Genomic DNA, 144,179 nt, shown 5'->3' with positions numbered 1-144,179 from the left:
GATGCAATCAATCACATTAATCGGTCTCTTCCAGATTAACTCTGGGCCAGGAAACAAAAGAAATTCTGATTTCTCTCCATCCATCACTTCTGTGTCAGGGATTCATTCTATCACATCCCATCATTATTCAAATTCATTAGTGGTTTCTCCCCCTCTCTCCCCCCACCCTTACCCCTTCCTGTTGGGTCATTTTTAACAAGTTGATCCGCTATAATGTCCCAGAACAATAAAACTCCAATGTGTCTGTATATCACATTCTGTGCTCTGAGTGGGGACAGTGAGATCTTTACACCTCACCCCCCACTCACCACACCATTTTGTCCTAAAGACAATACATTGGAAATGAAACCAAGAGGTAAAACAAAAATATTCATAATGGTATTCTTCATGTTATTAGAGAACTGAAAAATAAAGTAGGTGCCCATTGATTGGAGAAGGATTGAAAAAGCTGTCATCTATGAATGTAATAGCATGTTGCTGGACAATCGGAAATTACGAGGATAAGGAATTCAGAAAAGATAGGCTGAAAGAATGTAAAGTTCTTTGAAGGCACCAACCATTTTTTTTTGTCTTTGTGTCCCCAGCTGTAGCAGAGTGACAGTATCTGGCACATAGTGGGAAATTAATAAATGCTTATTGATTTTTCTTCTCTGTAAATTCAGGAGGTTAGATTTAACAATAATACTTACAGCTAGCACTAAGAAAAAGTTTTAAGGTTTGCAAAGTGCTTACCAAATAATATCTCATTTGGTCCTCACAACAACCCTGGCAGTAGTTACTTTTATTAAGCCCATTTAAAAATGAGGGACCTCAGGCAAGCAGTAGTTAAGTGACTTGCCCAGGGTCACATAGGTAATAAGTATCTGAGAACTAGATTTGAACTCAGGTCTTCCTGACTCCAGGGCTTTCTTCACTCTAAGTTCTCTTCTAGCTCTAAATCTGTGGGTTTGTTACTTTATAATTGTTTCATTGAATGTATGCCCAACCAAATAAATAGAGCCAAAACCACAGTATAGAAAATGACAGCAACTATGCCAATGAAAATCTCACTAAAAGGAAGTGGACTCTGAGTAATACAACTGGAAAACCAGTAAAGATCCCAGAAAACAGAAGATGATGCCTACACCTCTTTCCCTATAACATTGAAGAGAAACTACTGGGTTAGAATGTTGTGTACATTGCTGAAGGTAGTCACCACATCTGATGATTTTGCTCAATAGTTTCTTTGCCCCAAGGGAGAGTTTGATCTAGAAAGGGGAGGAGTTCCTCCCTCCCCCTAGAAATGACAGTGATGAAAAGACCAAAATGCATCAATAAAATGTATTTTAAAAGAAAAGGAGACCAAGAGGTCAGAAGGGGAAGTTCTGCCTATCTTCCTCTCCTCCCAGTGACCCCCTTTGAACTCGACTCATTCTTCTTGGTAAAGAAAAGTCCTTCATCCCTTTCCCTGGAGAGAAGGAGACCTTGGCCTGTCTGTTTGGGCTTGAGGAAGAGGAGGAGATAATTTGCACTGGAGAGTAGTGGTCCTGCTTGTGTAAAAGGCAGGCATAGAGCCTCCTCAGTTAGTTCCAGAGTTTATTTTCTCTTAAAATTTCTTATTAATTCTCCCATCTCTAATAGTATTGATGGGGTCGTTGTTTTCTCCTTGTTGCTCATTGACCCCTTATGGGGTAGATGGAGAAGGCAGAGAAAGAGACTGAGAGCTTCCCTGAGCTCCTAGGGGTAAAACAGTTTAGTAATCTAGTCTTTGGCTTCTGCTTTCCCTTCTGACCTGCTCACTAACACCCCTTTTCATATGCAGTTCAAGATGCTGTCACCCAGCCACTAGGGATGGGAAGACTCATTTCCCAACTCTATCCCAGAAAAGGGAAAACCAGCCTTTTGACTTGCAAAGGCATTCCTTAGCATGACAAAGTGTTCTTGTTCAATCCTCTACAGTTTGTGGTTTGTGGGTATATGTGGGGAGGGGGGGGTGTTAAGTTGGGGACCTGGTTTTCTTTGGAATGGTTGGAAAGGCTGTGGTTTATGGTCTTCCTTGAAACTCTAGAGCTTTGGGAATTAAAGCCCAAGTAGGAGTACACATACGTAAGTGTGTGGGGCTAGAGGGGACAGATGAGGCAGAATGGGATCTTAAGAACCGACTAAGTTTCCAATTCCACACCCAAACCATTCTTAATTCCTGATTGTGAAGAAACCCCATTGGCCTAAATTGCTAGAGTGAAAAAAGACAAATTGAAAACAAAAACAAAAACAAAAAGTAACTCTGGGTGGGAAAGTCTAGAATTCTACAGCCTGAAGGCACTTGGGTGTATGAAGACCTAGAAGAGATTATAAGTATTATGGAGGTCAAGACCTCCATTTTATAAAGGAGAAAGCCAGAACTGATGGATACAAGAAGACTTGTTCAAGGTCAGTCAGCTTGTTCAAAATAGAGGTAAGGACATGGTATATGCGGGTGATGGAATACTATTGTGCTAAAAGGAATAATAAACTGGAGGAATTCCAAGCAAATTGGAGAGACCTCCAGGAAGTGATGCAGAGCGAAAGGAGCAGAGCCAGAAGAACTCTGTACACAGAGACTGATATACTATGGTAAAATCAAATGTAATGGGCTCCTGTACCAGCAGCACTGCAATGACACAGGACACCTCTGAGGGATTTATGGTAAAGATGCTACCCACATTCAGAGGAAGGACTGCAGGAGAGGAAACATATAAGATAAACAATTGCTTGAATGCATGGGCTGAGGCGGACATGAATGGGAAATAGACCCTGAACAAGGACACATGTTACAACCAGTGGAAATGTGTGTTGGCCATGGGTGGGGGGAGAGCGGGGGGTGAAGGGGAAAGAAGGGGCATAAAGTATGTAAACAGATTAAAAACGAATATTAATAAATGTCTAAAAAATAAAAAAAAAATAAAAAAAATAGAGGTAAGGACAGAATTTGAGAAGCTTGACTTTCAAGCAAACCTCTTTCCCCTACACCACAATACTTTCATACTGGAATAGACAAGGAATTTCCCTACCTCTAGGCTCTCCAGTCCATTATACAGGCTGTCCCATAAATCTTAGTGAAATTTTTAGTCTGATAAATCTTGGTGCAGCTTCTGTAGCTTAAAACTGCATTAACTTTTGAGACAACGTAAATAAGTACATATATATATGCATAGATACAAATATATGCATCTATGTTACAAATCCATAGATATGTATCTATGGACATATATCTATATCTATATCTACATCTATCTATACATCATATTACCCAGAGTGCTAAGACACTCCAGATCAGGTCTAGCAGGAAAACTGAAATATTATATTTGCTGCCAGACTCCCAAGAAAAGTAGAGGCCATTGCAGGAGGTGGAGGGTAGGAGAAATGTTTATTTCCATCTAACTGGAAAAAAAATTGAAGAAGCTAGCAAGGGAAAAACCTATCTTCTTAAAAAGCTTATTTTCATCCTATTATTTTTCCCTGTCAAAGGCCAAAAGCATATAGTGAAGAATTAGAAAAGTGAGTTCCAATATTGGCCTGACTCCCTTGTGCCTGTATGACTTTGAGGTTGTTATTTAATCTTTTTGAGGTCTCAGTTTCCTCACCTATAAAATAAGGAGTTGGAGGAAAGCTGGATAGGTGTTCACTAAGTTCTCTTCCTGCTCTAAATTTATATTCCTACCATGAAAATCTTTAGTTTGTATTCAAAGCCCTCTAACCCCAGCCCAGCTCAAGTCAGGCTTCCTCCCTTCTCTCCCTCCTCACTTCTTTGTAGTACAACCTATGACAGGCCTTGCCCTTTTTCACTAATTTAGGGGCTTCTATCCAGTAGTTCCTCTTCCCTAACTCCCTTCCAAGCTCAGCCTAAGAAGCTTCACCTCCTCCTTTTTAGGAACCTTATATTTACTGGGGCTTATCTGATCTTGTTATCTTGAGGCCAAACTCCTTTGTCCCATTGTTGGTAAATCTTGAATTCTGTCTCCATTACCCCAGCAACAGCAAGACTACACTGGGAGAAATGTCATTTGGTATAGAGACCCAGAGGAAATCCGCCTGGATCTCTCTGGTGCAGTGACCCCTGCAGAAATGCTGGTGTGCCCTGTGTAGAAAAAGACATGAAAAACTTTTGTCCAGCCTCCAGTTATGCACGGAGGGCATCATGGAAGAGTTTCCTCCAGGACAGTTTGGTTTTTCAGCAAAGGGTGAGGGTGGGGAGGATGGTGGTGACTTCTAGTGCATTCCGGGTCCCTAATCCCTGCTAGGAGAGAGCACCTGACATAGTCTGTGAAGCTCTTTAGGCACAAGGTTTCTTTCCTTCAGAGATAAGAGGATAGATTTCCTTTTCTTTTGGAAGTATGAAAAAGCGAACAGAGAAAGATTAAAAACAAGAAAAGAAACTTTTCATCATAATATTTTCCCTTGTCAAAGGAAAAAGGCTTTTCCTGAAGAATCAGAAGATATGGGTTCAAATCTTAGCTTGGCCACTTTGTGTCTATATGGCCCCAAATGGATCATGTAATCTCTTTGGGTCTCAGTTTCCTCATCTATAAAACCGGGGGTTGGGGAGAGAGGAAGGAAAGGAAGAGATTGGGCTAGATGATTACTAAGGTCTCTTTCAGCTTTAAATCAATGTTCCCATGATCATGCCATGTTCCCACTTGTCTAAACTCCTTAGTGTTTGGTTTTGTTTCTTAAACCCTTACCTTCTGTCTTTGAATCAGTTTTAAGGCAGAAGAGCAATAAGGGCTAGGCAATTAGGGTTAAGTGACTTGTCCAGGGTCACAGACTTGGAAGTACCTGAGGCCACATTTGAACCCAGATCCTCCTCCCTCCAAGCCTGGCTCTCCATCCACTGAACCACCTAGCTGCCCCCTCCTTAGTATTCAGTTCAAAGCCCTCTAACCCCAGCCTACTGAGGGTGTCTCACATTCCCTTATTGTCTCTGGAGTAAGGAAGGCCACTTCAAACTTCAAGGAGGGACTTTGTCAAGTGCTAAACAATCAGTAATTTCTGTCAAACTTTGCAAAATAGCCTTGTTTGATGAATATGCATAATTTTCTGAGGCATTTGTGACATCTACTACTACTGGTGGCATTGTAGAAGATCTGTCTATGCCATATGGACACCTGTATAGAACTGGGGAGACAATACTTGTGTCTTCCCTGGGGCACAGAAAACTATGCTGTTTGGGGCTGACAGACAAATGTGTTCGAAATGTACTTTGGGCAATTTACTGAGCTCAGTAAATTTTTAAAGAGGAGGGAAATTGTTAAGAGGGAATTTAGCCAATAAGAGTCCCAACCTCAAAATGTGGACAAATGGTTTTTGCTGCTTCCTATCTTCATAGGGAGACCCAGGGAACCTTTTTCTAGAAATGCCTGATGATGTGGAATGGAGCACAAGTATTCCATGATTCTGCTTCACTAATCATATGTTAAAGAAATAGACTTCTGCTTGGCAGTTGAGCTAGAATGAGGCCTGCATTCAATAGGCACTAACTAGCCAAAGGGAGCCTTTCTTTTTTTCCCCTTGCTAAATGTGAACAAGAAAAGCAAAGACCTTTGTAAGCTTCAGGGTGGGGAGAGAAAGAATGAGCCCCAGAGAACCTGCTTTCCATGCTCAAATGGACATAAAGCCATAAGCACTTTGTTCTCTCTCTCTCTCTCTCTCTCTCTCTTTCTTTCTCTCTCTCTCTCTCTCTCTCTCTCTCTCTCTCTCTCTCTCTCTCTCTCTCTCTCTCTCTCTCTCTTTTCTTTTCATAGGTGGAATATTAGAGACAGAACATATGAGGTTGTGACCTGAGCAGCTTCCAAAGGTTAGAGAAGCCGCCAGTGATTCAGTTGCAAGAGTTTACACCAGAGGTTGTAGGTAGTTAAGTCCAAAGAGGACTGAAGCCTCCAGAAATCTTTTTGGCCCAGGGTTGTTGTCCTTAGTGTTGAAGAGAATCAAAATGACAACATTGAGTGACGTCTTGTGACTCTCACACAAATTGGATCTAAGTGAAGCAGAGTTGCACAAAGTATTCAGCTTCACTCTCTCTTCCAGTCATCAAAGTCCAGTGGCAAGAAAAAAGTCAGGAACATTGGTGATGGGTTGGGATGTAGTGGATGCTGTTGGCTTCTTCCACGTCTAACCAAGTTCTAAGCTCTCCAAAGTGCCTGCTTCTGCCAACTTCCTGGCCATTGTTACGAATTGTTCTCATCTGCCCCTTCTGCCAGGGGAAGTCTTAAAATGCCTGGGGTAGACCAGCATAGCAGTGGGTCAAATGGAGATGAAAGAGAACAACTTATCTATCGGCTATGTTATGGTATAGTTGGAAGTGAAATTGGTCGAAATAAATATGATGTTAAGAATTCCTTTAAGTTTGAGCCCACTCTTCTTAGGAACCAAGGGGATGTAGGAAAGAATGTGCCCCTGGGTGTTGGGAAGGAAATGTTTGTACTTCTGTTCTTCTTTTGTCTTCTCCTTTTGTAAAAATCCAGTTGATTACAATGATGCACAACAATTCCTGAGGACTCGTGAAGAAAAATGCTCTCTACTTTATTCAAGCATATTTTCTTTCACTTTCTTTATTTTTCTTGCTTTCCTCCCCCGGAATATAACCAATGTGGAAATATATTTTGTATGACACCCTTTGTATAATGGTTACCAAATTTCTTGCCTTCTCAGTGAGTGAGGAACCAGAGAGAGGAAGAGAATTCAAAACTCGAAATTAAAATGTTTTAAATTAAATTTATAAGATCAACTGATGCTAATATGTTAAATGATACAGAGGCACTAATTCTTGGTGATTGATATTAGGAAGATCGTAATAGAATGGGGACTTGAGCCAAGAGCTTTAGAGAAGAATTCCACTACTCCAAAATCCCTAGGGAACAGATGGAGATAACCTTGCTTTGGAGAATGCAACTTTCAGTGTATCAACTGAGATATAGAACTTCTAAGGCCTATAGATGTATTTTGTATTTTCTAGTAAATCAATAAATATTTAAGTGCCTACTATGTGCCAGGCATCATGCTAAGTTCTGTAGAAACAAAAAGAGGCAAAAGGCAGCCCTCAAGGATATCATATTTTATATGGAAGAACAACATCTAGATATGTAGATATATTGAAAATAAAAACAAGACAATTTGGTCCTGGGAAGGTTTGAGGCACTACTATCTGCCGGAATCAGGAGAGGCTTTTCTGGAGATGGTATTTGAGCTAAATCTTGAAAGAAGCCCAGGTCATTGTCTATCTGGAGTACATGCAGGCTGAAATCTGGGGAATAGATATTCTTTATCCCTGGGGCCTTTCTTGGGAGGATGGCTGGATCAAATTTCTTTATGTGATTATATATCCCTACCAGAAGGTTCTGCAATGTCTTGGGGCTAATGCAAGCAAAACCATGTCATCTATCCACAAAGAGAGGCATGTGGAGGGCTTCATAACACATAAGAAATTCTTCTTTGACATGGATTCTGTGCCTGACTCATACGCACATACACACACACACACACACACACACAAGCATATATCTCCATCAGTTATACCATTCCTGATGTTTATCATCAGAAGACCATCAAACAGGGTTATGATTGTAAAAGTGCCTGAAATTCAGCATTTTGTCTTATCAATTCAAATGCTTTTTCTTAATCAACAAATGAGAAGCACCACGGAATCTTACATCCTTTCCATCTTTCAGTCAATTATGCAATGTCAAAAATATCTACCATTTTTTTTGTTGTTGTTTAGTCATGTCCAACTCTTCATGATCCCATGATTATGGCTATCTATAGGATTTTTCTGGCACAGATACTAGAGTGGTTTTCCATTTCCTTCTTCAGTGGACCCAGTGAATCCTTTTGTCAGGCAATGAGAGATGAAGTGACCTGCCCAGGGTCACACATCTAGCAAATACTGAGACTGAATTTGAACTCTGGTCTTCCTGATGAGAACAAAAGACACTGACCATTATTGGATGTCATTTGTGAAAGCCTGTTTGTTCCCTATTAATGAGAACATCCTCAATTTATGTGTAGATGACCATCATAAGTATTTTGAATAAATGGGTAGGTAGGCATGTAGACCACTAGTTATTCTATCACTTTTCTTTTTTGGGGGGGATTGGGGGGAGAGTGTTATAAAGGTCTGAAATTTATCAGTATAAATAAAATTGAAAAATAAAGACAATTGTAAAGATAGTGATTTCTCACCAATTGGAGGCAATCAGGAACTTCTTTCCTATCTAGGTTGGAAGAAGGAAGAAGAATGTGGGGTCCTTCACCCTAAAGAGCCTGGGAAGCAAAGCACATAGAGGCAGTAAAAGGAGTGTACCCCCTAAACCCTTGGAAGAAAGCTTCTTACTTGGAGTCGGGGGGGGGGGGAGGGCTCCTTATAAAAATGACCTGATTTATCCTGATCAATGACACATGTAAAACCCAGTGGAATTGTGTGTCGGCTACAGGAGGGGAGGGAAAGAACATGAATCTTGTAACCATAGAAAAATATTCTTAATTAATTAACTAATTAAATGAAATGTTCAAAAAATAACCTGATTTACAGGAGAATGTTACACACAGTAACCACAACATTGTGGAACATTCAAATGTGATAGACTTTGCTACTAACAGCAATGCAATGATCCAGGATAATTTTGAGGGATTTATGACAAAGAATGCTATCCACCTCCAGAGAAAGAACTGTTAGAGTAGGAATACAGAAGAAAATATGATTTAACATATGTTTATTTGGGTATATGATTTAGGGTTAGGGTTTTATGCGATTACTCACAAAAGTGAATAATATGGAAATATGTTCTGCATGGGAATACATATATGTCCCAAGGAAAAAAATAAATTCACATTCAGACATGAAAAGAAATAAATTTTTTAAAATCTGGTTTACAAAGTAAATTTGGAGTGTTTTTCTAGGATGCTGATAAGCCATGATAGGTCAGTTGGAGTAGAGAAAGTGGCTTTGGAGCTTCTGTCATCTTTTTCAAGAAATATCATTTAATCTGGTCTGTTCCAGGGTCTTTACATTCTCCAGGTTGGGGGGGGGGCTGGGTAGGGAGAGCTTTATTACAGCTCACAAAAAAGCAATAAAATACTTTGACTCTGAGAAGCTTAGGGTCATAATCAGTATGATAAGCAAGCATTTCTTTAACGCAAGGAGGAAATTGAAGTTTCATTTCCTAGGCCTTTGTGAGCCCCTAGAATTGAGCTGATGGCACCATTCAGCCAGGCAGCAGGAGGTCTGCTTACCAATTTTGTTTTGCAAAACAAAGGCAGTCACGGTCAAACTCAGTTGGTCAATTCCATCGATTTACATGAGAGGCCCTGGGAGAAACAGGAATGTGGGAACACTCTGGCAGGGAAATGACAGGTTAACGACAGGCTGGCATTGCAGGGAGCTTTACCTGATATATCACACCCTCAAACGTCCTCCCCCTTCTGCCCTCCCACCTCCTCACACTTACTTGCCAGTGTCCTGGGGCTAATGCTAGAGTTACAAAACTAGAAAAGAGGGCCAGGGCAGAAGGGGATAATTTTCCATTTTGAATCTCCTCTCCTCACTTCTCCTCTCCTCTCCTCACTTCTCCTCTCCTTTTCTCACTTCTCCTTTTCTTTTCTCATTTCTCTCCTCTCCTCTCTTCTCATTTCTCCTCTCCTCTTCTCACTTCTTCCTTCTCTTCTCTCCTCATTTCTCTCCTCTCCTCTCTTCTCCTTATTTCTCCTCTCCTCTTCTCACTTCTTCCTTCTCTTCTCTCCTCTCCTCTCTTCTCCTCACTTCTCCTTTCCTCTCTTCACCTCATTTATCCTCTCCTCTCCTCACCTCTCTTCTTCTTTCCTTTTTTTAACTATGGATTAGGCAACAAAGTGTAGTGAAAAGACATTGGACTGGGGCAACTAGCTAGGTGACTCAATGGATAGAGATCTAAGCCTAGAGAGTCCTGGGTTCAGGAGAAGGGAAGAGAATGACAGTTTTAATTCAAATATGGTCTTAGACACTTCCTAACTGTGTGACTCTGGCCAAGCCACTTAATCCCCATTGCCTAGTCCTTAATGCTTTTCTGTCTTAGAACCAATTTATAGTATTGATTTTAAGACATAAGGCAAGGATTTAAAATATTTTTTAACAAAAATGAAGAAAAGACATTGGACTGGGAGACAAGAGACTTGATTTGGGATCTGCCTACTGCTTCTAGCTGTGTGACCTTGGGCAAACCACTCTCCCTTGATGGACTTTAGCTCATTCCTCTGTAAAATGAAAGAGCTGAACTACAGAAGGGGATCTTAAGCTAAAGGATGTGAACTTTAAAAAATATTTTTAAAACTATATTTCAATATCATTAGTAACTATATTTTTGTAAAATTGCATATTTTATTCTATATACTTAAAAACATTATTCTGAGAAGGGATCAGTAGGTTTCACCAGATGCCCAAAGGGGTCCAGGACACAAAAAAAAAGACCCCTGAACCAAATGGTCCTTAAGGTCATTTGGAACTTTAACATAAAAGTATTTGGAGTCTAATTTCTTCCTGCGGTTTTTATAGGCTTTTAGGGAAAGAAAGAGAGCAGTAAATGGAAAAGAGAAATGAATCGGTGTCTGAAACTGGTATTTGATATAATTTTCTATTATGACTCATTATTCATCCTGGGACTCTCCAAGCTCTCAACCAGGGGAAAATTTCGGAGTGGTTAGAGAAAACTTACTAGCATCTCACTGAATTGTAATCAGATGGAATTTTCAAGACTACAAGGTCAGTCTATCTTCTGATGGATCCCATCTTTATCTTAGTCTGGCTACAACATTAGGAAGAAAAATAAACCTTAATTGCCTTAGGAGATTGTCCTATTATTCTTATGCCTAAGGCTCATTTATTTTTCTTCTTATAAATAAAATAATTGAAGGAAGAATAACAATAATTATCAACAAAAGCACCTAATAAAATTAATTCCATACAAACAAAAAGGTATTACATTTCATACTTTCCAATTTTCAAGTAGGACCAAGCTAATTAAGAAACAGAAAACACATTTACTCTGCATCTCTTTTACACTCTCTGACGTTACCTTATTGTTAGCTGTTTTTTTTGTTTTTGTTTTTGTTTTTTAAAAACCCTTACTTTCTGTCTTGGAGTCAATACTGTGTATTGGCTCTAAGGCAGAAGAGTGGTAAGGGCTAGGCAATGGGGGTCAAGTGACTTGCCCAGGGTCACACAGCTGAGAAGCATCTGAGTTCAAATTTGAACCTAGGACCTCCCGTCTCTAGGCCTGTGTTTTTTGTTTTTTAAATAAAATGGCAGCTTCGTAGCTCAGAGAGCCAGGCCTAAAGATGAAAGGTCCTGATTTCAAATTTGACTTCAGACCCTTCCTAGCTATGTGACTCTGGGCAAGTCACTTAAACCCCCTTGCCTAGTCTTTACCATTCTTTTGCCTTGGAATCTATGCACAGTATTGATTCTAGGACAGAGAGTAGGGGTTTAAAAATAGTTTAGTAATATCAATGGGAATGCATTTGTGGTTCTGTTGGTCTCAGGTTGCATTGCTTTAAATACATAAACATTTTCTTTTATTCTTCATATTTTTATAAGGAAGTAAAGTGGTGGAGTAGAAAGATCAGTAGACCTGGAATCAGCAAGATGGGAATTCAAATGTGGCCTTTTAGCTAAGCTTAGAGTCAGGAAGACTCATCTTCCTGAGTTCAAACAGGGTCTAACAGCTGTGTGATCCTTGGCAAGGCACTTAACCCTATTTATCTCAGTTTCCTTGTCTGTAAAATAAGAAGAAAATGGCAAACCACTCCAGGATCTTTGCCAAAAAAACCCAAATGGGGTTACAAAATGTAGCTGAACAACAGCAAATACCTGTTTCCTTTCTTCCTTCTTATAGCATTATAATATTTAATTACCTTAACATACTATAATGAGTCATTCACCAATTATTGGACACAGAGATTATTTCCTTTTTTTTGCTGCCATAAATAAAGCACTTATGAATATTTGGTATATATAAGACCTTTCATTCCATCTCTGGACTCCTTGGGATCTTTAATTATATGTTCATGATCAAGTCCTAAGAACAAAATTGCTTAGTCAAAGTATATGATCAGTATTGTGACTTATATATTGCCCAAGGCCTATTTTAGGTGGCCCTAATTTCCATCAAATGCTAAAAGAAAGGAGTCTATTTTTTTTTAATTTTTATTTTGATTATTTTCCCCTAGTTACATGTTTCATGTTCTTTCCCTCTCCCCCAAACCCCTCTAACCTCCCGTAGCTGACACACAATTCCACTGGGTTTTACATGTATCATTGATCAAGACCTAATTCCATATTATTTATAGTTGGACTAGAGTTATCATTTAGTGTCTTCATCCCCAATAATATCCCCATCAGCCCATGTGTTCAAGCAGTTGTTTTTCTTTAGCGTTTCTCCTCCCACAGTTCTTCCTCTGAATGTGGCTAGTTTTCTTTCTCATAAGTCCCTCAGCCTTGCTCTGGATCCTTGCATTGTTGCTAGTAGAGAAGTCCATTATGTTTGATTGTACCACATTGTATCAGTCTCTGTGTACAATGTTCTCCTAGCTCTGCTCCTTTCACTCTGCATCAATTCCTGGAGGTCTTTCCAGTTCACATGGAATTCCTCCAGTTCATTATTTCTTTGAGCACAATAGTATTCCATCACCAGCATATACCACAATTTGTTCAGCCATTCCTCAATCGAAGGACATTCTCTCATTTTCCAATTTTTTGCCACCACAAAGAGTGCTGATATATATCGATATATATAGATATATGTATATGTATATATATATATATATTTAACCCTTACCTTCTGTCTTAGAGCCAGTACTGTGTATTGGCTCCAAGGCAGAAGAGTGGTAAGGGTAGGCAATGGGGGTTAAGTGACTTGCCCAGGGTCACACAGCTGGGAAGTGTCTAAGGCCAGATTTGAACCTAGGACCTCCCATCTCTAGGCCTGGCTCTCAATCCACTGAGCTACCCAGCTGCTCCCTGCTATATATATTTTTTACAAGTCTTTTTCCTTATTATCTCTTTGGGGTATAATCCAAGCAGTGCTATGCTGGATCAAAGGGGCAGGCATTTTTTTTTTTATTGCTCTTTAAGCATAGTTCCAAATTGCCATTCAGAATGGTCAGATCAGTTCACAACTCCACCAGCAATGCATTAATGTCCCAATTTTGCCACATCCCCTCCAGCATTCATTATTCTCATTATTCATTATTCTCCCCTAGCCAATCTGCTTGGTGTGAGGTGATACAAAGGACTCTTTAAAACAGATCATAGTTCAGATAATCTAACAGTTCTTTTTTAGCTGAGAAAGATCCCACAGAAACAAAATTCCATGAACCTCAATTTATCTGTGCATTGATGTTTATGTTGAAAGATAGTGAACTCTGCCAAAGATGCACAAGGTCTACAGAAAAGCCAAAGTAAACAACACACTCCATAACTACTAAGGATATAATGGAATTCATGTTCCATAAAAAAGAGAAGTTATTTAAATTTTGTTTCACTTATGCTGTTTTGTTTCATTTATGATACATTTATAATACACAAAATATGTTTCATTTATGATATACAAGTGCACAAATAGGAGTAATTTTTTAGTAATTACTAATAAAACTAGTAAAAATAAAGTAATTTAGTAATTAGTAAAATCACTAATAAAACTAGTAAAAATTAGTAAACTAAAAATAAGCAGAAGTTGGAATCTAGGGAGATAGTGAAGTTTAGGCAAAAGATCACTGACAAAAGTCAGGAAATATTGGGGGGTGGACACAGAAAATACTTTTAATTTGAGGAAACCATAAATACAGCTGACAAAACAAAACACATTTATCAAATGAGACAATCTTAAAGGGTTTATCACAATGCCTGGTACATAGTAAGTGGCATATAAATGTTTGTTATTCTCATTATAATAATAAATATTATTATTATTATTAGTTAACAGGGCAAAACAGAAAAGTAGTTTCTTAAGAGAATCATTTAAATGAAAGCTTCTGAAAACTTAGAAATTTTGTTCTATATAAACTGATTTCAAATGTTCAAATCAACAACATTTGCCCACCAAGGACAGATTTCGATGCTTCTTATATGTATATGGGTGATCAAATGGATTTGTAGTCTCATCAGTTTGGAAATTCCCTCCAGTGTGGCAGATTGCAGCCCATGCATGACTCTTCTTTTGTTCAGGTTCCTGTCATCCATGATGTCCAGCAGAGGAGTGTCCACCTAACATACTGGTAGTCTCTTGGATATCACAGGGATGTATGGCATCTACCCCAAGCATGTGAAGACTTCCGTTGACTGGGAAGATGAGAATAATTTGTTCCAATAGCCATGAAGGCAAGTAAAGCATTTAGAGCTTTTAGAACTGTGGAGCATTTAGAACTCAGTCAGTCATGTCAAAGTCATCCACTGCCCCCTGGGTCATGACCAGTCATCCTGTCTTTGCCTACCCACCAGACTTGTATGTCTCTGGAAGAGAGAGTGAGATTGATTTCTTTTTGTAATTCTGTCTCATTTAAAAGCAATTCATCATGATATCATTGAACTTCTTAAAAAAAAATAAATAACAGCAATGACATCACAAGGGTCTGAGTGGAACTCTGTTGAGCTACAAGGTAAATGCACCATTTGTATTTTCTCAATGTTTTAAATACACAAAATAGAGCTAGACATGGGGAGGAGACTTGACCATAACATGGAACATATCATTAATGGGTTGTGATTGCTATCATTGTATCTCTAAAGGATTTTGAAATTTGCATATGTGCGTTACTAGTACCTGATGATCATAGTTCATTGTCCGCAGTTTAATGCATCTAAAATATCAATAACACAATTTAATTGTGGTTTGGGGATCTTTCATAGTGCATGCTGATTAAGACTCACTGAATATCCTTGCTGGAAACTTTAAGGTTTCTGGTACTAGCACACAAATATTCCATTAATATTATGACCCTAGGGACATATTAATTACTATGTGGAGAGAGGCATTTGTCAATGAATGAATTTATTTTCAAATGTCTTAGGGATACAAAAGAGAAGACATATGACAAATATCCTTTATAAACAAATTTCCTAACTATATATGTGGCATGATACATGACATGCATATAACAATTATTTAATGTAGTTGTTCTTTTCTTGATTTTCCTACTACTTGACTAATCATCCATTTTCAGTCTTCTTTCCTGGATTATTATCAACTATCATTCCTCATAAGTATGGATTACTCCAAGGATCTCTTTCAGGCCCTCTAGAAGAAGAAAGAAGAAGAAGAAGAAGAAGAAGAAGAAGAAGAAGAAGAAGAAGAAAAGAGGAGGCAGCTGGGTAGCTCAGTGGATTGAAAGCCAGCTCTAGAGATGGGAAGTCCTGGGTTCAAATCTAGAAGAAGAAGAAAGAAGAGGAGGCAGCTGGGTAGCTCAGTGGATTGAGAGCCAGCTCTAGAGATGGGAGGTCCTGGGTTCAAATCTGACCTCAGACAGTTCCCAGCCTTGTGACCCTGGGTAAAAGTCTTAATTTAACCCCCACTGCCTAGCCCTTACCACGCTTCTGTCTTAGAACCAATATACAGTAAGGGTTTAAAAAAAAAAAGAAAAGAAAAAGAAATAAAAACAAATTTTTAATTTTTAAAAAAGAGTCATTTATGTTTATTTTTGTGGTCATTTCCAGTTTTATTGATTTCTTTTAATATCTCAAATATTTGCTATTCCTCTCACTTGTTACAGTTTTCTGTTACAAAATAAAAACAATAATACAGTGACCTCATGAAAATCACCACATTTGAAGCATCCTATGTCTTTATTTTTTTAATTTAAGAAAAAAATGTATTTCAATGAATGTGTATAATTAAGCAAAACAAATCCCCTCATTAGTTAAATACAAAAATATACATGGCTCATTCTGTAGCCTAAATCCATCACTTCTCTGATATGGACAACATGTTTCATCATTGGTCCTCTGGGACCATGAATGGTCATTATATTGTTCATAATTCTTAAAGATTTAAATTTTTTTATTTTTCTAGCCCAGTCTAAGCCACTCAGCAAGGGCAGCAAAGGCAGAACAGACAAGAGACCAATAAGCTCTGAGGCAGTGAAGCAACAGAGTGTCTGAGGCAGCAGAGCCCAAAGCAAGAATCAGCCCAGCCTATGAAACAACAGGGGAACTGGTAACAAGGGGAGATGAACTGAGCTGCACAAAACAGCTGCAAGCCTTCCCAGAGCAAGTTACTGGTCAGGGAGGGTGAAAGCAAAAAACTGGAAGAGGACAACAATCTCATCACAGAAAAAGACATTGAAAAAAACATTGAAGAATTCCCTAATAAAAAGCTCTCAGGCCCAGATGGAATCACAAGTGAATTCTACCAAACATTCAAAGAACAACTAACTCCAATACTACATAAACTGTTTGGGAAAATAGAAGGAGCAGTTTGGTGGCCCTGTGGATTGAGAGCCAGGCCTAGAGATGGGAAGTCCTGGATTCAAATCTGACCTCAGAAACTCCCTAGCTATCTGATGCTGGGCAAGTCACTTAACTCCCATTGCCTAGTCCCTTACCTCTCTTCTGCCTTGGAACCAATAAATGGTATTGGTTCTAAAACAAAAGGTAAAGGTTTTTAGAATATAAGTGAAGAGGGAATCATTCCCAATTCTTTTTATGGCACAAATATGGTACTTATCCCTAAACCAGGGAGAGATAAAACATAGAAAGAAAACTATAAACCAATCTCTTTAATGAACATTGATGAAAAAATTTTAAATAAAATACTAGCAAGGAGATTACAGCATTACATCACAAGGACTATACACCACAATCATGTGGGTTTTATACCAGAAATTCAGGGACAATTTAATATTAGGAAAACCAGCAGCATAATTGATCATATTAATAACAAAACCAATAAAAACCATATGATAATTTCCATAAATGCAGAAAAAGCTTTTGACAAAATATAACACAAATTCCTTATAAAAACATTGGAATAAATGAAACTTTCCTTAAACTGATAAATGGCATATGTCTAAAACTATCAGTAAGCATTATCTCTAATGGGTATAAATGAAAACCCTTCCAATAAGATCAGAGATGAAGTAAGGATGTCCATTACCATTACTACTATTTAATATTATGCTATAAATGCTAGCTATAGCAATAAGAGCAGAAAAAGACATTGAAGACATTGGAATAGGCAATAAAGAGACAAAATTATCACTCTGCATAAATCATGAAGGTATACCTAGAAAATCCTAGAGAATCAACCAAAAAACTAATAGAAATAATTAATAACTTTAGGAAATTTGAGGTATACCAAATAAACCCATATCAATCATCAACATTTCTATTTATCACCAACAAAGTTTAACAGCAAGAGATAGAAAAGGAAATTCCATTTCATAATAACTCTAGGCAATATAAAATACCTGGGATATACCTACAAAACAACTTCAGCAACTATATGAACACAATTACAAAACACTCTTCACACAAATAAAATCAGACCTAAACAACTGGAAAAACATTAGTTGATCATGGATGGGCCAAGTCAACATAATAAAAATGACAATCCTACCTAAATTAATTTACCTAGTCAATGCCTTACCAATCAACCTACCTAAAAATTACTTTGTAGAGCTAGTAAAAATAATAACAAAATTCATCTGGAAGAACAAAAGGTCAAGAATATTGTGGAAATTAATGAAAAATCATGAAGGGAAGAGGCCTATCCAGACCAGATCTATTATAAAGTAGTAATCATCTGAACAATTTGGCTCTGGCTAAGAAATAGAGTAGTGGATCGATCATTGGAACAGGTTAGGTAATCAGCACATGGTAGTTAATGTCCATAACAATTTATTCAATAAACCCAAAGATCAAAGCTTTGGGAGGAAAGAACTCATTATTTGACAAAACTGGTGGGATAAATGGCAAACACTTTACACCATACACCAGAATAAAATTGAAATGGATACTTGATCTAGAAATTAAGAATGATATTATAAACAAAATTAGGAGAACATCGAAAAATTTACCTTTCAGAATTACAGATAAGGAAAGAATTTATGACCAAACAATATATATAGAACATTACAAAAAATGAAATAGATAATTTTCATTACATTAAATGAAAAAGGGTTTGTACAAACAAAACCAATGTAACCAAGATTAGAAGAGAAACAACAAATTTGGGGGAATTTTTATAGCAAGAATCTCTGAAAAAAAAGCCTCATTTTTTAAAAATAGAGAGAACTGAGTCAAATTCATAAGAATACAAAGCATTCTCCAACTGGAAGATGGTCAAAGGATCTGAGCAAGCAGTTCTCAGAGGAAGAAATTAAAACTATCTATGGTTACATGAACAAATGCTCTAAATCACTATTGATTAGAGAAATGAAAATTAAAACAAGTTTGAGATACCATTTCACAACTATCAGATTGACTAATATGACCAAAAAAGGAAAATGATAAATGTTGGAGGGGACATAGGAAAATTGAGACATTAATACTCTATTGGTGAAAATGTGAACTGAGGAGCAATATGGAACCACACCCAAAGAGCCACAAAAATTTTGCATACTCTTTGACCCAGAAATACCTCTACTGGGTCTGTATCCCAAAGAGATCAGAGATAAGCGAAAAGGACCTAGCTGTACAAGAATATTTTTTAGCAACTCTTTGTAGTGGCAAAGAATTAGAAATGGAGAGGTTTTCCTTCACTTGGGGAACAAGTTTTGGTTTATGGTTGTAATGGAATATTAGTGCATCATAAGAAATGGCAGACAAGATGAGTTCAGAAAAACCTGGAAAGACACATATGAAGTGATGCAAAGTGAATTGAGTAGAACCAGGAAAACAATGTACACAGTAACAGAAATAGTATGCAATGATCAACCGTGAAGGATTGAACTATTAACAGCAAAAAAGTTCCCAAGATATACACAAGGGATTCATGATGAAAAATGCTACCTATAGCCAAAGAAGGAACTGTTGGACTCTGATTACATATCAAAGCATGCCATCTTCTACTTTATTTCCTTCATGAGTTTTTTATTGTATGTGTGATATGTGTTATCTGTCATGGCATGAGCAATATGGAAATAGGTATTGCATGAAAGCACTAGTATAACCTATAGCAGACAATTTACCAACTTGGGGAGGCAGAGGAAAGGAGGGAGGAAGAAACATTTGAATCTTAAAATGCCAGAAAACCATTGTCAAAAATTGTTTCTACATGGAACTGAAAAAAACTAATTCATTAATTTTTAAGTATTTGTTTTTACAGTGTTGTTATTATTGTATAAATTGTTCTCCTGGTTATGCTCATTTCATTGTTCATCAATCAGTCTTATAAAAGTACCCAAAATTGTTTACTGTTATGATATTGCTATTATTATGCTATTATTTGTTCTTATGGTTTTGCTCACTTAACTCTGCTGTAGTTCATATGTCTTTTGGAAATTATCTGTTTCCTCATTTCCTCTAGCACAATAATATTCCATATTCACATGTCACAACTTATTCAGCCATTCCTTTATTGTTGGACATCTTAAATTTCCAGTTTTTTTGACACCACAAAAAGAATTGCTATAAATATTTTGGCCCATAAAAGACTTTTTTCTTTTTCATTGGTGCCTTTTCAGTATATGCCTAGCAGGGTATAGCTGGTCAAAGGGCATGCACTATTTATTTAACTTTTTGTATTTAATCCCAAATTATTTTTCAGAATGGTTGTACCCATTTATAGGACTATTAACAGTGCATCAATGTTTGTGTTTTCCCATAGCCCCTCTAACATTTAGAATTTTCCTTTTTTTTTTTCTCAAAAAGCATTAGGGCATAGAGCTTTACTTAGAGTAAAGATTTGCAGTATTTTTTCATGTTACTTTAGAACAGCCTGGATTTCTTTCCTTGAGAACTGTTGGTTTATTTCCTTAGACCATTTATCAATTGGGGAATGGCTTTTTTTCTTAGAGATATGAGTAATTTTCTCATATATATTGGAAATTAGACCTTTATCAGAGAAATTTGTTGCAAATATTTTTCCATCTTTTAATGTCTGCTTTATTACATTTGTTCATGTAAACCTTTTTAATTTTATATCACTAAAATTATTCATCTTATCCTTTATGATTCTCTCTATTGCTTGTTTGGCCTTGACATTTTCCTCTATACACACATCTGATAGGTAGTTTTTTCTAGATTTTAAAAATTTGTTAATGATGTGACTTTTTATATCTAGGTCATGTACAAATTTGAAGCTTATTTTTGTAAAAATTGTAAGGTATTGGTCTAAATCTAATTTCTTCCCTACTGCTATCCAGTTTTCTCAGTAGTTTAAAAATAATTGAGTTCTTATCCCAATTATGGGGGTCTTTGAGTTTAGCAAATACAAAAGTATTAGATATAAGTTTACTTTTCTTTGTTGTGTACCTAATCTGTTCCATTGATGGATCCTTCCATTTTTTTTTAAACCCTTGTACTTCGATGTATTGTCTCATAGGTGGAAGAGTGGTAAGGGTGGGCAATGGGGGTCAAGTGACTTGCCCAGCGTCACACAGCTAGGAAGTGGCTGAGGCCGGGTTTGAACCTAGGACCTCCTGTCTCTAGGCCTGACTCTCACTCCACTGAGCTACCCAGCTGCCCCAATCCTTCCATTTTTTAACCAGAACTATAATTGTTTTTAATAACTGCTTTGTAGTATTGTTTGAGATCTGGAACTACTATACCCTCTTCATTCACTTTTCTTTTCACTCTTCTCTTGAGATTCTTTTTTTTTTTTTAACCCTTACCTTCTATCTTAGAATCAATTCTGTGTATTGGTTCTAAGGCAGAAGGGTGGTAAGGACCAGGCAATGGGGGTCAAGTGACTTGCCCAGGGTCACAGAGCTAGGAAGTATCTGAGGCAAGATTTGAACCCAGGATCTCCCATCCCTGGGCCTGGCTCTCAATCCACTGAGCCACCCAGCTGCCCCCATCCCTTGAGATTCTTGACCTCATCTTCCTCCATGTGAATTTCATTTTTCTAGTTCTCCAAAGTAATCCTTTGGCAATGTGATTGGTATGGCATTGAATAAATAAATGTAGATAGCACTGTAATTTTTATTACATTAGCTTATAATACCTATGAAAAATAATTATATTTTCCAATAATTTAGGTCTGAATTTCTGTAAATAGTTGTTTGTAGTTGTATTTATATGGCACTTGTGTTTATTCTAAATGATAGATTCTCAAGTATTTTATATATTCTGTGGTAATTTTAAATGCAATTTCTCTTCCTATCTCTTCTTGCTGGCCTTTATTGGTATTATATAATATTAAATACTGATTTGCATAAATCTTTCATTTTATTATTTCCATCTATTTTTAGATGATTCTTAGGGTTCTTTGAGTATATCATCATTTCATCTTCAAAAAGTGATCGCTTTTTCTTCTTTACCTAAAGTTATTCCATTTCTTTTCTTGTCTTTTTTTTGTTATAAAGAGCACTTCTAGTATTACATCAAACAGAAGGCATATCACCTCCATCTGACTCTGTCATTAACCCATGTGATCTTAGATGAGGCGATTCCCCTAATTCCCCCTCTGCAAAATAAGAGAGCAGAACTGAATCATATCTGTGGTACAGTGCAGTGTTACTACTATTCTGTAGGATTCTGTAGCTTGCTCTACATTCAATAGTTTCTTTATCCTGCCCACGTCTGATCTTTGCGTTATGATTTATGTATGACCTATACTAAGTGCTACAGCAGAATCTGGATGTCACCTTTTGGTGGCTTCCGCCATCCCTACCTTCATAGACCATGGGGGTGCACAGAAGAGACTAGGGTGATAGTAAGAGGTACAGGACACTTGTCACTGCCATTGTTCTTCCCCAGTCTCTGACAGCTCTTCTGGCTCTCCTGGCAAGCACAGACCATCTGTATCACAGGGTCAACCCTGAAAAGGACCACTCCTGACTCTTTACCAACGTTTGGAGAAATCAAAGCCAGATATCTTTTAGTGGGCAGTCTCCAAACTTTTTTTTTACATATTTCATTAATATTTGTCTTTAATATATCATACTCATTTCTGTAAGTCTTCCACATTCATACACACATCCATCTGAACTTTCCTTTACAATGAAGAAAAGCAGTTAAGCAAAATTAATCAACAGTGACTGTCTGAGAATATATGCAACATTTTATACCTTTAGTACTCTACTGAAATGAGGGGGACATGTCTTATTATCTTGACTTCTGGAACATGATCAGTCATTATATTAATATTAAGTTCTGGACCAAGATTGACAGTCATTACAGTTACATAGGGTTTGAGTTCATTTTTTAGTGTTCAATTTTCATTTATGTTATTTGGAGTCATTGTATGTCATTGGAATCATTTTTTAGCATTAAATTTTCATTTATGTTATTTGGAGTCATTGTATATATCTTCTTAGTCATTTTATGATATTATAATTTTAATTACATAAAATTTAAAAGTTTTACCAATGCAGCTAAAATTAGAACAGATTAGGCAAATGGGGAAAATTTATGGCATGTTTCTCTGATAAAATTTTACTTTCTAAGATATATAGGGAACAGATTCAAATTTATAAGAATAAAAGCCAGTCTCCAAATGGTAAATAATCAAAGGAAGTTAACAGATAGTTCTTAAAGAAAGAAATCCAAGCTGTTAATAGTCAATAGTGACCATAGTAATTTATAATTGATATATTTTTATATTAATATAATGACTGATCTTGTTCCAGAAGTCAAGATAATAAGATATGCCCCCCTCATTTCAGTAGAGTATTAAAGGTATAAAATGTTACATATATTCTCAGTCACTATGTTGATTAATTTGATATAATTGATAAATCAAAATATCCAATCAAGAATTCACTATTTGACAAAAACTGTTGGGAAAGGAATGACAAAGATTGAGAACAGACCATTGTCTCACACCATATATCAAAATAAGATCAATATGGGTACATGATCTAAATATAAAGAATGATAGTGTAAATAAATTAAAGGAGTATGGAATAGTTGGTCTGTCAGATCTATGGATAAGGGAAGAACTTAGGACCAAACAAGAAATAGAGAACATTATAAAATGGATAATTTTGAACATAATACATTTTAAAAGTTTTGTACAAAAAACATGCAACAAGATTAGAAAGAAAGCAGAAAGCTGGGGGGAAAATTGCAGTATCTCTGATAAAGGACTAATTTATCAAATATATAGAGAACTAAGTCAAATTTATAAAAATAAAAGTAATTCTCCAATTGATATATGGGTCAAAAGATATGAAAAGGCAGTTTTCAGATGAAGAAATCAAAGCCATCTATAGCCATATGAAAAAATTCTCTAAATCATTCTTGATTAGAGAAATACAAATTAAAACTCTAAGGTACCAACTCACACCTATTGGATTGGCTACTATAACAGATAAGGGATTTTATAAATGTTGGAGAGGATGTGGGAAAACTGGGACACTAATACACTGTTAGTATAGAGTTGTAATCTGGTCTAATGATTCTGGAGAGCAATTTGGAACTATTCTCAAAGGTCTCTAAAATTGCACATACCTTTTGACCTATCAATACCATTACTAGGTTTGTATCCTACAGAGATCCAAAAAGAAGAGAGAAAAGGGCCTATTCATACAAAAATATTTATTGCAGCTCTTTTTGTGGTAGCAAAGAACTGGAAATTAAGGGTGCCCATAAATTGAGGAATGGCTGAACGAGATGCTGTATATGATGGTGATGGAATACTATTGTGCTATAAGGAATGATGAACAGGATGATTTCAGAAAGAGCTGGAAAGACCTCCATGAACTGATGCAGAGAGAAATAAGGAGAACCAGGAGAACATTGTACACAGGAATTGTGGGATGATCAAATGTAATAGACTTGGCTACTAACAGCAATACAATGATTCAGGACAATTCTGAGGGACTTATGAGAAAGAACACTATCTATATCCAGAGAAAGAACTGTGGGAGTAGAAATGGGGGTGAAAACATATGATTGATTTATCACTTGTTTTGGGGGGTATGTGATTTGAGGTTTTAGTTTCATAAGATTATTCACTTAAAAATTAATAATATGAAAAAACTTTTGTGTGATAATACATGTATAACCCAGATTGAATTGCTTGTCAACTGCAGGAGGGGGGAGGGAAGAAGGGAAGGAGACAACATGAATCATATGACTTTGGGAAACTTAGGTGGAAATTTGTTATTATAATAAAATAAAGATAAAACATTAAAAAAAGAAAAAAAGCAGGATGATTTCAGAAAAATCTGGGAAGGCTTACATGAACTGATGCAAAGTGAAGTGAACAGAACCAGAAGAATATAGTACACAATGATGGCAATATTTCTTGATGAACAACTGTGGATAACCTAGTTATTCTCAGTAATGCTATGATTCAAGACAATCCTAGATACTCATGATGAAAAATTCTATTTGCTCTTTGGGAAAGACTTGATGGAGTCTGAGTGCAGACTGAAATATACTATATTTCATTTTCCTTCTTTTTATATTTGAGATCTCTTCCACAAATGGCTAATATCGAAAAATGTTTTACATGATGACATATGTAAAATCTATATTAGACTGCTTACCATCTCAGGGATAGGGAAGGCAGTGAAGGAGAGAGGGAGAATCAGAAGAAGGAAGAGAATTTGGACCCCCAAACTTAAAAAGGATTTTAAAAATTGTTTTTACATGTAATGGGGGGGTTAAATACTATTTTTAAAAGATTTCTTGATTAAGTCTCCTGTTAAGCTTCCTATAAATTAATTTTCTCTCTACTGCTTCTTGCAAGTTTATACTTTATGATGTTGTTCATAATCTTTTACCATCTTCCTCTGTAAGATTTGATAAATTAGTTTTTATTCTAAATCAGTGTTACCTTTGGCTTCTATATTTCTCTGATTGCTCAGAAAGCAGAGATATACTTGGTTTACTGTCCAAATAAGAAAACTTATATTTGAAATAGTGCAAATAAAAAGTGAATTGGGGGAACCTTCTCTTTTTAATTCTTTGAATGATAGGAAGGAGAAAGTACTTGCTACATTGCCTCTGCAAGAGTCAATTAAAGTGAGAAGCAGTTAGGTGACTCAGTGGATAGAAAGCCAGGCTTGGAGTCAAGAGGACCTGGGTCAAATTTGGTCTCAGACACTTCCTAGCTGTGTGACCCTGGGCAAATCACTTAAACCCAATTTCTTGGCCCTTACTACTCTTCACAGTACTGATACTAAAATAGAAGGTAAGGGTTTTAAGAGAAAAAAAAACCTAAATAAATGTACAACCTGCCCAGATCCCCAGTACTAGGGCAGAAATTGTACATTTTGGGTCACTTCACTCTGCATCTGCTGTATTGTGCCTGGTTTCAATCCAAGGACCAAGATACCCAACCAGGTTAACTTCATTGTTTCCAATCTCATTAACACACACTCAAGCTATGACTAACACCACCACCTTCCTCAGGCTCTTCTTCCCTCCGATTAAAGGGCTGAAAAGTGGAGTACCAAATTCCTCCCAATACCTTCTCCAATAGAAGGAGAGGGCAGGAGCTAGACTTTGAGGCTCACTCCACTCTACAATGTGCAGCTCTGCTGGTTTTAACTCCATAGAACAAGATACTTTCTGATCCTTTCCCCTCTTTCCTACCTCTTTTTTTTTTTCAACCTTTACCTTTGGTCTTAGAATCAATACAAGTATAGTTCCAAGGCAGAAGGGGAGTAAGGAGTGGAGGGTTAAATGACTTGCCCAGGGTCACACAAATAAGAAGTGTTTGAGGCCAAATTTGAACCTAGGACCTCCCAAATCTAGGCTTGGCATTGTATACATTGAGCCACATAGCTGTTCCTCCTGCCTCCTTTTGTGTGCTGTCTCCCTCCCTCCTCCACTAGATTATAAGCTCCTTGAAGACAGGGACTGTCTTTATTTTTATTAATTGTATTCCCAGGGCTTAGCAGCTAGGTGGCTCAGCGGATAGTGTGTCAAGCCTGGAATCAGGAAAACTCATCTCCCTGAGTTCAAATCTAGCCTTAGATACTAGCTGTGTGGCCCTGGGCAAATTGCTTAACTCTGCCTCAGTTTCCTCATATGTAAAATATCTGGAGAAAGAAATAACAAACCAGCCCAGTATCTTTGCCAAGAAAACCCCAAAAAGGATTACAAAGAGTCAGACACAACTGAATAACAAAGGTGCCTTCATGCACAGTGCCTGGCACTTAATATTTATTAATTAAATTAATTAAAATGTTTATTAAACACTCCCCTGAGCACCTTTTATGCCCATTTCACCTTGCTATGTATACTGGGGGATACAAAGTAAGAAGAGAGTAAACTGATAAGTACTCCCTAGGAAGAAACCCTAGGTCTACATAAGAAAAGTTAGAGTAAGGGTTGTCACCTTCAGAGATGTTAAAATAGAGTGTTCCAAATGTCTTGGGGTTAGTTTTAAGCTTTAATAGCTTAAGTAGCTTTTAAAACTTTAGTAGCTTAAATTTGCATTGACTTTTGGAACATCTTCTATATTATTGATAAATGAGAATAAATAATGTTAGTTCACAAAAAGAAGCACAACTATACTCTAGAACAGTGGTTCCCAAACTTTTTTGGCCTACCGCCCCCTTTCCAGAAAAAATATTACTTAGCGCCCCCTGTCACATACTATCACGGCCCCCTTACAGTTATTCACCACCCCCAAATGCACCTGTGGCCATCACCACCTTCCTGGATCGCTGTAGCACCCACCAGGGGGCGGTAGCGCCCACTTTCGGAATCACTGGTCTAGAATGATCAAGTAGGAGTCATGAAGAGGACACAAGTTGTCTTTGGGACTGAAGGACCAAAGAGTTAGAGTAAGGACTGCATAAAGAGAAAAGAGCTGTAAGAGCTTTCCAAATGGGGCCAGTGAAGTATAAGAAATAGAAAGGCATGTTTTGGGACAGCAAATAAACCAATATGGCTGGTGTTTAGGGGAGGGGCATATAAGTAAGCAATGAAAAACTGGGAAGTTAGATGCAGATCAAAGCATGAAGGGCTTTGAATGGAGGGCAGGATAGTTTAACATATTTTTATTTATATTGTTTAATAGTTCCAAATTACATATAAACTTTTTTTTAACATTTTTTTAAAGGCAAATAGGGGTTAAATGACTTGCCCAGGATCACACAGCTAATAAGTGTCTGAGGACAGATTTGAATTCAAATCTTCCTGCCTCCAAGCCTGGTGCTCTATCCACTACATCACTTAGCTGCCCCTTAACATTACTTTTTTTAAAATTTGAGTTCCAAATTCTTTCCCTTACCTCTGCCCCTCCCTTACCCCTTGAGAAGGCAAACAATGGTTTCAATTATACATGTGAAGTCATGCAAGTCATAAGGCAGGTTAGTATAAAATATTTCTTTCATGCTAGGAATACCTTAGGTGCACATAAAATGTTTGCCAATTAATTCTCAAAAGATATTTAAAATCACTTAGAAATTAACGATCAAATGGAAACAACCATTTTCCATTTGATCAGTAATTTCTAAGTGATTTTTGTTTTTGTTTGTACCACAAGGTATTGTTTGTACCACAAGGAATCTTTTGACAACCTGAGCATCAAGTTAGGTTAGATGATCATTTCCCAGCCTCCTTCACTTCGTGATGTTAACAACTTGAAACGCCATGATTTTCACCAATATATTTACTTGGTACACCAACAATACTCACAGCTTTAAAAAAAAAAAATCCATCACTTGATGGTAAACGGGGTGATGAGTCTTTCCAAAATAAGTTAAAATCAGACTCTGTTAACAGTTGTGCTTAATGTCTTTTAGCTTCATTTGACATGGCAGATCTTACAGTCCCTTAAATTTTAGTGATTTTCTAAATTTATCATGAAACAAAGAATATCCCATATTAATTGGAGCAAATGAATGAAGACTAAAGGAGACTTTTTGTGGGGAGGGATAGGGAGACTAAGCTTTTTTTTTTCAATTAATAAGTCTTTTTCTCTCTCCTGTTTCCCCACCTATTTGAGGAAGAACTTAAAAAAAAAATCAAACTTTGTAATAAGTATGCATATTAAAGCAAAGAAAATTCTCATATTGGTCATGTCCAAAAATGTATGTCAAAATTATTCATAATCAATCCATATCCTGACAAAAGACAACACTAATCATCACCAGCAATTCTCAGAAACCGTAGTCATTGTGTTGATCAGAGTTCTGAAGTCTTTCAAAACTGTTCATTTTTAAAATGTTATTTTACAAATTGTTCTCTTGGTTTTCACTTTACTCTGCATCAGTTCATAAATTCTTCCTGAAAATTGTTTATCTCATCATTTCTTACATTACAATGATATTTTATTATATCATGCCATGATTTGTTTATCCATTTCCCAATTGATGGTCACCTTTTTAGTTTCAGGTTCTTTGCCCCTAAAAAAAATCTGTTTTATGTATTTTTGTATGTTCAAGTTCTTGTTCTTTGATGGGAGATAGTAGTGACATTTCCTTGGAGTGTGGTAGTGACATCTCTGGTTCAAAACATATGGCTCAGTTCAGTAATTTTTGGGGTATAATAATTGCTTTCCAGAATGGCATTAATGGACCCATTTTACAAAGTCCCTCCAAAACTTTTTATTATTTATATCTAATTTTATTTATTTATATAATTTTATATAACAAAAATTATATATTTTACTTTCTGGACTTCTTTCTTTTGATCATGTACTCTTCCCCATTCACAGACCCAAAAGGTAATTTCTTCATTAATTTTCTTTTTTTTAATTAAATTTTTTAAAACTTAATTAATTTATTTTTAAATATTTTTCCATGGTTCCATGATTCATGTTCCTTCCCTCCCCCCTCCTGGAGTTGACAAGCAATTCCACTGGATTATACATGTGTTATCACTTGATATCTGTTTCCATATTATTAATTTTTAGAATAATCTTTTAAAACCAAAATGCCAAATCATATACCCATATAAACAAGTGATAAATCATATGTTTTCTTCTGCATTCCTTGATTTTCTAATTTGTTTACATCTAAGTCATGTATAAATTTGGAAATTATCTTGGCATATGACATTAGGTGTTGGTCTAAACTTGATTTTTGCCAGAGTGTAACAGATTTTGGTGGATAAAGTCTTTACTGGGATCATTGAGTTTATCAAATACTAGGCACTTTTGTATGTTGCATAGCTAAACAACCTTTTTTTTTTTTTTTAATTAAAACCCTTATCTTCCCTCTTGGAGTCAATACTGTGTATTGGCTACTAGGCAGAAGAGTGATAAGGGCTAGGCAATGGGGGTTAAGTGACTTGCCCAGGGTCACACAGCTGGGAAGTATCTGAAGCCAGATTTGAACCTAGGACCTCCCATCTCTAGGTCTAGCTCTCAATCTACTGAGCTACCCAGCTGCCCCCAACAAACTTTTTTTTTTAATCAATACCAGATCTGATTTACTGCTGATTATGGCTTTGTAGTATAATTTAAGATAAGGTATTGCTAAGTCCCCTTCCTTCCCATTTAAAATGTTTTCTTTGCTATTCTTGAGCTTTTATAGTTCTAGATGAATTTCATTTTTTCTAGATGCTTAAAACAATCTTTTGGTAGTTTGGCATGGCATTGAATAAGTAAATTAACTTGGGAAGTATTACTATCTTTAATACATTGGCTTGATTCTTCCTATGAATATTTATATTTCAATGGGAAGATTTTTTCCCTTATCTTCTCTCTTATCATTGATATTAAGGAAGAGTTCTAAAAGCAGAAGAGTGATAAGGACTAGACAACTGGGGTTAAGTGACTTGCCCAAGGTCACACAGCTAGGAAGTACCTAAGGTCAAATTTGAACCCAGGACCTCCTGGCTCTATCCACTGTGCCCACTTAGCTGACCCTTCAATGAAAAGACTTTTGAAAAGAATGATGTTAACTGTGATGATTAAAGGTAAGACGAAATTTCAACAGTACAAGACTCAACAATAATGGTAGCTCAAATTAAGCAGCAAAGGCTTAAATTCTAAATCATACATGAAATAATAATTTGGTATGTGGGAGGAAGCAGATCCATGAGTAACTTGATGAATAAACTACATAGAAAAGTAACCCCCAAATGGAGGAGTTCTACAGATACCTTCTTGTCACTCTTCTAATGAAAGCTCCATAGCAAGGGCATATCCCATTATACTAGTTGGGAAATAATGTATTAGGTAGGGTTGGAAAGATTGGCAGGAAGATTGCCACTTACACCAAGCAGTGAGTTATCACTGTCAAATATTTTTGCCTATATAACATATTTATATTGTGTATTTTCTCCAAGGAGAAAAGAATGCATTTAGAGGGATTAAGCTGCTGATTCTCATACATCCCACTGAAGGAACATTTAGATGTTCAGATAGTGCCATCCTTATTGAAGGTCCCAGAGCAAGTAAGGGGCAGACTCAGGTCTAAAAGAATTCATGTTTCCTGGAAGAGTAAGATTAAAGGCTTAAAGTTGAAAAAAATCAGATCTGTGGCATTTACTCTGTATATAGCCATAATATTTTTTAGGGAGTTTGTCATGGCTGATTTTTCACAGCTCATTTTTTTCTAAATGATACCTAATAAAAGAAAGACCATTGAAAACACTGTGTTCATTTCAATAGCTTTGACTTTATTGGAGACAGACCACTTTGTACTGTCCTTGGCTGACCATTTTATGGCAGCCTGGAAATGTAGCCACATGTATATGCTAAAGGTTCCTTGAAATGTTCACACCTTGCCAAAAACCAGAAACACTAGATAAAGTCATTAGAACTGTCATTTTGTCCCCAGGACAAATGCCACCCAGAAGGATAAGGATTTTACAATCATGAATGAGATAAGGCATGATAACTACTGAGATATAGGCTGTCCATCTCCCCCCAAAAAGGCACTTTCTATAAAAAATATAGTCCTCACTCCCCAAGTCCCAAATAATTAGTCTGAGGAGGTAAATAGAAACTCAAATTGAAGGGACCCCATGCCATGTTCCTTTCAGATCAATGCCTAAGAATTGAACATGGAAGCCAATCTGCAATGTGACCCAAATGATTTCAAGGAGGGCCAAGAATCTGGGATAAAAAGATGATATATTCCTGAAGCTGCTCTAATGGAGTATAGAAAGTCTTCACTTTTCTCCTCTCCTGGGCAAGAAATGAGTCATAAATAAGGGGGAGGGGGAGGGAAGAACACTGGAATTTTGTTTATGGTTCTAGTTGAGGCTGATGGTCTTATTATCTACCCATTTGTCTGCAAGTTGCTTTCCCCTCCTATTTCTTGCTCCCAGTCATCACAATGCCTTTGCTGGTCAAGAAGGGACTCCCTCCTGAGCAGATGTCACTAGAGCTTTCCCAAATGCTAGCAGGGGGTTAGAAGGGATGGCTGTAAAAAACCAATTTGGTCAAGGAACAAAAGGAATCCATCATCACAACGGATTCATCAACACTTGACTGGAACTGAAACAGACGTGGAGTGGAGAACTCTTGAGTTAGATTAGAAATGAAAAAGATGTTCATTTAAAAAAAAATCTTTCTGCAGAGTGAAATGAAAAGAACCAGGAAAACATTGTACACAGTAACTGAAACATCATGGGATGATCAAATATAATAGACTTTGCTACTAAAAGCAATGCAATGATCCAGAAGAATTCTGTGGAACTTGTAAGAAAGAACACTATCCATCTCCAGAGAAAAAATAGTGGGGGTGGAAATACAGAAGAAAACATATGATTTATCACTTGTTTATGTGAGTATATGAATTGAGGTTTTGGTTTTAAAAGGTTACTATTACAAATATGAATAATATGAAAATAGGTATCAAGTGATAATACATGTATAACCCAGTGGAATTGCTTATCAGCTATAGGAGGAAGAAGAGAGGAGGGAGACAACATGAATCATGTAACATTTGTTTAAAAATAAAATAGAAATTACATTTAAAAATCTTTCTATAGTATATCAAAGGGTATTGGTATCAGGATCTCAACATTTAGTGGGATAAGCTCCTTTGACAAGGGAAGATCTACCATTTATACCCTCTTCTGGAAACTAAATAATTGTAGGCAAATCACTCAAACCCTGGACTCTACTGTTAGTACCTTTGTTAAGGGCTCCATTGATGCTGAGAGTAACTGAGACTTCATTAACATCTGGAAGACAGTTTGGGATATAAGTTAAAAATTGAAAGTTTTTTAGGGGAACAAAAATAAGAAACCAGAAAACCCATATTGCTGGATTATCAGCATTTAAAAGGAACAAATCAGAGAAAAATCATATATCTGGAACTTAAGAAATCACCTAGTCCAACCTCATTTTACAGATGAGAAAATCAGGGCTCAGAAAGGTTAAATGATGACTCCATATGGTCACATAGGTTAAGTAGCAGGGTCAGGTTTTGAGCCCAGAGTCTGAGTTTTCAAATGTAAGTAGTTACATGCAAAAATGAAAATTCAGTCTGAATACTCTGTTCTGACATATCAGCACCATGCTAAATTGGTAATATTTCTGGTTTAGAATGTGCTTCTGTCCAAGGTGCTCCATGTGTTTTGCTAGCTTCAAAGGGAGTCCCTGAAAAGTGCTCAGCACAATGCCTGGTACACTTCCACGTAAGTATAGACTAGCATTTTTATCATTAATTTAACTCATCCACATAAAGTATACTCAAGAGTGGGCAAGGCATTCCCTCAGGGTTTCATACTTTGTAGGCCTCCCAGTTCCCCTCATTTTCCAAACTGTTTCAGTATTTTCTAAACAAGAGCTAGAAGGGCTGAAGTCTTTTGGTTGAGTATATTAGCTGACATGGGATAGGGGCAACAAACTCGGGGACATGCAAATGCTCATCCTTCCTTGTAGAGACACATAAAGGTCACCTGTGACCTACCTGTACACAAGAGAGAACTCAATGTTCTATCATTTTCCCAAATCCTGAGGGGACCCTGAACATAGGAGAGCAGGCTATCAATGAATCCATATTCACCTTCAGGAAACCTTGTCTTCCTTTTCTTCTTTTTTAGCCATCTTCATTTTCCTGAACTCAGAATGTTGTGGGAGAAACACACCCAAATTTATAACAGTGTCTTGCCCAAAGAATGGGAGACTCCAGAAGAAAATTTTATTTGAGAAGGTTTCTGGTAATATGATAGCCTAATAGCTGGTAGAACAGTCTGGGGGACCAATCAGGTAGCTATAGGGCTGATGGATTAAACTCATGGGCTTGTAGTCTCTCTCCAGGTATGGAGTAGCAACTCCTCTAAGTGTGGAGAAGCACCTTCTGTTGTAGAGCAGCAGCTTCTGAGCTCTGTGGATCAGGGTTTGCATATTAGGGCCTGGGAGCTTGTCATCTCCCATTCTAGAGAAATTTTCACCTCTCCCAAGAACCTCGGGAAAGTTGGCATGACCAAAGTCAGGGGGAGATATATTTGGGGATTTGACACCATAGGAAATAAGGAGCATTCCAAGGAGCATCACCAAAGAAGGAGAGTTTGGGGACTTCTGGAATGCCAGAGTCCCCAGCATGCAGGTCCCATGTCTCCCCATTATCCACCTTGTCATCATTTGTCAGTGAGGGAGAGAACTTGTTGCCCTTCTAGAATGAGAATATGGAGGTGAGGGGAGATGCGGTACTTTGGAGGACCACTATACGTAATTATATCTTACAGTTCTCTAAACTAGATATAGAACATTATGAGTAATTAATAAAAACAGATCAGGCACAAAGCTGGTGTCCAGTATATTAAAGAATGGGTAACCGATAAATCTGCAATTCATGCTTGGCTAATGCTGAAATTACAGCTTTTGCAGTTGTTTAACCAGCACTAACTGGTGAGAATTTCAAGAGTATGAGGATCTTGTTCCTATCACCTTCACTGCCCACTGTCTGCCCCCAACAAGAACATGGCAGGAGGACTAGTTGTTACTTATTGAATTAATATCCTAAACTAGACTTCTTCTCAACCAGACCCATTGTAGGTACTTAAGGTTATTCCCCCAAAATCCATTTATTCTTTGTTCCATTGAGAAGGCAAATGTTTTCTTTCCCTGGTCTGTGACGTGGGGAGTGGGCGGGCATAAAGAGGCAGGGCTTCCTCCCCAGGTCCTGCTTCTCAAATGTTGCTTTCTGTAGTTCCTTGGCCTAGGTAGTTCTACCAGCATTCTCTTCAGCTCTGACCTTTCTCATCACTAAGTAAAATGAAAGAATCTCTTTCTACAAGAGAAGCATCAAATCCTAGAAATAAAAGGGCTCCTAATATGCTGTCATAGAATTCTGCTGCAGGCACACAGCTTGCTTTTCTGTTTTCTTGTGGACATTACTCACAGGATTGAAATTTATGTATTTACTTGGCTGGTAAGGCCTTACAAGTTTAAGGAAGCAGTGAAAAGCCCCAAATGTAACTGGTTTCACTCCCCAGCTGTCACTTGATATCTCCGAGTGGGTTTCGTCATCCATAAATCAAAAGCATTAGACAAAACGACCTCTAGGATCTCTTTCAGCTTAAAACCTGTAATTCTAGGCACAGCTGTATCCAAAAACATGGCCTACTTGCCCCATTACAGAGATCAATCATATATCCATTATGTTATCCTTGAATGTAGTAGCACTTCGAACTTAAGTATTTGTATCCTCAGGACTATGCTCAAGGTAAACTCAGTATATTATTTTCTTATTGATATATTCAATGTTTGGAAGTCAAAAATTTTCAAGAGTCAATGATTTTTTTTAAAATAACCATTTTTTCAATTAACTAAAATCCTTCTTTCTCCACCATTTCCTCTTTTCACCTAAATGAAAAATGAAATGAAATTTTAAAAAGTCCTTGTAACAAATAGTATACTTAGGCAAGACAAATTTCCAGCCTGGTTGGGTCCCCAAACTTTAAATGTCTCAGTGTGCATTGAGTCCATCACCTCTGTCAGGAGGAATGGAACTCATGCTTCATCATTAGTCTTCTGGAATGAGAGTTGGTTCAGTGCCAATGATTCCTAATTCCTCTCAAATTGTGATATCCTCCATGATCTTGTCTATTCTCAGATCCTCACAAAACACTTCACGTGGCATATATTTTTTAACAATTAAAGCAAATTTAAAAAGTCATGAGATTGCAACTAAAATAGTTACCAAAAGGATTTTTTAAATACTTTATGGATTTTAGGTTAGGAAGTTGTACAGCAAGGGTTAGTTTGGGCCGTAATAATGCATAAATGACAAGAACCATACCTCTCTCTTAGATTTAGCTCAGTTGCTTATACTCTCTATCACATTCATGATTATACTGCCTGAACCTAGAATGTGTGTGTACAGAGGACACTTGCATGAAAAAATGATATTCCTTCCCAAATCTTCTTCATTAAATAACTAAGATTTCTATTAAGTTATTCCCTATGGTTAAAATCAAACACTAGTTCTATGGTTGTTTTGTAAAGAATATCTTCTGCTGAGAATACTCTTAAAACAAGATTTACTTCTTGCACAGTTCCTTATTCCCCATATTCTGCTTAAGAATTATGTTAACCAAAAGGTGAATAGAATAAAAGTCTTTTATAATAATAGGATAGGGCCTGATCCATTCTTCAGTATGTTTTGTCTTCATTAGCCTCTTCCATAAGTTCTCGCTGAAAGAGTCGAGGTTTGTTGGGATTATTTGTAAGCAACCAATCAGCTAGCCAAATCTAAAGGAAAAAGAAAAAAATGTATGTTCCTTAAATGCATACTCTACAAATGGAAAAAAGCCTGTCAACAATATGAGAATTTGGAAAGTAAAAATTCTAAATAAAAAAATACCAAGTATCTCTTACATGGATGACTGTCAAAATAGAAGCCTTGAAAACAAAATTAAAATTTACCTGCCTGGCTGTTCTTTACTTCCCAAAGGTAATTGTGAATGTCCCTGAAATGGGAGGTGGTAGTATGAATACAAATTGATATTGTGACATCTACATGAATCTTTGGGATTCTAAATAAATGATATAATCACTCTATGGAGGATACAGAAGTTAGATGCTTCATTGAAGAAACAAAGGATCCGATACTGGCTCTGGGGTATGTCTATAAGCCCTGTACAGTCCAAGGTGATGATCCTGATGAACTTCCCTTCAAATCTAGGGGGCCTCAGTCATTCTGTCAAGCACACACTGTAAGAAATTTGAGCACCCAGGTCAAGGAGAGGTTGGCCTATCTCTTGGGGCCACGAAGCCCAGGTTTTGCATGATATAGGTGGCAGAGGTGATTTTTCCATCAAGGGATGAATCAGTCAAAATATCTAACTAGTAGTAGATAGGCATTAGGAAACTAGCCAGATGAGAAAGATAATTTGAGGCTAAAGAGAGAGTAGCTTCTAGGGGTGAAAGAGTTGGAGACTTCTGGATAAGGGTGAAGGAAATGATAAGGGCAGGGGAAGATAGCTCTGGTACCCAGAGAAGAAGATCTTTTCTTATTAGGGGTTTGAGGAGTGGCCACAGAGGATCAGGTATCAGCCAGGGGACTGACAGGTACCAATTGAGGTATACCAACTAGGGCAGTGATGGGCAAACTTTTTAAAGAGGGGGCCAAAGGAAAGGAAATGCTCATCTGTCAGTCTGTTTCTAAGGCAACTCTTTTGAAGTTTCATTGTATTGTATCTTACTCATTGTATTCATCAGATTAGGAATAATGTTGCATGGTAGGATAGAACATTTCAGGAGGCCACATCTGGCCCAAGGGCCATAGTTTGCCCATCACTGAAGTAGGAGATTAGAGAGGAAGACTGTCCCTGCCTACGTCCTGGACTCTACTCCCAAGCCAAGTTGAAGACTGGAGAAAGACTTTACTGATGAGAATGGAAGTTCTATCCAGTCAAGCAGCTAGCATTTATGTAGTTATTTTTTTAATATAGTGTTTTAAGGTTTGCAAACTGTTTTACATGTGTTAGTTCATTTTATCCTCATAACTCTGTGAGGTAAGTATAAATTTAATAGCATTAACATCAAGACCAAGACCAGGGCAAAAGTTAGGAGGGAAAGCAATAAGGGAATAATTAATGCTGAGGCCTAGAAAAATAAGAACATCTGTAAACTGAATCTTTTAATCTCATCCTATAACAGTGATGGCAAACTTTTTAGAGCTGAAGCACTGGGCCCTGCCCCCACCCCACTCCCAGACTTAGTGCCATGCCCATCCCCCTTACCCCACACAGGGAAAGGAGAAAGCCTTTCTATTGGGTTGCTGGCTGGAGAGGCGGGTCATGTGAGAAATGTCCTCAGTGGAGGTGAAGAGGGGAAGGGGAGTGGCCCAAGCATGCTGCTCCCCTCCAGCTCTGCCACCTGTGAGCCATCCACCTTACCCATTGTGCACTTCCATTGACTGCTTGGCAGAGAGGTGGGGGATATGAAAAAAATGTCATCAGGTGGGGTGGAGGGGGAGAGGAGAGCAGCTCTCCTAAGTCTCTCTGCCTTTCTAGTAACCAACTGTGGGGGATAGGGAGGGAGATGGCCAAATAGCCACAGAGAGAGCTCTATGTGCCATCTTTGCAGCCGTGCCATAGGTTCGCCATCACTGTCCTATAACCTCCCTTTCCTTTTCCAGTCCATTGTATATATTTCATAATAAATCTTTTAGATCCCCTGAGAAGTCTGTGAGTTGTTACTCTGCAGGAAGGGTTGAAGTTGGCAGAGACCTGAGGTCTAGCTCACTAGATGAGAAGAAAGCTGGAAACCCCTAAAAAAGGGCACTATTGTTCAGTTGTGACCAGCTTTGTGACCCCATTTCAAGTTTTCTTGGCCATTTCCTTTACCTTCTCATTTTACAGATGAGGAACTGAGGCAAAGGGAGAAAGATAGCCAGGGATGTTAATGAAGTAGGACTGGAATGAGAATAATTTCCCCTGGATCTATCTTCAGAAGAGCTGAAAGTGGCTAAAACATGTCTACAATATCTGGTCTGTCTTAATGGATGCTTTTTAGCCCTGATGGATAAATATCCATTTTTGTTCTGTAATTCCCTCTTCCCTATCTCACCTCCCTCTGCATCTATCTGAAGGACATGATGGCTTTGGGATGAGTTTTTCTATTTGAAAAACTAATTGAATTTACTTGGGAACCAGGAGCTCTACATAGAACTAAGGATTCTCTTGCTCCTTCCTTTTAGAATAATTATACAAATTTATATAGATGGTGTAGTGGAAAAAACACTGAACCTGAAATGAAAGGATCAAAAGTGAATTCCCTTTTCTGCCACGTATTAACCTAGCATTAGTCCATATCACAAATGATGTAACATTGCTAAGAGTAGTGAGCCAATGTAGTAAGTATACAGAGTGCCAGGCTTGGAGTCAGGAAGGATCATCTTCCTGAGTTCAAATCTGGCTTCAGATATTTCCTAGCTGTGTAATCCCTTAATCCTTATTTGCCTCAGTTTTCTCAAGTGTAAATTGAGCTGGAGAAGTAAATGGCAAACCACTCCAATATCTTTGCCCAGAAAACCCCAAACAGGGTACCAAAGAGTCAGACAAGACTGAAATGACTAAACAGTAACAAACTTTGGTAAGCCTCAATTTTTTCATTTCTTAAAAAAATGGGGAATATTAGTATATCACAGGATTGATGTGAGAGAAGCATTTTATAAACATGAGCCATTTATACACAGAAATGCCATTCAATAAGAGAGAATCTTTTAAATGAGTTGAAAATGCAGCAGGAGAGATCAGATAGGAAGGTTATAGAAATTTCATTTGCCAAGAAACCTCAGACCCATTCATTTTTAGTTTGAAGGATGGTTTTTTAAAAGGCTACTAAACAACATTATTTTAGTATGAAAGGAATATTTCTTACAAAGGGATCCGCTGGTTTGTGCTTACAAAGCTCTGCGAGTCCTGCCAATAGAGTGGGATTTACATACAACTCCAGGTAATCTCTAGCAGCTTCTCCAGTTGGGACGGGCTCAATAACCACTACAAAACAACAAAGGCATTTAGAATTAGTATAAGAGTGAAACAAAAAGAAGAAATATTCACATTTCTGCTAAGTTTTGTTACTTTTTAAAACTTAAAAATATTTTCTTGATCCCTTTTGGTTTTATAACATAGTTGGAAATACTCTCCCATTAAGAACTAGAAAAGGGTCCCCTTGAAAAAGAGAAAGTTAATCAAAAGTTAAGTAAAAAAAGAAAAAGAGAAAGTTAAAAAAAAAAAAACAGAGCTAATGGTAGGTGACACTCTGATGTACAGTTCAGTTCCTCTGCCTCTCCTGAGAGAATTCGTAGGTGTTATTCAACTATCTGTTCTCCATAACTGATTTTTCAATTGCTTAGTGTTTGTTACTTTTTAGTGATTTTTTTTTCATTTATACTATCTTAAACAAGAGGCAGCTAGGTGGTTTGGTGGGTAGAATGCTGGGCCTCAGGTTAGAAAGGTCTGAGTTTAAATCCAGCCTCATGACCCTCACTGTGATCCTGGACAAGTCACTTTACCTTTGTTTGCCTTAATCCACTAAAGAAGGAAATGGCAAACCACTCCAGTTACCTTTTTAAAAAAAAAAAAACAAAAAAAAAACCCTTAATATCTGTCTTAGTATGAATGCTAAAACAAAAGAGCAGCAAGGGTTAAGAGAAAAGGATTAAGTATTTGAGACTAAATTCGAACTCAGGTTCTCCCATCTCCAGGCCTGGCTCTGTGCAACTTATGAACCCCTCACTCTCATATTTTTGCCAAGAAAATCCCAAATGGTATCACAAAGAGTCAGACATGACTGAATAACAACAAAATATCATTTACAATGTCCTTTTGCTTCCTTATTTTTAACAAAATGCTCACAACTTGGAATAAACTATCTTTTCAACAAAGCCCAATTGTGCCTATTTTTTAGGCTTAATAGGTCTTTTGGGAGAGAAAGATCTATAGACTATAAATTTAAATCAAGGAACCTACTACTATCTCATCACTCCAGTAGAAGCATAGTGCTTTGCACATAGTAGGTACTCAAGAAATGTAGACTGAATGTTGAATGAATAAATTGTTCTACCTCTGAAAAAGTTACAGATTGAGCTGATGGTCTCAGGATCAAAAAATACACTTAACTCAGTAATCTGTATGGAGAAGTGAAGGGAGGCGGGGGGAAAAGGCCCTGTATAGGAGAGGGGTGCAATAGAAATTCAGAATTTGTAGTCACAAAAATTCATTTTGAATCTCAATTCTTCCACTTACTGCCTATGGGATCACTAATCAGTGATTATCAGAGATATTACTAATAAACTCAACTCTAGTTTCCTCACCTTTAAAACGAGGGGCTTGGACTAGAGGACTTCTGGTCCTCTCCACTTCTAAAGCTCTGCTCCTCGTGAAAGAAAAGGAAGCAAACATTTATTAAGTACCTACTATGAGCTAGGGCGGTGCTCTCTCATTTGATTTCATTTGATCCTCACAACTACTCTGAAGTAGATGTGATTATTAGCTATATTTTACAACTGAGGCAAGCAGAGTTGAAGTGACTTGCTCAGGGATACACAGCTCTCCTCTGAGACTTTGATTTGACTACATGCATGGCTCTCTATCCACTGCGACTGTCTTCTATTTCTTTTGTTGTTTATCCCTCATGGAAGAAGATCGATGACATTATCAATGTTGAGGTCAGGGTACAGTGTGTTCCATCTGTGGCTGATCAGACCAATACTAATTCAGAAGGCACTACCCACAGACTGGGCACAAGTGGTCCATGTGAATTTTTAGGGTGGCAGTGGCTCTGGATTTGCCTAGCTCATGTCTTTTGTGGTTCTACAATTCGACTTTGCTGCTGGAGTACACTACTTTCTTTGATTGTTTTATAATTTTTTTATAATTTAGTAATGTTTTATTTTTTTCCAATTACATATAAAAACAATTTCTGGCATTTGTTTTCTAACATTTTGAGTTCCGAAGTCTCTCCCTCCCCCCTATGCCTTTCCCTGAAAAAAGAAAGCTATTTGATATAGGTTATACAAATGCTATCATACAAAACATATTTCCCTATTCATCATGTTGTTGAAGAAGACATGAAAAAAAAATGAAGAGAGGGTAGCTAGGAGGTTTAGTGGGTTGAGAACTGTGCCCAGAGAGGGAAGGTCCTGGGTTCAAATAAGACCTCATAAACTTTTTAGCTATATGACTGTTGTTAAAAGGATTTTCTTAATCTCTCCCTCTGTCTCTTTAAGAGGCAGGAAAGAGAGCAGAAGGATTTGCAAGTAGAACTGACAGGTATCTGTGAGAGTTAGCCAGAGCTGAAGATTCCGTTACCTAGGAGATGAGATATATAAGGAAGGATTCAGTTAGCAGTTAAATTAGGCTTTTATCTCTGGACTTGGAGGGAGCAGGAGATCAATCTGGGTCTCTCAGTCAAGAGTCACTACTGGCAGTTTTTACTACTGACAGTTGGGATAGAGAAATGGATTTAAGGAGTTCATAAGTGACCAATGTTTAGTTATAGGTAGGTAGTTAGTGAATAAATTTCTAGGTAGAGGCAGAATAGATAGTTTAGGCTTGGTCTGCCCAGGCAGAAGAACCTATCCTCAAAGAAAGTGTAGGATTTTTTAGAAATTTTAGTTAGGATTAGGAATTTAGGCATAGTTATAAGATATTAGAGTTTTAATCTCTCTTTCCTCCTTTCTATTTTCTATCTGTACTTCTTCTCAAATTAAACTAAGTGTTTTATCAAACTGTTCTCCTCACTTTTGTCAAACTCCTACCAAATTAGCCTTTACATTGTGGGTAAGTCACTAAACCCCCATTGCCCAGTCCTTACCACTCTTCTGCCTTTGAACTAATAAACAGTATTGATTCTAAGACAGAAGGTAAGGATTTTTAAAAATGAAAATAAAGCAAAAAATGGTTTGCTCCAATCTGCATTCAGAATATTAGTACTTAGGGGGCAGCTGGGTAGCTCAGTGGAGTGAGAGTCAGGCCTAGAGACAGGAGGTCCTAGGTTCAAACCCGGCCTCAGCCACTTCCCAGCTGTGTGACCCTGGGCAAGTCACTTGACCCCCATTGCCCACCCTTGCCAATCTTCCACCTATGAGACAATACACCGAAGTACAAGGGTTAAAAAACAAACAAACAAACAAACAAACAAACAGAATATTAGTACTTTCTCTGGAAGGGTCCTTTGGGGATTGCCTTGAATCACTGGATTGCTGAGAATAGCTGAGTCCTTCACAGTTGTTCAATGTACAATATAGCTGCTACTGTGTACAATGTTTTCCTGGTTCTGCTCACTTCACTCTTCATAAGTTCATATAAATCTTTCCAGGTTTTTTTGAAATCCTCCTGACCACCTTATCCTCCTCTTATATCACAATAGTATTCCATCACAATTATATATCACAATTTGTTAGCCATTTCCCAATTGATGGATATCTCAACTTCCAATTTTTTGCCACCACAAAAAGAACTGCTATAAATAAATATTTTTATATAAATAGGTCCTTTTGCCTTTTTTTGAAGTCTCTTTGGGATAAAGAACTAGTGGTGGTATTGCTGGGTCAAAGAGTATGTATGCACAGTTATAGACCCCTTTGAGCATAGTTCCTAATTGCTGTCCTAAAGGAGTTGGATTGGTTCACAATTCCACCAATGGTGAATTAATGCCTTAATTTCCCGATATCCCCTCCAACAATTATTTTCTTTTTCTGTCATATTAGTCGATCTCCTAAATGTAAGGTGATACCTCAGAGATGTTTTAATTTGCATTTCTCTAGTCAATAATAAATTCAGAACATTTTTTCATATGACTATAGCTAGCTTTGATTTCTTCAACTGAAAACTCTGCTCATATTCTTTGACCATAGAATGCCTTTCTTCTCTGATACTGAGCAGTCCAGTACTAGCATCTCTCAAGTCTTGAGAGTCAATATGAAAGTTATTCAGAGATACTTTGAGTGTCCATTTCCTTTGTAATGTGCCATTGACGGTCTTGAGGCTAGAGCCAATAAACGTCTCCACGCTGCTCTCCTATAGTACCTTGTTTTATCATTTTCTAATGTTCTTTTCTCTATAGCGTAATTATGTCTGTTAACGCCTTTGTCTCTTAACTAGAATATAAGCTGCATTTTGAGAGGCATTTAAGTGACACATAGCTAGGAGAAGGGGTAGGCAAGTGTCATTGATTTTGGTTTTCAGTAACATAGAATTCCCATAGAGGTTGAGTAGGAGTTACACTGAATTTTTAACCCTCAAGTAAAAGCTATCTGGGACCAAGGACTTCAACCACTAGATAATTAATCACAGCACGCCCTCCCTCCTCACAGAGCAGCAAAGAACAGCAAGATGGCAATGGCAGCACTGTAATGTTGGAGGGGACAATTGATCTCAGAGAAGTCTCAGTTTGCATGAATTATGGTCTGGACTCTGAGCAAGTCACTTAATCCTATTTGCCTCAGTTTCTCATCTGTAAAATGAACTGGAGATGTAAATGGCAAAACATTCCAGTATCTATGCCAAGAAAACCTCAAAAGTGTATCACAATGAGTTGGACAGAACTAAAATAAACAAAAAAATTATTTACTTAAGCAGCTGGTGGCACAGTGCACTGATAGAGCACTAAGTCTGGAGTCAAGAAGACCCGAGTTCAAATCTGGCTAAGATACTTATTAGCAGTGTGACCTGGGAGCAAGTCATGTTTCACCTCTGTTTGCTATATATAAATATTTATTGCATTGTAAGAAGATGCACTTAAATTTACAACTCATGTAGTAACTCACCTTCAGGAAACATGAATCGAATTTCTCTTTCTGCTGCAGTAAAATTTTTACTTCCATGAAGTGCATTCCTTAGCTCATCTGTCCCATAGATTGCTCTTAGACTAAAGCAAGGTAAAATTGAAGTTGATTCAATCTAACATCCTCTCCAAATTAGTTATATACACACATTTATCTTACAAATGAAATCTAATTTACAAAGACATTTTCACTTCTCAGCTTAAGGAGGCTTTAGTTTATTTGAACTTGGTCTCAAAGTAGTCTAAAAGAGGGACAAATAACACATTTAAATTTAGGAATTTAAATTCACGGTTTTTTTTGTTTAAATTTTGTTTAAGAGGATCAAGAAACTACATTTGGTAGCATTAATAATAGTTTTAAATACTAAGATCCTGGGGGCAGCTGGGTAGCTCAGTGGATTGAGAGCCAGGCCTAGAGGCGGGAGGTCCTAGGTTCAAATCTGGCCTCAAACACTTCCCAGCTGTGTGACCCTGGGTAAGTCACTTGACCGCCATTGCCCTACCCTTACCACTCTTCTGCCTTTTGACTCCAAGACAGAAGGTAAGGGTTTAAAAAAAAACAACAAATAAATAATAAACAAAATATATATACATATATATATATATATACTAAGATCCTAATTCAGTCAATTAATATTCTCACTTCACTGACAATGTTATATTAATATAAGAAGAAAATCAGTCCCTTCCCAGGGACAGTTCAGAACTTTTTGTGTTATTTATGCATGTACACATGCACGCGCGCACACACACACTCTTTTAAAATGTAAAAGAAGATAAGGAAATTTCCAAAAGAAAAGGAATACTCTCTACATTACAGGAATTAGCTTCCTCTTAAGAAGGCAAATTGTATTTTCTCCCAGGTATATTACCTGTCTGGGTGCGTTTCCTTAGCTTTTAAGCTATTAGATGGCCCCATAAGATCCAGCCAGTAAGGAATTGCATTATGTCTTGCTAATATCATGGCAACAAGTGGACCAGAACTCATGTATGCTGTTAGGTTGGGGAAAAACATTTTCCCATATTGTTCCACATAAAAGTTGCTACACTGTTCAGGGCTAAAACGAAGCTTTCTTCTCTATAAAGGAAAGAGATATTCAAGAAAAACATCTTTAAATGATAATATACTAAAACTCAACTAATTCAGACATTAAATGCAGATTATCTGATCATCTTGGATCTATGAAAAAACAGTTAGCCAAGAAAATTAAGTTTAAATTGGAGGACTAGCTTTAAAGTTAGGAAGATATGGGTTCAAGTTTCACATTCTGACAACTACTAGCTGAGTAATTGTGGACAAGTCATTTCATCTCAGTGCTCAAGGACACTAAAGTTTAGATGCAGGTGAGAAACCTGCAACTCTTATCCGTAGAAAGGGTTTCCAGCGTGAATAATAACAATAGATATGGGCCAATACTCGGAACTCTTGCTTCTCCAAGACAAGATTATGAGAGGGAATGTTGGACTTCAAAGAAACAAAATCTTTAAGTCAGGAAACCTGAGCCCTTATTGACCTTATATGACCAAGAGATGACCTTTATCAACTTTGGGCCTTAAATTTCCCATCTCTAAGATGGAGCTGGACTGGATGACTTCCAGGGTTCCTTTCTGCTCTGAAATGCTATCCTGATAAGTAATTTGCATACAAATTGATGTCATAATGTGCTAATCATAAATTAAATGCCACATCATATTCAGTTCAAGTAACATTTAAGTGCCCAATATGTTTAAGGCACTGTTTTTTATGTTTTTTTTCACATAGCATCACAGTTTTCAAAGTTCTTTTACACAATCATCTAAAGTGGCCTAGTAACAATCCTATGAAGTAGGCATATCAGTAGCAAAATCCATCTGTAAAGTAGACCTAAAGTATTGACCATATTGGATCTGAACAGTTTCTAAGTTAGATAAGTTAGATAACAATTTGTAATTATTAAACAGGTTATTTAGCAGCATATAATTCAGAAGTAACAAAATGCAATAGCAATAAAAGAAGAAAAAAATTGAAGAAATCAGAATGGGCAATGGGGTAATAAAACTTTTTGTACACAATATTATATATACTTAGAAAATCTTAGAAATTCAACTAAAAAGCTAGTTGAAAAAATTAATAGGAAAATCCAAGCGATTCAACTGAAAAGCTGGTTGAAATAATTAATAATTTTAGCAAAGTAGAAGGATAAAAAATAAATCTATATAAATTGTCAGCATTTCTATATATTGCCAACAAAGCCCTGCAAAGAGAGATTTCATTTAAATTAACCATAGATAATATAAAATACCTGGCGATAACCCTGCAAATAAAACCCAGAAACTATATGAACATAATTATAAAATACTTTTTATACAAATAAAGTCAGATTTAAATAATTGAAGAAATAGTCATTATTCATGGGTGGGCTTAATAAAAATGACAATTCTACCTAAATTTCTACTTATTCATGCCATCCCAACTAAATTACAAAAAAAAAAAAAAAAATTTATTGAGCCAGAAAAAAAACAAAATTTATTTGGAAGAACATTAACACACTATTGGCGGAACTGCAAACTGATCTAACCATATTGGAGAGCAATCTAGAATTCTGCCCAAAGAGTTATAAAATTATATACCCTTTGACCCAGCAATACTATTAGGTCTGTTTCCCAAGATGATCAGGGAAGAAGGAAAAGAACCTATATATTCTAAAATAGCTTTAGTAGTTCTCTTTGTGGCAGCAAAGAACTGGAAATTGAGAGGCTGTCCATCAGTTGGGGAAAGACTAAATAAGTTGTGGTATATAATTGTGGTAAAAAAACTACTCTGCTGTAAGAAATGATGAAAAGGTTGATTTTAAAGAAATATGGAAAGATTTTCATGAAATAATGAAGAGTGAAACAACTAGAACCAAGAGATTATATGAAGTAAAATGTGAAGATGGGATTGACTCTCTCCTTGCCTATTTTTTAATTAACCAAAGCTTGAATACCCATACTTGGCAATAGGTGGGGGGAGTTCACAAGCCACTTAGAGAGTTCCACCTTTTCAATTCAATCAGTCAGAAACTTGTGAATCCTTTGATAAGAGTTCACACCCTCATAGGATGAGAGGTGGAACCTACAGACACTGCCTGCCCCCCTGGGCAGTGCCAAGCAAATTAAAAGACTGCAATTGGTTCCTGTAAAGTAGAGGAAGGGGCAGGAAGGGATGTAAAAAAAAGACTATAAAAGATGATAAACTTCTGTCCAAGAGAGAGTTCTTCGGGTGTGGAGGAGCTTGGACTGGGACCGTAGCTCTTGGACTGCTTCCGGTAAGACTGCTCCTGGATCTTTTCCCTTTGGAGCTTCTCCTGATGAGTGAAAAGCTGACCTTCCTTTCCTGGCTTCTGGAGAGATTAGTTCCAGAGAGGTCTCCCCTTCTTGGAGGAGGCCTCATGGGTTGAACCCTTAATTCACCACCAAGTTCTCCAGCTGAGGGGTTAACAAGCCCTCTGTGAGCCCTCTGTGGGTTGAGCTGGGGACTGGAACAATATTTAGGGTGATAAACTAGACTTCTTACTCTACCTTCTTTTACATTTCTCTACTTTCACTTATTCCACCCTCTTTGTAAATAAAGCTACTGAAGGTCATTTTGACTTGGGCTGTATTAATTTTAAAATCAGCAACCACAGTATTATCTTAAAATTCTCATATACTTAGTCCAACCATAAAATTTAATTCCTTACAAATAACAATATTGTTCAAAGAGTTACTGTGAAAGACTAAGCTATTCTGAGCTATATGAATATTCAAATCAACTACAAAGGATGTATGAAGGAAGATGCTATCTATCTCTTGAGAAAGAAAGAACTGATATATAGAAGTATGTATCATGTGGGTCCACATATGTATTTGTGTCAAATGTTGGCCTTCTCTAACGTAAGTTTGGGAAGGAAGGAAACAGCATAGAACTCAAAATAACAAAAAAAAAGTAATAAACCAAATTTCTCTTTAATTCATATTTCAAACCTTTCACAAATTTACATCAACCCTTCCCCAATATTTCAGAAAGTGATCTCTATTGAGAGTTTAGACAAAAATGATTTCTAGATTGGTTCTAAGAATGGGCTCAAGGTTCAGATTCTTTTAGTTCTGTTTCCTGGCTTGTTGATTAATGGCTCTGAGAAAATAATTTTGAGGGGAAAAAAGAGAATAGTGTCATAGAAACCTAGAGAAGAAAGCTTCACTATGTAATTCACAGTATCAAAAGCTGCAGAGAGATTAATGGGGATTAAGAAAGGATGATTAAATTTGGCAATTAAGAGGTCACTTATAGCTTTGGTGATGACAGTTTCAATTCAATAATAAGATCAGAAGACAGACTTGTAGAGGTTTTAGAATTAAGGGGGAAAAAAGAGGAAATGGAGGCACATAGTGTAGCACAGCTACATAGTGTAGCCCACAACATTTCTGAGTGAGGCCTGAACCAGATTAAAATGTAACTGGGAAACAGTTAACAAAATAAAGAAAAATACAATAAAACAGAGAATATTAATATGCATTTTCTAAGTCAATATGTGGCTTGTAGGATTCCTTGGGTATGCTTTAGTGGTCCCTGTTCTTATTTGAATTTGTGTGTCAAGTACATTTTTGTGTTTCAAGTGGTGTCAAGAACCTTCTCAATGAGTTTATCTGAGATGGGGAGGAAAGGGAGAGGATGCTACTTGGCAGGGAGAATTGGATCAAGCAGGGTTTTTTAAGGATTGGTCCTGTTTTTAAGGAGTAGGGAAGAAGTCAGTAAATAGGGAGAGACTAAAGATTAGAGAAAGTAGGGATGAGGGTTGGGGGAATATGCTGTGTAGAAGAAGGAAGGTGCTGAGATCAAGGATACTTGTAGAAGAATTTGCCTTCCCTCAGGAGAAGGATCTCCTATTATCAGGGACAGGAATGAAGGTGAAGGAAGGCATCCAAGTGATGACTGGTGAACTGAGGAGAATGGGAGAAGTAGGAATTCCCTGCTAATAATGTCAAATGGAGATGAGGTTCTTAGCTTTTAGGGAGTGATGAGGTAAGAGATTCTGAGTCGAAAAGGTTAGAAATAGCCAGCTGTGGTAAAATGGGATAGTGAACTGATTAGGGAGGTATAAAAAATTATGGCCTTGTTGCTATAAGAGGCCAATTGAGATTAGATAACTTAAGTCCATCTTAGGCCTACTTAGCGCAGTTTTGTCAATTTTCTCCATCTTCATTCAGTAGCATGTGAATAGAAGTGAAAGCCATAAAAGTTGAGATATTCCAGGGTTTGAGTTTGGTCAATTATGACTAGTGACAGAGCAAAGGGACAAAGCGGTCCAAAAAAGGAGAGAGAAGAATATAGCCAATGTGAGGGTTAGCTATCTGGAAAAGAAATCAGGGACAGAGTCATATGGAAAGAATAGCCAAAGCTGAAATAAAAGATTATGAATTTTGGTGCAAATTATGTAAATGTTTTTTAATCACACTGAAGATAACACAGGAGGGAAAAGACTTAAAAGCTGTATCGGAAGTTATTCAAATTAGATATATTTCAGTATTTGGCTATTCCTGTCCTAGAAGGACAAAACACTAAAACACTTTACCAAAGGAAACTTTCTTTCTTTGGAAATTTTTATAATTAAATCAGAGCTAGTTTTCTGCAGCAGGTTTGGTCCTCAGCTCCAAAACATGGTTCAATAAACAAACAGTTAGATTTTTAGGGCAAAGATGTATTTAGCAAAGAAACAAATGGAATTAGTTGGGTCTAACCAATTATTTCTTCTCATCAAGGGTCTTGCTATCTATGACTTTCTCATATCAATTGGTAATTATAATAGAAGACTAATGTAATTAATTACATAATTAAATTCATCTCATCTGCATAAAAATGAGTTTTTGGCCACTGCCTAAAATCTCAAATATCCTTTATTATGTTCTGCCTGGGAGAAGAGGGGTGGGCCTTATTAGTTATCTCTTAAAGTCCTTTTTCCAAGGGATTGGTAACCCCATAGTAATGGTATTGCAATATATGACACTCTAATCCCCCTCAAGGAGATTTGGCCACATCATACAAATTATACTTATTCTGTGGTGAAACCCTTTTTAATGTTCAGTAGCAGAAGAAATTCAAGAAACCACAGCAGTTTCTTCTTTAATCCAACCCTAACGTTTACTATTAAAAATTAAGAATATATTAGTATGTTTCAAATGCTTAAATTTAGAATTTATATATTTTGTAATAATAGCTAACAATTATAACTAGTGCTTTAAAGTTTGCAAAGTACTTTGAAATTATAATGGTAAATTTAGCTTATATGCTTAAAAAGTTACATTAAACAATTTCCCCAGAATTATTTTGAATATTTTCACAAAGGAAATATAAATAATTAACAATCGAAGAGTAGTTACCACTGATTACAGAGTATACTTAATGAAAAATTTTTTATTATTCCTCATAATAATGAGTATCTTTTCCTTTCTTTCCCTCAGAAGTATAATTCTTCTCTTAAAGAAGTCACAGATCACTGGACAAAATACTAAAATAAATGCTATTTTTTTTAAACCCATAAAGATCACATGATAAACTCTGACCATTTTCACATGTGAATTTATTCCAGGCAATGCAGGTTTCTTGAACTTGGCCTTAATTGATTAGGTTGTCAATTAGGTTATCAATCATTTTTCTAATGTTTATTCTTTTTTTTTAAACCCTTACCTTCTGTTTTAGGACTAGGCAATGGGAGTTAAGTGATTTGTCTAGGATTACACATCCAGGAAGTGTCTGAGGCTACATTTGAACCCAGTACCTCCTATCTCTGGGTCTGACTCTCAAATCACAGAGATGCCCTGGCTGCCCCCTAATGTTTTTTTTTAATAATAATAACCCTTATCTTCTGTCTTAGTGCCTGCTACTAAATATTAGTTCCAAGACAAAAGAATGGTAAGGCCCAGGCAAGTTGCCCTCAGGTCATATAGCTAGGAAGTGTCTGAGACCAAATTTGAACCCAGTACCTCCTATCTTCAGGCCTGGCTCTCTATCCACTAAACTATCTAGCTGCCCCATCTAAAATTTATTCTTACTGAAAAGCTTTTGCACTAACAAAATCAACTAGAGGAGCTACAGATTAGGGGGGGAAATCTTTGCATCAAATATCTATAATAAAGGTCTAATAAAAGGCAGCATGGAATGGTGAACAGATATGGAAGGGCTTTGGAGGCAGAAGATCTGGATTCACATCCTGTCTCAGATCCATCCTGGCTTCCTGACTCTGGACAAATTACCAGTTCTATAGGAGTCCCCATGCAACTATCTAAGACTACAAGTTTCTGACCTGGCATTTAAAAGAACTTAATAAATGTCTACTGATTGATTTATTAATTGGTAAAGGTAATCTCCTCTCTGGGAGTTATACCAATGAAATCAAGAGTTCTTTCTTACCCCCTCCTCAAAGAGTCTGTAGTCCAAAGTAAAAAGAGAACTGAGATAAATATGCAAGATTAAGTGCCATTTCCCAACAAATAAGTTGGTCAAAAGACATGAACACTCCTCAAAACTGTAAAACTGGAGTCAGCTGGGTAGCTCAGTGGATTGAGAGTCAGGCCTAGAGACAGGAGGTCCTAGGTTCAAATCTGGCCTCAGACACTTCCCAGCTGTGTGACCCTGGGCAAGTCACTAGACACCCATTGCCTACCCTTACCACTTTTCCACCTAGGAGCCAATACACAGTATTGACTCCAACATGGAAGGTAAGGGTTTTAAAAAACAAAACAAAACTGTAAAACTATGTACTTGTGTGAAAATTTGCTGCAAAAATCACTAATAAACTATTAAAAAATAAAAATGTAAAGTAATCTGAGTTTCACCTTACATCCCACTTCTCCAAACACTCAAATTGTCAAAATGACAAAAGTTAGCAAAAGTTGATATTGGAGGCTGCAGAAATGCTAACACACAAATACACTGCTGAAAACTTCTATGAATTGGTCCAAATGTTTTGGAAAGCAATTTGGAATTAAGGAGAAAAGTGGCAAAAACTTCCATACCTTTTGACCCAGAGATCCCATTGCCAGCCACATACCTTAAGGTGCAAAGACAGAAAGTTCCTATTAAAAAATAATTATAGGTGTAGTAACAAAAACCTGGAAACAAAGCAGTTGCCCATCAATTGGGGAATGACTTAACAAATTGTCATAATGGAATGTTACTATTTCATATGAAATTATGAATATGAAGAATTCAAAGATGCATAGGAAAATTTAAATGAACTGATGCAAAATTAAGCAGAACCTGAAAAGCATACATGACTACAATGCAACTGGAAAAGAAAACTGAATGCTATATAATTATAATGCCCAAGCTGGTCCCCAAAGAGGAGACAAGAAAACACACTTTTCTCCCTTTTTTATAAAAGCAAGAGACTATAGGTGTTTCATATACTGTCAAGCCTGGTGGATGTGTTTGGTTATTTTGCTCTATTGCCTTTTTTTCTTCTTTTAAAACATTTTTGTAATAAAGGATAGTTGGGTCACTGGGTATGGGATGGGAAAGGATCTCTTTGGAAATGAAGATAATATAAAAGATTTAAGATATCAAAAACTGCTTTCATTTTAAGAGCAAATATTCTTTCCCTTTAAAAAAATAACATTTTCACTTGATCTTAGCCAAAAGTCCAAGAAGAGATTAAAAAAATAGTATTTTCTTTTTTTTTTTTTAAACCCTTGTACTTCGGTGTATTGTCTTATAGATGGAAGATTGGCAAGGGTGGGCAATGGGGGTCAAGTGACTTGCCCAGGGTCACACAGCTGGGAAGTGGCTGAGGCCGGGTTTGAACCTAGGACCTCCTGTCTCTAGGCCCGACTCTCACACCAGAGCTACCCAGCTGCCCATAAAAAAATAGTATTTTCTAATGAGAAAATATGGTAGAGAAGCTTTATTTTTAAAGAATCATGGAAAATTTAGCTCTTTTAAAAAAAGGGATCCAGAATACTCAATTATATTCTTTTTGATAATCATTTTTAGCCAAGACCTGTTCCTAAATGAGTTAAGAAACTTTTGGCAAATCATTAAAAGCCCAAGCATTAACCCTACAACAGGAATGGGTATTATTAATGATCTTTTCATTAATTATAAGTCATTCCGAAAAGCAATAAAACAAAGTTATTTATTTTTAAGGAAAAGTTTGTCTCCCCCCCTCCCCCAAAAGAATTACCTGAACAATGGTGAATCCAGAACTGAGGATGATATCTTCTATCTCCTCTTCTTTGTCCACAATATCTGGTTTGATAAGAGCCAGGGTTCTTTCTACATAAATCTGAGGTGGGGGCATTAATATCTCCATCGTTTTGTTGTTTTTTTAGATAAACTTGACAGGCATGAACTTCAATGAGAACCCACCCCTCCTCCCCTACAAAATACAAGACAGGTGATTAAGAGGAAACCAAGATTTCTTAGCACTCTTTAGCAGATTTTTTGGCAGCAATTTAACAACTGCCGGGAATTTTCCTACCTAGGTAAGGTCAGCCTCGAGAAGGTCTTAAGCAGGACACCTCCAGTTAGCGAGTCAGGTGCTTTCTGACTTTCCAGGCACTTCCCCACTTCTATCACAATCCCTTAATTTATTTCCCCGGGAGGTGGAGTAGGGTGGGAAGGTTGCACAATTTTTGCAGATGAGGTCACAGAAGCCCAGAGAGGGAGGTGAAGGTGGCTGGTGACAGTATTGGAGCGGCTTGCAGGGGGGTAGACTGGGAAGCTACAGGAAGGCTGGGCTTTCCTCGACTCTGCTGGCGTCTCGCTTCCACTGGGCCGACGACCCTCACAATCCTGAGGCACAGGCCGCAGCCACCTCACCGTCAGTCCTCCTCTGCCCCGGGCCCCAGTTCTGCTTCTCTGGTTGCTAAGAGACGCTAGAGACGCTCCGCAGAGCGTAGGAAGGCCAGCCCCAGCGCCTCCTGCCGGCCCACCCCTCCCCCAGTCTGTCCCAGGGTGGGCCGTCCCTGGCCCCGCCTGTAAGGTAACGGAGGGTAGGGTGAGGTGTTATGCCCAGCTCCCTCCATACCCTGCCCTCCCCCCATTAAAAAGCAGCTCGAAGTTTGGTAAACAACGTTTATTCTAAGGTCTGTCATACAGGGAGCCCGGTGGAAGCGGTGGCCTCTGGGCGGAGGCACAAATCACAGACCCGCCCGCTTCGGGTTCCATGACTAAAGCAGCCAGGGCTTCTTCTCTTGGGTGATTTAAGGCCTCTCTTACTAACAAAGGATAATCGGAAACTCGAACAACCTCTGAGATAGGGTCCATATCAGGGCCAAGCGGAGAGCCTTGACCCCAGAACAGCCTCGGCCCGGTCAGAGGTGAGGTCAGAGGTCAAGGTCAGGCTGTCTGCCAGGGCTGGGAAGCCCAAGGGCTCTCCGTCCTCCCCTGGGAAATCAGTCCACATCACTCAAATCTCTTCTTCTGTCTAACCAAATACTTAGCACCTGTACAAGGCAAAGAGGAAAAAAGGCTGTAAATCTCAACAGCACCTGGACTTCTGCACAATCCTGAAAGCAACTAGCTACATATCCTTTCCCCTTCTCCAACTAACAACTTTTTATTAATTTAAAAAATTCAATGCTACTAAGGCATATAGTCTTCGCATGCAGGCCTTTTTCTGACTGCTACACACCTTGGGAATGGGCAAAGATGGAATGATGTCAAATTTATATGAGCAAAAGCAGCTGCCTGAAAATATTCAATGGCTATAGCTTCTTGTTTAGAAGTTTTGCTGCAGTTTCTCCTCCCAGTGGCTGTTGACTTGTGGCTTGGGAAATTGCTCCAGGCAACCTGCAAGATCTCACCACAGAAATTCATCCTTTCAGGATTCCTTTCCTCTTCCCCCAGCTCTTGTGAGAACCCATCTCTGCTGCTTTCCCCTGACTACTTGTGGTATAGTGGAAAGAGCCCTGGATTTGGAGTCAGAGAACCTGGGTTAAAATCCCAGCTATGTTACCTTGGGCAAGTCACAACCTCCCTGGGCCTCAGTTTCCTCATCTGTAAAATGAGGGTGATGGATTAGATCAAGGGTTCTTAACCTGGCGTCCGTCAATTTGTTTTATTATTTTGATAACTGTATTTCAATATGTCATTTCCTTTGTAATTCTACATATTTTATGCATTTAAAAACATTATTCTGAGAAGGGGTCCATAGGCTTCCCCAGACTGCCAAAGGGGTTCCATGACACAAAAAAGGTTAAGAACCCCTGGAGATGATCTCCAAGGTATCTTCCCAACCCTAAATATATGATCCTATGACATTCCAATTCTCTACACAAAACTGCAACATATCCTTGTACCTCACACAGGTTCCAGAAATGGACTGCTGAACCTGAAGAAGACAAACCCAGGAAGGCTAGGGGGAGCCCCAGCAGGTCACTTTGAATCAAAACATGAAGAAGATGGAAACAGGTTAACTACAAAATCCTGTGCTGTTCTACATGCCAGCCTCCTCCAATGAAACACTAGCTGGGGCTTACGATTTGCTGGGTTCTAAACTTCACCATGAACCTATGAGGGACTCAGGGCCACACCTGGTCACGGCCCCTAATCTCTGGGGGACACAGCACTATTCCTAGACCACCACTTATGTGAACTCTGAAAAGTGGCCTCCTTTTCCTACAAGTCCCTAAAATATAATACCTGGATCTGCTCTAGGACCTCTTTTTGCATCTCTATAGCCATGTGGTAAATATGGTGGTCAGAGTCATTGTACATTACAGCATTCTGGAACATCAACATCAAGTCACGCTGGAACTGGGCCATGCTTCGGATACGTCCCTTAGAAAGGCTCCTCTTCAGACTGGTTAAGTCCATGGGTCTGCAAGTGGCCAAGAGAGACCAGGAGGAATTACACGGCCATGTGGAATATGAGCTGGTCTAATGAATTCTTCTAGATAACAGTCCACCCCCTTCAATAGGAGCTTCTGCTCCTCTCTACATTATGAATCTCAAGGGGTTGGTTAAAAAAAAGTATGTACTAAGTGCTCAGTGTGAAGAGCACTGTGAACATTTCTGATTTATTTATTCCCACTTTCCCTAGATAATTCAAAGGCTATGAAGAACAATTTTTACCCCTCAGGTGAAGAAGACCAAAGGACTTAGAAAGGCCTCAAGTAGGAAAGATAACCCAAATGGCTATTTCATACAGACACTATTTTTTGATGAAAAATGCTGTTAGTACAAGACTCTGCTTTCATTCATATGTGGTGTTCATTTGGGTTTTCTTCCCTCAATACACCCACATTAACTTCCTAAGTTTCTCTTGGGCTTACAGACAACATCGACTAAACCAAGTGAGCCTGAAAAACATAAGTGAGAAGTGACCAACACTGACTGCTCTCACAACGACCATGCAGATTCTCCTTTTGAAAGTTTCAATTCAAAAGGAAATTTTCAGAAATTACAAAAAGTACTAACCAAAGTCTTTTAGACTCAAGAGTACACAATGCTGTAAATGATCTTTTTGTCTTTTCTCACCCTCCTTATCCTCCCAAAGAGAAAGATGTTGACTTCTTCATAGCTTTATTAACATCTTCTGCTGACAAACATTATTTTTCTTATTTCTAAGTGCAGCAAATAAGGCAGAAGGTCATTTAAAATACACGGAAACAGAATGAAAACAGGCACGAGGATATGAAGCAACCAACCTTTCCTTCCCCCTTCTTCACTGACCTTTTCACCACATCCTTGTACCCCGGAGCTTGCCTATCTGACACAGGTTTCAGAAATGGACTGCTGAACCTGGTAAGGGACAAACCCAGAAAGGATAAGGGGAGCCCCAGCAGGTCACTTTGAATCAAAACAGGAAGAAGATGGAACAGGTTAACTACAAAGTCCTGTGCTGTTCTATGCCAGCCTCCTCCAAGGAAACACCAGCTGGGAGTGGAAAAATCTGTAAATTCCCTCTTGAGATATATATATATATAAATATATATATATATACACACACATACACACACACATACACACACACACACACATACACACACACACAAAAACACTTTATTCTAATGCTACATGCCATGCTAATTTAGACCTTAGCTACTTGTTTGGAGACCTTGTCTTCTAGGGCCCTAGTAGAAAGAGGCATCTATTTTAAATACTAATTTTATCTTAGAGGTATCATGATATAGTGAATAGAAAGCCAACCATGGAGTTGGAAGCCCTGGGTTCAAAGACCCTTCTGACACATAGAGGCTATATGATCAAGCATGAAGGAGAACCTCTTAGTTCCTTAGGCATTGGTGGAGGGAGTTTCTTTTCAGAAGTTCCTTAGACCAATGAAATAACAAGTTCTGGAAACAAGAATTATAATTTGATCTCTTAAAAGTCCCAATTCTGAAGAAAAACTAGGAATTAAATTCAAATGACAGCAACCATTTCTTCCAGAGACCTGCAAAAGGCAGGTTTATAATGGTAACTTCTGGTGTTGATGGATGGAAAGGACTGAATAGAAAATGAGATTTTGTCTTATGTGGCCCACCTCCAATATACATTCACCACTTCTACTATGCCTGACCTACCTATCTTCTGACAACACAGCACGGGTAATACGCTTCAGTTGCGAACAACCATCCTACCAGCTTCCTGTCAAACTTGAGATACTTACCTATGACTGGCAATCATTTTCCAGACTGGAAGGAGGGTTTTCTTGAAAAGCAGCTGTTCTTTGACAGGATCACCCTGGTTTGGATCAGTCCTATGGGAAGGGACATGGTCATTTCCCTAATGTTGTTCTATTTCTCCATGGCAGACAATCAAGGTACCGTCTATGCTTAGGTCTTAACTTTTTTTTTTACAAGGTCTCACCAAAGGAATTTTATTTCCTTGGATCTATTCAACATTAAAAAACTGAAATACTACAGAATAAGAGAGGGTATGTGTTCCCAAAGCTTTCATAAATGAAACTCAAAACTGCAAGTAAGCTTAGTTTTCATGATAATTCAGTAATGAGTTTCCTTCTTTTTGCTTTTCTATGGTCCTGACAGCACATCAATGACGATCTGTCTTCATCACTCCTCCTGCTAATTTACTGCTTAGCAAATTCTTTTTTTTTTTTAACCCATACCTTCTGCCTTAGAATTGATACTAAGTTTTAATTCTAAGGCAGGAGAGCTGTAAGGCACAACTGGAGTTACATAACTTGCCCAGACAGCTAGAAAGTGTCTGAGGTCACATTTGAACCCAAGTCTTCCCAATTCCAGGCCTGGCTCTCTAGCTACTGTTCTGTCTGGCTGCTCCTGACATTACATAATTGTCCTATGAAGTACATCCCCTGACCTCAGCCAGAATAGCACTCAAATGTTGAGATTCCCTTCTGTAGCTTAGAGAGAGAGGATATTTTGTCACTAATCCAATTGTCTAAACATTTTCACCTTCAGGAAATTCCCTTTCATGCCAAAATAGAACATCATAGTTTACAGTTTAATTGTATGTACTTCTGCCTCCATACACATTTAGAAATTATTTCTAGTTTTGTATTTAAACCTATGTAAATGAGATCTTATATATTTAATAAAGCATTATTAAGCCTGTGAAAATGGAAAAAATGGAGTTAACTATTTCTAGATCTATATGGCTATAAGTATCTGTAGACTAATATCTCATATTGTGCAAGTGGAATACATCTCTTCTAAAGTTGGTATCAAAGGTAAAATTTCCAAAATTTCAAAACATATATACAATTTGCTAGGCATTATCAACAGTGTAAAAGCCTTTTGGGTTCTTTGATCATCTAAACAAATTAAAAGACCTTTGGCTTTTATTTTATCTTGTTTCCAAAAGAAATAAAGCTTACAAGAAACTTTAGCAAAAAAAAAAAAAAAAGCAAAAACCCCAACAATCCAGCATTCTATATTAGTGATGCAGCTTTTCCAAACAGAATTCTTCTAAAACAAGGTCATTAAAAATAATTCTGGTAAAGCATAGTCACTACCACATATCATAAGCAGGTATAGGATACTTTATAGGAAGTAAGAGTGTGTTGGACTTGGGCTCAGGCAGACTCCAAGGTTTTAAATCCTGCCTTGGACACTTGCTAGCCATATGAACCTGGGCAAGTTACAACTTCTCTAAGTCTTACTTACCTCATCTGTAAATGGGGATAATAGCATCTACCTTACATGGTTATTGTAAAGATTAAAGAAATCATATATTTAAAATGTTTTATCAGATTTAAAGTGCTATGTGTCAGCTATTATTATTCTTTGAAGTATAATATAGTACTGTCCTATGCCCATGGTTCTAGATAACACAATTAAGAAGGTAATTATTTGGCTTTGGCCACTTTTCCAATACAAAGTGGCCACAAAGGGCAATATGACTGTTCTGATACAGAACTATATCTTTGAATGAGGTACTAATAGTAAAAAGTGCTTAGCATGGTATCTGGCACATAGTAGATCCATATAAATTCTTATACCCTTCTTTTCCCCCTTAGCTATGACTTTCTATATAGTTCTACTGGAATATTTGCTAAAAACAATTTTAAAAACCACTGACTTCATAAAACAATGGCGTAACAGATCAATGAATGGCAACAAGTCTGCCAGGTTAAGGGTATTTATTTCCCCTTATCCCTAAAGATTGGTAGGAATATTTCCTCCTCCAATGAAGATCATAACCCTTCCATACTTTAGCAGACGGTCTTGGCCAAGTTTTGTCTATGGCCAAAATTATCACAAGGGGGACCAACCTGGTGATGAACCTCTTCAAATAGTCCTTTAATGGTCCTAAAGGGTCCTTTAATAAGAGAATCCATTACTGAGTCGATATTTGAAGCCCTTCCAGCTTGGGAGGACCTGCTGGGAGCGTGTGCTCCTGCTACAAAGCCTTTGAGAACTGAGAATCACTTCTTTGTTATGAGGCATTACATCCTATGAATAATAATCACATCACACATAATTCTAAGTATAGTTCTTGTGTCTCTGTATAGCTTTTGCTCCTCAAAAAAGATAAAATATCTTAACTTTTATAACTTTTCCTATTAGGATCTCTACTAAAGTCTAACTGGATCTACTTAAGTTTAGAAAGGTTTACCAACAGAATATTGGTAATTAACTGATCTTTTTTGCCAGTGACTCACAATAACAATCTAGAAAAACATAAAGGTAGCCTACCAAGGTCTGCACAATGATAATTTGGATTCCTGATACTATTTGTGATTTTTCTTAAATATAATCCTTTGTGCTTCTACTTATTTTAGGTGGAGAAATAGAAACTATAATAGTAGGAAAGAAAGATATTCTTAAATTAGTAGAAGTCTCAGAACACTAGCTTTCTACTACTGGGTGATAGAACAGACCAAGGGGCCAAAACTGAGATGTAGTCAATAATAGTTAATAAACATTTATTAAGTGCCTACTATAGGCAAGGCACTGTGCTAATTGCTGGGAATACAAATAAGACAGTCCCCTGCCCTCAAGAAGCTTACAATATAATAAGGAAAGATGTTTTGGGGAGTTAGATGTTCATTTCTTAAAAACGTTAACATCTTCAGAGGTGTTTTAAGCTAAAAATAATGTTATAACCCCTGCTTTTTAAATCTTTGCTTGACAGACTCAGTTACTCACCTACTCCATTTCCAATAAAAAAGGAAGTTTTAACCTACCTTTTAGTTTAGAGATGGAAAGCTGCCATGTAAATAGACTGAAAAAATCACCAAAAAGAAAAAAAACATTCGACAGTGCATTTCTTGTTTGACATTGATCATATACCATCTTTGCACCATTTTTGTTCATTTACATAAAGCAATATAGTAAAGTTAAAAACAAAACAAAACAAAGCAGAACCAGATCATTATGACACATCTGACAATCGTGGTTAAAACTGTTACTCACATCTTAGAGGAAGAGGCATTGCTGAAAATTAAATCCACCAATGGAGTCTCCTTAATGTTGGGGCCATCATCACACTCACCCAAAGGCGGTCTGCTCTCCTCCTCAGAGATATATCCTTCACCCTTTTCTTCTTTGGGTTCCTCCTTTGTTCCCCCCTGGGAAGGCCAGGAGACAAAGCAAGCTTTAGAAAAAGCTTCAGTATCAGAGTGAACAATTTCTCTTCCTGACTAAGATGACTTAAGAATCTATTATTCTTCGGAGGCTAATTTATTACATAAAACATTGAATAAAAAGCAGTTTTTGAACTAGATGAATCAACAAGAATACTTAATAACTTTACAATAGAGCTTTCCCTCTTTCTTTCTCCAGAGCAAATAAGGAAACACTACACCCTTGCCATCAGCAAGCCCTGCTATGAAAAGCTCTCAAGGTTGGTTGGGATGCTGTACAGTCAGTCTCCCTAGATTAGACTGGAACAGACAATCAAGTTGGTTGGGCAATAGGAAACATGTCCTGATTAGACAGCTGATTCAGCTCTTCACTTACCTCTTCGCTCTCTGGGGGTGGCCCCTGAACTTCACATATATCTGGGGAAATTGGGGCCATCTCTGGCCTCTCATTTTTTCCCTCCAGCTCCTTCTGTGCTACTGAGCCGTTTCCCTTGGCTGGAAACTTCTCGATCTCCCTGCATGGCTCCCCTGCCTCTCCCTCAACATCTGGAGTTTCCCTTCCTTCTTGCTTCCTAGAGCCAGGCTGAGACCTGCAGCCCTCACTTGTTCCCTTGCTGCTGATGCACAGTGGCTCCATCAAGTAGGCTACCTGCAATCACAGTTTATTTCCATATGCATAAGGATACCAAAGGGAATCATCTCCTAGATCCACAATTGAGCTAGGGACCAGGTATGTGCCAGGTTATTCCTGAGACTGTTTTATCCCTTCATCTAACTTTTTGACTATTGTTCAGAAAATCTCTTATCAACTACACCCTACCAAACCCTGCCCATTTCAAGTACTTAGCTCCCACCCAGAATTGTTTTAGTCACAGAATATCATAACCTCATTATCCTCATTCATATTAGGAAACTGTTGAACTCCCTGGCGATACTGAAACAATGAACTGCAGCAATACTATAGATGGGTCTGTGCTGCCTTTTAAAAAAAATCTATTCATGTAATTTCCTAGGTGTAGAGAACTCCCAGTTTGGAAACTCTCTCTACTGATACAGAATAGCAACTCTCTATATAATAGAATCTTAAAAAGAGTTGCCTTGGACACTGAGAAGTTAAATGATTTGCCCACAGTCACAAAGCTAATGCAGTTGATTGTGGAAGAGGTAGGACTTGAACCAAGGTCTTCTTGACTTTATAACCAGTCCTCTGCACTCTACCACACTGCCTCAACTCTTTGATAGTGCTCCATATCATCTCAGTGGCCTCAAATTAGTGTCTCAGAAAAATGTGGGGGAAGCATAATGGCAAAGTTCTCTAAGAGGATGAAGACTTGCCCTCATTCTGGACCTAGCCACTCTGAGCAAACACGATTACCTCAGAGAGGAAATGAAGGAGGTTCTGGTGGTTGAATTGTTCTGTCTCTTCCTGGGACTCCTCACTGCCTCCATCCCCCATAAGGGGGTCACTGGACTCTCTGCCTAAGTTGCTCTCCTCTAGCTCCTCTGCTCCTGGCTCTTCCGTTTCCCTCCAGCTGCCCACTTCAAGATCCAGACTGGAGTCCCATGAGCTGAAGAGGGACCTGTAGTCGTTGCTCAGCTCAGAATCATTAGGATAATCTTGTTCAGAATCCAACCAAACCCAGTCATGCCCCATCTGCAAATACATAGAAAAAAGGATTAGATTCATTTAACATTCCAGAACCAGGCCCAACATCCACCTCTCCTCCATAGTTCAGAAATGGCCAGAAACGTCGCTATTAAATCTTTAAGAAGGGCAAAGTTATCTAAGTCTCCGAGTTAATTTGTCTCCTAATTGCAGCTGAAGAGAGATAAAGAATGAAGAGAAAGCACTGCAATCAGCAAATTAAAACAGCTATTACTCCCCAAATCCAGTTTCAATTTCCCAAGTGTTCAGCTCTAGGCAAAGATAAGAGACCTAATAATACAATCATATTTCTGAAAAACCCCTTTCTCTTAAGAGAAAGGGCTCATGTTACCAGGTGCAGCAAGATAAACCTTAACAGCTTCTTTTCAGTCATTCCCCTCCGTTGCCCCAGGGTTTGCCAATGTTCTCCTAGACAAATCTTCTTGCAAAATGATAAACCTCTACTAGGAATTTCCAAGTCATACTCTCCAATTTTCCTAGCCCTCTAACAACATTCCCATGTCACAGTAGTCATCTTCTTGCTTCCTTATTATTAACCAGGACTCATAGTTTCTGGCCCTCTGCTCACCTTCTAAATAGTTAGGCTTCATTTTTCTTATCTATTGTAATGATTCTTAAAATGTATGTCTCCAGCCCTAACCACTTAACTCAATTTTCTAGCTTTATCTGCCCCAAAGGTATTGCTCCTTGGATACCTTGACTTCATAAACTCAGCATATCTAAAATTCAAAGTATCAGTTTTAAAAGGTGCTTTTCCCTTCCAACACTCCCTATCAGTATCAGTAGTATTCTTCTAGGCTCCCGGGCTTACAATCTTTTAATATTCTTCCCCCTCTCCATCTGCTGGATTTTAAATCTGGAAATCTGAGTACAAATCCTAGCTCTGTCATTTGTTCCCTATGTAACTTTGGACAAGTCACTTTAAACTTCTCTGAACCTTATCTTTAAAAAGAGTGTCCTTATCTTTAAAAAGAGGACTGGACTGATAACCTCAAAGGTCCTGTCCAGCTATACAACTAGAATCCTTAAGGTCCTAATCATCTCTCCCCATAATACTTTTTTACATTGCCCCTTTCTGATTCACTCCTAGAATGAGGCAATATATGCTCCTTACCTTTAGATCTTTATTTCATCACCCAACACTGTTCTAAAAACCTAAATTACTTTCCTGATCAAGAGCCCACTAAGATTTCCTACCATCCATTAGATCAAATACAAACTAATGTTCAAAACCCTTCATCAACCAAACCCCATCCACCTCTGTTCCAACATGTCATCACATCATAAAAACTTAACCCTGCCTCTGTGCTTCTCATACTACTTCAATGCTCAATAAAATACCATCCATCCCACTTCTCCATTAATCTACACTCTATGTGACCTTCAATGCCCACTTCCTCCACAAAATTCTTTTTACTTCTGAAAACCTTTGGCACTCTTACCACAGCATTTTATGTTTGCAAACAATTTTAAAATGACCTCCATTTCTTCCATCTCCAATTCGACTAGAAAAAACTTTCTTCCCACAAGGACTTTAATATCTTCAACAATACCCAATAATGGCGCAAAGTTATTAAGTGCTCCTATTTAAAGTTACAGCCTTTATGGTTTTTAATCATAGTAACATCCACTTATACTTTAACACATTGTCTCCAAAGAGCTCAAAGTACTTTATAAAGAGCATTCCTTTAATTTCCCATCATTTCTCTGTGATGAGTACAAGATTATCACTAAAATGACCCTTTTTCCATCTGTAAACTAGGAACCAATGACAGTATCAGAGTAAAGTTGGCTAAATCAAAGGAATAATTTTAAAAGGCATTATTCATCCATTGTATAAAAATTTTGGAAATTCATTTCCAAAATAAACCCCAAAAAACAGTGTAATTTGAGGTTACAATGCACAACAGGGAAAGGAATGGCAGGAAGTCTTTTCTTCTAGAAATGCCATCTGCCAAGGTGGCTGGCATCAATGAAATGAAGGACAATCCTGCCTATATGTCTATGCATTGACTAAACTCTGCTCTGAGAAGTTGGCCTCTGTCCCACAATAAGGCTATCTAAACATATGGATTTAAATTGTGGGTAGTTACTTACCTTCTCTAATCACTCACTATGGGAACATACTTGATGTTACAGGGTCAATTTTGCCCACTCATAGTCTCAAAAACCAACAAATGGTGAGACAACTAAATACATACAGGCTGGCTGATCTCATGTAAAGAATATCATCGAGACTGAAAATGAGCACACAAACATGGCTAGGGTTTTCTTTTCTTCTAGAGTTTATTGTATACATAGACACTTCACAAGGTTAAAAAAGTCTGTACACTTCACATGACAGTACAAACTAGCCACAATCGCTAGCTACACACGGAGACACGAACATAGGCCATCACTTCTGCCCTAAAACGGGCAGACTGGTGGCGGCGGCTCTGCCTCTGAGAGAGGTTTCCTTGGCCTGTGTGAGGTCACCCAGATGCCTCTTGTTCCATCCTGGGAACAAGGCCAACAAGCCCAAGCTCAGTCGTCTTCTCTCTTCTCTTAGCTTCCACACAGAAGGTGGTCTGAAGCCTCACTTCTTCATCTTCAAGTCGGCTTCAATGGCGCAGCGGCGCCCCCTCGTGCCCCCATCCTAAATGACAGGCAAACAAAGAAAGGGAGCGTCAGAGAAGGATCAAAGGTTAGGAGAAGGTGGGACCCGGAACGCTTGGGAGTCAAGTTTCTCAGGAGACAAATCAGCAGAGGAATCCAAGGAAATGTGGTGCATTTCTGTCTTCCCACAAAGTGGCTGAAGAGCACCTGGTAGTATGTGAGAGGAGATGCAGGGGGAGATACAGGATAGGGAATCCTGCTCAAACCCAAAAGAGAGAGGCCTTTAGCATTCACCTTGGGGTCCCCAGAGAATGAATATTAGTAACCCCACCCACAGTTCCCAGATCCCTGTGCAAAGGGACAGGAAGAGTCAAAACAAAGATAGAAAGTCAGAAAGGGCAGTGAACAGTGAGATTCTTGGCTAACGTACCTGTCCAGCTGTTGGGGTCCCTACAAGAAAGGCCTTTCCTGCCGACTGACCCTGGCACTAGCTCCCTAGCACCTCCTGACAGCTGCTTTCCATGAGGGCAGGACAATCAGAAGGCTTCTTTCCATCTGCTGCTCTCTCCCTGCAGCCCAGCTCCTTCCTCTTGTGCAATATTTTGCTGTCTTCAATAGATAAAGGTTAGAAGACCAATCCTATAAACCAGCCTTGCAGCAGCCAGACACCTGTCTGGGTGATCCAGAGTCACTGATGATGGGCAGCAGGCCAGTAGGAAAGAATGGTGATTGTATTTAATTTGTTCTTTCTGTAGTACAGGCTGGGAAGCCTGTGGGAGAAGATGAGCTAGTAAACATCTTTGGTGGGCCAGTAAATTTTTGTTACTAATTTGCCAAGTCTTTAAAAACTTTTCTGTTCCCAACTCAAGGACACAGGTTGCCTGTGAAGCAACAGGAAGAATAATAAAAATACCACCACCTTGCATTCGTATAGCACTTAACTCTTTTCAAACCATTTTCACAACTACAATTTAATTCTGTCCTCACAACATCCCTGTGAGGTAGGTAACACAGGTATTATTATAGCTCTATTATGCAGAAGAAATGTATAAATGAGGCACAGATAAACTGACTTGCCCAAGGTCACAAAGAAAATTAGTGGACAGAGCTAAGATTAGAGATCAGTTTTCCTATTTCTTAGTCTGGTGTTCTTTTCTATCACACCATGCTACTTCTCTGACCCACAATGAACAAAGTGGAGAAAGAAAAGTCAAAATGACTTCTTGATTCTATAAAGTAAAAACATTAGCAAACTTGGGCTGGCCATTCCAGCAGATCCCTTATCCCTGCTCCACCTCCTTGTATTATCACTGTGCAAGACCCACTGGTATGCTTGGTCTTATTTTAACTTATTTTAGAGGAGGAAATGAGGACAGACTCTGAATATCTGCAAGGATAAGAAGCTATTAGAAAGCCAGCCAACAACTGTTTTGATAATCTTTCATTTGCAAGGGAATAACTTACATAGTTTGACCCTATAAAAAGATGGAGAGAAGGAAAGAAGGGAATGTGCATTCTAGATCCTTCATAACACCACCCAAAGGACACATAACCCTAGTCCAGTGACTCCTTATCAATACAAGCAGTACGCACCCAGCATACACACACACACTCACACACACACACACGCACGCACGTGCACACACACATATGCATGAATAGAAGACAGGAATATAGTAAAGAAAAATACTTCTTACTCAATGATCTGATAAATATAAGTTCAAGACAACACTAGAGTCTGCATGTGAGTTTTCCCTCCACCCTCCCCTACCAGGAGCTGAAAACATTTTGTGGCATCAACACCCCTTGCAGCCATTCAATACTTACAAAGAGAGAGAGAAGGAAGGCAGGAGAGCCCATGGGGACACTGTCCTGTTAGAGGACAAACAAACACTGATCAGGTTCCACAGAAACTCTCAGCCACAAGCAAACCAAACTTTAGGACAGGGACTCAAGCACTACATGCATACATATACGTACACATACACACATGCACACAAACACAGATACAGACATGGACACAAATTTTTAAAATTCAAGAACAAGAGAAAAAGACATTGTGAAACATCTAAAAGCAATCTGGCCATTAAGCTTCTAGCAGGGGGATTCAATGGCACCCAAACCCTTGTATACTGAGTAGCTTCCCTCACTTTAAAAATGCTGTCCCCAGCAAGATCACTCACTCCAAACTTACGATTTCTCCCAAGTGACTGGGTCTGTCTCTCTCAGTCACTTCTGGCCTCTTCCAATGTTTGGTTTGGGAGAAAATGTCCACTGTGCTATGAGGGAGAATGTCAGGGCTTCTGGAAGCAGCTAAAGCAACACCCAAAGGTCTGACTACTGATAAAAAGATGAAGCTTCCATATTATCAGGCATCTATTAATGTTGCTAAAGTCCTAAAGGTCTGTGTACTTAGGGGTTGGAAAACCTCTTGGGGACAGCAGCTTTCTTAGATGTTTGGGGTTTCTACCACCAGATCCTTTAATACAAATTTACTCTAGACATGGATATAGCCTGATTCCCTCACCTTCTCTGAAGCATCCTGTTTGCGAGTAGAATCCCTCCCTCGAAGGCTTTTGGCACTGATTCCAGACTCAGATGTCTGCATGATCAGCTGTGTGGCCAGGAATTGCTGTAGGGACAAGACAGAGGGTTAGTAAAAGCCACTAAAAGACTGGCAGGGCAGCAGGGACAAGAATTTCAGTGGGCAAAGCAAGGGATTGTTAAGTATGAATGATTTCATATCCTATATCATTTAGTACAGTTGGTAAACTGGCAGAGTTAAAGGTAACAATATGGGCTCTAGGATAGAGACAATAGTTGAAAATTTGTATGACTAGAATTATACTTTTACAAGTACATGGGTTCCTGAAAATGAAACAAGATGTAAAGTACAACTTTTCTGCTCTCAAAACAATAGATGGAACAAATATTTAAAAGTAGCCAGAACAACTTTGTGTTTTTAAATGGGATCCAAAGGGTTATGAAATCACATTACCCCCTGCTATTACTCATTTTATTTTATTTTCTTGTGACTTCATTGGGATAGGAAGCTTCCTGGTAAAAACTCCCTCTACCAATACAGACTGACAACTGCTCTATATCTTACAGTCATAGAGTTGTTTGGGGTGTCAAGAGGTGGACTGACTTGTTTAGTATCACCAAACTGAGTTGACAGAGCTGTGACAGGAAACCAAGTTACGCTGACTCCAAAACTAGTCACTAGACTAGACTTGTCAAATACAGAGCTAGATTAAAATGTAACTGAGAAAACACCTAACGATAAATAAAAATACAACACAGATAATGTTCATTTAGGGGGGTTTTTAAGTCAATATGCAGCAAGGATCCCTTCCTGCTTTGAGTTTGACACCTCTGCCATATACCATAGCTATGCCTCATTAGTAACATGGTCTCTTTCACTCAGAACTCAAGCAAAAAGGATGCTGGCATTACCTGGATTTGTTCCAAAACATCCCTCTGCATCTCCACAGCCATATGGTAGACATCATGGTCAGAGCTATTGTACATTACAGCATTCTGAAACATCAGCATGATGTCTCTCTGGAATTCAGCTGTTGTCCTTATTAGTCCATTCTCGATGTTCTTCTTAATGGTTGACAAATCCATAGGCCTAGAAAGGATAACAATGAAGAAAGTGATGTGCTTTCTCTTCTGAAGACAACTCCAGTTTCTAGGCTAGACTCAGGAGACTACAGCTGTCATGACTCCAGACCCCAATTCCAAAACAATCATATTAACTATCACCAAGAAGCTAATAAGTATTAGACAAAGAGCTCTGGAAAAGCTGAGATATTATGCTAGACTCTGAAAAACCAACAACTGTCATTCATACATTCTGCATACCAGTGGTTACTCTTGCTGCTGCTACTGCTGAACTATCCATTCTATTTAGTTTTAGTCACATTCTCAATCATAACTCTAGAAACCCTCATTGCCCCTTGCCCAAATTACTGAAATAGCCTCCTAATAAATCATCTCTCCACTTCTCATCACAGCTAGAATAATTTTTCTCAAGTTTCAATCATGTTTAAATATCTTCAGTGGACTATGCTCTTATGGGGAAAAAACTGGGGTGAAAGACCCATTTTCCCTTCTAGTCTGTCTAATGTCTGCTTTCCTACTTTTAAAGCCTATACCTATTACAATGCCCAAAGGGTTTTTAAAGACTGCCTGCCCTTTGACCCAACCATACCAATGCTGGGTTTATACCCCAAAGAGATCATAGGGAAAAAGACTTGTACAAAAATATTTATAGCTACACTCTTTGTGGTGGAAAAAAATTAGAAAATGAGGGGATGTCCTTCAATTGGGGAATGGCTGAACAAATTGTGGTATATGCTTGTGATGGAATACTATTGTGCTCAAAGGAATAATGAACTGGAGGAACTTCACGTGACCTGGAATGACCTCCAAGAATTGATGCAGAATGAGAGGAGCAGAACCAGGAGAACATCATACACAGAGACAGATACACTGTGGTACAATCAAACATAATGGACTTCTCTACTAGCAGCAATGCAATGATCCAGGACAATTCTGAGGGACTTATGAGAAAGAACACTATCCACATCCAGATAAAGAACTGTGGGAGTAGAAACACAGAAGAAAAACAACTGCTTGATCACATGGGTTTATGGGGATGAGATTAGGGATGTAGACTCTAAACGAGCACCCTACTGCAATTATCAATAATATGGAAATAGGTCTTGATTGATGACACAAGAAGAAACCAGTAGAAATGTGCATTGGCTACAAGGGGTGGAGGGGAGGCTGGGGGAATGGAGAAGGAAGAGTAAGAACATGAGTCATGTAACCATGGAAAACATTTTTCTAAAAAAATAAAATTTTAAATTATATTCAAAAAAGAATTCCTATTATTTAGGGGGCAGCTGGGTGGCTCAGTGAATTGAGGGCCAAGCCTACATATGGGAAGTCCTAGGCTCAAATCTGGCCTCAGACACTTCCCAGCTGTGTGACGCTGGGCAAGTCACTTGACCCCCATTGCCTACCACTCTTCTGCCTTGGAGCCAATACACAGTGCTGATTCTAAGATGGAAGATATGAGTTTAAAAAAAATTCCTATTATTTAAAGCACCACATGTAACATTTCTATAGAATATTTTTATAATACCAGTGCCTGACACAATGTAGGCACTTAAATGCTTGTAACTATTCCCTATCTCTTCCCCCATCCCAGATGATTTCCGACTCTTGCCCCTTGGGGCTCATTTTGGTTTCCACCTTTTTAATGCATTCATCATAAATTAATTTATAATTATTTATAAAATATACAAAAGCAGGGAACATATTCTTTAATGTGTTTCATAAGGGGGATTTAATAATTGTTAGTTGAAGTGAACGTAAAATTTGCTAGATTTTCTCCAAGTCAAGTCTGTTCAAGTGCCAAGACCATTGCTTACCTCTGTACAATGCTATGGTAGCCAGGTGCTATGTCATCTGTGACAGGTTGCAAGAAGACATTGGCATATCTGTCCAAAATAGAAGTCATTATAAATTCACCTTTCTGGTACAGACATTACTGACATTTGCTGTCACACAGACTAATATTATCTGAATATTCTTGAATGAGTAGGAAGGAACTCTGCCTCTGATTTGAAAAAAAAATTTTACTTGCCTGTGATTGGCTGCAGCTCTCCATACCAACATGATGGCTTTCTTCCATATCTTCTGAGCCTGAATTGCTTCCTGATCTTCACTGCAAACAGAACTGAAATAAAAAGGATGTGTAAGATTAAGAAGCCCCACACTGGGCACAGATCCAAAAGAATGAACTTCCAGGACTCTCAGTCAGCTCTGAGCTTTCCCTTCAATCTGGGAAAAAGAGGAAAAAAAACTGAACTCCTATTTCCTGTTTCCTCCTCCCTACCCTGGGAACTCTAGGAGTACTGGAGATACTCACAATTGTGAAGATGCAGGACTACTGGGAATGGAGTCTGCTAAAGTGTGGGACTGGAGAGTAGCATTGTGAATACTAAAGCCATCATCACTCTCGCTCACTGGAGGTTCATTATCCATTTCGGACAGATAACCCTCTCCCTGGTCTTCCTCCTTGGGTTCCTCTAGGCTGGCTGCTTCACTGGCCCCATCTTCATCTTCATCCTCACCAGGTGTATCCTATGACATAAATGAGTTACAATCAGCAAACTTCTAGTCTGAGAAATCAAATTAGATTAGCTATAAAAACAGTCTAATATTTATACCCACTGACTGTCCCTCATCCACCAGGATTATATGTATGTTTATACCTCATTTGTACTGATGTCAAGGAATTCTGGCTTTAGAAAAGTCTAACAAACCTGGGAACTTAAAACATGAGCTTCTAATGAAGTCTAAATTATGAAGCTCCCACTTTATCCATGGCTTTCTCAAGCACAAAACTGAAATGGATTTAATGTGGTGTCATTTTACAAATTCACCTTTATGTTCTGAAATCTGGAAAGCTGCAGTGAAAGACAGGGAAAAATTTAAAGATTTTCTCTCTGGATAGACAATTTTCCTTTTTTGAAATGAAATCTCTCTCTCTCTTTTTTGGGGGGGCCTACACTGATCTTTACTGGCACCACTCATTGTTGATCATTCCATGGCTTATCAAATGCAGTGCCAACTGCAAAAAAAAAAACTTTGTGTTGCTTTCCCTGAGATAAGAAATAAACATGGTAATACTGGAGATTATCAATCTTCCTAGAATCAATCGTTCCATTATCTCCCAGACATTCTAGTCTCAAAAAAGTTTTGGGGGAAAATACTGGCATTTATAGGCACTGCTATGCAAAATCCAGTCACCTAGAAAGAAACTAAATTACCTTCATCTGGCTTCCAAAAATAGGTCCTGATTCTTCTTTCATAGAATCTGCAGAGAAAAGAGAAATATTCAAGTGTTTCTTACAAATTTCTTCCTTTTCTGCTCTTCCCTTTTCATGCTGATCTGCGCTCCCCTACTGCCTACCCGTACCTCAAAATATATTAAGAATAAAAATTGATTCCCCTGAGTTGACTGGCTGGAGGACATAACTTTCTTAGTTTAGTTTACCTGACATCTCAAACTTGTGCTGGTTATCTGTCTCTGAAGGATCTTCACTGGGATTTTGACCATGTGGAAGAGATATCACGCTTTCAGGAGAAGCCTAAAGAAAAGAACATATAACACTCAGTATCTGAAAATCTGATTGGCAATGAGACTAAAAAAAAGAGAGAAATCCCAAGTCTTATTTTACATACTCAGCCACAGATCTAGTGTGTATCTTATCTGGGGATGGGACAGAAGTCTCCTTTATCATGGTTTATTTAGGGGGTTCAGATAGTACTCAACATAGCACTACTAAGAAAAGCTCAAATCAGTGTTAGGGCATCAAACCATGGAGAAAAGAGAAAGCAGGCTGACATCCCACCCTCCATCCCCAAAATACCTCTCTCTTTACTATGGGATGTGCTGTCTCATCAACTTTCCCAATCAAGGTCTCCACTTCAGGAATCTCGGCGGCGGCGGCGGCAGCAGCGGCGGCTGCAGCAACGGCTGCAGCAGTGGCAGCTGCTGCTGCTGCTGCTATAGCAGCAGCAGCCCCTCTGGGTTCCTCTTCTATATCTTGACTTCTAAGCTCAGGTGGCTCTGCATTTGCTGTTACAACAACTCCAGGAGGTGCCTCGGGGCCTGGATGATTGGGCTCTGGTTCTGCTGGTTCAACCTTGATCTCAGCACTTGGTTCCACAATGTCCACCAGATCACGGATTCCCTTGGTCTCTGATTCCTCAAAGTCAAGCCTCTCTTGCTTGACTGTCATGTCTGCTGGGGGAGGAGGAATTGGCTTCTCCTGCTCCGGCTGGAGAGGATGTTCCCAAGGGCCAGGCAGTGACTGGGGATCATCATTTTCTTCACAGAAAGACAGGGCGGCTTCCACAGCTGCCACATCCAGGACTTCTGGATGGTCATCCACCTGTCCCACAACACACAGACTGATGAGGCCACCAAGGGAAGACTCAGCCCCTCAATTTCATTAGCACCAAAGAGAAAGCCCTGAATATGGAGTTTCTCTCTACTTCCTCTATCTGAAGTAGCAAATAATGGGGTCAGCACCTTTCCTTTGGGCCACAAAAGGAAGATAAGGGCAGAAGCAGGAGAAATGTCTAGCAATTCTCCCTCTTGGAGTGAGGAAAGGCTGAGGAGAAGAATCTTGGACAAGGTTTAAGGGAAACTCTCTCAGCCTTAGCTAGGCACTTACCTTATCCTCGATGATGGCGATGATATCTCCCACAGTCTCAAAGTCCAGCTCTTCACCTGTGTAAGATACAGCAATGTCCATCTTCTCTGCCAGGTCCAAATCTTCTTTCCCATCAATGCTAGGGGCTTTTGATCCTCCAGAGGCCTCAGCTGCCCCAGATCGAAAACATTCTTCTTTGATAGAATTGATGATCATGGAAATTTCACTGCTGTCCATGGAAACAGTCACAGTGTGCTGATCACCCACAGTCTCCATAGGTACACGAGTATCAGGCTGACTTACTGAATGAGAAGAATAAAACACCTCAGGAGCTTATTAGAAACCAAACACCAAAAATACCATACCTGGGAGAGACAAATGTTAAGTACTTATCCATTTTGACCAAGGTTAAGAACCTTCACGACTGTTTTTCTTTCCCCAGTTTCATCTAGGAGGCAAAGCAAGAACCTGTCCCTTAATATCCACCCTCCTGCTTTTCTACAACACAAATTCCATCCACCCTCCCTCTCACACCAGTTTTTCTAAAACCATCAGTCTGTGGGTAAACAAGATAAAGGTCTGAACTGGGGCTGATATTCTCAGTCATACTTTTCTACCCTGAAGCCCATATGGGAACTATGCAATCTTGGAACAAGTGGCTTCTCAATTGCCTGGGTCAGGGACGCACCTGGAGCTACACTTTCTGATGTGGCGGCAGGTGTAGCAGAAGATGGTGCTGGCAGGGCAGGCATCATGACAATGGTAGCCTGGGGTACAGACTCTACAGGGGGTGGTAGAAGTTTAGCTGGAGACTCACTGGCAACAGCAGAGAAGGAAGTGAGAGTTGTGGTGAACTGTGTAGGCCCAGCTTCTAGAAGCCGGGAAAGAGTAGGAGCACCTACCAGACAAAGAAGTACACAAAACGGAATTGGCAGAAAAGCACATGAAAAGAAAGCAATAGATACTTTCTCTAAGATGTAATCAACAACCATGCTCTAGAAATCTGAGGATGAAAGCAACTTCTGTGTTGAATAAGCCCTATACATACATCACTCAGAAACCTTTAGTCATTACCTATGCTAGAAATGAGCCCCCATGAGGCTCATCACATGTGTCTGGTAAGAAAATGAACTAAGAAAGTTTACACAATTAAAGCCACCAATTCTGGTAAAGTCACCTAAATTGCTTCCTCTTTTCCAGCTTTAGTGATAGGTCATAACAGCCCAACCACAACTTATTTACTATCAGCTCTACTGACATGACAAATCCTTCAGTGACTAGGTCACCCTACTTCTTCCCCTTTTGTCTCTTTACACTGATCATCTAATCCAGTGGTTCCCAAACTTTTTTGGCCTACCACCCCCTTTCCAGAAAAAATATTTCTTAGCCCCCTGGAAATTAATTTTCTTTTAATTTTAATAGCAATTAATAGGAAAGATAAATGCACCTGTGGCCATCACCACCTCCCTGGATCGCTGCAGCACCCACCAGGGGGCGGTAGTGCCCAATTTGGGAATTACTGATCTAATCTATACTATTCATTTCTTGCTGGTGAGAGTCAAATTCTGAAACTTTCCAGGGATCTATGAATAAAATAGCTTGTGGTAAGGCTTAAGTGTAAAAAACAAACAAAAACTCATCTTTGAATGATATTAGATATGTTTCAACAATAACTAAAAGGACATCAATGACAGTACTAAGCTTAAGAGCCCTGAAAGGAAAAAAAGAAGGAAAGAGCAGCATAGACTTACCTGAGGCAGCAGGAGAAGCTGCAACAGTGCTGGGTGTTGGCTGCATTTCCCCTCCATGCAGCATAGGAAGGACCCCGCCTACCTCTAGGAGAACACCAGCACTGTTCAAGTGGCTAGAAGCCACAGTCATCTCATTCTCACTGACCTATCAGTAAAGAAGAGAGGTGAAGGCTACATTCAAGATTCCCCCAATCTACCCAAGAAAACTCCTGCAATGGACCAAACTTTAGAAAAATAAATCTATACTCTGACAAGAAAAAAAGTCCCAGACACATTGGACACACAGGTTCCCATCTATTAGAGATAGGTTCTCTAGGGAAGAGACCTCAGCTAGTGGTGGATTTAGTTGCCTCAGGACTCAAAGCACCCTATAAGAGAACTGGAAGACCACTCCTACTTTTGGATCTTTCCAAAGAAACAAAACATTTTAAGTCCCAGATAACCTTTCTAAGTATTGAATCATCATAGCTCTCAAACACGCAGAAGTCTCCATACCAGTCTGGGGCTGGTGGGCAGAAGGCTGCCCTTCTTCAAGAGTTCTGACAGCAGAGGGGAAGGGGGTGGAGTTGCTTTCTGTCCAAGCATCTTTTTCTGGGGTGAATCATCTGTGACTGGGGTCATGGGGGCTTCTAAAGGTGCAGAGCCTGGAGGAGGGGTATCAGGAATTCCAGGAAATGAAGTAACTGGGGTACTCGGCAGTGTCCCAGGGGTTACCTAAGAGACAACAGAGAACCTGCATCTGACTTCTCAAACTCAAGAAGATCTCTATTAATCTAGAAGTTAGTTTCTTTTATCTATATGGTAGTCTGCAACCTCCCCACATAGAGTTCCAATCTAAGTCCCAAGTAGAATACATCTCCTAAATACCTCCCACAAGACAAACCCCATACCATCTCAAAACTGTTATGCACCTGAACTAAATACACTTTCCCTCCAATTCCCTCAATATAAAACTCCTCACTCCCAATTTGTTAATTTAGATGAGAGGTTTCAATTTCTTGCCAATTTCATTTCTCAATCTAGAGAACAAAATCTCTAGCTTCAACCCTCATAAACCTAGAAACCTTAGCAAATCCCCAACAATTAGCATTTCCTTATGCAATGTTTTTCTACATCACACAAGTCTCAGTTATTAGGCCCTCTTTCATCTCAGTGCATGGGACAGAAAATTAGGACTACAATTTTCATACCAGGAGAGAAATTTGGAAGAACTTGGGTACTACTTCTAGGCTTTAAAATGATTTCCTTATCTCTCAGCCCTCTGCTGGCTTATTCTCCTAGCAGCAGTGATTTCACCAAAGATAAGAACATACTCACTCCAGGACTGGCCTCTTCTATAGCTGATGGAACCAAGTCGCTCAGTGGATAGTCACCTCCTGGAGAAGTAGAGCCAGCAGGGGATCGGACCATCACACTTGGTAACCTCCGAGGAGGCGTTTTCACTGCCTGTCGGGCTAGAACAAACAGAAGACCACCAACCAAAGCCTCACAATAGAATAAAGACACTAGTCTGCATATTCTAAAAAGTCATAATGTAGCAATAACAAAAACTTAAAGCAAGAGAACCAGTGTCCTTTGCTTTCTTTTACCAATTCTGGAAAAGCATCTTCTTTCAGTCTAATTTCTTCCTTAAGTTCATTTCCTTATCACCTACCTAGCAAACTCATTTCATGGTCCATAGAGGCAGACGGGGGTCAATATCACATCACCTTTCTTCACATGCAGCTATTACTTACTGTTTCTGAGAAGAAAAGAGCTCTATGGTTTAATGGTCACACAGAGTTACTGACTAATCTCCCTAGCAGCCACGTGAAGTTCTTTTTTCTTTTAAAACACTTACCTTCTGTCTTTGAATCAATACCAAGTATCAGTTCCAAGGCAGAAGAGCAGTAAGGGCTAGGCAACTGGGATTAAGTAACTTGCCCAGAGTTACACGGCTAGGAAGTGTCTGAGGCCAATTCTGAACCCAGAACCTTCCATTTCTAGGTCTGGCTCTCTATCGACTGAGCCACTTAGCTGCTCCTGAATAAAGTTATTTTTAAAAAAGATTTACTGCAAACTTAACAATGAACAACATTAATACAACTGCTTAGTAGTCACATATCTAAGTTAGCTTCAAAGCATAAAAAATATTTTCATTAGTCCTAAATAAGTCTCCATTTGTCCACTCTCATATTGACTCTTATTTGGTCATAAGGTATTCTCTTTTTCTGCTTAGTTTTTTTTTGCTTGGCATTATTCACTTTATATATAAAGGCTATAAATGATAAAGTAAACTGCGAAGTCTAGAAATCAGAAGACTGGAGTTGAAGCCCAGTCTCTATACCGTACTGGCTGTGTGACCCTGGACAAATCATTCTAGGCAACTCTATAAGATTATTAATTGCCAAGAAAGTACCAACTTACATTAGTAAAAGGTATTTGCTATAATGATGAAATCAAAGGCCCAGTTCCTATTCCTATATAATTTCAGAAAAAAGGTTATCCAGATATCTTTATATTATTCATGTTTGATCTTATTTATATCATAGCATTCCATTCCATTAACATATCTAAATTTATTTAATCATTCATTTACCATTTCCCTTTTGTTGGGACATTTCCATGGCTGCCAGTCTTTTTTCTTTATTTGCAATTATCAATAGTACTATTATGAAAATCGTTGAACAATTCTTGGGATGTTTTTTATTAACTTTTTTAAGGTATAGTTCCAACAACAGAATTATTTGGGTAAAGAGTTATATCTTTTTAAATAAAAAAAATTTTTTTTTAAAACCCTGACCTTCTGTCTTGGAGGAGCCAATACTATGTATTGGCTCCAAGGCAGAAGAGTGGTAAGGGCTAAGCAATGGGGGTTAAGTGACTTGCCCCGGGTCACACAGCTGAGAAGTGTTTGAGGCCAGATTTGAACCTAGGACCTCCCGTCTCTAGGTCTAGCTCTCAATCCACTGAGCTACCTAGCTGCCCCATAAAAATTTTTTTAAACCTTACTTTCTTTTTTTAAAATCCTTACCTTCCATCTTGGAGTCAATACCCAGCTGCCCTCTTAAACCTTACTTTCTGTCAGAGTAAATATTGTGTAAATTCCAAGGTAGAAAAACAGTAAAGGTTAGGCAAGTGACTTGCCCAAAGTCACACAGCTAGGCACGTCTGGGGTCAAATTTAAACCCAGGACCTCTCTTCTCCAGGCCTGGCTTTCAATCCATTAAGCCATCTAGCTTCCCCCTTAAAAATCATTTTTTATGCATACTATCATATTATGGTCCAAAAAAGATTCAAAGCTACAATTCCATTAGCAATGATCAAGTATATATCTGTTTATCCACAACATATCAGCACCTTGAGTTCTATTGCTTATGATTATTTTTGCCAAGTTGATGTATAAGAGTAGTATTGAAAAGTTGTTTTAATTTCTATATTTTTGATTAATGAACTTAACATTTTTCCAAGTAATTATTCACAATCCTTTTCCTCTTTCAAATTGTTCAAATTCACTCTGAATGAGTCTTAACTGGCTAAGTAGTTAATTTCTAAAGCTTGATGTCCTGACAATCCTGTTAGTCTTCCAATTATGCCTATCTAGTCAAATGAGGATGCAATAGAGCTCAAACATCCTGACTTTCTCTTCTAAAAGATTATTTGGTCTTCTAGATGTATTTGTGGACTTAGATCAATAAACATGAAAAGAGAAAGAAGAAAAATTGTCAAGTAAATCGACAAAAAGCCATTTATCCTTCTGTAATATAATTTAAGCACCATATTTTCTAACTAAAAAGAATACCTTGTGTCTTAACTCACCCTGATATGCAGCATCTGTAGCTTTCCTCTTCACTTCAGCCTCTTCTTCCTCCAATTTCTTTTTCCTGGACAAAGGATATTAAGTGTTAGCTGCCACTTGGCTCTACTCCTCCAATTCTAATGTATCTCGGCAGGGGCAGCTGGGTGGCTCAGTGGATTGAGAGCCAGACCCAGAGATGGGAGGTCCTGGGTTCATATCTGACCTCAGACACTTCCTAGCTCTGTGACCCTGGGCAAGTCACTTAACCCCCATTGTCTAGCCCTTACCGCTTTTCTGCCTTAGAACCAATACCCAAAATTGATTCTAAGACGGAAGGTAAGGGTTTTAAAAAATAAATAAAGTATCCCAGGAATACTTTATTAGAATGAGCTGGCTCTCTTTAAGATAAACTCTCATCAATGAAGCCAGAAAGGAATCAGATCAAGTTCATTTCCCAGTTTTAGACTCAAGTCAGAGCAGACACTATCGTTTTCCAAAGAGAACCAACTTAATTGTAACAATATTTATTAAGTGCCACCTTCTTTTTTTTTTTCTCTTAAAACCCTTACCCTTCCATCTTAGAACTGATATTAAGTGTCAATTCCAAGGCAGAAGAATGCCAAGGGCTAGGGAGGCAATGGGTGGCTTGCCGGGGTCACACAGTTTGGAAGTGGCTGAGGTCATATTTGAACCCAAGACCTCCTGTCTCTGGCTCTGAATCCACTGAGCCACCTCACTGTCCCCTGTTAAGTACTTTCTTAATATTAAAACTAGGCACTAAGGCTAAAAGCCAGGTTACTGTGATGATGAGGCAGTGTTTTTGAAAATTACCTTCTAGGCCCAGCTCCACAAAGGCCATCATGGTTATATGAACTATCTGGCAGCTTTCCCCTTTAAGATTGTCTCTAAAGTCTAAAGCAATAGCGAGTAGAATATGCCAGAGTTTCTTAAGGGGAAAGGGAGAAAAGATGCACAGAGATGAGACCAATATTACCCACATTGCAATGTCATTGAACAGTTCATCAAGTCGGTTGTCCATGTGTCCAGCTTGGATAAGTTCTGCATCTTTCTTCAGTTGTCTTCAGGGAGAGAAAAGATCTTTTGTCTTTTATTCACTTTTCAACACCTACCTTCTACTCTGGCCCAGTACTAAAAGTCACTATTCCTTGACTCTCAGCATCCCTTATGATAAATACCTGTATTTTTCCTGTGTCTCCTTAATTACTTTTTTCAGCTCCTCAACTCTTTCAGCAGTCAGTTTCCGAACAATAACATCTTCTACTGTCTCTACCACTTCCCCCTTTTCACCACGTTTCCGCCTGTGGAAGGGCAATCCACATAATAGCAAAAGAATATCCCTCCCATACTCAATGAATACCCCTTAGTTTCCCCACCTCTTAATCATAAGTACTTTCTGATTTAGTAACACCTCCCATCGATATAAAATCAAACTCTCCTAATAACTTCCCACTACCTCATAAAGATGCCTAAAAACATTTGGCAAATCTCTTGGCTTGTCACTCACTTTGGGGTCTCAGTGGTCTCTAGAAGTTCCGAGTACTGGGAAGCACAATGCTATGGAAACAAAGAATCAAGAATCTAATGAAATCAAATGAGATAATAATTATAAAGTTTTAGCATAATGTCTGACCACAGTAAGTACTATGTAAATGTCAGCTATTATTACTAGCAAAATTTGAACAGCTCAAGGAAAATATCAGATTTTCAGTGACCCAATGAATTGGCATCAACTGGGGGGGGGGGGGGGTTGCGGGGGAGGAAGTAGCCTCTAAAAGGCAAACTTCTTTGTAACTAAGTCAGTCCTTTACTACCAATTCTAAGAGACTTTGAAAAGCCTCTCCTGAGCTAAGCATGTGTGTCTTTGGAAAGATAAATGAAGAAAAGAGTTTAAAATAAAGGATGAAAGGATGGGGGAAAGGAGGTAGAATAGAAATCAAATGAAGAATTCAAACCAATTAAACACCCACATTGAGTACTAAGTTGAGACTACAGCAAAGTACCTTCAAGGAGCTTACACTTTACTAGGGAGAGAAACTTACAGATGGATAAGTATATACACAATAACTCTAGGTGGTAGAGGGTACTATTGAATGAGTCAGGAAAGGTTTCAAAGAGCATTCTCATGACTATTAAACTGGTCTCCCAAATGGAACCTATCCATCCCCACAAGGGTTATGGCATGATACCAAGGGCATATCATCAACATCCGGAGGATAGGAAGATGGGTTGCATCCCAAGATCCTCACAGGAGCCAAGCATGGCTTGTTCCAATACAACTATAACCCCCTATTGACTACTGATCAGTGCTCCTGCTCCTCTGTCACCTCCTGGGGGAAGAGGGAGAGAGGAAGAGTTAAAATCATAAACCTGATCCAAAGAATCTGCAGCAAATGCATAGACATGATTTCTTGCTTAATTTTCCCCCAGTATTCCACATACTTAGAAAACCCCTCCCCTCAAAAGTTCCCTGTGTCTTTCCCTTTTTTTGTTTTCTGTAGGACAGTGCCAGCAGTACAGAATGAGCAAGGAGGGATGGGTTATAATCTGCCTGACAGATTTAATAACATAATCTTTTCCACAAAACCAAGGATGGGCTGCTATCAGCTCAAACTGGCTCTCTAAAGAAAATTGTTAAAACTTTTGAGCATGAGCATTAACACATATGAAATCAAACTCTACAAATCAGGGCTTGATTTATTGTTTGGTTATCTAGACTTGGGTGGAGAAATGTTAATAATGCAGATTAAAACTTTAAAATGTATCAAATGTACATCCTCCACTCCCCTTCGCCTCCCAAAGAGCGCCAGTTGTTAAATACCTACCAGCAAATTACTGTGCCAAAACCACTTCTCTTCTGAAAGTCACTATTTCTTATAAAGGGAACCATCACCCTTCTAGTAAACCATGTTCAAAACCATCTACTCCTCACTCTCCCTCATAAGGTTCTTTCTACCTTCACAATAACTCTCAAAGCTGTACCCCTTTCTCTACACCTACAGCTACCACTGCAGTTCAGGCCTCATCAACTACTATAATCGCCTTCTAATGTATCTGCCTGGCTCAAGCCTGACTTTCCATATAGCTGCAAAAATTATTTTCCTGAGTATGAGTTTAACCATAGCACTCTTATACTCAAACTTCAGTAGCTCCCTATGAATACTAGGATCAAATATTATTTAACTTTTATCGCATCCTTTTTTAATATCTATTTTTTATGTAAGTTTTAAGGTCACTAATACAATACTGCACATATATAACATACATATAGAGGGCAAAAAGTTTTACTGACAGAAATGTCAAAAGTTTGAAGACCAAAGCCAAAGATCATGAACTGAGGTTTGAAGGAAGTTAGGGATTCTAAAAGACATATCTGTCAGAAAAGAGAATGGCTTGAATGTAGAATGCCTAATGGTAGTGATATACAGTAAATGTGGAAAAAGGAAGTGGGATCCAATTTGTAAATTCCTTTAAATTACCAAGTTAAGTCTGTAAGGCAGCTAGACATAAAAGTGGATAGAGTATTGGGCCTAGGATCAGATAACCTCAAGTTCAAGTCTGGCCTCAAACACTAGTTCTGTGACCCTGGGTAAGTCACTTAATCTTTGTTGCCTGTTTCCTCACTGTAAAATAAGGATAATTATAGTATCTACCTCCCAGGGTTGTTGTGAGGAACAAATGAGATAAGCTTAAGGCACTTTAGCACAATGTCTAGCATATAAGTGCTATATACACGTTAGCTAAAATTATTATTACTACTACAGTAATTTCTCTAGTCAAAAGAGGGACACTGAAGGTTCTTAAGAAGGCAAATAACATAAATTATTGGCAACTGTGGGCAGAATGGATTTTCAAGAAAGAGACTGAAAGTCATGCTAACTAGTTACTGTTCTGGTTCAAATAAAAGGTGATAAAGGCCTGACCTAGGAGAGCTATGATGTGAGAGAAGAGAATGGATCTGAGAGATATTGTACAGGCAGAATCAACAAGACCTGGGTGACAGAAAGGAATAGTCAAGAATGATTCAAAGGGCAGCTAGGTAACATGGTGGATAGAGTACCATCCCTAGAGAGAGGAGGTCTGGGTTCAAATCTGATCTCCAGATGTATGACCTTGGGTAAATCACTTAGCCCTAATTGCCTAGCCCTTTGCAGCTCTTCTGTCTTAGAACTGACAGTAAGACAGAAGGTATGAATTTTTTAAAAGCCATTCAAGAACAATTAATACAATAAATAGCATTGTAAAGACAGACAACTTCAAAATGACAATTAGAATGTTCATGACTGAATATGCTATCTGTCTTCTGACAGAAATAATGGACGCAAGAATGCAAAATGAATCCTATTTTTTTGAGATGGACAATGTAGGAATTTGTTATGCTCTAATGTAATTGTCAAAAAGACTTTGTTTTTCTTTCTCTTTCAATGGGGAATGGGTGCTGGTAGGAAGGAAGAGATGCTAGATTTTGGTCAATTGAAAAAAAATTAATTTAAGCTTTAAAAAAAAAGAGTATAGGGGGGCAGCTGGGTAGCTCAGTAGATTGAGAGCCAAGCCTAGAGACGGGAGGTCCTAGGTTCAAATCCGGCCTCAGACACTTCCCAGCTGTGTGACCCTGGGCAAGTCACTTGACCCCCATTGCCTACCCTTACCACTCTTCCACCTATAAGTCAATACACAGAAGTTAAGGGTTTAAAATAAAAAATAAAAAAAATTAAAAAAAAAGAGTATGATCCCAAGATTGTAAACCTGGATAACTAGAAGAACAGTGGTGCTCTCAATACAACTAGGTAAATCTGAAGGAGGTAACAAGAAAATAAAAGGCAATTTTCAATGACTTCCCATAGTGAAAGTGCTTTATCTTCATCTTTTCTCAACATGGCAAAATTCTTCTGATTAAATCAATAGCGTTAAATGGGAAAGGACACTCTCCCTAGAGCTTACTTTCTGAGAGAACCAGTCAGGAGGTCGGCCAGGTTCAGCAAAGGGCTTGATTGCTCTGCTAACTGACACCCTACAGGAAAAAAAAAAAAAAAAAAAAAAGATCTTTAAGTATCAGTCTCAGACCACAACATACTATAAAGCTCCATCAATGAGAGGAAAAATGTTAGGTTGGGAATTTCACAGGTTAGGAGCCACACTTTTAAAATCAAAAGGATTATTGTTAGTAACAATGAAGGAACATACTTTGAATATGGAAGTGATTAAACAACATAAAAGTCATTTAGAATGAAAAGAATATCTGTAAGGAAGAACTTCTAGGTCAGAAAGAGCAAGAATAAGAATCTAAATCAGTATCAGTTTGATACTATATTTTAATTTTGTTATGGTTTGAATTCTTTGAAAATAAATAAGTATATTGCCAGCTTAACGAATTCATTAGATGTTTTGTGATTATTAGACTAAGTAAAATAATATCGGAGTTTGTTAAGTTTAACAAATTGGGATAATTTGTTGTTTATTCTGGTCTTTGGTTATATAGGGGTTTACAAAGAAATTTATTTCCTATGATAACCCTGTGAGGCAAATAATACAAGTATATCATGCTAATTTTAAAGGTGAAAAAAATAAAGCTCAGAAAGTGAGTAATTTGCCCAGCATTATAAAACAGTCTCAGAACTAGGATTCAGCTTCTGATCTGACAAAAAAAATATTCTTTCCATCACATCGTACTCTCAAAATGATGCAGACTGACAATATCATTATTACTTTTCTTACATGTAATAACTTACATTTACATAGTGCTTTTAGGTTTACAAAGCAATTGCTTTATAATATTCTTGTAACACAGGGAGTTAAAAGTGCTTTTATCCCATTTAAGCCAGTCTTTACTAAACTTTGGGCATGCAGGCTCCTTTATATTGTAAAGTAAATCCACCTCTTGTGACACTAACCTTAACATTAGTATCCAGTGATTGAGAAATTTACCTAATGACTAAAAAGATATTAAGAATTCAGTAATATTTTTAAAAATGTGTGCTTTCTTAATCTCCAAAGCATTTGTATATATTTGAAACACCCCTTATTTACAACTATTACATAGGAGCTGTTGGAACTAAAGGTTAAAATGACAATGCTTTTTATATGTACAGATTTAAAGACACCTTGTAATAACTTCACGCTATTTAGGCACCACTGGATTAGGAAACAGACCACAGCAGCATTTAGCCAATGGTTAGAAAGTTAATCAATATTCATTCAGGCATAGAATCAGGCCCAACGAAGTATTCTGTCTTCAAGGTCAACAGTTTTTCCATTGTTATAAAAGATAAGGGATGGTTCCTGAATTGCTGTTAGTAATAAGGTAGAGAGTAACTGATATTATTCTCTCCTACCACTGGACATACTACTGCCAATGCATGGGAATTGGCGCTACTAAACTATAAATTTTGGCAACCATTTAGTAACTGTTAAAAGACAGTTCTCAAACTTTTTTATTATAAGATTCCATCTAAGAGTACAGGTAAACACAAGAAAGCAAGTGTACAGTTTTCTATAGAGAATATCTTCTATTTAATTATATTAGGTTCTCATTTAAGCTAACAGTGTTAACTCCCTCCAGGTTAGATTAAGGGGAAAAAAAGGTACTAAAATGCGAGTTATAGTTAATAGAAAGAGCAAAAGATAAGTAGTCAAGAAAGGGCTCATCCTAAATTTAAGATTCAAGACTCTTCTCTTCCATACCATGAAACCTCACAATAATTTGAGATAATGGTTAAGGGCCAACAAACCCTTAAGTGTAGGATGTTACTCAGCAATTTCAACTCCTCAAGATACTGATAGTCTACATTACATAAACTAAGTATCTTACCAGTTTTGATCTCCACTTCTCATGACGGAGGATGCCAGACACAACTTCTCTCGAATAGACCAAGGCTCTGTGGGGCCAGTACTCAGTAGCTTGTGTTCTGCAAAATAAGGAAACTCAGTGAGAGTCCAATAAGAAGACATCACTCTCAAGCAAAGGTCTAATAGTGTACCAACCAACTGAAATAAATCACATTGGTTTCCCTACAACTCTTTCCATTTTAGACCTCAACTCACTTTGAACCAGTGCCTACTTTATTATGCCTTCAAATCTCAACCTACCTTGAGAACAAGATAAAAGAGTAGGCAGCTGAGTAAGATCAAAGAAGTCAGAAAAGACTTTAGAATCATCTAACTTTTTTGGTGTCAGACTCCTTTGGCACCCCTTCTCAGAATGTTTTTAAATGCATAAAACACAAAAGAAAACAATTATATTGAAAAAGACCTAATTGTTTTCCCATCCAAATTCAAAGACTTCCTGAAATCTATAAGGACCTATGAACCCCAAGTTAAGAGCACCTTGACCCAATTCCCTTATTTTACAGATGAAGAAAAGAGACTCAATTACTTGCCCCTGATCTAAGTGGCAGAGTTTGAACCCAGTCCTTTTAACCTCATAGCCACTGCTCTTTCAGGGGTACCACAATGCATCTAGTCCAACACCTCTTTACCCTATCAGTTTATAGATTGGGTAACTGAGACCTAGAGATGCCAATTGATCCGCTGTAGGTCTAAAAAAATGACTGAGAAATGAAGTTCAGGATAGAACGTAGGTATCCTGACTCCTAGTCCCATACTCTTTCCACTACAGTGAACACGGTTTGTTGTTGGGTTTTGGTTTGGTTATTTTTAAGAAAAAAAAAAAGGAGAGGAGGAGGAAGGAGACCTGCATAAAATCGAAGGTCCTTCCCAAATCTAAAACACCTCTGCCAGTCGAAAGCTATGCCTGGCCCCCTGCAGACACGTAGACTGCAGCCCTAGTTCACGATCTATACGTTTTGCAAGGAAATCTGAGCCGCACCCCACAGGCCAGGTCGAAGGATTCCTCACTCCTCAGCCGCTTGGGAACGCGGCCCTAGGAAGGAGGGAGTAAAGGAGGGAGGGGCGCGGGCGGGTCGGGGCCTCCATCCTCGGTTCTCTCCGTAGTCTCGAGGCCTCCCCGCCCCGCCCAGTCCCGCCCTTCCCCCCCCGCCCCCCCCCAGGTCTCGGCCCTGGGCCCGGGCCCCTCCATCACAACCCCTCCTCCGCGGCCTCCTCGGAAAGCTCGAGTCTAGCCTAGCGCGGATCTCACAGGGCACCAAGGCCGAGGGCTCCGCGAACTCCAACCCTCGAGCTAGAAACGGGAAGTGGGGGTGGTCTGGAGGGTTCTGCCTTAACCGCCGCAGCGGCCCATCCCCAGGCAGCGTAGACACTCACTCCCAGTCCCTGTCGCCATCTTGGCCCCGACTCTTCCCCGACCCGGGAAGGGGCAGGTCCTTATCGGGCTGCGCCCCGAGGGACTCTGGGAAATGGAGTGTAGTTCCCTGAGTCGACACACAACCAGATGGCTTCTGGGAAATGGAGTTTATTTGGGATGGGTGGTGTAGAGTTAGGGAGGAGCTTCTAGTTCTCAGGCAAGATTCTGGATGAGAAAATGGTCGAGCGGGGGATGGTGGCCTCAGCTCTGGGTTTCACTTCACGTTTCAAGAGGGAACAGGCAATCGAGGATTCTTAGAGGTGGGCAGGAGCCCTGGGCCAGAGCCCGAAGCCCGAAGCCCGAAGGCCCACGCCACGACTGTTAGTAACCCGACCCGCCTTCTGAGCGCCATGATTGGCGGATGAGAGCTCGCCGCCGGATTGGCTGAGCGAGCAGAGCGCGTAGTTTGAAACCTTGTATCAGAAACAAAGCTGCCCCTCGTGGGTGGAGCGGAGCTGGGCACGAAACTGCGGGAGCTGAAGCTGGAGCTGCCGCACCACCTGGGGTCCGAGGACCGTAGCGGCAGGCGGCGTCTTCTTCCCCCAGGAAAAAAGACTTAGGGCACCGATAGGACCCAGAGCTAGCTCCCAGCCACTGCACCGAGATCGAACTCGGAAGAGTCATCGCGCCAACGGGTAAACCTTTGCCTCTGGGCTCAGTCCTTACGCTGCTCGCCTAAGCCAATTTGACCCCGCAGCCCTCGAGTCTCCTTGCGGACTGCCTGGGGTGAGGGACAAGGCTGCGATCTCCGTCTCCGGGGCATCCCTCCCAATCTTCGTAAATCTGGGGAGCCTCGGTCTCCCCCGACTGCTGGAGCAGAAACTTTACGGTGTGCGGGGGCCCAGGCTTTAGCCGCTCCAGGGTCTAAGGAAGTGGGGGGAATTCTGGGGGAAATGGGTTAACACCTCCAGATGTGGAAGGTGTTCAGACCCCACCTTCCACCCCCCTTTACCGTCTACCTAAAGCTACTTTAACTTTCTCAGGAGGAACCTGCCACCGCTGTCATGTCTCAGGGTATCCTGACCCCACCTGTGGGCCTCCTTTCGGATGAGGAAGTCATTGTGTCGCCAATTTTCGAATCCACTGCTGCTGATTTGGGAGCTGGGATCCAAAAAGACCTGTTGTCTGAATTCTCTGCCATCTCTTCTCCCCCAATAGAGCAGGTAAAGACCAAGGAAATGACACCCATCTATTCGCTCCTCACTTCTACATTTCTCCCAGGATACATGAGAGTCTAGAGGAGAGGAGAGGACAAAAGCTCACACACCCAAATGCACAGGCACACCTCCCTAACCTCATTGTTAAAGGACATTTGTGTGCTGGTTAGTACTTCAAAGAAATCTTGAGGAATAAAAGAACAAGCTGCAAAATGGCTTTTCTTCAATTCCTTATTCTGAGCACTTAAACAGTAGTAGGAGGTCTAGAGTGGTATTTGGCTCAGGTGTAATCTATCATTTACCTATCTCTCTCTCTGACCCTGTTGTAGTTTAATCTAATCAGTGGTGTTTTGGGCTGGGTTTCTACCCTAGGTTGTACCTGAGGATGGTAGCGGGAAGGTGAAAGTTTACTTGAGAGTTCGGCCCCTGCTGCCTTCAGAGGTAGAGAGACAAGAAGAACAGGTGAGTGCCTAGAAAGACACATGACAGGATATATGATATAATAAGATATAAATGAGTAACAGCATTGCTTTCTTCTCCTAATATGTTTATGTTCTATTTCTTAGGGTTGTGTTCGAATAGAGAACCCAGAGACCCTTGTTCTGCAGGCACCCAAAGACTCTTTTGCCATGAGAAGCAATGAGAGAGGTGTGGGCCGAGCCACTCATAGATTCACCTTTTCCCAGGTATCAAGCCAGAAGCCAGGCCTTTTCAACAAGGCTGCCAGGGAGATACATGACCAGTGGGATAATGTGTTGTTTTTTTCCCTGTACATTTACTGAGGAAGACCCAGAAAGTCATTGAGTTCATAGTGATCTGAGAAATAATGGAGATTTATAGGAGGAACTGTCTATCAGGGGGAGAAATTAAGCTGGAAAAGATGAATGAGTTGAAAATGAGCCTAAGCTTAAAACAAAAGAAACTTCAAGAAACTGTATTCTTTCTAGATCTTTGGACCAGAAGTAGGACAGGCATCTTTCTTCAATCTGACAGTGAAAGAAATGGTCAAAGACGTGCTTAAAGGCTACAACTGGCTCATTTATACATATGGAGTTACTAATTCAGGAAAGACCCATACTGTCCAGGGTGAGTGAAACTCTTAGCATCATGGAATTCTAGTACGTTCTTAGAAGGATTTCTTAGCATCTCAAAGGCTAATGCTCAGCTATCCATATTAGATTTGTTTGGGTTTTTTTTTTTTTTATATTCCTAGGTAGCAACAAGGATGGGGGGATCTTACCTCGTTCTCTGGCTGTAATCTTCAATAGTATTCAGAACCAGCTCTACCCAGCCTCTGATCTGAAGCCTTCATTTGCCAATGAGGTGATCTGGCTAGATAGCAAGCAAGTTCGGCAAGAAGAGTTGAAGAAATTCGCCCTGCTGAATGGGAGCTCCCGGGAGGTTTGTGCCCAACTCCCAGAATCATATTAATGAAGGGCAAGAATATTTCCAGAAAAGCTTTGTATTGATTTTCTCTTGTATTTCTCTAGGAGGAATTTATAAACTCTCTGAAGAAAAGCCACAACACTGAATCACTGAGGCTGGGGACCAGTGCCAGTTTTGACAGTGGCATTGCTGGACTTTCTTCTACTATCCAAAGCAGTGTCAGCCTCAGCCAAATGGAAGGTATTTTTTTAACTTTTAAAAAGTTGATGTAATTTCAGTTGGCAAAATCTATTTTTACTGCTTTCTACCTCACCCTATCCACACCCCCTGACTGAAAAAGTAAAATCAAATCCTTGTAAGAAGTATGCATAATCAATCAGGCAAAACAAATTCCCAAATTGCCATGTGAAGATCTCTGCAACTACAATTCCTCTTGCTAAAAAAACTCACTGCTGCTGGAAGTAAAAGCCTAGGAGATGGCTCTTTGCTACTGAAATAGCAAACATAATTGAGACTGGGCTTGTGGCTGATGATTTCATTGTACCTTCTAGACACATGTGTTAGATGGGCTGAGCCAGATACTGCACCATTCCATGTCCCAGCTGATGTCCGGTTTTCCATTTGGGTCTCCTTCTTTGAGATCTACAATGAGATGATCTTTGACTTATTGGAGCTCCCCAGCCAACAGCGAAAGAGGCAGACACTCCGGCTCTGTGAAGACCAGAATGGCAGTCCCTATGTGAAAGGTAGTGAAGGTTGGAGGTCAAAGAGAATAACTAGAAAAAAGGAAGGGAAATAGGAACTAGGTATTCTTAACTTGCTGCCTTCTCTCTTGTCTTCCTCAGATCTGAATTGGATTAACATTCAGGATGCTGATGAGGCCTGGAAGCTCCTGAAACTAGGACGTAAAAATCAGAGCTTTGCCAGCACTCACCTGAACCAGAACTCCAGTCGAAGGTGAGAAAAAGAGTTCCAGCCACTGTTAGAAAAGTTAACTTTGGACCATGTCAAGGAAAACTGCCCACTTTACTCATTCATGCCTCTTCCTTGTGACCTTTAGCCACAGCATTTTCTCTATCCGGATCCTACACCTCCATGGAGAAGGCAACGTGGTCTCTAAGATCAGCGAGTGAGTTTTATGTTGCAGGAATCTACCTTTTCCCACACAGTTCTCTTTGGGTGGTGGAATGGTCTAGAACAGTGATTCCCAAAGTGGGTGCTACAGTGATCCAGGGAGGCGGTGATGGCCACAGGTGCATTTATCTTTCCTATTAATTGCTATTAAAATTGAAAAAAAATTAATTTCCAAGGGGCTAAGTAATATTTTTTCTGGAAAGGGGGTAGTAGGCCAAAAAAGTTTGGGACCACTGGTCTATTATTTACAAAGTTCATTGTTCCAGGGAATTGTTGAAGTATGAGAACAAGTACCTCTCCCAGGACCTATGTGAGGGTCTGGAGGGTAAGAGAGAACAAAGGTTCAGTCACTTTCTCCTTACAACCTCCTTCCAGATTATCCCTGTGTGATCTGGCTGGCTCTGAACGCTGTAAGGAACAGAAGATGAGTGAGCGGATGAAAGAGGCAGGGAACATCAATACATCACTCCACACCCTGGGCCGCTGTATTACTGCCTTACGCCAGAACCAACAACGGTAAGTGCCTACCCAACCAGAGGAAAGGCAGCTGGGGCTTTCAGTTATGCTTGTGGCCAGGTGGAAAGGCCAAGCTGATTGCTTTAGAGCAGTGGTTTGAGATCTTGTAATAATCAGAATCTTTCCCAGAACTTAATTGTTTTTCACTTCTTCTCCCAGACTCAAGCAAAACCTTGTCCCCTTCCGTGATAGCAAACTGACCCGAGTATTTCAGGGCTTCTTCACGGGTCGTGGCCGCTCCTGCATGATTGTTAACGTGAATCCTTGTGCCTCTACCTATGATGAGACCCTTCATGTGGCCAAATTCTCAGCCATTGCCAGTCAGGTGAGTCCTTGGAACTTAAAAAAACAAACTTAAAATGATTGGGTATACCTGGTATTTTTATTTTTATATATATAAACCCTTACCTTTTATCTTAGAATCAATATTATGTATTGGTTCTAAGGCAGAAGAGTGGAAGGGCTAGACAGTGGGGGTTAAGTGACTTGTCTGGGTCACTGGGTCACACAGCTAGGAGTGTCTAAGGCCACATTTAAACCCAGAACCTCCCTTCTCTGGGCCTGGCTCTCTATTCTCAGAACCACCTAGCTGTGCCCACCTCCCCCCCGCCCCCAAAACCATTTTTTATATAAAGCCATCTGGATACAAACGAAAAAGATTTCTCCTTTTCTAGCTTGTTCATGCCCCACCTGTGAAGCTAGGGCTTCCATCCCTACATTCATTCATTAAAGAACAAGGTCTACGAGCCACCCACAATTTAGAGACAGAAGCTAAGCAGGAGCCTAATGAAAACAGTGGTGATGAAGCTGACATCTCCATGTATGACAAAGAGGTGAGGAAACAAGTGGGTTGTCATTTCTGCATAATAGCTACTGGGATTCACATTCTATAGGTGAAATTGGTTACTAAGATGGTAACTGCAATGTAGGACCCAGGAATTATTATCTGGCTTCCCTGACTCCTAGGAGCTACTAGTGGTGGTGGAAGCCATGAAAAATCTTCTACTCCAAGAGCGTCAGGAGAAGTTGAAGTTGGAGATGCAGCTCCGAGATGAAATTTGTACCGAGATGATAGAACAGATGCAACAACGAGAGCAGTGGTTCAGGTAGACAATGGCTGATCTTCTGGATCTCCTAGAAAAGCAGGGATTTGGGCATGGAATGGAATTCCTCCTCAGTTTCTTCTACATTCTTAATCACAACAAAAACTATTGCTCATTTTTCTTCCTTTCATCTTGCATTATAGTGAACACTTAGATACTCAAAAGGAGTTGTTGGAGGAAATGTATGAGGATAAACTAAAGCTCCTGAAGGAGTCCCTGCAGAGTTATTACCAGGAAGAGGTCCAGGTAAATGGAGAACATCAGAGGGACCCTGCTGACTTTCCTCCCCAGTTAGATGCTTGCCACCTTGGGACTGAGGCCTCTGGAAAATGGAATGAGATTCATCATAGCTTTAGTCTCAATGGACTTTTACCAAATAGGCATTAGGAAAATCGGGTCATCATACAGTTATGGAAAACAGAGTGTTGTTCAAAGCATTTGTTTCTTCCTTCAGGAGCGAGATGAAAAGATTAAGGAATTGGAGGCAGCCCTGCAAGAGGCTAAAAAGCAGTCAGCATCCCTTGAGACAGGCCTGCAACTGGATCCCGAGCAATCTTTACGCCGGTCTCAGAGAGTGGCTTCCTCTATTTCTAGCAAGCAGCTTCAGGAAACTAAAGTCAGCCTAGAACAGTGTAAGGCAGAACTGGCTTCTACCACAGAAGGTAAGAATGTAGGGATGAGGCCAAGAATCAAAGAAATGCCCTGGAAATGAATGAAAGTTATAAACTGGAAGGAAAGAGGGGGAGGTCTCATTCTCAGCTGTGTCAAATCCTAGTCTATCTGATTGACTTTTCCCAAACTGCCCTGGAAAGGAGACCCAGACAGAAATCAACTCCTCTTTTCTCAGAACTTCGGAAGTATCAGAGAATGTTAGATCCACCTCCTTCAGCCAAACCATTCACCACAGATGTGGACAAGAAGTTAGAAGAAGGACAGAAGGTAATAAGAATGAATAAAAGGGGGGAGCTTCTCTAGCTTGGCTCTTTGCTATCATTGCTCTTTAAATTAGTAAAGATCCTACATTGTCCCAGACCCAGGGGAAGGACTGCAATGTATATTTCTGGGGTTGGTGAGCCACTCCCATTTATCTTGGCTGGTCGTGGCCACAGTAACCAACAGTTCCTTCTTTCAGAACATCAGGCTGCTGAGGACTGAGCTACAGAAACTTGGGGAATCCCTCCAGGCAGCTGAGAGGGCCTGTTGTCATAGCACTGGAGCAGGAAAACTTCGCCAGGCCCTGAATGTTTGTGATGACATCCTTATCAAACAGGTAGATCAGCCTACCTGGCCTGGGCTTGCCCCTACTGTAGGAAGCAGAGAATAGTATAGTGAGGGAGAAAGTCTAATTCTAGTGTGACACTTTTTCTGTTTTTACTGTTTTTTCAGATTAATGGTTGATCTTTATAATGAAAAGACTGACTGCTAAATGACATTTTATATGGTGCTTTCTAAAAGTACTTTTCTTCATAACCCTGAAGTAGTTAATGAACAATTAATGCTATTTTGGCATGATAAGCAGAACCTAGAATTGAATAAAACAAAGGCAGGCATGAGGATGACATTATGTGGTAGGAAGTGAGGAGTTACCAGCTGCTACCTAATGACTGAGTTCCTAGGGTAAGCCTCTGCAATCAACTAAGCTTTGGCTTCAAGAAACATTTGTCCACAAAGACAAACCAACAGTATCAGGTGAATCTAGCAAAGATATGAGTTATTTATAGATCTGGAGTGTATCCCTTTTGTAATTTAGGGGAACAACCCATCCAGGTCTCATTCCCAGTGGTTTGATTTCCATGATTCTTCAACCATTGTACTTAACACCATACATGACCTTCCTCCTTTTCTTTTTGGTCTTTAGGACCCTGCTGGGCAGTGGGGTGGATGGAATGAGACTTTAAAGTTAAAAAAGATTGATTCTGATATTTAGCCCTTCCATTAGCTTAAACGTTTTTCTTTTCTACTTAGGACCAGACCCTAGCTGAGCTGCAAAATAACATGATGCTAGTAAAATTGGACCTTCGGAAGAAAGCTGCCTGCATTGCTGAGCAGTATCATACAGTATTGAAGTTGCAGGGCTCTTCCTCTGCTTCCTTAAAAAAACGGCTTGGTCCCAACCAGGAGAACCAACAACCCCTTCAACAACCCCCAGGAAAGAAACCTTTCCTTCGAAATTTGCTTCCTCGAACCCCTATTTGCCAAGGCCCAGGAGAGAACAGTCCCTATGGCAGATGCCTTCGTTCCCGTCGGTCCCCTTTACTCAAGTCTGGACCTTTTGGGAAGAAATTCTAATGGAACAAGTTGTAAGACTAGCACTTGATTTTTAAGCTGGGCAAGTTGCTCTATGCATGAAGCTATTTGAAATTCTTTATAAGCTTTAATGTACACCAACAAGGGCTTTAAGATGTTATACTCCAATAGCTGCTTTTTTCCCCATATGTAATATAATTCTGTATGTCATCCGTTTTCATTTTAAATGGTTCCTATGCACTCAGTATGTATGTATGTATATTATAATAAATATACTTTGCCTTTGTTAAAGTCTTAAGTGCCTACAGGGACAGTACCATCAGCCTGATGTAATCTGGGAAAATAAATTCAGGAAGTTGGGTTAAAAAAATATTTTTATTAAAACAGACTGGCTCTTCAGATACGAGTCTTTTTCTGCCCAGGCTCTCTCCCTCTCCTCCATGACAAGTTGGAGAGCCACTTGTGAGATATACTGTTCATTGAGTAAGACAGCTCGATCTTCCCCATAGCTTAGAGCTAAAACCAAGGGCCTGTCCAGGCTTCATCACCCTCTCTACACAGCATCAACAGAGTTTATTCTTCATTTTCTTGGCCTGAAACAAAAAGATTTCAGCAGCCTACCAGGGACCCTGCTTCTGAGTATTTCGCTGTGACATCTTGACTCATTCCAATAGCAAGCCAGAGGTGCTGCTAAAAGCAGGAGAGCTACCTGCCTTCCTCAGCTTCATAAGGATGATTCCCACCAAGCAGCAAAGAAACCAGGCTCTTACTGCATCACCTCTGCTAAAGTGCCATAAAGGGGTTGTTCTTAAAAAGATTTTGGTTGGGAAAGAGGGCTAAAAACTGCAGCTAGTCTCTGGATTAGGAGGGAGAGAAAAGTGCTTCCTAAAGAGCCCAGCTGCTCTAACTGGAGCAAATAGAGAATGTCTTCAGACAGGATTCAATCAGCCTGCAGCTGGAGCACTGACCCTATATGATCCCCCAGCAATTGTCTCCAAATGCAGAAACTGAAAGAAATGAAGTCCTTGAACACATCCAGCTTCTGTCTGAGTCAGGACTTAATCAGGGACTGAAACGATATGACCTAGAGAATATAGTAGTCTATGGTGTGACAGAAGACAGGTTGAGTGGAGACACCCTGCGTGTGGGAGTGTTGTTAGCAGACAGTGATGCAGGTAGGAAAAAGGGAGCAGATATCTCTGTGGTGGAAGTTTCCCCTTGATTTCGCAACTGTAAGATCTGTCTGAGTAGGGCTTTTCCTTCTTCTCGAGTCTGAAACAAACAATATATCCCAAATTACAAAAAAGTTAAGTCAATACTTTAAAAAAAACACCAAAAACTTTATTCTTTAACAAAGGACACCCCTCAGTCCAACAACCCACACACTTGAAAGATACTCCAATGTTCTAAATTAGAAATCTTGATATAATGCTAGCACTCACATCATTGAAGGAACAACATTTCTGTGCACAGGCTGAGGCTTCATCCCAGAGTTTGCATTTAAAGTAGTACTGAGCCAGATATCGGAAAGCAGTGCTCACCTCCAAGTGCTCCACTATTTCCTAAAAAGGCAAAGAACAGAATTGATTGAAGTGACAGTGACAGATACACTGACGTAATTCCCTTGTCCCTGACACATACCCCACATGAATAGATATCCTGGATGTATTTGATGTAGCACTGAGCTGCTTGTTCTGATTCAGTCAACTGTTCATGGAGTCTGAAAGAAATGGACTATAAGCATAAACAGACCTCTGAACCAAGGCTTCAGCAAACACACAATTAACACAGGCCTAAGGTAAATGGACTACATCAACGTAAAAAATTAACTATAAATAACCCATAGCATTAATAGTGACTTTTTTTTTAAGTCACCACAATTAAAAGTACAATTATGTTGCTGATGATAAATACAGGAAGAGCTGGGGGGTGGGAGGTGGGGGGGGGCAAAGCAGGGCAAGGGGAGGGATCAGTCATGAAGAAAATCAAACAACTTAAATTTTTTCAGGAACCCAGGAGGAAGCTGGAAAGGATCAGATCATCCCTTAAAAACAAAAACCACCTATCAACTGGTCACAATTTATGTTTATGTGAGTTTTTAAGTTGTCTTGGCCACAGCCAGGACCAAAAATGACCCAGGTAGGAAAAAAATTCCTTTCCTAATTCTTTGCCTTGCTGGGTATAATAATTATGACTTCCCTCCTTCCACCATACTAATCCAAGGCTTGTAAATTTCCTTTAGTTCATCCTTAGCACCTAGTTTAGAACATCTTCATAATATACCAATTTACCCTAATTGACTTAAATAAGGGAAAATCAGTTTCTCAACTCCTTCACAAGCCCTACATCTTTAGTTCCCTTTTAGGGTTATTCCCAGACACTTCCAGAGCATATGGGGCTGAAACACTTAAGAATGTTTGGTCTTTTTTACTCACTTGGCTAGTTTCACGAGAGCCATTTTCTCCACATCTCCCACAGCATAAGCTCTCCAGTAACACTGCCAAAGGGACAAAGTGGTTACTGGAGCCACCCCACATCTACAACAACCAGACAATTACCTCGAGACTCAGGCTTCAGCAAAACCTGCAGGAGCTCAGGCTGGTGCTGAGAGTACAGAACACTCACTTGTTCATAGGTGGCAGGTACCTGGCCACAGACAGCATTCCAGAGTGTGGCTTCTAGCCCTGCCTTGTCTGACAGACACTATACAGAGAACTGCACATGAGCAAACAAGATAGACAGCCCAGCCCATACCCTGCTTGAGACGGGCACATACATCAGATAACAACAAATGAAGTCAGAAACAGATGGATCAACCATCATCAAATGACAAAAATGTCATACAACACCCCCAGTACCCAACCCCAGGCACCTTTTTGGCTTCCACAAGCTGATTGAGTTTCTCATAACATTCTCCTAGAGCCACCAGCATACGGGAATCATTGGGCCTACGAGATAAGGAGGCCACTGTCAGCTGCTATCTGAAACCTTTTCTGTCCAACCTCTTTCACCACCCCAAATCAATGCAGTTTAACCCACTGCTCTTCAGAATCCTACACAATCACACTAACCTTCCTAATGAAATTCCCCAAAGGAAAAACTTTAAATGACTCTAAAGAAGTTTCAAAGATTATTTTCCATAAATAACAACTACTCATTCTGATTCCTCTGTAACCGTCAGTGGACACTAATTAGCCCTGATTAGCACCAGGCTGTCCCACACTAAAGCAATCAGACTTACCGGAGCTGGTGGGCCCGTCGGTAGTAATAAAGGCAGTAAAATGGCATCTTGAGAATTTCATAGGTTTGTCCAAGGCCATACCAGGCTCTATAATCTCTCTTGTTTACCTCAATAGCATGTCTGAGTAAGGGAAATGTAATTGTTACCCATTTGAGGGTAGGTCGGAACAATGCTGATATCACAAAAATATATCTAATGCAATTTGGCCTCACCCCAGCATACACACACACGTACACGTACACCCCCCCCCCCCACACACACACCCCCTACACCTACCTACCTATAAGCCTGGATGGCTGCAGATGTGTTCTTCATTTCCATGTACTCATGTCCCATGAGAGTCCAAGCCCCAAGGTATCGGGGATTCAATTTAAGGGCTCTCTGGAAATAAAGGGCTGCTTTTTCATGCTGGGAACGTAAGCTGTAATAATTACCTGAAAGGAAGAGCAAGAAAGTAAGAAAAACTATACAGCCACAAATAGAAATCTTGTGGCATAAAAAGAATCTTACATGGAGATGAGACCAGTCTCATCTATTTCATCTGGCTCTGGGTAAGTTTTCTAAAATTAAGCATCTGAAAAGCTGCTACCCCTATCTCTTGCAGTTAAGATGAACAAAAACAATTTCATGCATATCTACAAGACAGAGCCTTGGTGTCCTTTGGAAAAAACATCTTAAGATAGTGTTTAGAGATGGAGATGACTTTAGACATATTGCCTAGAAAATAGTGGTGGTGAGGAAGAAAAAAGTAGAAAACTAGTGGCTGAGTCCCAACTGTCCAGAATCAGGGCAGAAAAATGATGGTGGAAATGTCAAATTCAGGTAAGCCTGGCTGGATAGTACACAGTGGCAATAGAAGAATGGAAGGAGGAGACACAATAACTGAAGATCCAGGTGCATCAGAGAATCTGAGTGGACCAGAGATGTTGATTAGTGGTGGAGGGAAACAAAGCTAAGACTGCTACAAAGAAGCCAATTTGTGCCAATGCCTTAGAGACAGATGCCAGCAGGGAAGGGAGAGCTGTGGGAAGTGGGATCAGACAAACAGATGTCAAGTTTCTCTCTAGGTCTCTTCAACCCTTCTCTCTTCAGAATCTGTCTCTTTTTGCCCTCTCCTTATCATATTCTCTCCCTTATCTGGCTATATCAGAGAAATATTTTTCTTATCTGTCCTACTTATTGAAAACGTTTTGTTCTGTTCATGCTGAACTGTTTGAATGGTTAAGTTGAAGACCATATTTGATTTCATTGGTATAAGGAACTTCTTGTGAGAAAACATCTTTAATCAGTGCAGGTCAGCAACTTAGTTGTCTGGGACACTAAGAAATGAGTAACTTTCCCTAGGTCACAAAGCTGATAGGTATCATGGAATTTGAACCCAAATCTTTCTGACTCTGCAGTCAGCTCTCTTCACTTTACGATGCTCCCCCATGAATGTTTTAAATATTTCTACCTTAGGGGAAAAAAACTATAATTTAGTATAAGCTTCACAAATGATTTTTCCAAAGGGTCAGAAAACGGAATAAAGATATCTCAGATCCATTCTCTTGTCCTAGAGTTTGCATTCAATCATTTTTCTTGAGAATCTGAGTCAAAGTCCACTTCCCTGCCCCTCACTACCTTCATTACTCGGACTCCTACATTTTATAGACTCTCTTCAGTGGTTTATTCTGTCCTGATGCAGAGATTCAGAAAGGAGTCTAATACTTTTAAGAATGGTCTCAAGGGGAAAGGATATTCTCTTACCATTATGAAATCTAGACTTTGAATGGTTACCACTTTAATAGGAACATCCATTCATATGAATGTTAATGATGTTGCCAGGCAGGGGAAAAAAAAAAAAAGATCAACCTGTCCCATCCTATGCACTAATTTTCTACTTTAATGCTTCTACCCAAAGGTCTGACTTCTTTAACCCTCCCCACCCCCACCAACTCTCAAAACTCTTATTAGAAAAATGGCTCTTACCTATTACACAGCAAGTCTCTACCCGATATTTGTCAATTTCACACAGATTGTGAGCCAGATAGCTCAGTTCAGGCTTCATGCTCTAGGAGAAGAAAAAAAATAAATTAGAGCATGGAAAATTAAATCCCTAGAAATTTTGTTTTTTAAAAAAAAGTTAACTAGAGGAAAAATGACTAAATCAGCTGGATGATACCCAGATCTAATAGGATTATGGGATCAGTATTACTTAATAAAATCAAGGCAAAATGAAAAACAGCTCACCCTAACATAGAGCAAATTGGAGAATGTGTCCATATTTTCAATCCTATAGGGGTCTTGCTTCCTTAATTCATTGAAAATAGAGAGGGCTTTGTCAATATCTGCACAATAAAGAGAGTTCAGTAAGTATAAAGATACTTCTTTGGTGGCTGGAAGGATTTCAGTACCCTGTTTAACTCACCTCTGATATTGTGATAGGCAACTGCAATTTGGGAAATGATGTATGTGCTCTTAGAAAAGCCCACATCAATGAGAGACTGATACTTCTGTAAGGCCTCCTCTATCAGCTGCAACTCTGTATATATATGAGCCAAAAAAAATTCCTTCATCCAGGTATCTGGCAAGGACAGGAACTTCAGCTGGTAGCAATTAAAATCCAAAGAAAGGATACATTTACAAATTGGCCATCATATATATCCCCAATCCCTTCCCAAACATCAACCAAACAGCTATTTCTAGACATCTACTGAAGGTTCAATATTGTATTAAGCAAAATAAAAGAAATGATCCCTGACTTCCATAATTTTAAACTCTAATTAAAGAGACAAAAATCAATACATACGAGAACAATAATGATCAATATAAGACAGCAAAATCAAGTACTAAATTATAACATTTATTCTGTAAATATTATAGTAAGAAATTCAGAGAAGGGTATGTTAGGGAAGGCTTTACAAAGGAGGAAGAACTTGAAGAAAGGCTCTGAAGAACAGCTAGCCTGAAGACAAGAGAGAAGAAAAGGATTCCAGAAGTGAAGAAACCAAGATGGGAAGAAATGAGCATAGACTTTGAAGAAGACATTGAGGAAATGAAGCTGGCCTGGAGGGTTCATGCTAGGAAAAGTCTTCCAGATAATAGGAAGTTTCTTCAAAAGTTCTGCAAAAGAATTTAGAACTGATAAAATAAAAAGGGGGGAGGTAGGGAGAGAAATAGGAGTCAAAATACAATTAGGAAAATGGTGGTACCACTGCCAGAGATAGGGAAAATGGAAAGCAAAACCTGTTTGCAAGAAAAGAGAATGAGTTTAGTTTTGGAAATGTTAAATTTGAAGTGAACGCAAAATATCTACATGAAAATGCCCAGCAGAGCCAGGTGACTGAATGTGTGTGTGTGTGTGTTTCATAAAAAATAATAATAATAAAATAAATAAGAGTAGCCCAAAAGGATCAAAACTAACTTTTAACTTCTTTAACATTAAGATCAAATTTTCATATGAGTAAAAGCTCAAAGATATTATGTAAGACCCAACTGTTTTATCTGTGAAATTCTAGTAATAACTGAAAGGGCTGGTTGAATATTTCAGAGTAAAATAGCCCACAGGATGAAAACTGCAATGAAAGATTTTTCATAGCTCCTTCCTCAACCTACCATCTCTTTGTCTGTGATCAGGTTACATAGCTCCAGCCAGGCTCCCCAATGTAAAGGTAAAATGTGGGTGGCTTCCACAAAAACATCAATGGCCTCTTTTACCAAGTCTAGCTTCCGAAGCACCACCCCATACCTAGAAAAGGAGAAAGTCATTAGACATCACAAAACTATTACTCCAGTGATCCCCTGGAGAACACTGGACAGGAATGTGCAAATTTAAATCTGGCCTTAGACTTATAGCAGCTAAGATTCTGGGCAAGACACTTAACCTCATTTGACTCAGTTTCCTCATCTATAAAATGGAAATAGCATCTACCTCCTAGAGTTGTGAGGATAAAATGAGATAATATTTGTAAAGTGCTCTGCAAATCTATATAAATGCTAATGATTATCATACAGTGCTTTGTTTCGCAAAGATCTTTACTAACAAAACAGCTGTATAGTCACCACTATGAATATAATTGGTTTCATTTTACAGATGTCAAAACTAAGGCATCCAGAAATTATGTATCTTGCTAAATATCACATAGCCAGTGAGTGACTGAACATGGACTCAACCCCAAGTCTTCTTTGGGCTTCTGGCCCAATGCTCTTTCTGTTCTGTCCTGGTGCCTTGCTGTGCTATGCCTCTTCAACTTAAGAAAAAATAAAAACATCAAATGATTTATCCAGACTTACAGATAAAGGCCAAAACCGTCAAGCTCTCGTGCCTGGTGCTTTTTGCTGAGTTCAACTCTTAGCTCTCTAAGGGCTTCATTCTTCACCTGTCCTTTCTCCAGCGGGCCTAGGAACAAAATAAAACCTCTGAGGGTAAAACTAGTTTTGCTTTATTCTCTTATGTTTAGCTATTTCCAGTAGCACAAAGTGAAGAATTCACACTTATTTAGTACTAAGAAACAATAGCTAACAAGGAGCCATTAAGCTATCTTAATCTGCTTGAAAAAAGAGGCCTTTGGCCATTCAAATCTTACAGACAGCAACAATCATACCTAACAAACACACACCAGTTTGCTAGTTGTTATTTTTTTCCAAAAGGTAAGAGGAAGAACTTCATACCCAAACTGTCTACTGTTTCATCATCCTTCTTCTTTTCACCAGACTACAAAAGAAAATCAAAAAGATCTTTTATTATTCATCCTGAACCTGTTTATAACAATAAAAAACTAGTCTATATTTCTGACCTTTTTCTAAGAGACTTGATCCACACAAAGCAGTATCTACAATTGGCTAACAGTTGTTAATACAATATTTGTCTTGCTTGTCATTCTCTAAAGTTTTAATGTCATATTTGCTCTCAGAAGAGTACAACTTCCATATTTCAGTAAATGTTGTTTCTCTTTATATAGCTACTTGTCTAAATCATTTTTGGTATCCTGAAGTCATTTTGAATAGAGCATCTAGAAAGAAAACTAAAGTCTAGAAGTATAATTTTTGAAATTGGGTTTTTAATAATATACTCAAAGCTCACAATTTTGGCGAGTCGGTGAAAAGTTGCTCTTTTATGGCTCACATCTTTATTTGACAGACATAAGACAATTTTAAGGGTACACCATATTATAAGAAAAATATTCAAATGAGCACTAAAAGGGCCCATTATAGCTCCAGAAGCCCAAGAAACATGGGCAAAGTGCTCTTGGAATAATTATAATGGCTATGAATGAAAGAAAATGCAAGAGAGTCGGTTACCTATCCTATTTCTAAATAACACAACTTCTAAGCAACACTTAAGCAATAAGCATCTTCTATAATTTGAAACATATGACCTAGAAATTGTATCCCAATAGAAATATTTCTCAGATTCTTTCATTCCACTAGTGGAATATTTGGGAAACTTCTAAAAGAAGCCCTTTGCTATATTTATTGATACCATAATTAACTGTAACATCTATTTCTCTACTCTCTCATAGACTCTAGATATTGTTCCTATATCTATAAGAGCCCAATGGGACACTGAGAAAAGGGCAGTTTGGAATAATAGTTATTATGAGTTGTTTCTCACTGTGGAGTGAAGAAAAGTGTTTGATAATCAAATTTGACCTAAGAGGAGTCTATGGAGAAGAAATACAAAAAGGTAAAGAGAAACTTCTTTCTAGTTAGAACTGTCTTAACTGTTCATTTTATCAAGAAACACTGTAAAAATGGTTTTATGGAGAATCTATGAGGAAGTCAAGAGTTTATAAGGCATTCTGTAGCAACTTATGTATGATGGCTGAAGACAAAAAGAATTAATGTAATTTATTTCCTAAGAAACTGGATTTAACACTTATCTTGAGAAGAAATATGAAGAGAATTTTTTTTTGAAGAAAAGGAAATAATTTTATTGACACCCTTTGATTTTTACATTGCCTAAATTGCTCCCTATGCCCCTTCCTTTCCCTTACTCCCTAAGAGATATCCCATAAGAGAAAGAATTTTTTTAAAAATTCCCTTAGATCTTTTGTCAGTTTATTTTGTTTTGTTTTTTAACTTATTTAATAGAATTTATTCTCAGGAATCTCAAGTCCACCTTCCCCACACCACAAAAGGTATCACCAAATGAAAAGATATATTGATGATGTCTTTCATGTTTCTATTTTAAATTCATTTTTTGGAAGTGGGCATTCCCAAGTTATTTTTCAAATATTAATTCTGTAGCTGTATATAATGTTCTCTTGGTTCTACTCACTAGACTCTTCAGGACTTCATGTAGAACTTTCCAAGTTTTAAAAAACTAAACTGCTTTTTGTTTCTTATAGTGCATAACATGCCATCACAATCATATACCATTATTTGTCCAGCCATTTCCCAACTGACAAACATCCCCTCAATTTCCAGTTCTTTACCACCAAGCATACAGGTTCTTTCCCTTTTGCCCTGATCTCCTTAGGAAACAGACTGAACAATGGTATTGCTAGGTATAAGGGTATACACAGTTTTATAACTCTCAGGGTATAATTCCAAATTGCTCTCCAAAATGGCTGGATCAATTCATAGTTCAATCTATGATGTATTAGTGTCCCCATTTTTTACACATCCTCTCCAACATTTGTCATTTTGCCTTATTATCTTCTTTTAGCCAATATGGTAAGTGTGAGATGTCTCAGAATAGTTTTGATTTGCATTTTTTTAATCAGTAGTGAATTAGAACATTTTTTCATATAACTATATATGGCTTTGATTTCTTCATCCAAAAGCTATCTGTTCATATCTTTTGACCATTTTACCAACTGAGAGATGGCTCTTATTCTTAGAAATTTGACAACATTTTCTATATATTTTAGATATGAGACCTCTATCCAAGAAACTGTCTACAAAAAAATTTTCCCCAAATTTCTGCTTTCCTTCTAGTCTTGGCTACATTTGTTATATTTGTACAGAAATTTTAAAATATAAATGTAAAAAGAAAAATTATCCATTTTACATCTCACAATGCTCTCTATCTTATTTACTCAAAAATTCCTCTCCTATCCATAAATCTGATAGATCTTCTTCTTCTTCTTTTTCTTTTAACCTTACCTTCTGTCTTAGACTCTAATAGTGTGTATCGGTTCCAAGGCAGAAGAGTAACGACTAGGCAAAGGGGGTTAAGTGACTTGCCTAGGGGTCACACTGCTAGAAAATATTAAAAGCCAGATTTGAACCCAACCCAGGACCTCCTATCTCTAGGCCTGCTCTCGATCCACTGAGTCACCTAGCTATACCCATTCTTCTAATTTGTTTAAAATAGCTCCTTTTATGTCTAGGTCATGTATCCATTTTGACTTTTTCTTAGTGAATGGTATAAAGTACTGATCTATATTTACTCTCTGCCAATCTACCCAAACTACTCTGCCAAATGTCCCAGCAATTTTTAACAAATAGTGAGTTCTTTCCCAGAAAAATCTTAATATTTTTGTCAAATACAAGACTACTATAATCTTTTATGACTGTCTACTGTACATGCATTCCATTCCACTGATCTACCTTACTATTTCTTAGCCAGTAGCATACTGATTCATAATGCAGTTTAAAAACTAGCAGGGGGCAGCTGGATGGCTCAGTGGATTGAGACCCAGGCCTAGAGACAGGAGGTCCTAGGTTCAAATCTTGCCTCAGACACTTCCTAGCTATGTGACCCTGGGCAAGTCACTTGACCCCCATTGCCTAGACCTTACCACTATTCTGCCTTGGAAACAATACAAAGTATTGATTCCAAGACAGAAGGTAAGGGTTTAAAAAAATTTAATTAAAATTTAAAAATTAAATTAAATAAAAACTAGCAGCAACTAGACCTCCTTCCTTAATATTTTAAAAAATCAATTTATCTGATATTCTTTATCTTTTGCTCTTCCAAATGGATTTTGTTATTCTTTTTTCTAGGTCAATAAAATAATTTCTTGGTAATTTAATTGGGATGGCATTGAATAAGTTGATTAGTTTAGGAGGGACTGTCATTTTAATTATACTGGCTCTGTCCACCCATAAAGAATTAATATTTCTCCAATTACTTATATATGACTTTATTTGTATAAAAAAGTATTTTATAATTATGCTCATGTAGTTCCTGAGCTTGTTTTGGAAGGTATCCTCCTGAGTATTTGATTCTGTTTGTGGTTATTTTAAATATCTCTTTCTTCTTGAAAGACTTTTGTTGATGATATATTTAAAATGCTGATGATTTATGTGGTTTATTTTATATCCTGCTATTTTGCTAAGATAAATGATAGTTTCAACTGACTTTTTAGTTGAATCTCTAGGATTTTTCACATATACTTTGATAATTACTGTGATAAGAAAAGAACTCTTGGGTTCATTGTTCACATGTAAAGAGAGTACCTTCTATTGAAACTGACTGACTGTACCCTATCACAAGCATTGGAGATAATAGTCCATAGAAAAGTGGACCTCATTTTTGGGAACACATTGAATTCCTGAATTTTTATTTTGCTATTGCCTTTTATTTTTCTAATAGAATATTAAAGTACATGCAATCAATACTAATCTTTTTTGATTTTACAGTAATATAAGTTTAAAATATAACTGTTCTAATATTAATTCATACCCAAAAAGCTTTAGACTATGGAAACCTGCCATTTATTGATAAATGTTACATGGAACTAGGATTAATGTTTATGCCTGATTCTAGGAAATGGGATCGAAAAGGAGCACAGACTTCATCTGCACAGTGCCATAGAAGCATAGACTTAAACTGAATAATCCCATGGAGCACAAGGTCAAAAGACCATACCAATCCAAGTAGGATTTTTTAACTTTTATGCCAATACTAAAGAACTTGAACCTAGTATGAGATTCAAAGTTGCAACGCTTGACATATGTTCAGATATAAGACACTTTGTACCACACTGCCAGTCAAGTACCGAAAGGTTGGCCATCTTTCTGGCTCCCCTATCCTTGAGAACTTAGTTTAATTAGATCAGGAAATGACACTTCCCTTTTACATAAAAATCTGGTCCCCTTTTCTCTTATGATATGGCAACTTGCTGTAGTCCTGGCTGCCCATGGGTAAGTGCAATATTACTGCATTTTGTCCTACAGATTTGTGGGATAGAATTTACTTTAATTGGACCCTAATATAAGGGCCTGTTATGAATTTACTATTGTTTACTAAGAAATTTTCATATACATTGATTTTCGATATTTTGAATCTTATTTTGAATTTTTTATTTCTCCCAAAGTTAAATTTTTCTTCTATTTGTTTTTCTTTTTGTTTTTGGTTTTTCTTTTGACAACTGACTCATACACCCCATAACTCAACGATGTATTCTGAGCTGATCTGGGTGTTGGTCAGCACCCTCTTCAAGGGGGATTGTATTTTTAGAAAAATCCAAGATTTAAAATTTTGTTCAAGAAAATTTTCAGGAAAAGAAGCCTGCTAACGCTTTGAATCCAGAAAATGAACTATTTGGAGAAAGATGCCTGCAGAAACCTACACTGAATCAAGATGATCAAAAAAAGATGCCTGCAGAAACTTATACTAAATCAAGACCATCCAGAATGAACTTTGGGGCGCAACTGATTGAACTTAAGGGGACTAAACACAATTATTTTGAATTGTAAACTCACGCCAAAGGGGATTGCCCCCTAATTGGCTTTTTGTCAATGCACCTAGCAAAACATTGGTTTTGCTCTCTCTCTCTCTCTCTATCTCTTCTACTTATCTTTAACTATTGTAGTTAGAAGATTTTTAGGGGTACAAGATGATTATGTCAAATGATCAATTGGGGAGACTAGTCTCCCAAATGATCACAGAGGAGATTGTGATAATAAGATTAAATCTACCTGGCCCATTCTCAAATCTCATCATCAAAAGTGTAAACAACTCCACTTAACTCACAAGTTGGGAGGTCTGTGACTCACCTGTGCTAGAATGAGTGACAAATCAGAATTTACTGCCTGCCTCCTGGGCAGTCCTAAGAAAAGCGTCTGTTGTGATTGGACACGTAAACTAAGAGGGCACATGAAGTGATGCAAAAGAAGCCCCTTTAAAAGAGAGTTCAGTGAGTTCATCTTTCTCCTCTGGTTCGTGTCTTGGATCTAAAGAAGCTCTTCTAATTCTGGAGCTGGGACCCTGAGACTTTGGTGAGACTGTTCTTAAATCTTTCCTTTGGAATTCCACATGGTGAATGTAAAGACTGAATCTTCCTGAACTTCTCTTGAGGAACTTCCCTTTCAAAAGAGACTCTGTGACTGAAGCTTTTGCTTCATTCGCCTCCGGGTCTCTGACTTTCCGGCCTTGAAATTCCCTCAGCTAAGGGTTAATTAGATCTGCCTGGGTCAAACTAGGGGATCAGAACAAATTATCTAGTGTGTTAGATTACTTATCTTATCCTCTCTCTCATTTCTTTATTTCCTCTCCACATTTGTAAATAAACTTCCATAAAAGTCATTTTGACTTGAGGTTATTCTTTAATTGGGGGTTGATAATTATTCAATTCCCTGATGACCAAACTTTTTAATATTCACCCAATCAAAACCCTTTTTACCCCTCACAATACCATCATATTGTCTGCAAAAAAGATAGTTTTATTACCTCTTTGCTTATTCTGATTCCTTCAATTTCTTTTTCTTCTCTTATTAATATTGCTAGCATTTCCAATAAATACTATGTTAAATAATATTGGCAATAATTGGTATCCTTGTTTCATTCCAGATTTTATAAGGAAAGTTTCTAGCTTATCACCATTACAAATAATATTTGTGAATGGTTTTAGGTTATGAAAATAATTTTTTTAAAAACCATATAACTTTCTGTCTCAAAATCAATACTATGTATTAGTTCTAAGGCAGAATAGTACTAAGGGTTAGGGGACAGGGGTTAAGTAACTTTCCCAGGATCATACAGGTAGAAAGTCTCTGAGGGCAGACAATAAGAAAGCTGAATTATAAGTTTCAAAATTATATCTGTTCCTTTGATCCAGCCATACCATTGTTGGGTTTGTACCCCAAAGAGATTATAAATAAACAGACTTGCACGAAAATATTTATAGCTGCGCTTTTCATGGTGGCAAAGAACTGGAAAAGGAGGGTATGTCCTTCAATTGGGGAATGGCTGAACAAATTGTGGTATATGCTGGTGATGGAATACTATTGTGCTCAAAGGAATAATAAACTAGAGGAATTCCAGGTGAACTGGAAAGACCTCCAGGAACTGATGCAGAGTGAAAGGAGCCGAGCCAGAAGAAGAGTGTACACAGAGACTGATATACTATGGTAAAATCGAATGCAATGGACTTCTGTACCAGCAGCAATGCAATGACACAGGACAATTCTAAGGGATTTATGGAAAAGAATACTACCCACATTCAGAGGAAGGACTGCAGGAGAGGAAACATATAAGAAAAACAATTGCTTGAACACATGGGTTGAGGTGGACATGATTGGGGATGTAGACTCGAAACTACCACACCAATGCAACTAACAACAATTTGGAAATAGGTCTTGATCAATGACACATGTTAAAACCAGTGGAAATGTGTATCGGCCATGGGTGAGGGGAATGTGGGGGGGGGGGGGGTGAAGGGGAAAGTAGGAGCATGAATCATGTAACCATGTTAAAAATGAATATTAATAAATGTTAAAAAAAAATTATATCTGTTCCTAAAGGTACAGCTACTGAAGACCCAGAGAAGTTCTTACCACCAAAATTCTGGGTACTAACAAGAGGTTCAACATCAGAAATTGATAATTTTTTGTGGTAGACATGGCATTAAAGAAGAGGTATTAATATCTGCTTTAACACTCCACCCCTAAGGTCCATAGGACTTTTCCACCTGAGTGAAATTTTTCCTGTGTTGTTTCCCCAATTAGAACATAAGTTCTTTAAAAGCTGAGGCTCTCTTGCTTTTCTTGTTCATATCCCCAGTACTTAGACCAGTACTTTGCACAGAGTATGCATTTAATGTTTCAGTCATATCTAGAAATGGTTCTCACCAGGTATCTGGAATACATATACAAAAAATAGGCTTTCTGGCTCTTGCAGCCACGAAGGAAATGAGCTGCTCGATCATATTCTTTTACATCAAAGTAGGCCTTGGCCAAAGTGTAAGCATCCAAATCTTGTGCATCCTCCTGGAAAAGAAAATTTGGAGAGGTTCGATTTTTTGGTTTTTGTTTTTTGAGGAGAAGAAAAAGAAGGGAGGAAAATAACACAGATGATAAAAGGGAAGCAATGAGATTCCAGGAAACACATTTGTGAATTTCAGAACTGAACAAAGAAATATCTTTTTCCCTTCTTCTTGTTGACTTTTTATTTCCTATTACCAAAATTGATCATGAATCTTTTACCTATCACTTCTTTATGTTAATTATGTACAATAAAAGAGCAATAAAACTCCTGAAAAGAAAATCTCATATATTTTAAAGTAATAGTCATCATTTATAGTGATATAAATCCAGAAATATGCACCTAGAAAAAGCTGAAAATTTCAATTGAGGCAATATCTCATTAAACTTTCAGAATGACTCTGCTGCTAACTGATATGAAGGTCTTAAAAAAAACTACTTAATTGTCCTTCATTGTTTAATAAGAAGGGGAGGGAAGGTGTTAAAACAATTAAAAGGCACTTTTAAACTATATTGATTCAGGAATAACAATATGATGTAAGGTTAAAATGTAAGGCTGTATTTATCCAATCACAAACACATAGATATTTTGCAATATCTCAATTACTAAAATTCTTTTCATTTGGCTAATTAATTTGGCTAAGTAAGAATTAATTGCTAAAGGATGTACTTATTAATTTATTTCAGTATTTCCAAATGAGAAAATTAAAATACAAAGAAAGATTTGCTTTTAAAATGGCAACCACATGGCAAAAAAATCAGAAAATCAGGGAATGTCCTTCAATTGGGGAATGGTTGAACAAATTGTTGTATCTGTTAGTGATAAAATACTATTTTGCTCAAAGGAATGATGAACTGGAGGAATTCCATGAGAACTGGAATGACCTCCAGGAAGTGATGCAGAGTGAAAGGAGCAGAACCAGGAGAATGTTGTACATAGAGACATACACTGTGGTACAATCAAATGTAATAGACTTCTCTACTAGCAGCAATGCAATGATCTAGGACAATTCTGAGGGTCTTATGAAAAAGAACACTATTCGCATTCAGAGGAAGAACTGTGGGAGCAGAAACACAGAAGAAAAACAACTGCTTGATCACATGGGTCCATGGGGATATGACTGGAGATGTAGACTCTAAAACGATCCCCCTACTGCAAATGTCAATGATATGGAAATAGGTCTTGATCAACTGACACATGTAAAACCCAGTGGAATTATGCATCAGCTATGGGAGGTGGGAGGGGGCAAGGGAGGGAAAGAGCATGAATCTTGTAACCATGGAAAAATATTCTAAATTAATTAATTAAATAAAAATGTCCAAAAATGAAATAAAATAAAATGGCAACCACATTTCAAATAAGACACTTCTAAAGTTCATTTAATATTGTGTAACTCGATCCCTAAGCTTGCCTCTTAAAAGACATGGGGAAAATTCTGAGGGACTTATGGAAAAGAACACTATCCACATTCAGAGGAAGAATTACAGGAGTGGAAACAGAAGAAAAACAACTACTTGAACACATGGGTTGATGCAGACATGATTTGGCATGTAGACTCTAAACAACCACCCCAGTGCAACTATCAATAATATGGAAATAGATCTTGATTGAAGATACATGTTAAAACCAGTGGAAATGTGTGTCGGCTATGGGGGTGGGGGTGGGGGGTGGAGGGGAGAGTAAAAATATGAATCATGTAACCATGGAAAATTTTTCTAAAAAATAAAAATTCAAAGTTGTGAAAAAAAAAAGACATGGGGACAGAATAATTGTGAAAAATAAAAGGCAACAGAGAGTTCAAAGAGCAGCTAAGAGAAATCAAGAACTATAGTTCACCTAATACTTTAAAAATTCTCAGAATCACTTTCAAAAATAGAAAGTCTCCCAACATTTTATGAATAATACTTTGAAAAAAATTAGAGCCTATACTACTTCATAAAGAATATTATATATTTTAAAAGATATAAGGTACAGCTAGGTGACAGAGTGTATAGTGGACCAAGTCTGGATTCAGGAGGATCTGGATTCAAATTTGACCTGAGACCCTGCGTAGCTGTGTGATCCTGGGCAAGTCACTTAACCCCAATTGCCTAGTACTTAATGCTCTTCTGCCTTAGAACCAATATTTAGTATCTATTCTAAGACAGAAAGTAAGGGTTTTTAAAAAAGGATATTATATAATATTTGAAATTAAGGTCCCATATAAATACAAAATAAATATAATTATTTTTATTTACTCTCTCTCGGGATACTTTTAAAACAGTGGTATTGCTAAAAGCCCAGAGTACAAGCATGATATTTCCATTTTTCATTAACAAAACTGAAGTATATAAACTAAAAGTTTATATGCCTAAAGAAAATTCTCAGCAGATAAGAAGGAGAAAAAAAATCACTGCTACCTAACTCATCCATATAAGCTTCAGTGTTTTGTCCATTAAGTGTTCAATGAGGTATGATTTCTGCTCCTACATCTCTCTTCTCATGATTCTTAGTTTCTCTCCTCAAATAGCAACTATATAATTTTTAATGTATGGGATCTAACTGATACCTATATATATTTTTTAAAACTGAAGAAATCACAACTCTTAGGAATGGAGATAACACATTAACATGAATAGACATTGTAGTAGACTGCAAAGGGTATGCAAATGTAATAAAATAATCTACAAATATTAATATTTCACTTTTATAAAGCATTTTAAGGTTTACAAATCATTTTTCTCCCAATGTAGGTGGCACAAGTATTATTTTACCTCTATTATGAGAGACCTTGGAATACATAGCTAGGATTAAAAGTGATATTCAAAGTTTGGTTCCCTGACTTCAAGTCAACAAGTCTTTTTATTAACCAATCATAAATATATTCACAATTCTTCCAAACTACCTAAAGCGATAGCTAAAGAGACAGGGCTCATGATAGATATGTTCAAGTAAAAGAAGCGATGTTACATGGAAATAGGATCAAAATGTTCTCCTAGGTCCAGAGGGGAAAAAATCAGGAGCAATGAATAAAAAGCTGCAGGGGGGGGGGGGCAAAATTAACCTTGATATAAGGAAATCCTTGTGTACCAATTAAAACTGCTCCCCAACTGGACTATGAATGTGTAACACTGCATAAAATGTTTAAACTTTTTCAATATGTTGGTTAATTTTGAATTGCTTTTCCCCTTCTTTTGTATTCTTTATTATGAGGAACAGTATTTTGCAAAGGGGAAAGAATAATTAGACAGGCATGTAAAAATGAAAAATATCAAAAATTTTTAAAAACCACTTCAAATTGGAATAGGCTACCTTAAGATACAGGGAGTTCTTCATTGAATATTATCAGATAAAGGATGAATGAGTACTTATTGGATATATCATATAGAGGATTCTTGTTCATGGATTCAAACGGATGGCTTCTGAGAGGTCTCTTCTTCCTCAGAGAAAAGATGCTATGATAAATTTCAAGCTATAAAATTAAAATCAAAATCAAAATAATAGCTTTTCAAGTAGCAATAAAAAGAAATATCGCCTACTTCCCAAAAATCAATTTTAGCTATCCAAGATGTTTTTGAGAAAGACAGTGTTGAGAGATGATTCTGAAAACTAAAAAAATAAAGAATTTCATCCTTCGAATCAATTCTCAAGGTAAGATAAGCATTACTTCAAGACAAAAGATGGCAATTTAGGAGACCATATGAGTTTCAGAAAATTGTGGGATGGAGGTGGGGGGTCAGGGTAGGAGAATACTTTTTGACATGCAAAACCAACAAGAAAGCAGGGCATCATCAAGGTATGAAAGTTAGTAGAAAGTTAAAATCTGAATAACTAGTTGCAATCTCAGTGTAAACAATGAGAAATAATGGAGGGATAATCAAAAGAACAATATAATCGGCAATAAAGTTGAAAAAAGAGAATAAGATGATTATGGACATCATATTTACTAATAAAGAGGGGGAAAAGGCAAAAACAATAGAATGGGGAGAAGGAAAGCAATCCTAGAGCAAAACTTCCATTACAAATAGAAGCTAAATTTATAAAAATGTAATAGAGTTAATAAAAGATATAGTAATTGTATTTAGTATTGTACAAAAGTGTATTAAAGTTCCAAGAGTAAACAAGAAGCATGGCATTCGTTTCAGACAAAAGTGAATAAAGTATCACATAGGATAAATTATATTTAAAATTTTTGATCTTCACTGAATTCCACTATAGAAAAAAAATTTTAAGTTACTGAATGGAACATCACTTAACAATATATACCTATAGGAAATATATCCAATGCATAAAAAGTTAAGATAAAAGAATGGACTAAAATTTACTATGCTTGAATTTACCCTAAAAATCTGAAATTGGCTGCTATTGGAAAAAGTTGAAATCATATTAGAAACCTTGAGAAATAAATAAAATTATGCCTAGAAGATATTAGCAATCAGAAAATATAAATAGTAAACCTCTACATGACTAATGGTATAGGAAAATTTGGGACACAGCTGTTACCAAAGACTCAGACAGAAAAACAGTAACTAGAAATTTAAAAGTCCCCCTCTAGTGGAATATTACAAATAGCAAAATGAAAAAGAAATAATAACATTTGTAGCATACCAAAGAAAACTTAATTTAACAAATATGGAAAATATCAAATGGATAAATAGGAAATAAGTAGGGAATATAGTCCTTTTTGCAAATGAATGAAACATGAACAAAAACAGAATGTTCTAGGACCCAAAGAAAACATTATAAATTATAAACACTAAATTTACAAAATTTCAATATGACACAAACTAGATGTGTGTCCCTGAGCTAGTTCTTTTATCTCTCAGTGCTCCAGACAACTAAGACCATAAGTTGCAGAGAAGGATGACCTTCACTGGCAGAGGAGTTTCCTCATCCAGGAGTTCAGTAACTAACACAGAAGATAACAAAAAGATGAAGACCTATGTAAATGGAAATTTTAAAAAAATACTTGCTGACTAATGCCTGAGTTAATGATCAAATTACAAAGATGACAAATATATATATTTAAAATGGTCACACAAAAACTATTGTCCTATTTATAATACACAACATCAGCCCTTCCATCTCCATTCCTTTGCACCACTTATCATCCATACCTACTTTCCCTCCCCACCCTGGCTTCTTTGAACCTGAAACCTTTCTTCAACAGGCATTACCTGATTCCCCCCAAATGACTGTATTTATCTGTATACACTCTTCATTTACTTATTTCTCAATGTTATATCCTTCCCAATAGAATACAAGATATTTGAGGGGCGAGATCTGTTTTGATTTTTTATTTGTATTTCAAGTGCCTAGCAAGTAATAGGAATATACTAATTCTTATGACTTGACTAACCTTATTAAAATGTCTGGAATTCAACCAAAACCATACCCAAAAGCAAATTTAGAGCACTAAATGCTTTTGTTTACAGGGTAAAAAAAAATAAAAAGAAAATTAATAAGTTACTTATAGTTTTAAAAATTAGAAAATATAAGTATGGAAAGCTCTCATTCTCTGACTCACCTCCCAACAACATGAAACAGAAAAGCAAACTTACCAGTGGTATGGAATAGTAAAATTACAGTAGAAAATATGCTGAATTTGCAGCCTAAGGACTTGGGTACAAATTCTGAGTCATTTATGTTAGCTTTAGTCAATAAACTTGTAAATCTGGACAAATTACTTAACTTTTCTGGGTCTCATCTGTAAAATGAGGAAACTGGACAGGATGGCTTTTAATGGTCTTTTTAACTCTAAAATACCTTAGTAAAGTTAACAGATATCTGAAAAAAATGAATGGAAGTTTTTGGTTTCATATACAATCACTTTTTTTGTATTTGAATATACTGGCAGTCAGGTTTATGGTTTTTTTTTTAAATCAAACTTCCCATAATAGGGTTTTCTTTGTCTTTATTCCCAATAATGCATCTGCAAAACCTAAGTGAAGCTCTTAAGAGCTAGAGAAATAATGAAAAAGTTTTAAGAATTATTCTGCTTAAATTCACAAGATCAAAGACAGATTGGTTGTCAATCTTAACAAGAAATTAAGGAAACGTTCTGTCACTTGGTGCAGAGTAATCAACTTATATTACAGGCTCTGTGGCCCTGATCCAGGCTAAACACTGATTGTCACCACAGGAAAGTCACTTCCAGGGCCTCAGTTTCCTTCTCTGTTATATAAGAATATAAATATTTCCAGTTTACCTCAGTCATAAGTAACACTTATAAATCATAAATCAACATATGAGGTGCTATTATTATCATAGTTTTTAAAAAGCAAATATGGAGCCACAATGGAAACAACAGATAGAACATATTGAAGAACACACTAGATTAATATCACTTATGGGAGACTGAAGGTTATCAATACATAATAAATCTATTGCTGGCTCAATAGCTAACAAATATTAGCAAACTGGTATCATTCACTACAACTTGGTGGTCAGATGTCCAAAAAATGGGGAAAAACATCACTTAAAATTAAAACTTTATTTCAGGAAGGATCAATTTATAAATAGTTCCATTATATACAAAAACTCTCTAATTTCTCCAATTCTGGCATTAGGATAGATTTCAGGACGTAGGTTGCCTTAATTTTAGTGTCTGGATATTCTCTTTTCAGATTTCAATATAGAGTGTGTAGAATTAAATATAAGGTACCTAGGTCATTCAACAACCTTTTCAGACCTTTAATCTAAATGCAAAATTGGAATCTAACCCAAATGATCTGCTTCCATTTCCTTAGAATGTAAATAAGCACTTCTCTCCTTCTGGGATGCTATTGGGATTAAATAATTAACAAACATTTATTAAGGACTATGTGACTGTACAGAAACCTATGTACTGAAAGAACTGATATAACCTATTACCAAATTATTTTTCCTCCTCAGGGAGAAGAGTAAGGAGAGAATATGAATCATAAAATGCTGGAAAAAAATTGTCAAAAATTGTTTCTACGTGTAATTGAAAAAATAAATTTCAAATAAAAAAAAGAATCATGCAACATAAGACCTAAGATATAAAATTTAGATTAGTTATTATTCCTTACCTCAAGAAACATATAATCTAGTGGGAGCCCTAGAATCCAATGCTGATAACTACAATGTACACTATTAGGGATAAAACTTTGTAACGTAACTCTTCAATGAACTAGTATGATAGCTAAGTAGATAGATCCTAATTAACATTCCAATTGAATGTTCCATAAACATTTAAACTCAACATGTCTTATCTACTTCTATGAATGGCAATATCACCTTTAGAGGGATCCAGGTAGACAATAACATCAAATCTCCTCTAAACTTTTCACTGTCCCTCTTCCCCTTTTCCCCCTTACCCCTATATCCAATCAGCTACTAAGTCTCAGCAATTCTACCTCCATAATCACTCTCATCCATCCCCTTCTTTCCATCATCTACATAATCTTCAGACTCTTATCATCTCTAGGATAAACTACAGCTATAGTCTCGATGTATCCCCAGACCACACTTCTATCCCCCCTTGCTGTCTCTCTCACCCTTACTTTCTATCTTAGTAATAACTAAAATAGAAGAACAAGGGATAGGCAAACTGGGTTAAGTGGGTTACCCAGAGCCACACAGCTAGGAAGTGTCTGAGGCCACATTTGAATCCAGGTCCTCCTGACTACAAGCCTGGTGATCTATCTACTGAGCCACCTAGCTGTTCCTACTGCTACAGTCTCTTAAGTGATCACTCTGAATCAAGTCTCTCCCTTCCCCAGTCTATCCTCCACATATATATCACATGTTTCTCAAAAAGTTTATGGCCCTTTATTGCCTCTGTGATCAAAAACAAACTCTTAATCCCACCACACTGGTTTCCTTACTGCTGTTGATACACAGCATTCTCTCTCCTGTCCTCCTACATCTGTGCCTTTGCATGGGCCTTTCCACTTCCTGCCCAGTAATCCTGCTAAACCTCTGCCCCTCAGAATCTCTTGGTTTCTTCAAAGCTCAGCCAAAGCATACTGTATTAGGCCTTTCCTAATCATTGAGCAAATATAGCCTCCCACAGAAAGTTATCCTGTACTAATTTTGCATACATTTTGTTTTTTCCTATTTCTCCCTTCAAAGCAAGAACTTTTTCAATTTTGTCTCTCAATTCCCATAACAGTGCCTGGCATGTAGTAGGCCCTTGACTGATTTACTCATTGGTGGAAGTGGAAGAAATCAGAAAAGATTTTGGGAAGATTTAGGACCAGATTTCAGGCAGACAACTGCCTTAAAAATTATCTTGTCCAAATCCTCATTTTAAAGATGAGGGCTCTGAAGCAAAGGGAGATTGAATAACTTGCCAAGACACAGCTAACTAAACATAAAGAATTTATTACTACTCCAAATCAAATATTCTCTCTACTATGTTGTGTTCTAGAGAGCATTTGGCAAAGCTTTAAATGATGCACAAAAATTCTACATGCAAATAGGAAGAGAGGAGACACATTCCTGGCACAGGGTAATCTGACAGCAAGGGCATATGGATATGTTCAAGGGCCTTGTGTAGTCTATTTTAACTCAATTAAACCACATGGATAAGGTAAGAAAGGTATAGTTACACCAAATTATGGGGATCTTGAATGCAACGGATTTTGAATTTTACTTTGAGGAACCACTGAATATTTTTGAGCAGTGAAATGACAGATCTATGAATAAGAAGAACTATTCTGGAAATACACAGAAAAGAAATGAAGATAAATTACTAGGAAGAAAGAGATTCCATCTCTCCTATGAAGAAGTGGCATGGTATAATAAAAACACTTGATGGAAATCAAGATCCTGGGATCCAGTCACAACATAGCACTTACTAAGGCACCAACCTCATGGTTAAGTTACTTAACCATGCAGGGCCTGAATTTCTTCATCTATTATGAGAACAATAATCCCTGCCCTGTTTTCCCTCACAAAGTTGAATAAGGAATGGCAAAATGAAAGGAAACTTTAAAGATCAAATCCAAATCTCTAATTTTACAGAAAATGATAAGAAGTAACTAGAGACATGTTTTGGCAAAATGGGACCAGTATTACAAAATACATTTACTCCTCAACCCACATTATAATGAGAAAACCAGTTGGAAGCAGCTGTGGAATAACAGCAAGAATATTTGCCTTGAAGTTGACTAATGTAATCTAGAGAAGAAAAAATTTAATGGAGTCAAGTTAGCTATCTTCAAGTGTTACAAGCTATTCTCCCAATCCAGATTTCACTTTAACCAACAAGCTACCTAGCAGTAAACTACCCCCAACTTCTACTTCCAACTCTTGTCAATTCCACCCTCCTCAACCTTACCTCACCTTTCCCTCCAAGCCTGCCCACTTATATTGTGTCCTCTGGATTTCACTTTTTGTAGTGGACCTCATTTTGAACCTCTTCCTCTCAAATTCCTTCCATCTTCTTGCTCTCATTGAGACCTGTATTCCTCTAAAAAATACTACAGGAGTAAGGTAACAAAGTGGATAGGGAACCAAGCCTGGAGTCAGGAAGACTGGATTCAAACCTGACCTCAGATACTTCTAGCAGTATGACCCAGGAGAAGTCACTTAACCCCAACTGCCTAGTTCTTCTGCTTTAAAAATACTGAGAAACCAGTGGAAATATGCATCAGCCATGGGGGGGAGGGAGCTCGGGGGGTGAAGGGGAAAGAGCATGAATTATGTAACCATGTTAACTTTTCTAAAAAAAGAAATATTAATAAATGTTTTAAAAAAATACTGAGAAGGTAAGGGTTTTAGGAAAAAAATACAAACACCACCTCCCTCACCATCTTCTCTAACAGTGGTTGAACCTTCATTTGTACATCCCACACTGTTTCTGAATGAAGAATTAGAATTCTTGCTCCTCACTTTGTAGCCAACACTTGTAAATCTTTCCTTTCAAGTTCACTCAGTTATAATTTTTCTACCCTACTCCCTCAAGGAATTCACTGTCTTCCTAACTCCTTTCTCATGCTAAAAGACTTCAACATTTTTGTTGATGATCCCTCAAACGTCCTTACCTCCCATTTCATCAATCTCAAATCCCATGAGCTGCTTCTTCCAGTCTTCAAAGTCCTCCTCCTGTTCCCTTCCTTGATCCAAATCTTTGACATTCTTCTAACAATAACCTCATTCCATCCCCACCCCCACCTCCACCCCCATGCCTCATCTCTCTAAAACTTTTTTCAAGAGGTAGTAATATTTGCCAGTATTCACCAAAAAGGAGCTTCACAGCTATTGGACCTTTGTACTGGCCATTCCCCATGCCTGTAATACACTCCTACCTTCTCATAGAATCCCACTCTTCAAGATGTAGTTCAAGCACTTCCTTCTACATGAAGCTTCTCATGATTCCTCCAAATTACTAATCTTCCTACTTTTTATTTATGTATATATACACACACAGAGTAGGAAATTGTGTTGTGGTTTTTTTCCTATTTCTATCCACATGACCTAGCAGAATACAAGCCATATACTAAGTATTTAAGTTAAAGTGCTTATTGATTGAAGTATATGAAGGGCCTAAAAGTGGATGAGGTATTAGATTTGCTCTGCTGGGCCACAAAAGAATTAGAAGCATTGAGTATATATAACAGAAAGGCAAATACCATTTCAGTGTAATGTAAAACTTCCTAAAAAAACTTTGTACCACAAAGTAGAATGTGCTCATCACACAGCTGTAATGGGCAGGGCTCCTCATCAATCAGAATCTCCAAATAGAGACTAAATAAACAGTTTTCTATCCTAGAAATTACAGAAAAAGTATTCCTGGTATCTGAATTGAGTGAACTATCAAATGCTTTCCTGACCTGAGTTAGGGCTCTGCCACTGACTAGCTGGATGGCTTTAGGCAAGTTACTTCATTTCTTAGGGCCTTAGTTTCATGTCCCAAATAAAAGAGCTGAGCTAAATGATCTGTGAAGGCCTTTTCCATTTATATACCCTATGCTGTTAATTCGGTTTATTTCTTTGAGTCTTAGTTTCCTCATTTATAAAATGGGGATGCAATACCTGGACTGTTGACTTTTTTTTTTTTTTTTTTAAACAACGTTATGAGAACCCAATGAAATCGGGTATATTGTAAAGGAGTATGTAAATTGTTTTGTGGATTCCTGGGCCGGGAAATGAAGAAGCTGTCAGTATACAATTCCTGTAACGGAGGTGGGAGGTGTAGGAAGTAGGGGGGAGGAAGGGTTATTACCTCAGTGATGGGTGGAGGCGGCGGCAGCTCAGTCAGGGGCAAAGGGGCCAAAGAGAAGGCCAGTTCCGAGGCCCTGAAACAGAGAAAGGCCGAGCCAGGTGAGAAAGGGGCATTTAAGGAAGAGGGCCAAGGCTCGGCTGCCCATTCCCGATTCCAGAGCCTTACCATTTCCCGCTGTGCTGCAGACCCCGCTCCCGGCTCAGCCCCGCGATCCGGAGGAGCTGCTTCTTGATTTCCCGAAGATCTGAGAAGTCGCTGCAAGTCCCCGAAGCCACCACAGAAGGCATAGATGCCGCGGCAACGGAGACCAGAGCAGCCATTTTCCTGGCTCAGTCTCCTTACTCTAACCAATCACGCGAGGTGATACTTGCAGGCGACCACCTAGCAAGGATTCCTGTGGCTATTGGGAACTACCTATGGCAGCTAGACCAATCAGCGCTGAGGCTTCTCTTCCGGCCCAGAATAGGTCCGGCTAGGCAAGGAAGATAACGCTTCTGATTGGCTGAGAGTCGTTGAGGCGGGAAAGTCAGAACTAAAAAGAGTAAAGAGCTCCAACACCTGGGTGAGGGACATGGAAAAGAGCGTCTAGCCCCTCCCAAATAGGGGTAGTACTAGCCGTCAGTCGGGGACGATGATTGGATATTGAACGAAGTTGTAGGAGGAGCCTGTGTAGAGCTGGGTGGGACCCTTGAGGCTTGGTTTGTTCCTATGGAGATGAGAGGCGTAGTCTGAATAAGGGGCAGGACTATATTTCGGCAGATTTAACTGAGTAGGGGTGTGACTGAGATTCTAACTCAGGCTGTAGGGTGAAAAAGTCTTTATGTCCTGTATTTATGTGAGACTCCATTTGTACTTTACGGCTTAATACATCGTCCAGAGAGGGTGACCATCATTCATTTCAATTCAGTCCAACAAACATGAAGTCCTCACTCTATGCCTGGGATTTGGCAAGACTCTGGAAATAAAATGTACAAGGGTCAACTAGGTGGCTCAGGAAATAGATAGCCAGGTCTGGTGATGAGAAGTCCTGAGTTCAAATATAACCTCAGACACTTCCTAGCTGGGGGATCCTGGATAGGTCACTTAACCCCAAATACCTAGCCTTTGCTGCTCTTCTGCCTTGGAACCAATACTTAGTATCTACTCTGAGATGGAAGGAAAGGGTTTAAAAGGGAAAAAAACAACTTAAAAAAGACATGATTCTAGGCAGCTGGGTAGCACAGTGGCTTGAGAGTCAGGCCTAGAGATGGGAGGTTCTGGGTTCAGATCTGGCCTCAGACACTTCCCAGCTGTGTGACCCTGGGCAAATCACTTGACCCCCATTGCCCAACCTTACCACTCTTCCACCTGGGAGCCAATGCACAGAGGTTAAGGGTTTGAAAAAAATTAAAAAAAAAAAAAAAAAAGACATGATTCTAAAGGGCCGCCTAGTGTAGCCAGAGCTCTGGAGCTGGAGGCTACAGTAGCTAGTCACAGAACCTTCTTGGCCTCAGTTTCCTTATCTGTAAAATAAACTAGAGAAGGAAATATCAAACCACTCATTACCAAGAAAATCCCAAATGGAACCACTAAGTGACACAACTGAACTACTACATACAAAAGTCTGCCCTTAAAAAGTTTACATTTGAAAGGGACTAGGGGGAGGTGCCTTGATATTTACATAGATGAATAATAACAAAGTAATATCAGGAGAAAGCTAAGAATTGTTGGGGAGAGAATTTTGGCAATATCTTTGAGAACTTGAAAAAGTCATTTGAGTTCTTTGTATTTCCTTTTCCCCATCTATAAAAGCAGGAGTTTGGACATGATCTCTGTAAGGTTTTATAATGATCTCTGAAGTCTCTTTCAGCTCTAAATCTCTGATTCTATGATAATCCTATATTATAGGGTTCTGTTCAAGGATGGATTGAACCAGATGATCACTAAAACTCTAAAATTCTCTAATAATATTGTTGTGGGGTTACAACCAGATGTGGGGTAAAATGGTGAACCCCTGGGTTCGGGAAGGATACCTTTTGCAAGAATGCAAGACTCTGAAACTTAGCGTAAAAGTAAAAAGAGAAATTTATTAATAAGACAGAATTATTGACGAGCAAGATACATGAGTGGAACAACCCTGGGGGGTTGCTCCCAGAATGCTTCAGTTCAGGGGGTTTTATATTCTTTACAACAGTGAGTACGTGATACTGTGTCACGGTGGGACATGACTCTAGAGTGGTAAGCAGTTAGGCATTCCATAGGGTGTTTGGTCATCTGACCAGGGTCTGCCTGGAGACCCTCATGGTTTAGGGAACAGATGGATGCCTGAGATACAATCCAATGGTATGAAGGTGTAGCCTGGAGGTGCATCTCTTTGTCCATCTCAACCTAAAAGATGATAGTAATATCAGGGTCTTATGGTAGCTATCAGATGTTCTTAGGTTAAGAGTCTCAAGGACAGAAAGGAGCAAGGGAATTTCCCTGTTTACAGTTTGCCTGAGTTAAGGGGTACAGTGTCCATGCCATCTCTGTACAATGCCCATGCCAGTATTCGTTTTTGTTGTTCAGTCATTTTAAAGTTGTGTCTGACTTTTTGTGATCCCATTTGGAGTTTTCTTGGCAGAGATACTATATTGGTTTGCCATTTCTTTCTCCAGATCATTTTACAGATTAGGAAACTGAGGCAAACAGGGTTACATGTCTTGCCCAGGATCACATAGCTAATAAGTGTCTGAGGCCAGATTGAAGCAAGATTGAGTCTTCCTGACTCCAGTTGTGGCCACTATCTACTGCTCTGTCTAGCTGCCCCAATAGTATTGTTTCTATGGTGTTATGGGAATTTTAAATTTATTTTTATTATCTAGGACTCAAGGCTGATGGAGGTGAACAGTGATAGAAACAGTCTTGTATTTTGAAACCGTATATTTTTCACCAGTTAGCACTAGTTAGCCCACAATACAAAGTCTGTATTATTAATCGTTCACAATAGTCCTGTACTATTCTATATTATTAATTATCTATACTGGTCTTGTACTATTACAATACAATTCTTGTATTATTCTTCCCCATATTACCCACTAAGATAAGGCATTCCAGGAGGGTGGCAAAACCTCTTCTATACTGACAAATGATGGCAGGAGGAACAATAGAGGGACCATAAGTCATGCACACTGAAGACTCACAGTCCAAGGAAATCCCTCAAACCTGCACATGCCTCTTATGCCCTTTTTGGTGTCCTTAAGTTACCACACAATAGTCTATTTTAGTGGTCCCCCCCACTCTCTGCCATTAAGGAAGAGGTATTATTTATCACTTCTTGAAGAGATATTTGGAAATACTTTTTAGTTATATCTTAGAGTAGTGGTTCCCAAACATTTTTGGCCTACCACCTCCTTTCCAGAAAAAATATTACTGGAATTTAATTTTTTTTAAATTTTAATAGCAATTAGTAGGAAAGATATATGTATTAATGTTTCTACCTTTTTCATAAAATATAGTAAAAAAAGGGGTAAATTAGAAACATTGAACTTTGAAATTATGAAACTATTTATTGAACTTGGAATAGAATGTAATACAAAAAAAGTTAAAACATTCAAAATCATCTTATTGAGAAGGATGAACCTGGTGTGCTGTTACCAATTTAGTAATCCTCGGCTCTATTTTCGTCAGCAGTAATCAATTGGTTTCTTTTTTTTTGTTAATAAATTGGTTACTGCACTGAATCCATGTTCCACTAAATATGATGATAGAAATGCAATTAAGAACTTTTGAATTATAACCATGCAATTAAGAACTTTTGAATTATAGCCCATATTTCAGGATAAGCTGTAGGGATCTCCTTTTGCAGCCAGAATTGTTGGTAGCCACTTTTGAATTTAAATTTCAATTCATCATTTGTGGTTACTTCCATCAGTTCTTATAACTGTGGAGATTCTTTGATGTTTGCACTTGAAAAAGGATCCAAAATCTAATCAGGTATGTTCACTTTCAAAATATCATCAAATCATTTATTAAAATCTGAATGGAGAGCATCCAAGTGCTCACAATAAGAAAGTATATCTTCATCTTTATTTTCTACTCCTGATAAATTTGGGAACTGGCTGAATTCCCCTCATCCAAAGTTTCATTTGTACAGATGTTTTGTCACAAATGCAGAAATAACAGATTTTGTTTTTATTAAATTCACTTCATCACCTTGAAGCTAAAGATTGCTTTCATTAAATTTTTGAAACAAGTCTGTCAAGTAAGCGATGTCACTTTTGGATTGAATTAAATTGGATTGTAAAGCATCATTTTTATCTTTCAAGAACTCCAGCACCGAGTTAAACAGTTTATAAAACCTATCTAAATAGGCACCCTTTGACAACCAATGAACTTCTGTATAAAGCAGCAAACAATTAAATTCTTCATGGTTTTCAATACAAAGCTGTTTAAATAATCTGTCATTCAATGATTTGCTTCTGATTGTGTTGATAGATTTAATTACATATTGCAATGAATTATGTAGCTGTGCATTTAAATTTTTGGCAACTAGATGGATGATACAGTGTACTGTGAATGCATTCAGCACCTCCTTTTTTAAATATACAAGAAAACCTCTGTAGTGCCCTACCATTGCTGGAGCACCATCTGTGGCTACTGATAAGATAGTACTCAGAGGTATTTTTCTTTAAAAAACTCATCCAACGCATGAAATATTGATTCTCCTTTAGTATCAGTTTGCAAATATTTTGCAAATAATAATTCTTGGCAAATTTGTTCCTCCTTTGTGAACCACACACATGCTAAAAGTAAATCTTCATTTCCTAGCAAAGTTGACACATCAAGTTGAATAGAAAACCGAGATGTTTTTAAATATCCACACAACGAATCTTCAACATCTTGAGCCATTTCATCAATTCTTCTTTGCACTGTATTATTGCTCAATGAAATTTCCTTGATAATATCAGATGCTGGCTTGTGTAGCACAGTATGTATTACTTCACTTATAGCCAGTATAATTAGTTCTTCACCAATAGTATGAGGTTTTCCTGATTTGGCAATCATTAACAAAATATTGTGTTACAATAAAAAATAATAAAGGCTGCTATAATAATATAAATTAGTATTTTAATTAAAGCCATGCTGATAGAGATAAAATCATTAGACCACATGCTTGTAACGATTCAAAACTGCCGCCTTAGCCATTTTTACCTTTCGTACCTTCGCGCACTCAGGTAGCTAAAAAGATGGCTTACTTTTGGATTTCCTCTCATTTAAACTGTCCTCTACATGGTGACGCAGGCATCCCCACACCCAAAGAACTGGAACCGGAAACCCGTTGGACCACGGGAAATGTAGTTTGATAGTTCCCACGTGTCCATAGAAAATATATATATACTTTTAAAATGGCATTTCCCAAATTTCAATTAACATTTCCCCCTGAGGTCCGGCAAAAAAAAAGTTGGTCTTTTTTCTTCGCTGGACCTGTAAACATAGACAACTTCTAAAATTTTAGGAATTTGGGGGGATAAAAGAAATGGATAAACAAATGGATAAAACTAGCCGCATTGACAAAAAACCAATTTGGGGGCAGTCCCCTATTGGTATAACAGTGTACAATTAGAACAAATTGCATTCAGCTGTTTAACTCCCCATAGTTCAATCAACTGCATCCCAAAGTTCAAATTTGGTCTTCATGGTACAGTGAAGGCTTTTCAGGCATCTTCATGGTGTCTTCACCAAACAGATTCGTAGTCTGGATTCTGGGGAGATGACAAGATCCTTATCCTGAAATTATTCTCAAAAGAATTTAAACTTTACATTATAGATTATAAAACATACATTTTCTTCTGAGAATTATACATTTCCCCCTGAAATTACTCCAAAAAGAGTTAAATATACATATATTTTGACATTATTGAATTTAAAAAAAACTTAACATATATCCCCTCCCCCTGAGGGAAATTCTAAACACACCTTCTTTCTTTGAAAAGGGTACCTCAAGTCAGCTAAGGATGAGTGGCTGAGTCCTGGGGGTTATAGGAAATCAATTGGCAAAAAAATAAAAAGAATAAAATTCAAGAAAAAAGAAGAAAAAATTAACTTGTGAATGAAATGTAAAATGTGCAAAAAATGAAGGGAAAATAAACTTAGACCTTTGAATCAAGGCCTAATTAAAGTGAATTCAGCAGTTCGCAATTACCCATTCAGGGCCAGGACTAAAGGGAAACTCTCTCTGATCTGATCTGCCATCAACCTTTCAGGGAAGTGAGCCAAATAAATAACCAATCTTAGGTGCTGGCTTAGGAATTTTAGTCAAGGGGACCCACATCCTCCAAAGTTTTAGAAAAGAGTGGGACTCCAGGACTCAAACCCCAATTTCCAAGCCCTAAAGTACTGGCATAGAAGTCCTGCAATCCATGCAGATTTTAGTCAGTCAAGTCTCTGACCATGTGCTTTCTTTAGCACTAATTAACAGCTTTATGTTCCCTTCTGGAATCAGAGAGGCATTTAAATCACAGTCCTATAGGCTCAGGTATTTGCATTAAGCTTATATCGCTGTAGAATCAGAAAAAGGATAAATAATGATTATATATGTACTTCCAGTACAAGATGAGAAAAAGGAAAAATCAATTGCTCTCATAAAAAAAATGTTTTAAAAAATCAAATATATAGCTTAGAACTAGAAGGGTTATGTTACCCAAAAATGAGATTTTCATTCTGTGAGTATAAATGGATCTTACAAATAGCAGATTCACAATGCACATTCAAATAGAGTACCATTATTTCCAATAGTACTTTTTAAAACAATAAACAATGATGTTTAAAAATCATATACTTGTTACAATTTGTAAACCTTGTCTAAGAGTTTCTCAACAAATTCTGTTATTGCTTCCATAGCAAAATCTGATATTTAAAAAATCTGGTCTAAATTATCCTCAGATAAGAATATACAGGAGCTCCTTGGCTTCCTGTTTTAAAAAAAATCCTGGGTAGGAAATGCTTCTACCCATTTAAGGCAATAATGTCTCTTATAATAAAATATATAAAAGCTTTATCCCTTAAGACAACAATTCTTAAGGATTTAAAGTAAAAGTTAAAAAGACCTCTTGTAAAATTACAAGTTAATTCTCAAAGCATAGAAACTTTCAAGGTTCTATACAATTACCAAGACAGAATAAAATTTAAAAAACATGTGCTCTATAAATCCAGTATGCATAAGGCAATTTACAACTTTAAAAATGTGTAGGAAATATAACGTGAGTATCAGAGTAACAAGCTGGTCAAAACCTCTTACCAGTTCTAATAGATTTTTCTCATTATTTTGGAGTTACAATAAAATCATAAACAGAATTAATCTAGCGGCCACAAACTTCATTAACTTAAAATGATTCAGTGCAACAGGAAAATCAACGAAATAAGCAAGATTAATTTACAAAACTAATTAGCAAAATGCAGTAAGATATAGTCTCTTTAAAAGTCATTCAGTTCTGAAAGGTTTTTTTTTTTTTATAATCAGTCTTTGCTCTCAGTTCAAAGTTCTGAGCAGGTATGGGGGTGAATAGGCCATGCGGCCTGATAGTAATCACTAGTTCAAGGTTCAGATGCTAGGTCCACATGCGTGGGCTTGGGGCTAGAGAAAAGCTTAGGTCAGTTTTGTAGAAAATACCCACATGGAGAGCTTGTGGGGGTAGAGGGTGCCTAAATTAGGTCTTTAGAGAAACACTTGGAGGGCTAGAATGCAGGGAGAAAGGGGAATATACTACCCAAATCTTTAGCGGCAGAGTTGAAGTCTCCGAAGATCTCGGCAAAAGCAGTAGCCGGGGGTAGTGAAGCAGCAGCTGAGGGTAATCGCTGTTGTGGCTCGGGGTTCTGGGCTCACAACAGGACTAGCAGCACCAGCAGCGAGTCAGCTCCAGTGAGTCAGGAAAAGGTGCGGAGATCACAGGCACTGGAACGCTGGCAGGCTTGTGGTGCTGCAGGGATGAAGTTTGGGTCAGGAGTAAGGAGCAGTGGCGGTGGAGGCACACTGGCTGGCCTCAGGCGTTTTGGTTTTAAAGCCTGAAGCCAGAATTGGCTGGCCTGCCTTAGCCATTTTTACCTTTTGTACCTTCGCACACTCAGGTAGCTAAAGAGGGCTTACTTTTGGATTTCCTCTCATTTAAACTGTCCTCTGCGTGGTGATGTAGGCGTCCCCACGCCCAAAGAACTGAAGAACTGGAACTGGAAACCGGTTGGACCACGGGAAATGTAGTTTGATAGTTCCCACGTGTCCATAGAAAATATATATATACTTTTAAAATGGCATTTCCCAAATTTCAATTAACAATTGTAAGAACCAAGCAAGCCATCGCCAACTTGTATGGTTGCGCTTGAAAAGAGTTTTGCCAATGTTGATTGTTTGATAATTTTTCTTTAGTGTTCGAAAACAAGATAAATCCTTATTTTTTTTTTTTTTTATCACCATGAATTTTAGTCAAATGTTTTTGTAGTCTGGAAGGTTTCATAGCTTTGTTTGATAAAACTTTCTGGCAAATCAGGCACACTGGCAATGTATTGTTTACAGGCGACTCAATAAAGCCATTTCAAATATTCGTTAATAGATTGTCTACAATACATTTTTTCTTTGGTTAAGCCATTATTATCTGTAGAAAGAAAAAATGAAATTTTTATGGAGGTATTTTTAATAATTTTTTAGTAATTTTTGAAATATTTTTGTAAAAAAAACAAACTAAAATACCATTGAAATAAACACGATATTATTAATTGTAAAGTACATATAATTATTACAAAATAAATAAATAATGCTCACCAATTATAGTCTCACTATTTGTTAGTTAACTTTAACTTGTCACAATGAGTTATATTACATGTAACAATTACAGGAAATCTGATTCATAGCATGCTCCAAAATCTGCTGGTAGTACTGCCAGTAGCCAGCACTACTGCTGCGGTTCAAGGCTTTGGCCTTATGATCGACCAATGGCACAAATGGCAATGCTCATAGTGCTCACGTGTTTTAGAATGGCAATTCAGTGGCACCACATGAATCTATAAGTCCCCAAACTTGTAGCCTAGAAAGATTTAATGAACTCTAGTTTATTTAGCTTAAAGGTGAAAGCCCCAGGTTTGACCTTGTCATATGATCATTCCCATCAGAGCCAAGCCCAAGCCGAGTGACTCTTCTTGTCTCCAGAAACCTCTCCCAGTATATCACACCCTCCTTCTAAGAATTCAACTCTGGACCTTCAGTGTATGAGATTGACTCGCTGCCTGCTGTGCTAAAGAGTCACTTAAGCTAAGTAAACTGGGGTTCATTAAATCTTTCTAGTCTACAAATTTGGGGGCTTTGTGATAATTAGATTAAATCTACCCTGCCCATCTTTAGATTTAATCACCAAAAGTGAAAACATCTCCATTTTGGGTGGTCTGTAGCCCACATGTGCTAGAGTAACAAATCAGAATTTACTGACTACCTCGTGGGCAGTCCTAAGAAAAGCGTCTGTTATGATTGGTCACATAAGCTAAGAGGAAGGCACAGGAAGTGAAGCAAAAGAGGCCCCTTTAAAAAGAGACCTCAGTCAGCTGGGCTCAGTCTTCTGATTTGTGAATGGGACCTGAAGAGCTCTGCAGGTTCCTGACCATGGCATTCCATGTGATAAGTTTAAAACTGAATCTTCCTGAACTTCTCTTAAGGAACTTCCCTTAATAGAGACTTTGCGACTGAAACTTTTGCTTCATTCGCCTCTGAGGCCCCCAGGCCTGCCAGGCCTCTTGCCTGAGTTTCCGGCCTTGAGTTAATTAGCTCTACCTGGATTAACTAGGGAATTTCTTCTTCCTTTTCTCAATTGTAAATAAATTTCCATAAAAATCAATTTTGACTTGACAGTTATTCCTTAATTGGGGATTTTCCCCCCGGTTACCAATCTTTTAATATTTATCCAATAAAATCCCCTTTTCCCCCTTTACAGCTTCTAGATTCCACATCTACACACACCCCTTTTGGTCAAGACTGGATATCACTGACCAAACAAAAAGACAAATGGGTGATGCTATATAGGGTTGAATTTTGTCACTAATGGTGAGAAAGCCTTGAGGTACAAGTATGGGCAATTGGCATTTGGGGTTACTCCCCAATGCCTGGTGCAACTGACACTTGTGCCAGAGAAAGGTAGGCAGTATACCTTTGACAAATTTTGACAACACAACATTACCCCAATACCCCCAAAGTCTTTAGTCTCTTGAATCTGGTGAGTCCCAATGATGAATCCTGATGAAATGGCTTCAATATCCTTTCTCCTGCTGATTCCTCCTTCATGCAGATAGCTTTATTTGCCATAAGGGAAAACAAGAGAAATCCATAAACACATTCTCTAACAGGACTTGATCAACTCCCAATATAGTTACTATAAAGATTATCCACACTAGTAATCTTAGTTTGCAGTCCCTTATTAATTCTATTAGTGTCTATTCTACACCAATTATAAAATTATGTAAGCTACATTCTTAATCAGAAAAATTGCCTTACTCTACCAAAAAAATCATATAAAAAGCAACCCTACAAACTATAGAAATATAAAGGCAAAAATAAAATCCACATGACAGGTTAATCAGGGTTTGTAAATCTGAAAGTGGCCCTTCTCCCATTTGTAGCCAGAAATTAAAATGATGTCTAACCCTAAGTAAAACTCCAACTAGATATTCTATCACCCATAAAAACCCAAACCACATTAAAATGACTGTATGGCAATTTTAGCCTTGAAACAATTTTAAAAGTCAAATTTTTAAGTGTCAAAGTTAAAAATGACTCTAAAAATTCAAGACTAAAAATGCTTCTAACTTTCCCTAATTTTAAACCTCTCTCACATACCCCCTGAGGAGATTGAGATGCTAGGGATTTTAATAAACTTTTCATTCACCTTTTTAACACCTATAATAATGCTTAAATAGCTTGGACTATTTACTCCTGTTAACTATTACTTTGTATGAAAGAAATGATGTTGTAACTGAGTCAGCCAATGTAAAAAGCCTGTAGATAAAAATTACTGTGAAAATAATTCTCTTGTTGTGGCAGTATCATGGGATCTCCTGATTTAACAGTTATAGCCTTACTAAATTAGTTTTGAGTACACTTTTCAATTTTCTGAGTATCTATTCATTGGCAATAAGGGTTCATTTACCATTGAACTTGGCCTAGTCTATAGGTGATTTCATTAGTATTCCTAGGCACAAAAGCTTTTTAATCTCATTAAAGCCTTGAGGCTTCAAAATGTATAAACTTCACTGGTACTAAGAGGCAATTCAGTGTTCTTATCTGAAACTTGTTTATTAAAAATGCTGCTTAGATAGAATCTACCATTTATATGTGTTGCTTCCCCCCCCCTTTTTGGCACTGATGTTTTGCCAGGTTTTCCTTATGACCTAAATTCTTCTTTCTTTTAGGAAAAGGGACCTCTTTGAACTTGCTTACTCATTCACAAAGGCTAAAAATTTCTATCCGTTGAAACAGGAGAATGGGGAAAACAGAAATACTTGATATGACAGTTAAACACTCAACTTAGCCAGGGAAGCTAATTAAATAATTGTGAGTCCTTTGGGGTTATAATGAGACAGTAGGAAGAAACATAAAAGGATTTTAATAACTAAATAAGGTAGGGCAAGTGAGAATGGAGCAAACTACTCTTAATTGCTATAGGAGGGAAGATATAGGGATTTAGGTGGTCCAGGAAATCAGGGCAGGGAAAATAAAACTTACACTATGCTATACTAGACTAAATACAAGCTTGACAGGGTTTGGGGAATCTCACTACTTGCTCCAATGATGTTTACTGCTGTCCCAGGGTCCAAGATGTTGGTACAGTCCACTAACTCCACTGAGCCACTCCAATAGGTTGTCACAGACCTGGTGGTCCAAGCTCCAAAGCCCCTGATCCAGACCTATTTTGTAGTTCCTCAAGTGGGATTTCTTCAGTGAGATCAGGGCACAAGCTTCTCCACCAGTGGCAAACCTCCCAACTGTCCCAAAGTTCAAAAGCTCTGTGCCCTTTCTGCCACATTCCAAAAGCCCTTAGAATATTCAACTCAAGCTTGCATTTTCAAATATACTTTTCTAAATTTTACACTTATCCACCATACCTTATTCCTTATTACACCATCTACTTCCTCTTTAACCATGCTTGGGGTTTAAAATAAATTATCTTTTGTTATTAACAATTATTTCTAGGCTCCATCATTTCTTTCCTAAATTCTTCTGATAACTACTTTGAGACAAACACATTCTGTAATACTGAACTAGCACTCTGGAATCTCTGTTGCAAATTCTCAAATTTAACAGATATTACTTTTAATCCTCTTTAACAAGGTAAAACGCTGCCACTTTAAACGTTTCCTGCTTTATCTAAGTTTGGGGAATGACTTTCGTCTTTCTAGGTTCTCTACTTAAAAGGGACTTTGCTCAGGGTAAATATAATTCTCAGCAGAAATAAAATGGCCAAATTTTTGTCTGCTACAAAAAACTGAAAGGCAAAATGAAAGCAATTAAGAAAGGCAATACTTATCAGTTCCTGTGGCATCCTGGGCTCCTTTGGATTTCTCATAGGTGTCTTCTTCAGGAATCCTTCAGATTCTAGGCTGCAGGAAAATCTTGTCCAGGCTTTTGCTGCCCAAGTGTCGTCTTGAGATGATAGTGCTCCAGAGGATCTGAATAAATTCCTTTTAACAAGAAATCTATCAAACTTAACCTTAATAAGTTTTAATCAACTCACCCACACTCTAGAACTGTGCTAGTGAAAGGATGCAGGGCATCCTTAGAAATTTCCCAGGTGAGAAATTCCTTTCTCTAATAGTGGTCATGTACCAATGATCATCTATCAGAAAAATAATGCTCACAAAATAAATAAATGTCAAGTGGGATTAGTTCTCTCCACTTAAGAAGAAAAAATTATAGGTAAATCATTATAGGAAGCAATCAGGAGTCACTGGTGTTTTAAAACAAAAACTTATCTATTATAATGGTTGTACTCTAGAAATTTACCTTAAAACCTCCAAATCATGGTCCTTTTACTTTTTCAAAAAGTAAAACCCATAAAATTTTTTACTAAACACAAAACTTAGGATTCACTAAGGAAAAGCTTAAAAATTACCTTTAAATCAGAATACCTATCCAATTCTCATCTCTATCTTTTTACTCTAATTTACTCAGGTCTCTAAAATTGCCTTTCTCTCAGCTTTGCCTAAGGCTAAAGTCGCTCCCAGGGAGAAAATTTGTTGGTTAGTTTAAAAAACAAACAAACAAACAAAAACCATTCAGGGTCTCCTTACCATTTAAAGCAAAGTCTTTTCCTAAATATGCCTTGTCCTATTACAACAATGCAATGGCCAGTCAGGTCTGTAGTTCACCATCCTAAAATGAACTTTCTTTACTTCAGAACACACACACACACACATACACACACACACACACACACGCGTTAATCAGAAAAACCTTGCTCTTTGGAAACAAATAACAACTTGACAAAAATGTGAAATAATAGCACTCAAATAACAAAATTAATACTTAGAATAAAATGTATTTCATTACCAACATTAAAAATTAACTACACTTGATATACAGTATTTCATACATTAATTGTACCCAAAACTGGGAAGAAAAGATTGGAATTTAGCATTATGAATTTCTGGACCTCCTTTTGCCTCCTGCTGGATATTCCCACATCCAGATCATCAGTTACTGTATTTCCAGCTTTGGAAAGGAATTAACTGTTAACACAACCTTTAAACATTTTTTGCTAATGCTTAAATCGCAAGCATTTAAGGTTAACAGCGAAACCTCCTTTTAAAAACACATCACAAATACAATATAAGCAAAAACCTCATAAAGAATTGAGAAAACATCCAGAACTTAAGTTCTTAAGCTTCTATGAGAAGCTTTTTATTTTTAAACACATATTCACAACTGTTTAAACCTTTTTTTTAAGTCATGGCATTTCAAACCAGGAAGAATTTTTCTGTTAATTACTTCAAACCAGTTATCCAACACTTCAGTTGAATACTTAGGCTCCAACACTCCAACTCAGCTTCCCATTCAAAATTTTCAGCCAACTGAAACACATCTAAACTATACTCTCCTTTCCCTTACTTCTAGCATAGACTCAGCTTCAGTCACATACATATGCAACAACACACACATATCCAAGAACCTAGCCAAGCTTGGAGCTTGTAGTCAGGTTGAACTAGACTCTATTTTGTCCCACTTACCTTGGGATTGGACTTTGCCACTGTCTGCCATTTATCTAAATATTTGCATGCAGCTCTCTGTGCAATTCACAGACCACAGCTTAATGCCCCCTTAATTAAAGAGTGGATTGCTCCCAAATACACAAGACAGAGTTCTTTTTCCAAGAGCCACTTACTTGGCCCCTCTGCTAACCGGACTCCTGACTCAAGCCCAAAAAGGGGTTGTATAAGTACCTCACAACTTGGGGTCCTCGTTAGCAGGGCAGCTCAGGCAGCTGGGACTTTGGAATCTTGCTGGGGACCTTCATTTGTTGACAGGAAAAAAGACACAGAACTATTAAATAGTCAGAAAAAAAAAAACCCTCTTTAATTAAGAAAAGGGGTATAGTGCTGAGTTAGGCCTCTACTCAGAGCTGCGTGCCACACGCCCACACAGAGGCTGAACTCTAGATGCTCTGGACACTGACCCCAGGGAGAGCCAACCAAGCTAGATTGACAACTCCAAGGAGACATTAAAATTGGGAAGTTTAAATACCTTTCTAGGGGAACATGGGGACTGAGGATGAGAGGGACTTGATTGACTTTACAATGGTAACAAAGGAAAATGAGGAGTTCCAGACAGGAATTACAGTGAGGGGCTGATGCTTTACAATGGACACAAAAGGGAAAGACCAGCCAAGGGCTGGGCCACCTAGGTAAAGAACTTTGGCCTAAAGGGAGAAACCTTTGGGACAAAAAAGATACTTAACATCTGATGGGATTAGCCATCCACACTTAAACTCCTTTAAGGTGTATTGTTAGTTTGAGGCTAATGAAGTTGGACTCTCCCTCAGGGAGGAACTCTCCAGTGACAAGGTAAAACCTGGGGCTTTCACCTTTAATCTAAGTAAACTGGAGTTCATTAAATCCTTCTAGGCTATAAATTTGGGGGCTTCTACTTTCCACATCAACAGTGTCAAAATCAAATGGGGGGAGGGGCATACTGACTTAGAAAACCACAAATTAACATTATCTAGGCTGTTTTGTATTTTTATTTCCTTAAACATTTTCCATTTGCATTTTAATCTGGTTCAAAATGAACTAAGGAATTTTGCTGCTACATGGATCTGCCAAAGTGAATTTGACACTTTTGGTCCTTTCATTTTAAATTGATAGAAGTAAACCTAAAGAAAGGAAAAGGATTTATCCAAGGTCACACAGATAATTAGAGACAGAGTGAGGGCTAAAATCCAAGTGTCCTAATTCCAAGTTTGGTGTCCTTTCCTGAGCTACATATAGTTTAACCTAGATTTTAATGAGACATATTACCAATAAAGTCTAACAGCAAAAGATAGAAAAGTTAAAATAACTGTGGATAATATAAAATAACTGGGAGTCTACATGCCAAGACAAACCAGAGACTATACAAACACAACTACAAAGCAATTTTCTCACAAAGTCAGATATCTAAACAAAATAGAAAAACATTAATTGCTCATGGGTAGGCTGAACCAGTATGATAAAAATCAATTCTTCCTAAATTAACTTATTTATCCAGTGCCGTACCAATCATACAACCCAAAAATTATTTCATAGAACAGAGAAAAATAATTTAAAATTTCATTTGGAGGAACAAAAGGTCAAGATTATCAAAGAAATTAGTGAAAAAAGTATGAAGGAAGGTGGCCCAGCTATACTACATCTCAAACTATTTTATAAAGTGGTAACCATCGAAACAATCTGGTACTGGCTAAGAAATAAAGTAGTGGATCAATGGAATAGATTAGGCACCCAAGACACATTAGTAAGTCACAAACCCAATGTTTGACAAACCCCCAAATACAAGCTTTTAGAAAAAGAACTTTCTATTCAATAAAGACTATTTTTTAAACCCTTAATTTCTGTGTATTGGCTCATAGGTGGAAGAGTGGTAAGTCTGGGCAATGGGGGTCAAGTGACTTGCCCAGGGTCACACAGCTGGGAAGTGTCTGAGGCCAGATTTGAACCTAGGACCTCCCGTCTCTAGGCCTGACTCTCAATCCACTGAGCTACCCAGCTGCCCCATCAATAAAGACTATTGAGAAAACTGGAAAATAGTATAGCAAAAACTGGGTATAGACCAACATCTTATACCATATACCAAAATAAAGTCAAAATGGATAGATGATTTAGAAATAAAGAGTGATACCATGAACAAATTAAAGAAGCAAAAAATAGTTTATCTGTCAGATATATGTATAAGGGAAAATTTTTTGACCAAATAAGACATAGAAAACATTACAAGATATAAAATAGATAACTTAGACTACATTATATTAAAAAGGTTTTGCACAACCAAAATCAATGCAACCAAAATTAGAAGGGAAACAACAAACTGGGAAAGAATTTCTATAGCATGTTTCTCTGACAATGGTCTCATTTCTCAAATATATAGAGAACTGAGTCAAATTTATAAGAATTCAAGTCAATCCCCAACTGATAAATAGTCAAAAGATATGAATGGGGATTTTCAGAGGAAGAAATTAAAAGTACCCTTAGTCATATGAAAATATGTTCCCAGTCACTATTGATTGGAGAAATACAAATTAAAACAACTCTCAGATAATACTTCACATCTATCAGACTGGTTAATAAGACCAAAAAAGGCAAATGATAAATGTTAGAGGGAATATAGGAAAATTGAAACACTAATACATGGTTGGTGGAGCTGGGAACGGATACAACTATTCCAGAGAGCAATTTGGAATCATGACCAAAGGGTCATAAAACTGTGCATACCTTCTGACCCAGCAATACCTAATTGTATTTTGGGATACCTAGGTCTGTATCCCAAAAAGGTCAAAGATGGGGGAAGTGGATCTACTTGTACAAAAGTATTTATGGCAGCTCTTTTTGTGATGGCAAATATTTTAATGAGATATAAAACAAAGATTCTCATGCTTATTTTGTAAACAAGAGAGAGATAATATGGACTAGGTGATGGTGAGAATAATTAGAATGTAACAAGACTAGTTGAATGGAGTTCCCAAGATTGACTTGAAAAGAAGTCTATAAGGAAATATATTAAATATCTGTAATCCATGAGGTAGAGGTGAGCTTCCAGGTCTGTGGCTACAGTGGCCACTGCTTTTGTAGTTAGAAATATTAGGAGCCAATAAGTTAAATGACTAAAAATCAGCACTTAGGGAGAGACTCTCATCTTGGAATAGAGATGAGGGATAGAAATATCAAATAGAGAGAAAGAAAAGCCTCAGCTGATGAGACTGGTTAGGTTCTGAGCTGGAGAAGTGAATCACTTCAACACTTTCTCAATCTATCCTTGTTTCTAGTCTATGGTTCAGAGGTGGTACAAATGCCTCTCCTCTGCTTATACTTTTCCAGAAGCTTCATGTGCAAGTAGTTCAGAAATTCCTCTTGGCCACCCCAATAGAACAAGAATGGCAAGGAGAAGTAGGTTTAGGAGACAGCTGGAAGATATATGTTTTATATTTCTTTTTTTCTTTATTTTTGTTTATTTTATTAAATATTTCCCAATTACATGTAAAATTTTTTTAACATTCAATTTTGGGAAACTGAGTTCCAAATTCTCTCCTTCTTGCCCCTCACTCACTCATTGAGAAGGTAAGCAATATGATTTGATTATACATATGAAGTTGGGATATATGTCTTAATATTGAAGTCCTCGATCAATCTAAAATCACTATGCCAAGAACTGGTAATACAAAGAAGAGCAACACCTGTCTTCAAGAAGCTCACATCCTACCTAGACAATGTGCAAATAACTATGATCATATAAGATCGTATATCCAGAGTAAATGGAAGGTATTGTGGCTGCCTGCAGCCACAAATTAATATATTCATGGTTGGACATCTGAGAAGGAAAGTTAGAAACTGAGGGAAAATGGATGAAGAGAGAGAGGGAACACAACAAAGGAAGAAAGACTCAGAGACACAAGAATTATAGCACAGAGTAGGCCTTACAGCGAGTAGGCTTTAAATGGGATAGACCTTTGGTGGTCAAGATCTTTGGTGGAATAGTTTTTTTGTGTTTGGCCATACTCTTTTTTTTTTTTTTTTTTTTTTTAATTTTAAACCCTTAACTTCTCTGTATTGACTTATAGGTGGAAGATTGGTAAGGGTAGGCAATGGGAGTCAAGTGACTTGCCCAGGGTCACACAGCTGTGAAGTGTCTGAGGCCAGATTTGAACCTAGGACCTTCCTGTCTCTAGGCCTGACTCTCAATCCACTGAGCTACCCAGCTGCCCCTGGCCATACTCATTTTAATTGGGGTTACAGAAATGAAGTAGGAAGGGAAAAAGGTGGTCTGACAAGTTAGGTAATCATCACAAGACACAAACTGCTTGGATCCTAAGACAATAGATGCAGTTAATGCCCAAAATCAAGAGTAACATATGGCCCATGTTTGACATATATCTTAATTGATTGTTATTGGCAAAACAGATAGACTGAGTTAACCGGCCAGTCTTCCCTAGTGTAGCCTCAGGGAAGGGCTAGGAACTTGACAAGGTTAAGGTTCAATTTAACTCAAGGTTACAGAAACCAATCATAAGAAATATCATGAGTCAGCTTTTTGAGCACCCTTAAAATATTATCAAGATCAATATATGCCTGGACTACTACAGAAGCACTAGGGGAAGGAGAGGGATAGAACCAAGGGAGAGAGAACTAAGTAAGTAAGGCTTCCTGCACAAGTGGCATTTACTTTGAATCTTTAAGGAAACAAGGAAGCATAGATAAGAAAGGAGAGAATTGCCAGCATGGTGGACAGCCAGTGAAAAGTTGCCTACCTGAGTGATAAATGTCATGTATGAGGAACAACAAGAAGATAAGTGCTACCAGATTGTAAAGTATGTGGAGAGGATTTTGGTATAAGGAGACCAGAAAGGTAGGAAGGAGCCAGGTAGTGAAGGGTTTTAAATGACAAAAAGAACATTTTATATCTGATCCTAAAGGTAATAGGGAATGAATGGTGTTTCAGCTCATTAGGGAGTGAGGGAGTGTGATCAGATTTGCACTTTGGGAAAACTAATTTGGCCGCAGAGTGAAAAATATGGGGGAGAAACCTGAGGCAGATTATCAACCAGAAGGCTATTGCAATAGTTAAGGCATGAGGCAATGAGAGCTTGATCCAAGGTAGTGTCCGTGGGAATGGAGAGAGATGTTAATGTTGTGGTGAGGTGAACCCCTGGGGTTTGGGAAGGATACCTTTTGCAAGAATGCAAGATTCCAAAACTTAGCTTAAAAATAAAAGAGAAATTTATTAATTTAGAAAGTAATGTTGAGAATGGCTAGGAGGATAGCAAGGTGGAACAGCAAGATGGGGAGCCATTCCTAGGGAGGACAGCATGAATGGAAAAGCTGTCCCTTAGAGGACATCAATTCTGGAGTTTTTATACTCTTTCAACAGTGAGGATGGGCGCTAGAGTGGTAAGCACTGAAGCATGGAGTGGAGGGGATTTGCCCTAAGGCATGGGGGTGGTTCTAGTGATTTGGAGGACAGATGAATGAAGTATATCTCTGTCCCTCTCAAATCTACGGGACAATCAAAAGAGGGTAATCCTCAAGGTCAGATGTTTTGGGTTGGGAGTCACAGGGGTATTAAGAAGGTAAAGGAATTTCCCTGATAATAGTTTACCTGAATTTCTGAGAGTACAATGCCCATGCCATTGGGAAGGTATACTTGACAAGACTTGGTAAGGACCTATTGGATAGGTGGAGTGAGTGCAAGAAAGGAATTGAGGAAGACACCCAGGTTTCGAGCTCCATGGCTGAGAATATGGCAGTGCTCTTTACAGTAATGGGGAAATTCAGAAAAGAGGGGAATATTTGTGAAGGTGGAGGAGGAAGACAAATTCTGTTTTGAATATATCACATTTAAGAAGGGATAATGCTGCCTGTTAGAGAGGCTATCCCACTCAGCAACCAGAGAAAAACTGAAAAAACTACAGGTCTCTTGATTCAGGTAAAGCTCTTCCTGGTGGGCAACTGAGATATTATTCTAGAAATTTAATTAATTAATTTGTTGTTGTTCAGCAGTTTCACTAATTTATGAATCTTTGTGAGTCTATTTGGGGTTTTCTTGGCAAAGAAATTGGAGTGGTTTACCATTTCCTTCTCCAGCTCATTTTTTCAGATGAGGAACCTGAGACAAACAAGATAAAATGACTTACCCAGGGCCACACAGCTAATAGGTGTTTGAGGCCAGATTTGGATTCAGGAATATGAGTAATCCTGACTCCAGGTCCAGTACTCTATCCAATGCACTACCTAGTTGCCTCAGATAACTGATGAGTGCTATTATATCTTCCTATAGACTTAAGGACTGCAGGAAAGCACATTAGTCAAATGTAAAGTCATAGGTGTTATAATATGGGTGCTATGTATGGCAAGTGACCTGAGAAGATAAAGGCATGAGAGACTGTCAGCTATAAATAGTAGATTTCATATTTTAATATTTGATTAGCATTTCATTTCTTCTCTTAGACACAACTGGAACTCAGCAAACAAACAGGGAGTTTTAAAATGTCACTTCCAAGCCAAGTGACTTGAAACTGGCCATTTTGGGGGCGGAGACAGGCAACCAGGCTTGTTCACACCCTCTTCAATAGAAAGTGACTAGAAAAAAAAAATAGAAATTGACTAGCCAGAGGTCATAACCATAGACCTGAAGGAACAGCTTGCTTAGACTGCCACCTGGTGGTTAACTCAAATATTGCATCCATTTAAATGACAGGTTGAATGATGTAAGGCAAGGATCCTTACCATTAACTACCACCCTTCAATGCTTGAACTCCCTTAAATTATTTCTTAGAACTATGAACTGGTAGATATATTTGTACCCATTCACTGTGCTTATTGGATAAAAATCCAGGTCCTATATCAACACCTTAGGTCACTGGGTGAAGAGGTCCGGAGTGGTCAGTCATCTCCTGGACAGTGGGTGTTCTCTGATAGTTGTATCTCTCCCTAGCCCCAGAGGCTGGGAATCCTGAAACATGGATTTCAGCTGATGCGATACGTGCCTACATGTATCCTTTACTCAGATTAAAAGTCTTGCTTGACCTATTACCGGTCAGTGTTGCAATATCTTCCTGTATTCTTAATTCATACCTGAAAGGCACGTTGGCCCAAATGATAGACATACTTACTCATTGTATAACTATGAGTAAGTCACTTTGCTTGTTCTTAACCTAGGTTTACTCCTCAAAACGGGGATAATCACCTATATACTAATTTACAGGGTTACTTAAATAAGATTAAATAAGATAAAGGATATAACAGTTTCTTTTGTATCCAAAGTATGCTCTTGTAGGAGCATACTCATATTTACCCTCCCAAGGAAGTCATAATCACTCTTGTTTAGTGTTTCAAGGTTTGCAACTTTCCCCATGACAGTCTTATGAGGTATATGAAAGTATCCTTCACTCATTTTATAGATGAGGAAAATTGAGGCTCAGATAGACTAATTAACCTGTCCAGGTTTATGTTTCTAATAAATATTTCTAGTGATATTCAAACCTATTCTCCTAATCCCAAGCTCAGAATTTATTTATTTATTTATTTTAGATTCCTTACCTTCCATCTTAGAATCAATACTGTGGATTGGTTCCAAAGCAGAAGAGTGGTAAGGGTAGGCAATGGGGGAGAGAGGGGAAGAGTGGGGTCAAGGGACTTGCCCAGAGTCACAGAGCTAGGAAGTATCTGAGGCCAGATTTGAAGCTATGACCTCCTATCTCTAGGTCTGGATCTCAATCCACTGAGCCATCCAGCTGTCCTCCAAGCCCAGAATTTATTATATTAGTGACTTACTAGAAAGCAGTAGTATGTGATATCAATCAGCTTTCATCCACTGCATGGGAATTTGCTTTCTTCAGTGAGGCTGAGTATTTCAGCCCTTGCCCCTGGAAAATAACAATAAGGACCCACATGTATATAGTGATTTAAGCTTTATAAATTAGAGCGTAAAAAATTACCCTAAGAGTAGTGCTAAGATTAGCGAGGAGAAAAGGGGCAGTTCATAATTAATACATAAATCACAAGGTATAATGTAAAGAGAACCAAGGAAGTTGTGATTTGGGGTTAGGAAGTGGAAATTCTCTCCTCTCCTAGTGGACCTATTTGACTGTAGATTAACTAGGATCAGTCAAAGATTAGAAAGTCTATCCTGACCTCATTAAATCTAGGAAAACCAGAAAGCCTGATATCCTTTTTCCTTTTATCTTAAAAGGAAGATAGCGAAGAACAGTATTCCCATGACCCCTCTTTTCCAGCTCAATTCCTCATTCCACAGTCTGTATTGTATTCATATAGATTCTTAAGATATTAATAATATATTCCACTATAGAAATATTTTTCAACACTTCAAAAGATCTATTTCATCATTGCAGGTATTCTATCCTCCAAGATAGACTGCGACTTAGTAGATGGCCTTGTGACCAAAACAATCTGATGGCCAATCTTCTGGTAAATGAGCCTTTCTGAATATTTTCAATAAGATCACCTCAGATGATGGATGCAAAATCTACTCCCCTCATCTGTCACCTCCCAGCCTGTACATCAAGCTGTTTAACCTTGGTAAGACTAGCCAGATCTTGAGGTCCACTGTCATTGTCATGGAGGATTCAGAGTATGCTTCCGAAGAGACCCAAATGCTTTCTCCTTTTGGGAGGCTTCAACCCTAAAGTAGACTGTAGTCCAGGAAGCCTACTGGACAGAGAGAATGAAAGTTGTTTTTGATAGTAAACTTTAGGGGGTGGGTTGGGTTGTAAGTCTTTTGTGTTTTTCTCTCAGTTAAAATAGAACCTGTTTTATAGTCACTATATTGT

At 38.3% G+C, this 144,179-nt stretch overlaps 5 protein-coding genes across 6 annotated transcripts; 1 reads left to right on the top strand and 4 right to left on the bottom strand.

The window, feature by feature from the left end:
• Window positions 1-35,536: 35,536 nt before the first annotated feature.
• On the bottom strand, window positions 35,537-53,056 carry NME5 (NME/NM23 family member 5). Its single transcript, XM_044661860.1, has 5 exons — window positions 52,928-53,056; window positions 44,621-44,826; window positions 43,732-43,832; window positions 38,838-38,956; window positions 35,537-35,702 (listed from the first exon to the last, which is right to left on the bottom strand). Exons 1-5 carry the CDS (start codon window positions 53,054-53,056, stop codon window positions 35,604-35,606), a joined length of 654 nt encoding a protein of 217 aa, XP_044517795.1. The 3' UTR covers window positions 35,537-35,603.
• A 760-nt stretch (window positions 53,057-53,816) lies between these two features.
• On the bottom strand, window positions 53,817-62,423 carry LOC123237576 (bromodomain-containing protein 8-like). Of its 2 annotated transcripts, XM_044664569.1 has the most exons (6): window positions 62,133-62,423; window positions 60,588-60,742; window positions 57,359-57,448; window positions 56,422-56,490; window positions 55,390-55,567; window positions 53,817-54,191 (listed from the first exon to the last, which is right to left on the bottom strand). In XM_044664569.1, the coding sequence occupies exons 1-6, from the start codon at window positions 62,421-62,423 to the stop codon at window positions 54,141-54,143; spliced, it is 834 nt and encodes a 277-aa protein (XP_044520504.1). In that variant the 3' UTR covers window positions 53,817-54,140. The 2 variants fall into 2 exon arrangements, 1 of the variants encoding a protein (XP_044520504.1); XR_006505474.1 differs by lacking the exons at window positions 55,390-55,567; window positions 56,422-56,490; window positions 57,359-57,448; window positions 60,588-60,742; window positions 62,133-62,423 and adding an exon at window positions 54,380-54,683 and having other exon boundaries at window positions 54,108-54,191.
• A 2,267-nt stretch (window positions 62,424-64,690) lies between these two features.
• BRD8 (bromodomain containing 8) lies at window positions 64,691-87,044 on the bottom strand. Its single transcript, XM_044664568.1, has 22 exons — window positions 87,026-87,044; window positions 85,614-85,710; window positions 83,747-83,816; window positions 80,313-80,362; window positions 79,984-80,106; window positions 79,786-79,866; window positions 78,808-78,872; window positions 76,327-76,463; window positions 75,505-75,723; window positions 75,010-75,154; window positions 73,947-74,156; window positions 73,280-73,560; window positions 72,470-72,994; window positions 72,094-72,187; window positions 71,867-71,913; window positions 70,963-71,177; window positions 70,678-70,770; window positions 70,463-70,531; window positions 68,475-68,652; window positions 67,546-67,650; window positions 66,846-66,890; window positions 64,691-65,058 (listed from the first exon to the last, which is right to left on the bottom strand). Exons 1-22 carry the CDS (start codon window positions 87,042-87,044, stop codon window positions 64,999-65,001), a joined length of 2,928 nt encoding a protein of 975 aa, XP_044520503.1. The 3' UTR covers window positions 64,691-64,998.
• Window positions 87,045-87,610: 566 nt separating this feature from the next.
• KIF20A (kinesin family member 20A) lies at window positions 87,611-94,810 on the top strand. The gene is made up of 19 exons (XM_044661859.1): window positions 87,611-87,700; window positions 88,049-88,228; window positions 88,595-88,684; window positions 88,789-88,908; window positions 89,170-89,308; window positions 89,436-89,623; window positions 89,713-89,848; window positions 90,160-90,354; window positions 90,454-90,565; window positions 90,669-90,737; window positions 91,118-91,258; window positions 91,418-91,583; window positions 91,933-92,091; window positions 92,225-92,364; window positions 92,505-92,607; window positions 92,816-93,023; window positions 93,209-93,300; window positions 93,494-93,631; window positions 94,327-94,810. The coding sequence occupies exons 2-19, from the start codon at window positions 88,070-88,072 to the stop codon at window positions 94,648-94,650; spliced, it is 2,679 nt and encodes an 892-aa protein (XP_044517794.1). The 5' UTR covers window positions 87,611-87,700; window positions 88,049-88,069; the 3' UTR covers window positions 94,651-94,810.
• Window positions 94,811-94,970: 160 nt separating this feature from the next.
• CDC23 (cell division cycle 23) lies at window positions 94,971-121,478 on the bottom strand. The gene is made up of 16 exons (XM_044661858.1): window positions 121,324-121,478; window positions 121,159-121,231; window positions 109,853-109,990; window positions 102,500-102,542; window positions 102,122-102,227; window positions 101,444-101,576; window positions 100,257-100,434; window positions 100,079-100,176; window positions 99,818-99,899; window positions 98,130-98,283; window positions 97,850-97,969; window positions 97,481-97,556; window positions 97,044-97,105; window positions 96,250-96,328; window positions 96,051-96,170; window positions 94,971-95,880 (listed from the first exon to the last, which is right to left on the bottom strand). Exons 1-16 carry the CDS (start codon window positions 121,476-121,478, stop codon window positions 95,710-95,712), a joined length of 1,788 nt encoding a protein of 595 aa, XP_044517793.1. The 3' UTR covers window positions 94,971-95,709.
• Between the last annotated feature and the right edge of the window lie 22,701 nt (window positions 121,479-144,179).

Source organism: Gracilinanus agilis, chromosome 2, assembly GCF_016433145.1.
Source record: "Gracilinanus agilis isolate LMUSP501 chromosome 2, AgileGrace, whole genome shotgun sequence".
NCBI lineage: Eukaryota > Metazoa > Chordata > Mammalia > Didelphimorphia > Didelphidae > Gracilinanus > Gracilinanus agilis.
Note: the sequence above shows the minus strand (reverse complement) of the source record. Positions and strands in the feature narration are given on the sequence as shown.

What these genes read in the sequence shown, in the direction of transcription:
- NME5 (XM_044661860.1), bottom strand. Translation starts at nt 53,056, where the DNA reads ATGGAGATATTAATGCCCCCACCTCAGATTTATGTAGAAAGAACCCTG. An exon ending in CTGGATTCACCATTGTTCAG is followed by an intron (nt 44,827 to 52,927) that starts GTAATTCTTTTG and finishes TTTCCTTTATAG; the next exon opens with AGAAGAAAGCTTCGTTTTAG. An exon ending in TCGATTCATGTTTCCTGAAG is followed by an intron (nt 38,957 to 43,731) that starts GTGAGTTACTAC and finishes GTTGTTTTGTAG; the next exon opens with TGGTTATTGAGCCCGTCCCA.
- LOC123237576 (XM_044664569.1), bottom strand. Translation starts at nt 62,423, where the DNA reads ATGTATTTGCAGATGGGGCATGACTGGGTTTGGTTGGATTCTGAACAA. An exon ending in TCCTTCATTTCCTCTCTGAG is followed by an intron (nt 60,743 to 62,132) that starts GTAATCGTGTTT and finishes TGGCCTTCCCAG; the next exon opens with GGGGGAACAAAGGAGGAACC. An exon ending in AATGCCTCTTCCTCTAAGAT is followed by an intron (nt 57,449 to 60,587) that starts GTGAGTAACAGT and finishes CCCTTCCCATAG; the next exon opens with GACTGATCCAAACCAGGGTG.
- BRD8 (XM_044664568.1), bottom strand. An exon ending in GAGACCACTGAGACCCCAAA is followed by an intron (nt 80,107 to 80,312) that starts GTGAGTGACAAG and finishes GCCCTTCCACAG; the next exon opens with GCGGAAACGTGGTGAAAAGG. An exon ending in CCTTCCTTCTCTCTCTCTTT is followed by an intron (nt 65,059 to 66,845) that starts GTAAGTATTGAA and finishes CCTGTCATTTAG; the next exon opens with GATGGGGGCACGAGGGGGCG.
- KIF20A (XM_044661859.1), top strand. Translation starts at nt 88,070, where the DNA reads ATGTCTCAGGGTATCCTGACCCCACCTGTGGGCCTCCTTTCGGATGAG. An exon ending in AAAGACCCATACTGTCCAGG is followed by an intron (nt 89,309 to 89,435) that starts GTGAGTGAAACT and finishes TTATATTCCTAG; the next exon opens with GTAGCAACAAGGATGGGGGG. An exon ending in AACCAGAACTCCAGTCGAAG is followed by an intron (nt 90,566 to 90,668) that starts GTGAGAAAAAGA and finishes TGTGACCTTTAG; the next exon opens with CCACAGCATTTTCTCTATCC.
- CDC23 (XM_044661858.1), bottom strand. Translation starts at nt 121,478, where the DNA reads ATGGCTGCTCTGGTCTCCGTTGCCGCGGCATCTATGCCTTCTGTGGTG. An exon ending in GACGGTTTTGGCCTTTATCT is followed by an intron (nt 101,577 to 102,121) that starts GTAAGTCTGGAT and finishes CTCCTTTTCTAG; the next exon opens with GTATGGGGTGGTGCTTCGGA. An exon ending in AGCTTGTGGAAGCCAAAAAG is followed by an intron (nt 97,106 to 97,480) that starts GTGCCTGGGGTT and finishes TCCCTTTGGCAG; the next exon opens with TGTTACTGGAGAGCTTATGC.